Consider the following 144,179-nt stretch of genomic DNA (forward strand, 5'->3'; position numbering starts at 1 on the left):
TCAAACTTTAGTAATAATTTTGAGTTTTAAATTAATCCATGGAACAGGCAAAGCAAAGAGAAACCTGGAATCCCTAGTGCAGGTCCCCTGGTGCTTTCTTGTCACATCAATACCTTCCGGCCCTGATGAATGTAGGAGATCACTAACAATGTATGTGACTACAGTACCTACACAGAAGGGATCTGTTTTAATCCTGAAATTCCTTCATTTTATACCAAATAGCTTTCATAACATTTCCTAGGAGGCCATGGCCACACATCCATAGATTTCATTCCCCGCCCCCCACAATCCACAGACTATCATAAGCAATCATGGACAGACCAGGTGCATCGGCTCAAAGTATTCCATAGATAAAAGACTCTCCCACTACTGAATGCATTAGTGCTTTTCCCAGGAGTTCTGTAATTAGAATGTGTATAAGAAGATTGACTGGGTCACCTTCATTCTTTCTTGGAGGCATTTTCCAGGTAAAGGAAGAGAATGCACTGAAGACCTGACGCTTAACCATTTTCTTCCTACTCAAGAAACTGTGTTCACTGATACTCTGTTGAGTCCTAACTTATATGCATCCAACAGTTAGGCAGCTATGGTGAGAATGTATTACTGGTTAAGCATTATCCAAGATGTAGTTCCATATTTGGTCCAAGTTCAACAATCCCAGGGGAGCACTGAAAATGAAATCTTACTATCAGCTGCAGGTTACCTGGACTATGGTAATCTAGAGTTTTGATGTCCAGTATAGAAGCCACTAGCCACATATGGAGTTCTTGAATGTGGCTAGTTCAAATTCAAATGTACTGTAAATACAAAATGTGCACCAGTTTTTGAAGACTTAGTATGAAAAAAGGAATGTGACACAGTACATTAATCATTTTTATGTTAATTACGTGCTTATATGAAAATATTTTGGATATATTTTGTCAAATAAAACATATTATTAAAATTAATTCTACTACTTATTTTTACTTTTTTAATGTGACTACAAGAACACTGAAAATTACCTATGTGGCTTGTCTTTTGTGATTCACATTATGTTTCTGTTGGGTAGCACTGGTCTAAAATATTCTATTTCAAAAACCTTTTGTTTGCCAGTTAAAGTTCAAAGCCTCTTTGTGATCTCTTCAAATTCCCAGATATTACATTTCCATGGCTCTTTTGCCAAATACCTCCTCTATACACACTGTCTCTGTTTTGCTCTATGTTAGCTCAGCCCAAGATTCATAACCTTTATCAGTTATTAATTTAAAGGATAGGATTTATAAGCGTAGAAACATTATTGACAATTTATGGACTGGAGTTGCATCTTAAGATCTCCTGCCTTCTCTTTGCCGTCTTTCTTTTTATTCTTCGTTCATTCTTCCTTTTCCTCTCCTTTCTCCTCAGGAACAAAACAATCTATCTCTCTTTCTCCCACAAAGCAGTTTAGTAGGCATCATATTTTATTTAAGCATGCTTTTGAGGTCTCTCTCTTTACCTAAACACAGGCAAAATTTCTCCTTATGATGAAGTCTAGGGAATACATTTTTCTGCATTTTTTTACACTTGCAATACAAAGATGAAAGCCACTGGGGAGAGCCTTAGTGTATTCATAATCTAGAGGGGGATACAGAAAAGTTAAAACAAAAATGAAAATGGAATATGCAAAGAGCCACGATCAAGCTATGTACAAGATGCTATATGAGAACATAGGGAACCGACAACACGAGTTGTTAATTACACAGATTGATAAACGTAATCACAGCTGTATGGTTTTTGGCTACATTCACCCTATGCTCTAGCCAAGCGACCATGTGATGTTCATCATTCACTCTACCCCAACTTCTCTACTCTAGAGATTTTCATATTTTAAATACAATTTTATTAAAAAGCCCCTTATTTAAATAAAACCCTATGGAAAAAATGTGAACCTATGACTCAAATGAAAGCACAGTCACTCTGACTTTGGTGAGCAGTGTGGAGTCCCATTTATTCACTCCTCTCTGCTACTGCGAAATGCAGTAATCCCTAGCGGGGCTTTGAGCAGCACCGTGTAAAAACCACTGCTCTGTTGCCTTGGCTCTTGAAATATTCCCTTTACCAATTTTCTGACAAATCCTCCTTGGTCAACGGTGAGGGCTGCTCTTCCAAACATCCCTAATGCCGGTTCCCTGTTGTTCTCCCCGCTCTCAATTTCTCCCCATGTGTTTTCGTCCAACACAGCTTCAACTCTGCTCCCTAAAGGCTGGAAACATCCAAATCTAAACTTCCAACACAGTTTTCACCCATGCTTCAGGTTCAGATAGCAACATACCTGCTGGATAGCTAGACGTCTCCTGTTGGCTTGATGTTCCACAGGCACCCCCATCTCTACGTGCTCCTCACCTCACACCTGAATGATAACCCTCACACCTGAACGGTTTCTCCTCCAGCATACTTCATCGCCTTTGATGACACCTCTTTTCTTAAAGTCAGCCTGTTAAACAGCTGGGCATGTTTTACTTTCTCTTTCACTCATCCCACACCATCTTCGTAAATTACCGAGTCCTCCTAAATATTTTTTCAACTTGTCCTGTGTGGTAGACAGAATAACGACCCGTCAAAGATGTTTCCATCCTTGTCCCTCAAACCGGTGGATATATTACCTTACATGGCAAAAGGGACTTTGTAGATGTGATTCAGTTAAGGATTTGGGGGTGAGGATAATGACACAGGATAGTATTATCTCGGTGAGCCAACCCCAATGGGATCACAGTCATTATAAGAGGGAGACAGGAGGGTCACAGTCGGAGATGTGATGACAAAAACAGAGTTCAGAATGATGCAAGGAAGAGGCAATGAAACAAGGAATGCAGGAAATCTGGAAAAGGCAAAGAAACAGATTCTCCTCTAAAGCAACCAGAAGGAACACAGCTTTGCTGACACATTGAGTTTAGCCTTATAAAACCCATTTCAGACTTCTGACCTCCACAACTGTAAGGTAATACATTTGTGTTGTTTTAAGCCATTAACTATGTAGTAACTTCTTATAGCAGCAATAGGAAACCCATACATCCCTTATCTCAGTCTCTATGTCCATAGCCCTGGTTTGGTTCTTGTCACGTCTTGTCTAGAACACTGTCACCACCTTTTTATTGTGACCCTTCTTACACACTGGTCCTCTAGAATCTAGTCTCTACTCACTATAGGGTTTTGTGAAAGCCGCCCCTTGCTTATGCCCCAAGGAACCATATAAAGATTGCTCACCAAGGCCTATGTGATCCCAAATGACCTGGTCTTTGCCTACTTCTCCAGCTTTATGCCTTTATACCTGCCACAAACACCACTTGAGGTCCTGTAACAGAGAATAACAAACCTGACTCCATATTGGATCTGTTCCTTTAGCCCTATCCCTTACACTTGTGCTCTGTTGCCTGTGCTTAGCCATGCTGGCTCTGCACCTTTTGTAAAATAATGTTGCCTAAAGCCTGAAATATACAGGATAGCCCATTCTCAAGGCTCTGATCTTTAAAGGAATAACACTTTTCCATTCGTATAGAGATACAAAGTTGCAGAACAGAGAACAACATCTGTCTTGCTGGAGCTTTATAGGAACCTTGTGACCGGCCCCACATGGACGGCTGCAAGAACGAAGGATTCCTGCAGCAAGAAGTGTGCCACAACCTGCAACGCTCCCTCCCCTTTTACTATAAAAGAAGCCTGCATGCTAACTCGGGTAAGATGATTCTTTGGGACACTGGTCCACCATCTTCTCGGTCTGCTGGCTTTCCAAATAAAGTCGCTATTCCTTGTCCCCAACGACTTGTCTTTTGATTTATTGGCCTGTCATGTGGTGACCAGCGCAAGCTTGGACTCGATAATGGTCCCTGTGCACTCTGTACAATTTCTTCCTCCGCGGCATTACACACATTACACCCACAAGCTGGAATGCTTTCCACAATCCCAACCCTCCCATAACCCTTTGCCTGGCTAGCCTTTAATGCCCAGTTTATTAATCACCCCCCAGGATCTCATCTCTGTTCTCCTTAGGTAGGATTAGATGTTACTATTAAATGCTCCCATAAGGCACCATGCATGTCTCTATCTGGCCTTTATAATACTGTCTTATGTCTTTATGGGTCTCTTTTTCACCAGACTGTTAATTACTTGAGAAAAACAGTGCTTTATCTTTGAGCACACAACCCTCAACCTGGCATGTAGTAGTTGCTTTTTATTTGTTGAATGAATTAAATTATTCAATTAAACTACATAATATTGTACATCTATAAAAAGATCAGTTTAAAACAAAGGGAAGGGACAAATTTAACAGCAAATTGGAATAATACTGAGGAACTGTGATAGAAACATATGCCACCAGTGAACAAAATTTTAATGCATGTTTTAAAACATCACAACTTATTCTGTTATTTAAAAACTGGAAAATCCATCTAAGATAGCAAATGTTGCATAAAGCAGACCAGGGTTGCAATGGTATATTTCCAGTTTAAAAGTATAAATTACCTTTGCATTGATATGTTGCAGATAAGACTCATATTTGGTCAATGAAGAAAAAAGATTTTATAGGATAAGCAGTAATTTAAAATCCATATTCATATTGGAACTCAAATGAAAGTCTCTGGAATGATCTCCCATTGCCATATTTATCTTATTATATAGCTGAAAGGTTAATAAGCCCATCTCAAGGCTTCTTTTCATTGCTTCATTTACTATACAGTTAATTGTAAATTATGGAGAATATCTTATGATTCATGTGATATTGGTATTTGAAAAGTATACTACCTGGAAACTTCAGATTATTAGGTCAAACATTCTGCCAGGCAAGCTGAGAAGTGAGAAAGTTTGTTCTATGCTTCATTTTTCTCTGAAATCTAGAAAACAGGACTGAACTCCCTGGAATGAAGCAGAGGATTGCAGTAATCCATGGGTGAGATGGACTTCTCTTGCTAACATGGTAAACTAACCATCCTTATTCTTCTTTATTTTTTACTCTCTCTTCTATGGATCTCAGATGCATAAATAACTAAGAAATTTGTGGTAACTTACAACATGCATTGACAATTATTTCATTGGTACCTGCATTTCTATCACAGCTCCTCAATATCAATTTAATTTCCTGTAAAATAACCCCCCTTCCATTCTAAAAACCGATTTGAATGGAACACATTCTTATTGCATTGTTGCAGTTAATTTATTCAAAACTATTGTCTTTTAAAAATACTAGTAAGCGGTTTCTCAGTTCATGATCCTTCATCTTGATCAACCTGTGTGGTCTCTCTCCTGGTTTTGTTGCTGTTGTGCTGTTATTATTGTTATTATTTTCCCCCTACATCTGCATCTCCATTCTTCTTGCCTTCCAAATTTCCCTCTTAGAATGCTTTACCTGTCACCTAAAATTCCTGGCTTGTTTTTGCTCTTCATTATCATGTAGTTCTCTGTAAACTATTTTTACTTAAGAGTTTCTTACAGTCTCTTTTTAATATTACAGATATACAGACCTTTTAAAGCTATCTTTTTATTATTATTTTCTAATTTTACTACATTATTGTCATAATCTCCAAGATATTGATTCCTTGAGATTTGGTGGGTTTTCACTGAGTCCCAGTAGAGACTCAGTTTTGGTGGATGGTCCATGGACGCTCAAAAATAATATTTGCTTATTGGATATTAAATATATACGTATGTAACTTTATATATAAACATAATTTATATATAATTAATTAAATATAATTATGATTTTCAAACATTCTAAACTTCATGTCTTGTGTCTGTTAAAATTTTCAATTAAAATTGGTAATCCATCCAAATTTCCCTGTCATTCTATCCACTGCTCACCCCTTCACCCCTCCTAAAAAAAAGTTCTGAAAGCAAGAAACCAAAAGGAACGTAGAATTGTCAATTAGAAGTAAAATCGTTTTTTTACTAGCTATGGCCTTAGGGCAGGATTGTGGAAGTGAGGCCTGTAATTTGAGGTGAATTGCCTTACTATTGGCAGTATTTTCCAGTGGTGAGAGAACCTGGCAAATTACACTTCCACTCTTAACATCTCCCCACAGCTGGATAAACCATCATCCAAGTGAACATCAGTATCCCATGGGTATCCCAAAGAACCAGTAATACCCATCATCAGTCCTCCTACCAATGGAGTTTTCTTCTGCTTTTGCCCAGTAAGCAAAGAAAATTCAATACTTAGGAACAAACTGAAAATAAAACATTTAGTGGTTGGAGAATAGGAATAATTTTTAAATGCTTTTATTTAAAGATATCTGAAATGTTCCGGGCACTTACCATGTGACTTTTGATGCTTTGGACTTGATTCCAACTTGCCTCTGTTTCTTCCTAATTGGGAGGACCTCCTAAAGTTGCCATGAGGATTAAATGAGTTAGTATACAGTTAGTGCTTAGAACAGTGCTAAAGGCACATAATATGTATTTGTTAAACATTAGTTATTTTTATCTTATTCCTGGCTACATTTCACTCTTTCTATTCTTTCCAATTTCTTGAATGATTCATGCTTTATAGAATGTGTGTGTGTGTGTCTAGAAGAAGCCTTTTATAGTTACTAAAATCTCCAGGAATTCTGCTTCCTCAAAACCATTCACCCATTCAGTTATGCAGGAACCTGAAAGCCATGACTGGATTCTGCTTGGGGTTGAAATTTGTTACCTGTAATTGTGACTAAAAGATTTGATTCTTCGTCTGAGCTTTTCTCTTGACTGGAAGAGATGTATAAACTCAGGCATTGTGTAGCGAAGGCCAGTACAGGGAAGAATAGAAGTATGATAGTCACACAGAGACAGAGATGAGAAATGGAGAGAATATTGCCTAGCTTCCTGTAGCTTTCCAGTTCCAGACGTGTCTGTTTCTGAGGCCAGACTGCATTCCTGACAAATAGTTCTTCAAGACATGGCTATATCCATATCCTATTCCCTCTTGTGCTTCAATTACTTGAATTGGTTTCTGTTACTTGCATCTAAAAGAGTCCTAAATAATATAATACAACGCATCACAACCACCTTGTTAAGGCTGAAAATTGTCTTTGATGGCTTCTGGGATCAGAAGGTAAAACAGTAATCATTGTTCAACATCTTTTCATTTACCACATACCTGAAACCACAGATCCCAGAATGGCTGTCAACCTGACCAAAATATGAGAAATAGAGAATGACATCAGTGGAAGTATTCTGAAACTACATCATGCCGTCATCCAAAATAGACATCCACCTTAGATCCAGAGTCTTAGTAGGCGCCCACTGTTCTTTTCCTGTTTAGATCCCCTGCCTTTTTCCATTTCCTACCTAGCTCGTGCAAGCTTACTCCATGGGGCTACACACTTCTCCTTTTACAGTCTCTCCAGTGGAAATCCACCAAGTTACATCATCTTCAACTGCCAACTTTATTTACCCATTTAATCAAAAACTATTTGTTGGGTAATAGACATTTTCCAGGTTCCATGCTTGAGTCAGATTGTGGATAAAAAATAGAAAAGACGTGTTTTCTGAACCCATGAAGGTGAGTTTCTATGCAGAGTACTGTTTTTTTTCCTTAATAAAATTATTTATTTATTTATTTATCTATTTATTTATTTATTCTTGGCTGCTTTGGGTCTTCGTTGCTGTGCGCAGGCTTTCTCTAGTTGCGGTGAGCAGGGGCTACTCTTTGTTGCGCTGCGCGGGCTTCTCATCGTGGTGGCTTCTTTTGTTGCAGAGCACGGGATCTAGGCACACGGGCTTCAGTAGTTGTGGCACGAGGGCTTCAGTAGTTGTGGCTCGTGGGCTCTAGAGTACAGGCTCAGTAGTTGTGACGCACGGGCTTCGTTGCTCCGCTGCATGTGGGATCTTCCCGGACCAGGGCTCGAACCCGTGTCCCCTGCATTAGCAGGCAGATTCTTAACCACTGCACCACCAGGGAATCCCCAGAGTTCTCTTAAATGTGACGGGGTGGAGAGAAGGAGAGATGGTTCTTTCCCATAGCTGATATTTACTTCCATGTAGAAGGCACCATGTTAGGGAGACACTCTTAGCCTCATTCTAGAAGAGTAGTGTCTTAATCTTATTGGTGAGCTTGGAAAGAAAAGAAAAAAAAAACTGTATGTCTTTTCTCTCTTGGGAACCATCCTGACCTCAGAGGGCATTAATTCTGCTGTGCTTCTCCACACCTTAAGTCTTACAGGGGCAGAGACCCATGCAAAGAGGCCTGAAATGGTACAAGACTGCCTGCGGTGGGGTAAGTAAATCTTTCTAACCCCAGAGTTCAATGTTAGAAAGCCTACTTGCCCATAGCTATGAATCACATTCTTCTATATTAGCTGTATCAGAAATAAAGGTGATATTTTGTTCTCTTATCTGCCTTACAGTTTCGACTTCTATCTTAATTGATTAATAATTCAAGTAGGGAAGAGAGGTGCTATTTATAAGCCTCCCCAAGAACATTAACGATGTGTATCTAAATCCTCTCCTCTCACCTGAGCTCTTGACCTATAGTCTGATGATCAGGGGATGTGTACAGATGGAATTTTCACGACCTCAACTTTAGCACTTCACAAATGAAAATGTGCTGTAATCTCCAATCACCTCATAAAAGGAAATCAGATGTTTACCACCAAACACCTCTGGTCAGTCACATGCTCCTTTATTTATCAGCTCATTCAGGCCTGACACCACGGAGTCACCTATGACTCCTCTTCCTCTTAATCCTCCAGAGTGAGTCAGGCACGATGTCATGTTGGTTTTTTTCTGCAGAATTTCTCATTCATCTGCCCTTTTATTTCCCATCCCAATCTAGACTTCTTCACACCTGTTCACTGCAAAAGCTTGTCAGCTAGATTTTGCTGAACCCAGATTTCTCCTCATCAACTCCAGCAGAGTTGACAACCTTGCTCAGTTGCCACTTTGACCATACGATTCCCTTCAGAAATGTGTTCAGTGGCTTCTATCTTCAGGTCAAACTCATTTTCCTGATATAAAGACACTGGCATAAGTGGACATGATACAATCAACTTCTCTGTATTTACTATCCTCAACTCCACTCAGAATTAGCTCTGTTATGAACCAAAAGCATAGTATGCTTTTAATACATACCTTCCACGAAATTGCAAACCACACACATCATCCAAAAACAACATCTACCCTCCCGACCCCCTCCTCCAAATATTTAAGAACTAATGTGAAGCCCAACACACATTGTCACAGTTAATCACACACTGTATTCAATGATGTATTCCTGCGGTTTATTATTAGATTATAGATTCTTCTTTATCCAAGCTGAATTACTGTGAGTTCCTTGGGCTGAAGAATCATGGTACATTTCCCATACCATAAAGTTCATTGTTAATCGCAGAGCAGATACAAGATAAATATTTAATGACTGATTGACGTATAAATATAACAAAGTAATTGTCTTTACCTGAGAGATGGTTTGCTCCAAGAGTCAGGAATTTAAGAGTGATTTGATAATCAGAATTTCTACTCTGACCTTTTTGACTTTCTCTGTTGCTTGAGGCAAGGCATTTTAGCTATTTTGGACTCATTTTCTTAATCCAAAAATGGAAGTGAGACTTGTCATCTCTCTTATTCATAGAGAGTGGTGAGGAGTATCCCAGTCAATGCAAAGCACATGGCTAATACAAAGTTTAATAAAAATGATAAATAACATCTATTACAAAATTGAACCATTGTTCAATTTCTTCTGCCCTTTCAGTCCTTTGATTCAATATTCTCTCACTGAAATCTGAGAGCTTTAATTTGAGAAAGCATTTTACTAATAATCATAGACTTTCTACATTAACCTTTTGTTATCATTAGGCACGCCTGGATGGTATCAAATTATTCTTTTAAGGAAATCAATATATCACTATAAGTGCATAGAGAAACACCTGGTAATGGAACTTCAGATTAGGGAGACCTGGGTATGAAAAACTGCTTCAGAGCGAAATGGCAAAATGGATGGCTCCTGACCTCATTCCCCCTCACAGAAAGAGCAAATAGCCCTGCCCATAGACAAGACGCCTTTGTGAAGATCCCAGAACGTAGGGGTGAGGCTGAAGCACCCTCCTGGACCACAGAAATCAAGAAAAGACACATTAGAAGGGTGAGAGCAATGGTTTCACTTTGACCGAGTCTCCCCTCCCTCAGGTCAGTATGCCATCACACCCAGCAGTTCTCCCCTGGCCTACAATTTCTCCAGGGGGAAAAGGAGAGCCCAAGGCAGACACCCAGCTTCCCCAGCATCCAGGAAGCTTCCCAGGAAACCCACTTAGGTATCTCCTCGTGGGAATAACTGGGGGAACCGCTAGAGATGGAGAAGAGCAGCCTCACAGAAACGAGCGTGTAGATCTCGGCAGACAAATTTCTGCTGGCAGTGATGCCTGATCTTAGATCTCAGCCAGCAGCTCTGCCCATCTGCAGACCCAAGCCGGTGGCCTGTCTGGCCAGAGAGCTTAGTAGAAGTTCTGCCCAGTTTGGGTCCACAGCCAGCGGGCTGTCCCAGTGGCAGAGCCCCTCCTCTAAACCCGCCAAGACAGTGAAGCCGGTGAGCGGCTCCATTCAACAGTTAGACATAGCCTCCAGCCCTGCCTGATCAGCAAGCCCAGCCGGAGACCTTGGGCAGCTGTGAAGCTCATCCCGGAGCCCAGCTGAGGCAGAGAAGCAAGCTGGCAGCCCCGCCCAACTGCAGAGCATAACTTCCGGCCCCGTCTGCAAGGGAGCCCAAACCACGACCCTAGGCAGCCTCCAGCCGAGCCCGCAGGACTTGCTGGCCAAGCACAGCAAGCTTCCTCCTACAGGCAGGGAGCCCAAGCCAGCAGCCCTGCCCAGTCATGGAACACAGTCTCACCTGCCCAGCAGGCTTGGACGGCAGCCCCTTCTGACCACGCATCACAGCCTCCAGCCCCACCCACTGCAAGGTAAAGCTGGAGGCCCTGCTCCACCAGGGATCCCAGCCAGAGACGCCGCCTAAGAGTGGAGCTCAAGCAGCGGACGGTCCGATCACAGGCTGCAGCCCAGCCTCAAAAGAGTCCATCCAGGGGCATCATCCCTCAGGAACATAGATTCGAAAATTCTCAACAAAATACTAGCAAACCAACGTTTAAAGGATTGCACACAGTGACCAAGTGGGATTTATTTTGGGGATGTAAAGACGGCACAATATCTGCAAATCAATAAATGCGATTCATCACATTCATAGAATGAAAGATTAAAATCGTAATCGTAATTAAATTTAATCGTAATTAAATTCCTCAATGGATGCAGGAAAAGCATTTGACAAAACAGAATATCCTTTCATGATAAAAACTCTCAGCAGATTGGGTATAGAAAGAATATACCTCAACATAATAAAGGTCATACACAGCAAACCCACAGCTGACATCATACGGGGAAAGGTTGGACGCTTTTCCTTCAAGATGAGGAAGAAGACAAAGATGCCCACTCTTACCACTCCTATTCAACATAGTACTGGGAGTCCCAGCCAGAGCAGTTAGGCAAGAAAGAGAAATAACAGGAGTCCAAATCAGAAAGGAAGAAGTAACATTGTCTTCGTTTACTGATGACATGATCATATATTTAGCAAACTCTAAATTTGCCACCAAAAACTCTTAGACAAATACTCTTTGATCTCACTTATATGTAGAATCTAAAAAGTTGAACTCATAGGAAGGAGATTGGTGGCTACCAGGGGCTAAAGGGTGGGGGTGATGGGGAGATGGTCAAAGGGTACACATTTTCTGTTATAAAATGAATACATTCTGCACATGTAATGTACAACACGGTGACTGTAGTTAACAATACTGTACTGGATACTTGAAATCTGCTAAGAGGATAGATCCTAAATGTTGCCACTACAGAAAAAAGTAGTCACTATGTGAGGTGATGGATGTGTTAACTAACCTTAATGTGGTAATCATTTCACAATATGTACATGTATCAAGTCATCCCATTGTACTAAACTTAAACAATATTACTTGTCAGTTACATCTTAATAAAGCTGGGGGAAAACTGTATCAGAGAATTCCCCGTTTTCCATGGAAGTGTTCTTTAAATAATCTCAAATAATTTTTCTGACTTTATTTCCTTATTTCCTTAAATGAAATTCTTATTCTCTTGCTAGAAAAGTCACTTTTCAACCATTGTGAATTATGAAGAGTGGGAAAAAAAAAAAAAACTAAAAATTCTTCTCTGTGTTTCTACAGAACCAGAAAAAATTTCAAATATTTATAGTATTGACATTTTTCACATTGACCCACTAGAGCCGGATGAATGATACCTTTATTCATAAGACAATAACTCTGTTAATAATAGGTCATGCAAGGTAGATTTTTGTTTAATGTTTTCATTTGGGCAAAAAATAAATTTAGAAGAATAGATTTAAAAATTATAGCACCAGAGGAATATCTCTCTCAAAAAAAAATTACAAACCATCCTAGAGATGATAGTTGATGAATGTTCAACATTGTAGATCAGATGTTAATCTAACTTGGAAGAGAAAGGGGAAAACATGCTAAGGAGAGACAACAATAAAATTCCCAGAAAAAAGATTTCCCTCGTATGTTGATTACATATTCCTGTAATTACTTTCTCTTTCAGTATTAGATGCTGAGCCTATTGCAGTTTACAAATACCTTTGGCAGTGTGAACTAATTAGATAAAATATAGGAATAATAAGAAAGTGGTAAAACAAATTATCTTTTACTACTGAAAAATTCTATCTAGAATTTTAGGAGAGGGTAAGATTTGAAATTTTGATAAAGTTCAATGTTCATGTTGTGTGTGAATTTCTTTTGTCTGTGACCTCTCCATTATACTGGGTAAAGACCAAAACTTTGAACATTGCCTAATAAGTCCTCTACAATTGCTCCTCTTTTAAAGTGCATTATAAACTTTGTCCTGTGCTCTAGTTGCACTGGTCTTGCATTTATTTCCTTTAACAAGCCTTGCTTTCTGTGGTTCAGGGTCTTTATCACACAGTCCGCTTTGCCTATAACACTCCTCATCCAACTTTCCCTTTACCTGGTTAATGAGCACCCATCCTTCAATATCAATTCATATCACATCCTTAGGAATGCCTTCCCCAACCCCCTAGACCAGATCACATCGGGGTATACTGCCTTCTAGCACTTGAGATTTACCCTAACTCTTAACAAGACATTTGAGCGATCAAGAAAAAGTATCTATGTCTTCAACTTCGTGAAGCACAGGCAATACCAAATGTTAAGTATTGTATTTCTAGCACCCATCTCTTTGCTTGGCATGGGGAGGTTCTTGTGGAATTTTTCTTGAATCAATAAACAAATAAACTTTGACTTTAATGCCTTGAGTAACAAATTCTTAAAGGAACATGGCAATGTGGGAGTAAGAAGTAAACATAAGTTTAAGGTGGAATTCAGAACATGAACAAAAATTTTACGGCATATTTAGATTTTAGGAAATGAAATACATAAAGATAATAATGACATATTGTTATATAATTACAATGTTAATTACTATGAGAAAAGTAAGATTAGTTTCTCTTATTTTTAGAGAAGTTAGAATAAGAGGAAAACAACTGGCTTGCTCATACATTTCTTAGGGTTATACTCATTTATACTTATTAATTTAGTTTATTACAGCTAGAGGGGATTTCAATTTTTATAGTAATTTAACCTGAATTAACACCTTTGAAATCCTGTTTCATATCTTTTTTCAGAGATTAATAAATCTTCAAAGCTAAAAACTTAAAGGGTACTGAATCCTAATTATATTTTTATTTCTAAATTCTTTCAAACATCAAACATTTTAGAGCATAGTTTTTAGTCAATGTCTGCTGGTGACCAGGTGTTCTTAGGCTTAATACTATAAAAACAGTAAAATCGCTATGAAGACCTGACCTTCTAAGTCAGATTCCTAGAAAGTCTGCACATATAATTTTTAGGGCCTGTGGAGGCAAAAGCAACAGTACAGTTATCCATGACCTGCCCACCCATCCCAGGATACATTATCATCTCAAATTTTTATAAATTAGACACAGCCTAAAAATTCCAGTAGAAAATTATTAGACGTAGTTCAGCTGCAAAAGTCATTGTGAACCTAAACCAGCATGTTTAAGAGCCTAATGAAAGTTTAAAAAAAATATTAGCCATACATATTATCTAATTTTTCCTACACATTTTTGTTACATTTCCATTCATATTCATTAATTTTAAAATAAGTATATCTACATATCAGATGGTTTGTATTTCTTTTCGAAAGCGTTTAAATTTAACAGGTGCAAAAGTTACGTTTCTTTTTTTATTGTTCTCCCAAAATATGTCATCAGGAAAAAGTGCTACTTAATCTCCTGTGTCTACTTCAAAGAGAAGTTTGGTCAGCAGAAATATAGATTTTCTTCTGCTCTCCATTTCAGACCATTATTTGTTTTCAAGTTAGTATTATGAAAAAAGATACCTTATCAATAACATAGGAGCCCAAATGCATTTTCATGGGAAGAGATCATAGTAGGTCATTTGCTCATTTCCTCTATTCAAGACCCACCTGCCAACATGAACTGGGGATGTAGGAGTGGGAGAAAGAGAGAACGAACAGGAAAGAAGAGAGTCTGAAGCTCTCCAGTTTTCCTATATTCTGAAAGTAAGACATTTCACAGAATTTCACAGAAGCTAACGGATTGCTTAAATTTAAAGGTACTGTAAACTACTTCGAAAAAAAGTTTATCATGAAACCTAGTGAATAAAAGTCATTTGTTCATTTAGTGAATGTATGAACCTAAACCACTGAGCACCTATTATGCTTTAGTCAGTAAAAGACAACTAAAATTTGCAAATGCAGGCAGAGAAAGGAATCGAGCATCTCGATTACAATGGTGTACGGTGAGTTCTACAAAAGAAGTGCATCCCAGAAGATGAAGATGGTCAGGGCTCAGGTCCTGAACCAGCTTGGGGAAAGTTTTTGGAAAAAGTGACTTTTGAATCTCAAACTTGAGTGTTGGGTAGAAGTATGCTATGCTGGGTATAGGAGATAGGAATGGTAGAAGAAAATATAATTCCTGTAGGAATCCGCAGTATGTCAAATGAAATGATGGCATATTTTCTTTGTTAGACTACTAAAAAGACATTTAATGTTGTGGCAGAGAATACGGAAGTGGTCACTTGTAACTGGAGAAAGAAACATGGCAGATTATGGAAAGTCCAGTATGCTATACAGAAGTATGGATTTTACCCACCCAGAAAAAAATATTAATAATTACTAGATATGAAATCAGAGGGTTTTTTTTAAACACGCACAAATCTTTTTTAAATAAATTTATTTTATTTATTTATTTTACTTACTTATTTTTGGCTGCGTTGGGTCTTCGTTGCTGTGCGGGTTTTCTTTAGTTGCGGAGAGCGGGGGCTGCTCTTCATTGTGGTGCACGGGCTTCTCATTGCGGTGGCGTCTCTTGTTGTGGAGCACGCGCTCTAGGTGCCCGGGCTTCAGTAGTTGTGGCTCGCGGGCTCTAGAGCACAGGCTCAGTAGTTGTGGTGCACGGGCTTAGTTGCTCCGTGGCATGTGGGATCTTCCCAGACCAGGGCTCGAACCCGTGTCTCCTGCATTGGCAGGCAGATTCTTAACCACTGCGCCATCAGGGAAGTCCCCATAGAGGGTTTTTACCATATTTGTGTTTCAGAAAGAACATTCTGGGGAAACATGTGAAAGCTGAATTATAGAGAGACAAGAAATGAGACTTTTGTTAAGAGGCGGGAAATAAGAAGACCGAATTAGGACAGGTGAAAAGAGAAAAGAGAAGTTGCTAGATATTCCAGAGCAGAGGACAGATGGATGTAGGCCATGAGGAAGAAGAATGTCTACAGTGTTTGCTGAATCCGCCACCACTTTCAGTTTTTAGTATAGGAAATTGTTGTGAAGTGGGATACTCCAACAAATTCACATAATGAGTGACAGATAAATCCAATCATTAAAACCAAAGCCTTCAATTTAATGGAACGGACACTGCTAAAAAAAAAAAACACAAAACAAACAAAAAACAAAAACAACAACAAAAAACACAGCATGAGTTTTACTAGGTAAACTATCAAATGTTTATTTAACTTCCATTTCAAATGTTTTCTACTAAAAATATGTACAAAAATATATATACAAAGGTTGAAGCAACTAGAAGCATGACAGTTATACATATACATAAATACAATTGAAATTAAATTCAATGCTGCATTGAGTGACATCATATTGCACCAAAACCTATTCCATACAAAAACACATGCATCAAGAGTTTCCATCCGATGAAATCACACTTATTTCATAGTATCCTACCACTCACACAAATAGCCTGTAAACACCATCTGGCAGTGTGATCGCTGTACCAGAACTCTCCCCGGAGGGAAATCATTAAGCTGTAGAAAAATTCATTTTATTTCACATATCACATGCTGGTATAAGCGTCAGTGTGACAGAACCCTAAGAAACAGCACAATCCACAGATGAAAGTCCCTTTGCACCATTTATATTTTCATAGTTAAATATCTTAGTACTTCTAATATGGTTGGAATGCAGATACAGAAAAGAAATTTTGCTCTTTAAGAATTTATCAATATAAGATATTGTGCAAAATTTGTATAAAATAGCACAATCCCATTTACTGAGTTTCATTATCACAATGCTGAGATGAAGAAACCCCACCACAGATGAGGACCATGTAGGATATCGGGCCTCCCTCTCCCTCAGCTGAACTTCTTGTTCCTGTATTTTAGAGCACCAGCCCAAACGCACCTCCCCCTACTCACAATGAATGGTCCAAGGTCATGATGAACCCATTCCAGATCCAAGTTAATGGATATACCTGGTCTATAAATTACAATCTAAGCACAGATCAAAGAGACAGCTGCCAGCACAGCCCTTCAGAATAACCGGACTACTTTCCCACTGGGCTAAATTGATTGCGTTGGCGCATATTATTGATGCTTACCATAGGCTATGAAAAGCATTGAAATACATTCATATATAGTACCTAGTAATATGTTAATGAACATTACAATACATATGGATTTTTCTGCCCCTTGATAGTTGAAAAAGAAATTATTGCTACCAGGTCAAATTTTAACACAAAGCTCACTAAACCCATGTTAATAAAGTCAATACAGATATACAGACAATAAAACAACATGAAAGATTCATCATGAGATGAATTCTGAGTCAATAACTAAAAACCATCTCTAGCAGTACATCACTACCATCTAATCTGCTCTATGATAAGTAAAAACCAAGCTCTTTGAAACCCAGAGTCAGATCTTTGTCAGAAAATTAGGACAAATTAAGTTCTCGAAGCATTCAGTACAAGAGGCCATTTGTCTTGCCTCTTTGTGACTTGCACTTATTATAAAACTGTAGGTAGTCAACATTTAGCATCAGTGAAAGAATTCTATCAATACATGTTTGTTCACCAGTTTGGCGTAAAGAGAAGACACTGCATTACATGGTAATAAGCAATTTTTGTTTGTTTTTTTTACAACACATCTGATGCTTATGTTCGCAAAGTTTCCCAAATGCTGAAAGGTACCACTGAAAATTCATTACTATCGTGCTGCAGTCCATCTACAAAAAGACAGAAATTTGGGGCAAATGTCTGTGTCCACTGTAAGCAAGAGTAAGGTGATATGCCACTCTCTGAACACAGATGGATACCGTCAAAAGATGAACCCTGTTTTCAAGATAATAAGTGTCAATAGTTAAGTTCTAGATTTAAAGCAGTAGTAACAACATTCACAAGGAAAAACCATAAAGTAAAAAATTTCTCCAAAAAGAGGATCAAAATAATCCCAGACTTAAAAAAAAGAAAAAAAAAAAAAGAATCCCAGACTAGTTAAAATCTTTGCAGGGGTCTTGTGGTTTGCGTGTTAACCATAGTTATATATACTGTTTTTGCTTCCAGAGCAATTTAAAAGTGCTATGTGGTAGTGTCTGAAGTAATTAGCATACACAGTAGTTTAACGTAGATCATTTCTATTCTGTTATAAGCATACACTCATTTGAAACAATCTGTGTTTTACTTCTCCAAAGTATTTTTACTTTATATTCCATTAGTCAGTAAGTGAAAGTTTGGAATGAAGGAGAAATGCTAGGGAAAACAATAATTCAGACATGCTTTAAAATAAGACAGCTCAAACCTCGGACCAGGGAACCACATTGCATCGCCTCCTGGTGCGCTATGAATGTGCTTCAGAGCATGCGCAGGAGAATGTTAATCAGTAGGAATAAGCAGGCTCTAACTTCACAATCCTCGTTTCAGTCAGGCCCGTCACAACCCAACCAGTTATACAGCTGTAACATCCAAAGGCCTAATCTGTTTTCCCACAAGATGCTGTACAAAATACCCTGTTGCACAAAGTACTCAAAATACAGTCACTGCTGCAAAAGAGATTAACTGTGCATGTCTTTTTTTTTTTTTTTTTTTTTCCTCTCCAGTTTTCAACATGGCCTTTAGAGGCTTCAACAAGAGGTAATAAGGATTCAGGAGGCAAGTCTTTCAACCAAGAAATTAATTCATTTGAAAGTCATACTTTTAAAAATAAAATCAGTAGTGTATATGTTGAGGGAAAAAAAGTATGCTCACTTTCAAAACAGTGCATCCATCTGTATGGCTCCTAGATACCTAATGCTCCACAGTTTCTTGAGAGATTATCTATAAAACTGTTAAGGCACTTATTGATACTATAAATGTACCCTTGATCCAAGTAGCCAAAATACACACATGTAACAGATAACTATTTGGAGACCGTAACCATCCTCCACTGATATTTTAAAGCCAACGGTAACAGAGAGAAGGGAGCAGGGACGCACAAGGGCATAACCGAAGTGGTAGTTTCAGGCTAAGAATATCAAGTAATTGTATAAAATTAAGACTCACTCCTATCTTGAAAATATCATGTCAAAAAAATAAAACATAAAGGGAACCATTTGATTAACTCAGAGGAGACAGAGAACTGGTTCAAAAAGATCAAGTTATTATCCTGACGCGATCGTAGGGAAGGGCAATTATCTTACAACATATGGAAAACTGGTGAACTTTCTCTAAGACCATGACGTACACCTCTGTGAATTTGTATCAGACCTAAAAATAGACCAAGCATTTATTTTGAGACTCCAACTAATTTGAAAATGCGACAAAAAGAAGGATTATCTCCCAAAATTGGCTATTAAAATATCTTTTTAAGTACAGTACTAATAATACCTAGAGGTTACACTTTCAGGTATTATATATATTGAGATAAATTAAAAATACTGTTTATGGGAAAATTAACCTAAAATACATTTATAGGTAATAATTCTTTTACCTATATATAAATAATGTAAACAGAAGCTGCCAAGATGACTCTATCTACTCTAATTTATATCCACCATGATCTTCTTGTCAGTCACACAATGCCATGCTTTAATTCCTGACTTTGAATGGTTACGAAAGTAAATGTAGCTCTGTAAACATTATCAGCACCAACATACAGTATATCAAGTAGGGTGAAATGAAACAAGGTTTTATTTAACTAAAATCAAATTTCTTGACTTCTCTGCATTCAAATTTCAAATCTCTATATATTTCTTTCCAAACTAAGAAAAGGAGCTACAATTAAAATCCCATTCATTATTTTTCTATCATTCAGAATTGACACATAAAATATGTCCAAAGCGAAACTCTCTCCTTATATATCACATATAATATGTACTATGAGAAAGCCACTTAGTTATATAGAGATATTTCAATTAACTCACAACTTTATTACTTAAAAATATATCCTACAAATACCCCATGCCTATTTCTAATAGATAAAGTAATGGGAGTACTTTGACCTTTCTCACAGGGACAGATGCAGATTTTTTTTAGGGCCAGAAGTATATATAATTTTGCTACCCTTCTTCAAGAAACGTAATATAAAATTCCTAATGCAAAATTAGGTACAGGACCTAGGAAAGGGCATGTCTAAGTAAGGGGCACTGAAGCTTACATTTCATTAGCTTTTAGGGGATTCACAAGGGCATAACCGAAGTCCCTGTGTACAGCAGACAGTTAATTTTTAATATTTCTCTGATTATATTGCATAATAAGTTAGACCAAAATATCGTTCCCTCCAATCACATACTACCTTTCATTTCCTGCTACTCTGACCTTTAGTCTTCTATCTTTTCATAACCCACTCCTCAAATATAAGAAATCAGCTATAGGTCAAAGATGCTCCCTTTCTCAGTTAGCATTACATTCATCTCAAATAGAGATAATAAGCTTCCTGAAGACTGATTCAGTTCAACATAGAATTCTATTGAGTTATGTAATTATACTCATGTTAACCATCTGTTGATATATCAAACAGCAATTGGGGAAACAACTGTACCAGACACATAAAACAATGTAGAAACTTGTTTCAACTTGCATATCTTAGTGTTAGAGAAACTGCCATGAATTGGAAATGTAATTTAATAATCTGTCCTAATTTTGTGCCAGCAGAGGCAGGGGAGATACGGTATAAGCACGTACGCAAATGTGTGCATACAGACATCTAACGTTTATGTTTGGCACTGGAGTCAGCCATCTTTTCTAGGGCAAATCTTTAATCTCCTAAAGAAAGATAAGAAGAGGGTCTACTCCTAGCTGACCAAGACACCAGTTATAATAGTCAGTTTTCTTCATTCAATCTTAGAAAAATCTCAGAAAACTAGTCTAATATTTTTTAAAAGGGGTCAAAAACGTTTACTGAAATATTCATAATTGTGTAAGGAGAATCATTCCATTTCTCCTAGCAAATTGTTTTAGCTTTGGACGTCTTTACTAGATCTACTAAATTCATATTTAAATACTTGAGAATCTATGTACCAAAAGAGCAGAACATTTGAAAATAGTATATTAGCCATCGTAAACTATATTGGCTACTTTTACCTTTTTGTGTTATAATAAACTGATAAAATGTATTTAAACATTTGAATATGCACACTGGTACAAATGTATCACATCTAATAGTTCGATATATGAGAAAAATATATATGAGAAAAAATTTTCCTAAATATATGAGAAAAAATTACTTAGCATAAAAATATATATACATATAAAAGTGTTTAGGAGAGTTTTCAAACTAGAATCTGCTTGACATAATATCATTCCAAATAAATGTTACGACTATTGAATGGATGATTACAGAAGCCCTGTATCTTGTCATGATGTATCCTAAGGATAAGTAGAAATACAACTTAATCATCATCGCTTTAAAAAAAAAAAAATTACTGACTGACTTTCCATCTGGTTAAAATGGTATTACAATGGCATTAGAAATTTAACAATGCAAAAATCATTTTTTAAAATGATGAAAATAATAATGAATATGTAATCTAGTTAGCTTGTATAATGACATATTTAAAGAGAAATTAGAACCAAAACTAAAATAACTAAAATGAGGAGACCTATCTTCCACTTTTGATATAAGCACATTAACCTCAGGAATAATCAGTAACTATACAAACTTCTCCATGAGACTTTACCATTTTTTTTTTTCATTAGGGGAAAAAAACAATTCCAGGAGAGTTTGCTGGTTTAGATTACATGGGCCTAGACTGTAAAAAAGAGTATAAAGGAAATCTGTTTTCACCTATAGCAACAATTTAGTGGGGACAGATGTAGACAAATGGATATAAGATGTACAGACTACAGATCAAATTCTGAAAATCCATGGTAAGAGAAAAAGGAAGGAATTTTTATAAATTCACTTAAAGACCCAAACACTACGTTTGGCTCAAAAAATTTCAATCTCAGATATATATTAAATTGAAATTTAATTAACTGAAATTTAATTAACTGAATTAAATTTTGAAATTGAAATTAATGAATTGAAAATTAATTAATTGAAATTGACTCAAATTATCATCATTTCTACTTTGATCAACTGTCTATGAACTCTCTATTTCTGCTCTTAATGATTTTAATCAGTGTAATTCTTCCAAAAATTCTTCTTTTCAAATGGACAAAAATTACAGAATGAAAAAATTCTGGCCATGACTATTTACTCTGAGACTTAAGTAAATAATGGTTAACAAATTTCATCATTATATTATTCTTTGAAAATTCCACAGTATTTTCTAAACCCAGCATAGTAATACCTGTCTGAATATATACATTTCATGTACAGTTTCTTTCAGTGAATTTGTTATCAGTTATCTCTTTTACTTTGTCAGGAAATTACTGATAAAGCCTAGAGAGAGAAATGGAAACATTCTTAGAAACATGAGTTGTAAATCTTATTTAGCAGTGACATTTCTTCCTTAATTTTTATGTAAATATATGTCTTTTCCTAATTGATCTGGACAGTTTTGTCCAAAGAGATATTTTAACAATATAAAATGTATAAAGAAAACGTAAAACTGTCAAAATTCATCACCATGTAAAAACAGCTATGAGATTTTAAAAGAATGTTCAGAAACACTAACAATGTATGTAGAACTATAGAGTTGGGCATAATATTTTGGGCATTTTCTTTCTTGGTGATTTCCGTCTTCTGTTGATATTGTAACTTGAAGATTTAAAAATGCACATATTTAGATGTATTTATCAAAGAGTAAATTATTAGTGAAACACATGATCATGCTTAAGAGGATTTAATACCAAACTGACTATTGCTTTGCTCTAAGAAAGGCGTTACACCCTTTCCTGATCAATTAGGCTGCCATGAAAACAAATGGCACGTAACTACGGAGCTTCCTGATAATGAGTGAAAAAAATCCTAACATAATAAATTCTCAAGCATTTTTTTTGCTTAAACATAACTCCTGGATTTGCCTCATAAACAATAGCCCCTAGAAACTCTTCTTTAATGTATTCATCAAAATTAGGCATACCCCTAATTTTTTTTTCTTTTTCAAAATGCTCTGGGTATAATCCATTAAAACATGAATGATATCTAAGTTGATATCTGTGGGAAGCAATGCAATGCCAATGTAAAATAAATTTCTTTCTTTCCTCTGTCCATAATGATGACATACACTTTTTTTTTCCCCAGAAGAGTAGAAAACAATTTTCACAGTACAGTTATCTATAGTATATAAAAATTGTTTTTACAAAACCCATATTAAAGAAAACATCTCAGTTTTCAGTCTGAAGGTTCTTAGCCATAAGATATGTTATAGAAAAAGACCACTAAAGTAATTGCCGTTCTGTAGTCTTTTTCCCTAACCTCAACAGGTAGGTATCAGGGACTCAATGATCATGCGAACTTACGGTATAATTGCATATCAGCGTTCTACAACTACATGGAGTAATAACTAAATTTCTTAGAAACCAGTTTGAATACACTGGAAGACTAAACAGAAATAACCGATTTCTTTAGTCCATCTCCAAAGTTGCAATCCTCTGGATTTTTATAAAAGGAGTGAAGATCCATTTTTTGTTTCAGCCCTTTGGGCAGAAACAAAGCCAAGGATAGATTGCCAAGACTTCAAATGCATTAATTTATAATTTATGACAATCTTCTTCTGGTACAACTTCCAGTATTATTTGTAATGTTCTGGTTGTAATGTCTACAAAGAAATAAAGAAGAGAAATTTAAAATGCACAGAAATCAGAAATGCATAAAAACAGCAAAATGCAAATTATTTGGGATTGAATATTGAAAACTCACAACCGCCTATCTCATAGAGCACTTTCAAGAATTATTAATTTCATTAGAATCCTATCATGCTCAATTAATTTATTAGTCACCTCTGTAACTTCCCATGATGGTTTCTCAGCAAGAATACATTAATACCGGGGCTTCCCTGGTGGCACAGTGGTTAAGAATCTGCCTGCCAATGCAGGGGACACGGGTTCGAGCCCTGGTCTGGGAAGATCCCACATGCTGCGAAGCAACTAAGCCTGTGCACCACAACTACTGAGCCTGCGCTCTAGAGCCCGCGAGCCACAACTACTGAGGCCACGTACTGCAACTACTAAAGTCTGTGTGCCTAGAGCCCGTGCTCCGCAACAAGAGAAGCCACAGCAATGAGAAGCCCGTGCACCGCAACGAAGAGTAGGCCCCGCTCGCCACAACTAGAGAAAGCCTGAGTGCAACAACGAAGACCCAATACAGCCAAAAATAAAAATAAATAAATAAATAAAATTTATTAAAAAAAATAATACATTAATATTTTGCGTTCAAATAAGGACTTTTATTCCTGAACCAGGAGGCTGAAAATATTTTGAGACAATAGGACCAAGATATAAATAAATGTTCAAAAATACACTTCATATTGAGTCTAAAGTTGGTTTGTTGTTTTTGCACCTATGAGAGTACATCCAACTCCTCAGCAAAATCAGAAGAATCAGAATATAATTTCCAGTCTCAAACTTGTAGTGTATTATTGAGCAAAACATTTTATCTCCTAGGGCCTCATTTGCCTCCTCTATAGAATGGAGGACTTGGGAGTGACGTCAGCAAGACGGAGGGCCGGGAGGCCCCCACCCCCAAAACAAGCAAACAAAAAAGAAAACCAAGAACAATAAACAGTTACAAATGGAAGAAAACGGCTCAGGGAAAGCTCTAGACAACGAAGAAGCAGCAGCAAAAAAGCTGGCAGAGCTCAAACATCAAGGATGGCCACATACAAAAGCAAAGGAAGCATTTTGCCCCCATCACCCCATCCCCCAGTCGGGAGCTGCTGGGCACCAGGAGGAATGGTCTCAGTAAGGTCACCACGTGGGGAGAAGGAGAGCAGAAGGGCCACAGCAAGCCTCGCCACTGTGGATGTCTGCAGCTTTTGGTGCAAGAGTCTCTCGGTCTTCAATGATGTTGACCCTGGCTGATGGAGCAGCCTGTAGTGCCCCCTCTTCTGGATCTACTCCCAGAGGCTGGAGACGTTGCTGAGGTGACACCTGCCCTCAGGGGTCCCAGCTGTTGCTGTGCCCCGCTCTCACACATTGGGTACCACAGCACATCTCCATATAGGACACCAGAGCGGCCATTGCTCTTTGCCCACCCCAGCCCCAGGTTGGGGCCTTGCTCCACCATTACCAAGGCAATCGCCCTGACCTGAGCCGTGCCTCCTGGGTCCCAAGTCATGCTTTGGCTGCCCGAATTGGCTGTTGCCCTGGGCCTCACCCCCCTGCCCCATCCCAGGTCAAGACTCTGAACTGTCATTGCTGAGATGAGTTCTTACTGCCTCCCAGGTTCCAGGTTCTGGCTCTGACTCATCATTGCTAAGGGCAATGCCACTATCCTGAGTCTCACCCCCATGGCAGGTCTGGTCAAGGCTGAGACCCTTCATTGCTGGGGCTGGGCTGCTTCTACCCTGAGCTCCGCCTCTATCCCAGATTGAGGCTCTTGAACCATCTTTGCCAGGGGTGCTACCACTGCCCTGAGCCCTGCCCCTCAGATTTCAGGTCAGGACTCTGACCCATGGAGGCTGGGACCAGGCTACCACTGCCCTGAACTTCACCCCCCATCCCAGGTTGCGGCTCTGAACTGTCATTGCCAGGGCCTTGCTGCCACTACCCTGTACCCAGTTCCCTGAGTCCCAACACACAGCTTTAACAAACAACTACCGGAGTTGTACTATTGCTATCCTGTGAGCGCTCCCAGCGGGCGGGGGGAGGGCTGGGGGCAGAGGTCAGTCTTTGACCTACCATTCCCAGGCTGTGCTACTACTGCACTCTGCCTTTTCTGCCCAAGCCACCACTGCACCTTGTCACCCCAGGGCCCTCGTCACTGCCGTATTCCCTCTCACCAGCACAAGTCACAGTAGTGAGCCCTTGAGACCCAAGTACCAGTTCCACAGGATATCTGCACATGTCCATGCCCTAGACACCTGTGTCACAGCCACAGCACGTGTGCCTCTGCTCCAGGACCCTGGCACTGTGGTAGTTCCATGTGTGCCTGGTCCCTGGACCTCAGTTCCAATACTGCTCTGAGAACTCTGAGTGTCAGCACATCAGACCAGGCACCAAGAGGGGTCTCCTCAACTAGAGGCTCCTCCCAAGAGCAAAAAAGTAGAGGAGAGCAGGAAGATGTCAGCAGCCTTAGCCTCTGAAGATACCAATAGCCCTACCTGCCACCTATAGGTCCTCTGCAGCCTTAGCCATATAAGAACCCCACAGTCTGGCCAATTTCAGCCTCAGCCAGTGGAGTGGCATGGAGACTATATCACTGTGCCTTCTCGGGAACCAAAGACACTGCATCACGCTCAGCAGGAGCTCTAACAGCCACCTCCAGGGGAAAGTCTTTCCCTACTGAAGCCAGTCTGAAAAGACCGGAAGAGGTGACTTCATCCTCAAATGCACAGATATCAACACAAACCCATCAGACACATGAAAAAGCAAGGAAACATGACACCACCAAAGGAATGCAATACTACTCCATTAACTGCCCCTAAGGAAATAAACATCTGTGACTGATCTGAAAAAGAATTCAAAATAATGATTTGAAGGAAGCTGAGTGATATGTGAGAGAACACAGACAGATCAATGAACTCTGGAATAGTATATGAACAAAATGAGAAACTCAAAAAAGAAATAGAACTCATTAAAAAAAAAATCAGAAATTTTGGAGAAGAATACAATGAATGAAATGAAAAATGTAAGAGCTTTGACAAGTAGGCTCAATCAGGCAAAAGAAAGAATCTTGGAGCTTCAAGACAGACCTCTTGATATTATCCACTCAGAGGAGAATAAAGAAACTAGAATAAAAAAGAGGAAAGGCTGCATGAACTGTGGAACATGATCAAAAGAAAAATTATCCATATTATGGGAGTCCCAGAAGGAGAAGAGAAGGAGAAAGATACATAAAACTTATTTAAAAATATAATGGCTGAAAACTTTCAAATCTGGGGAGAGATACAGCCATCAAGTTACAAGAAGCTCAAAGATCCCCAAACAGATTCAACCCAAAGAGGTCTTCACTGAGACACATTATAATCAAGCTCTCAAAAATCAAAGACAAAAAGGGAATCTTGAAAGCAGCAAGAGATAAAAGAATCATCACATATGAGGGAATCTTGATAAGGCTATCAGCAAATGTCTCAGCAGAAATCTTACAGACCAGGAGAGAATGGGATGATATATTCAAAACACTCAAAGAAAAAAAACTACCACCAAGAATACTTCACCCAGAAAAGCTGTCATAGAGAAATGAAGGAGAGAAAGACTTTCCCAGGTCGACAAAAGCTAAAGGAATTTGTAATCATTAGACCTGCCCTACAAGAAATGCTAAATGGAGTTCTTTAAGCTGAAACAAAAATAGGCTAATTAGTAGCATGAAAATAGATGAAAGTATGAAGAAGAGGGAACACTTCCAAACTCATTTTATGAGGCCAGCATTACGCTGATACTAAGTCCAGACAAAGACACTATAAGAAAAGAATATTACTGACCAATATCCCTGATGAATACAGATGCAAAAATTCTCAACAAAATTTTAGGGACCCAAATTCAACAACACATTAAACGGATCATTCACCATGACCAAGTGGGTTTTATCTCTGGAATGCAAGGATGCATTCAACATAGTACTAAGCCAGAGCAATTAGGCAGAAAAATAAATAAAAGGTACCCATATCAAAAAGGAAGAAGTAAAATGATCTCTGTTCACAGATGACATGATCTTATATAGAAAATCCCAAAGACCCCTAAAAAACTGTTAAAAATAATAAATAAATTCAGTAAAATTGCAGGATACAAAACTGACACACAAAATCAGTTGTATTACTACACATTAACAATGAATTATCTGAAAAAGAAATTAGAAAGCAATCTCATTGACAATAGCATCAAAAAAATTAAAATACCTAGGAATAAATTTAACCAAGGAGGTGAAAGACCTGTATACTAAAAACTATAAGACTTTAAGGAAAGAAACTGAAGAAGACACAAACCAATGCAAAGATACCCCATGTTCCTAGACTGAAAGAAGTAATATTGTGAAAATGTTCATATGACCCAAAGTGATCTACAGATTCAATGCAATCCTGATCACAATTCCACTGACATTTTTCACAGAAATAGAAAAAAACTATCCTAAAATTTATTTAGAGCCACAAAGTCATCCTAAGAGAGAAGGACAGAGCTGGAGGCACTATAATACCTGATTTCAAGCTATATTATAAAGTTATAGTGATCAAAACATTATGGGGACTTCCCTGGTGGTCCAGTGGTAAAGAATCCACCTACGATGCAGGGGACGCGGGTTCGATCCCTGGTCAGGGAACTAAGATCCCACATGCAGTGGGGCAACTAAGCCCACACGCCCCCAACTACTGAGCTCACGCGCCTCAAGGAGAGAGCCCGAGTGCTGCAAACTACAGAGCCCACGCGCTCTGGAGTCTGCGTGCCACAACTAGAGAAGATAAAACCCGTACGCCACAACTAGAGAGAAGCCTGTGCACAACAGTGAAGAGCCTGCGTGCCGCAACTAAGACCTGATGCAGCCAAAAATAAATAAATAAATAATAAATAAATCTTAAAAAAAAAACCCAGTATGGTATTATCATAAAAACAGGCACATAGATCAGTGGAACGGAATGGAGAGCACAGAGGTAAACTCCCACATATATAGTCAACTAATTTTTGCCAAGGGTGCCAAGAACACACCATAGAGAAAGGATAGTTTCTTCAATAAATGGTATTTGGGACAACTAGATATCCATATGCAAAAGAATGAAACTGAACCCCTACCTCATGCCAATCACAAAAATTAACTTGAAATGGATCAAAGATTTAAATGTAAGATCTGAAACTATAAAACTCCTAGAAGAAAACATAGGGGAAAAGATCCTTGATATTGGTCTAGGCAATGATTTCTTGGATAAGCTACCACAAGCACAGGCAACAGAAACTAAAATAAATAAGTGTAATTGCATTAAACTAAAGAGCTTCTGCACAGCAAAGGTAACAATCAATAAACTGAAAAGACAACCTACAGAATGGGAGAAAACATTTGCAAACTACACATCTGATAAGGGACTACTCTCCAAAATATAAAAAGAACTCACAACTTAATGGCAAAAAAGAAAATAATCCAATTTAAAAATTGGCAAAGGACCTGAATAGATATTTTTCCAAAGAAGCTATACAAATGGCCAAGAGGTATATGCAAAGGTGTTCAACATCACTATTCATCATGGAAATGAAAATCAAAATCACGATATCACCTTCACCTTAGCAAAAGGATGGCTTTTATCAAAAAGACAAGAGATAACAAATGGTGAGGATGTGGAGGAAAAGGAACCCTTATACACTGTTAATGGGAATGTAAATTAGTATAGCCAGTGTGCAAAACAGTATGGCGGTTCCTCAAAAAATTGAAAATTGAACTACGGTATGATCCAGCAATTCTGCTCCTGGGTATGTACTCAAAGGAATTCAAATCAGTATCTCAAAGGTATGTCTGTACACCCATGTTCACTGCAGCATTATTCACAGTAGCCAAGATAAGGAATTAACTTAAGTGTCCATCAACAGATGAATGGATAAAGAAGATGTGGTATATATATCACATCTGGAATATTATTCAGCCATAAGAAAAAAGGAAATCCTGCATTTGCAACAACATGGGTGGACTTGGAAGACATATGCTAGGTGACATAAGTCAGACAGATAAAGACAATACTGTATGATATCACTTATATGTGGAATCTAAAAAAACTGAACTTGTGAAAGCAGAGAGTGCTTACCATGGGCTGGAGGGTGGGGAAATTAAAGAGATGTTGTTTAAGGGTACAAACGTACAACTAGTAAATATATAAGTTCTGGAGATTATAGTCAACAATACTGCATTATAAAAGTTGCTAAGAGACTAAATCTTAACTGTTCTCAACAACAACAAACGATAAAGATGTTTACCATGATAAAGACATTGTAAAGGTGCTAGCTAATGCTACTGTTTTATCTACTGCAATATATAAACATATCAAAATCAACACTTCTTACACCTTAAACTAACACAATGTTATAGGTCAATTTTATCTTAATTTAAAAATTAATTAATAAATAAAGAAGAATGAGGGTCTTGGACTAGATCAGTGGTTCTCAAAGTGTAATCCCCAGACCAGCAACATTAGAATCACCTGAGATACTAGAAATACAACTTTTGAAGCCTCATCCTAGACCTACTGAATCAGAAACTGAAGGTAGGGCCCATAAACCTGTGATTCTGATAGACGCTAAAGTGCAGGGGTCACTGGGCTAGGTGATTTCTACGGTCATTTTATCTCGACCGTCTTAGAACTCTGTGACTCCACTTTCCTGAGATATTAGTTCTTGTCTACCTCTTATCTCTGTAATTGGTCTCCACAAAAGCTCTTCAAACTGCTACTGGTCCTGAAGCCCCTGGTGCCTATTGTCTTGATGGTTTTCAGAGCCACGTCATCTCTCACCCAGACAGGCCATCTTTCTCCTCTTTTATGACTTGTCACCTGTAAGAGTCCCTTCCAAGCAATATTTAATGCCACTAAAAAAGGTACGTTTTTTCATCCTTTATTTTCTAACAGTGTTCCCCAAAGTTGTTTTCCTCAGCACACTGATTTTTATAATATACATTCATTACAAAGGGTCCAGCATCATTCTGGCAAATGGTAAACTCTACGTAAACGTTTCTCGAACGAATTCTATTTTGTCACAGCCCACTCTTGACATTGAGATGTACATGGAGCACAAGGGGGCGCTCAAGAGCAACTGAAGTTCATGTTTACGGAAAAGGGAAATGATAGAATTATCCTAGAAAAATAGACTGTGGAAAAGTAGATATCAGTCAATAGTAAGGGTGATGTCTTCTGCAGGCAGAGATGGAGCTAGGACTAACTGATAGCTTTAAATAACAAGAGTTCTGCCGTGGTCAAATGCAAAGCAGTGGGGTTAAGGGGACATGCTCTGCAGCCCTTCCTTTCTGGAGAAGTCCTGCAGTCGCTACTCAAACTAGTCTCCATAACGACAGCCGTTCTTGAGTGTGTGTGCGTATGCACACGCGTGTGTGTGACTATTTACGCATTTGTCTACTGAGATTTTTTTTTTTAACTTTTTTTTTTTTATGCAGCATCTTCTCCTCCATGCCCCAAACGAAAGCCTTTTCCAAAAGTGTGTCTCTGTATTCTAGAGCCCCCAGCCCTCGGCTTTCTTAGACATCTTACTGACCCATGTCACAACACTGCATGGGTTCCAGACAAAGGGAGAGCAACTTAAGAGATCCTGTTGCTTCGCTCGTGTGACATTCTCCTTCCTGAAAGCTCCATTTGGATCTTCTATTCAGTAGCACTCTTGGGGCCAAAGAACCTCTCTCCTGGTTCTACACACCCAGTAGAACCTCCACGCTCAGTCAGCCCTGTTGACAGTCCCTCGTGTGGCCTTCTTATGCTCTCTCTTGGGATCTCGAGATTTAAATAATTTTCATCGTGATGGAGGTTTGAGCAGAGTGACTGATTTGGGCTCTGAGTGACTTTTGGAGTCCTACCAACTTTTCCCACCAGGTCATCTACAGCCATGGGGGTCACAGAGCGGTACTCAGCGGACCCAAGTAAGCCTCTGAGGAAGCTTCCTGCTTGCCCAAAAAAGCTGCAGAGCATGTGGTCTCCAACTACATCCCTACCCATATAGGGCCTTTGGCTTTGGGGATAATCACCCCCTGACAATATTTCTTTAAATAAAGTTGAGCCATTGAGCCTGCATGTGGTGTTTTTAGTTATGTATGCTATAAGACCAAATAGCAATTGAAATATTTTTAGCTTTGCCTTCCATGTTCAGTAGTTGTTTTTGAAATCCGTTGAAACAACTACTGCCCTTGCAAAATCTGATTTACCCAATCATACCTGGTACAAGCGTGGGAACTACAGCCAAAATGGAATAAGCCTATGAAACATTAGCACAAAACCAAGCTTCCCCAGAAATCATAATAACAGTATCTATGCTTTTCCTTTTTTTTTTTTTGAAAAGCCTTCGAAACCTTTTCACATGCATGGCCCCATTTTACCCTTACAGTGAAGATGGTTTGGTAAGAAACGCAGGCAAGCTTAACTCATGTAAAACATCGCACCTCAGTCTTCGTGAAGAGTCTGTCAAATGCATGCGGCAGCTTTTAGTGAAGCATCATAAACAAACTGATCACAGCACACCGTATGCAGAACATGCTTTTAGAATTCTGGTTTTGCAAAATCCGTGTCCACCACGACGGACAACAGTCATTTTGCTGGTGCTGCCCGGTATGATTCTTTATAACTAAAGATTCTGTTTAAATACAGCTGTCCTCCACATCTCGCCCAGAGCCAGAGGGACCAAGTTCCAGACACCCACTCACTCCCAGCTGTGATGGGGTTGGACGGATAAAGAGATGCAGCTGAGGAAAACGGCTGTGGGGAGCCCTGGCTGGGGTTTGCCGGCTCCAACATCCCCATGAATTTGAGTATGTCAGTGGGGTATCGGTCCCCTCTTCCTTGGGTGAGAAGCTTGTGTTTCTATAAATAAATAGATCCAGACGAATTAAGCACTCCATCACAGATGGGGGAAAAAAGCTCTCTGCACATCCGACTATTCCCTTAAGAGCACATTTTCTTTTCATCCCAGGAATGCTATCAAATGAAGCGTGGTTCAATACTGGCATCCTGTGGCCAGAGAAATTCATCAAATCTCTGAAACTCTCAGCTCCTCGGGTTCTGAACGTTCTCTGGCTATCTAAACTCAGTAGCCTGTCTCCGTTTTCTGAACGCTGTTCGGTGACCTTTTTTAATGGATGCCCCCCTGATAAGATGTATTTTGATAAACTATCATTTCACAGGGATGATCTGTTCAGGTATAATCGGGAGAAAATAAGCGATCAGACCAAGGCTAAAGAACGTTCCCCAGCAGAACAATTTGATGTTAACTCTAGACACTGCTCCATGCAGGGGCTCTCTGGCTCCAAGTTTACACTGAGTTTCTCCCTAACAACAAGGAGGCAACTGGGAGAAGAGGACCCTGCTGTGTTGTGTGTCTGTGTGTGAGTGCTTTGTTTTGGCCAAAGGCTAGGAAAATACTTGCTACGGCCGCAATAAATATTATGAATTTTCTCTATTTTACTATAAGAATGCTGCCTAAGAGGAAAATCGAACAAAATTACAGAGGATTGTTGCTTTTCGCAAACTCCCTCGAAAGGCAGCTATAAAGATAAAGGGTTACAATGATCGCGGTTTAAAGGCAGAATTGCCACGCTCCCTGGTAAGACTCAATGGTGTTGTTGAGAACCAAATAACCATTATGGGACTGCTACTTGCTGCTACTTTCACGAATGGCTAACACTACGTTTAGAGTCCTTGGAGTTGTTCAAAACGCCATTGGAGACAGAAAAATAACAGAAAACTTCAAAACTACATGAGCATGGAAAAACATCAAAGAAGGAGCAAGCATGAAACCCAGTAGTTGATATGTACTGGCAAAGAAATGGAAGGAAATATGCACATGTTAGCAGAAGGAAAGCATTTTTAGAGTTGGCTGACTGCAAACAGGAAGGACAAAATGCCTACTAAGTGGGAAAGAACAAGGAATGTATTCTTTCATCATGGTCTCTCACACTGTCTTCCAACTCTAGGGCTACCCACTCTTTCTTCCTAAATTCTCATGGTTTTCCATGCATTCAGGGGTTTTAATTGTCTCTAGCCAGGATCTGAGATGGACACAGACCCCCCCCCCCACCCCAGTGGTGAGTACTAATCTACCCTTAACATTGGTAACGAGCAATCCTAATGGTAAATACTGTTTAACAAGACTTGGATTTGTTTTTCAGCAAAGGATCTCTATGTATTGCCTACAACAGAGAAAACGTAACTAAAAATATTCTACCGAAAACCAGTGTGATCTAACAAGACACAGAGATTAAATACCCTGCTAGGCAATCCGTGTGCCTGTGTAAGCCTTGAAGAACCTAACTTTTATAGTAACACTTCTTCTGGGAATAGTGTTGCCAGCTAGGAAACAAAATGCAGGTATAAATAGTAGTATAAGGTCTAAAGATGTCAAACACCAATTAAAAGCTAATAGTAGTAGCAGAAGTCTATTTTAAATGACTAGCTTCTAAATGAGTTTGTGTAGCACACTAGAGATGCAATATATACACAAAGTTGTTTGTTTTTTATTTTTAGTAACACTGACATTATTTATTAATAATTTTACCAGCAATCTCCCTGAACTTTTTACTGGGCTTTAAAAAATTAATGATGGTAAAGTAAGTAAATTAAAATGAATGAGAAGAAAAAAAGTGGATTTCTAATCTCACCAACCTCACCAGCAAGAACCTATCTGCTCCTCTGGATAAAGTTCTCCCTCCCTCTCTTCCCACAGGTACCCAATCTAAAAAGAGCATGAATTTGAAGTCCAGCATATGTGGGTTCAAATCCCAGCTCAATGGTTTAAAATCTATACACCTCAATTCTCCATCTCCCTGCACCCTGGTTTTCCCATCTGGGTATAGAAATCAACCAGTTCACACGTGGATCTTGTGGACGATTGAATGAGATGATGTGAGGAAAAGAGCTTCACTGGCAGAGCCCCTGACAGAGGCTGTTCCTAAGCACCCTTCCTACCTACTGATTTTACTGTATTTTCCTCTCCTCCAACTCACCTGGTCACCAAGCTCTGTTGGTTTTTCTCCTTTAATATCTTTCACTTCCTCTTGGACCCTGCCAACATCACCTGCGCTCAGACCCTCCTCAGTTCTGTCAGGATTACTGCGATAACCACCAACCTCTATTTTTGAGAATGTCTTCAGCCTCACGCTCTCTAATCCATCCTCACTGCCCGCAGCCCCCCACCAGGATGTACTTTTATAAAGTACAAAACCGCCTGATTTGGAATTCTAGGTCTTCTACTTAATATCTGCATGACTTGGAACATGGGATTCTCCCATACCATAACTCAAAATCTGTAAAATGGGGATAATTTTTCCTGCCTCACAAAGTTGTTATAAGAATTAAACAAGGTTATATATGTGCTAACACATAGAAATCACTCAGTAATTATCAAGTTTCTTCTCTTGATTCTTTTTTTTTTTAATATTTATTTATTTATTTATTTGGCTGCACCGGGTCTTAGTTGTGGCATGCGGGATCTTAGTTGCCTGACCAGGGATCTAACCTGGGCCCCCTGCATTGGGAACGCGGAGTCTTAACCACTGGACCACCGGGCAAGGCCCCTCTTGATCATTCTTGCTGTTCTTATGACCCTCCATGATTCACCAATAGGGTGGTGTTATAATAATGATATTTAAGCCCTTTGCAGGCTCTACCTAACTCCCCACCAAATCTCATATCACTCATTAAGTAGTATGTTATCATACAGAATCAGTAAACTATGCTCAACCCAGGATAAAAACAATTAAGTTAGTAAGGGATTCGGAAGAACAATTAGGTCGTTTACAGAACTGCTGATAAAATTCTATCGAAAAATTTGTTCTACTAAGAAGTGATTAAAGCAACTGAAACTCAATATCCTGAAAGGATTCAGTGGCTCTACCCTAAACATCCTTCCCACCTTTTCTTCTACCATTTCTCATTAGAATACAGTAATGTATTCAAACTAGCAATTTCCCCACTTATATTTTCAAACTTTAAGGTATGCATGTTACATATGTACACATAGATGGGTTTTCTACAACATGGTCTCTCAAAAGGTCCCGAAACTGCTTAAAAGTCTTACCTGACATTCTTCTAAACCACCTGGGTTTCTTGTCCCATATAATAAAGAGATAGTAGGCAGGGACCCCGGTCAGAGTGATGGTGAAGCCAATCCCTGTACTAAATGGGTCTGAATAAAGGGAAAGGGCGACCATGAAGAGACACGTGAAGGAAAACAAAGCTGGGATGAAGAGCGGCACCTGGAACACAGCACAGAAGAAAATCACTTCAAAGGTGGTTCAAGAGACAGCAGGTGGATTCAAGATGAGCACATCAGTCATGTGATCAGGTGATAACACCTTGATCACGTGACCAAGTGACAGGCACCATCCTACCATACCTTCGTACCAAAATCTCTTGCATAGGGCACAGAGACTATATTAAACACACTCCTTTAAATTAAAAAAAAAAAGCAAAAAACTTTGGGTAGAACAAAATCTAAGGATAAATAAGTGTGTTTCATTAGAGATGTTCTGTTTGAATTATTTTACTAGTAAGCACTATGTTTTATGATTTATGGTTTTGATTGTAAAAGATTGGTTCTTTGATAATTATGATTAGAATCCACTTTAATGTAGAGCCAAGAGCACGGGCTGCTTGTTACATGTTAAAGCTCTTCCGTGCATATTGATTTTCTGTTGGAGATTCACAATAAGAACTGACAGGGATAAAACAGGCCAACTCCTATTCAACCACTAATAAAGATGTTGCCGGCATTAGGCAATGAATATAATTAGAAACAAATTCTGACAACATGACGGGCAACATTATCTGTGTTATTTCTTAAAAGCAAATACATAGTACGGACGAATCAGTCCATGAACTTTCAAGGCTAGAGGCGATGAGAAGCATATGTGTCAGCCCTCCCAAAAGGAAACACTTAGCTATGGTAAATGGACCTTCTATTAAGTGGTATATTCACACATCTTCGCTTTCGCTATGTATTTCACATTTCTACTCCTTCTGGAGTGTACAATGCAGAAAAGGGGCAATATAACAAGTCATAACATTTAAGAACACTTAAAATGCCTTTTTGTAAAGCAGCATCCTTTTTAAAGTTTTAATTAGTGATGATTTCATACATATCTGCCTCACCCTTTCTCAGTATGGTTGTCCACAACTGTTCACCATTAAAAAAAAGAAGCAGTCTCTATTTTGAACATATCAGGTCATTAGACACATTTATGAAAAATCAATATAACAAACATTGTATATTAATATCCCCACTTTTCAACAATGTGACCTACAAAGTTCAGTACATCACAAACAAGCTGATGAACTATTTTTCCAAAGTAAAATAAATCCCATATGAAGGCATGACCTGCAAGAGTTAAACATTTTATTCCAGAGGATTCTGCCCTCTGCCCAAGCTCCTCCTCATCAACTTATGACAAAGGGAGGACCAGGTATTAGGAGGAAGATTTATGTAAACCCATCAAGATTGCTGAGGTTACCTTGAAAGGACGATGCATATCTGGGTGTTTGTATCGAAGATAAATCAGCCCAGCAACCGCCAGCCCAATAAAAAGCCACCTGGCAAAACTGAGGAAATTCAAAAGACTGTAGAGGTCCCCAGAGAAGAGCATTATCATTGTCAAAGGGTGCTGGTGGGGGGGGTTGGGAAAGGAGAGAAAAATCATGCACAGTGAGTTAAAAGAGAACACACGTCATAACAAGCAATACCATCACTGCACATTATTATTATCTTTTCCAAACAATTCTTTCTACTGATAAACGACCATTGCGATTAACACCTATACTCAACTAACCTCCTAGCTATATATCTAGCTTTGCTACTCCCTCTTTACACACACATATGGATGCATTATTTTTAGCTGTTTTTCATTTGAGTTAAGAGAACGTGCTTTCAAAGAGCAAAACACAGGACACTCAATGACTCAAAATTTACAGACCCAGAGACTGAGCTGGTCGGTAAATAACTAACAATAAAAGTCAAAAGCGCATCCAATACACACATTTGCAGAAAGCTCTGCGAATGGTGTCTGATGAGCCCCTGGCCATGCACACACAGGAAAGACAGCCACCTCTAGAGACTGTGTCCTCTCCTGAGTGCAAAACGTTGACCTTTCCTTCCTCCACACTTCCTCTCCCTGGGTGCTTGCCACATGTGACCCTCAAGACCGCAGAAAAGAATGAAGCGCGGAGATCAGCATAGCAAGTCTCTACAGCTGCACAGACCAAGGACAGCCTGACTGATAGCGCAGGCTTAAAATGAAAGCCCTCTTCACCAATAATACATTCTGTTCCCACAAAATAATACATTCTGTTCCCACAAGTGAAGTAAATTTCCAGATTCCACACAGAGTACCCCTCCGCCCGCCGGACTTACAAAGAAATTTCAAGGAAACATTTTGAAACAAATGAAACCCATGGGGGGTGGAGATGGGGTGGGGGTGGGGGAACAAAAGTGTTCAGTGCATTCTGTGGTGCTCCTGACAGAAGGAGATTGGGAAAAAAAGTTACAAAATAGTAGGTAAAAAGGAATATAACATTGCCAATGGGGATCTGAGGACTTTTACACCTTACACAGTCTTTCATATCCCTCGTTTCACAAGTACTTTTCTCTGCATAAAGAATCGTACAGCTCAAATTTAAGTTTTGGTGCTTTTATTTCTCCCATTTAGGGTTGCTCTCAAAATTCTCACTTTCGAGCACAGAATCCCTGCACTGTCTAGGATTCTGTCAACTTTTTCTATAATTTTGTATGCATTTCATTATAAGGGGCCTCTGATGAGACATCTGGGCGTTTTGGGACTGTAGCTTTTAGCTCCACTTTCAATAAGTAGAATTGGGACTTATTACTCGACCTCCTTTTCTGTGAGGCTCTCTTGTCAGTGACAGGAGCCCAGGCAATCATTTCCCTTTGATCTCACAAATTTCTACAAAGATGAAAAAGAAGTGACGTGTTATTGCTCCAAAGCCTCAAATATGCATCAGATATACTGGAGGAAGGGAAGCGATGGAAAAATATCCTGTCTCTGCAAATCCACCAGGATACACATAGAGCCAATTTACCAATGAATGAGAACAGAAAGCACGAGCTAAAGTCAAGTCTGAAATCCCCTTTGCTAAGCTGTTCTTTGAGGTTACATCTAGATACACGTTACTAGGCATTACCAAAACAATAACAGCTGGTACAGGAGTGTGCTTGCGGATGTGAATCATGGAGAGGATTTCCGGAAGGTGACCCTCCCGAGATGCAACATAGAATAACCTGACAGGAGAAAAACGTAGAATTAATCATTTCCAAGGGAGAAAAATCCAGAAATCGAAGAGAAAGCTTGCATCTTCTTCATACCAAATGGTTTGCCATTTCTTAGGCGATTATTTCCAATTTTATAAAATCTGCCAAAATGTTAACGTTCCTTTGAGGAGAAGCAATAGCAACATCTGACTCAGCATAGCTCACCCCACATATAAACAGCTGGTGGTGAATTCAGTTCTAGATTTCTAATACTGCACGCGTGTTATCATTCCAGTCCAACTCAACACACACACAACATTCACATTTATCTGATTGGGTTTTCATCAAATTAAAACAAAAGGGACTTCTGCATCAAACAAAAGGGATACAGATAGATGGTGGGATGGTGATGTCTGGTGTCTCTTGCTTTACTTTTTTGCTTGTCACCTTTAGAGAAACAAAAGATTTTATTGCCAGAAATAAAATGCTGTTGTTAAACTCTGTAGACATGTGTTAAAACAACAACAACAAAATACCCCTTCATCCCTGGCTTCAGAGTAGGCTATGAGTAGACAAGCAGTGCCCTCTAATGGACAGAATATGACATGCTGTTGATACTTGGAGGAAGATTTCAATCTTGCGTTTCCCTTTAAAAACAGCAGGTTTAGCAACCGCATAGCACAGGGAGATCAGCTCGGTGCTTTGTGACCACCTAGAGGGGTGGTGGGATAGGGAGGGTGGGAGGGAGGGAAACGCAAGAGGGAGGAGATATGGGGACATATGTATATGTATAGCTGATTCACTTTGTTATAAAGCAGAAACTAACACACCATTGTAAAGCAATTATACTCCAATAAAGATGTTAAAAAAAAACACCCCAAAACAGCAGGTTTAGAGGCACTATTTCTTTTCTTTTTAAACTTATCCTTATCACATCCCACCTCAAACACAGAAATGCGTTTCTAGAAATGCTTGAACTCACTCACCTGGAGACAGCAAACACACCACCATTCATGGAACCAAAGCAGGAGAGGGCAACAAAGACTGGAACTGCTACTGAGAAATTTCCCAGGAGCCGCTCAGAAAAAGTCTAGTGAAAGCCAGAAGGAAGCAAATTAATGCTTTGCCAGAAAGTGGAATAAAATGAAACAATTTAGGCCAAACTCGCTCTACGACTTTCTGTTCACCTGGTGATATGTGTGTGTTTTATAATCCTTTTTTTGGGTTAGGGTCAGACTAACCTCTTAGAACAATAATCAAAGGCAGGTACCATGTCCTTGCTTGTTGCAGAACTATGGGCAATAGTCTAAACAAGCACCTTCCCTCTACTTCCAAAGAGCAATGATCCATTGATCAAATCTTTATCAACTATGATATCTACTGTCTCTGACTCTGGTAAATAAAAAAAAACTCAGTACAGAAGTTCTCCTTTTGGAGACAGAAATCCTTCTGTATAATACCTTCTCTTTCGTCTGGAAAGCCACATTTTTACAGCAAAGTACCAAGGTACACCGAGAAGTGTTGCAGATACCCGTTTCATATACCAGTCCCACTGTTATGACTTAAAAGCGTGGCAAAAAATAATTGAGGACTTAATCGTGTATATTATGGATATGAACAGTTCTGAAAACCTTTTGCCCAGAATAATCACATCAGCTGAATCTCTGTTTACGAAGTCAATCCTGCCCTCTCAGGTATCTGCCAATTCGTTCTGTAGTTTCCTATTAAAAGGTTAGAACAGCAACACAAGTCCAAGGAAATCAAGCTACAGAAAATATAAAAGTTAAACAAAACTTCTGACATTTCCTTTTGTTCCATGGCATGTGCAACATTGCAAATTTTCATGAAGGATATATTTTCAAAAAAAAAAAAAATATGTGGGATTCTTTACTTGTCCTTGATGCAGCCAGTGCTATGTAATTAATGGACCACATTACGCTCAAAGACTAAGTGCTGCCCTTTGTCTAGTAAGATGAGATGACGACCTGACATCAGGAAGCTCTGTGCATTTGGTTGTCTGGTAGAAGTTACAGCAGTGGGCAGAGTCTTTTTTAATACAGTGAACTGGTACATAGGTTCACATGAAATGAGATAATTTGTTCCCTGTGGACGTTGCTGATATGAGGTAATAGTGACTATTTTAGAAGGAACTGACATCTAGTGATGGGAAGTTCTTTTTTTTTTCACCCTTCATTGTTATAAGGTCATGAATGAGTGCTCTCTTACTAGCTAAGTTTTTATACCAAAAAGTCTGTGTCACAGAATAGCAGTCCCATAACATGACCTTTGAAAGCAAAAGATGATCCTGAAGTCAAATAAATTTTGGAAAATGCTGTAAAATTATGAGTATCCACGTCTTAGGGAGTTAAAATGCACATTAGCTTCTCTAATATTCTGAGAAGTACTATAGCAATGACATCTGTTTAACTTTGAATAACTCAGTATTTCCTCAAATTAATAATATCCTAGAACTTGTATTCAAAATGATATATATACTAGAAAAAAAAATGTTATGTGGTCCATTTGGAAATTCTAAAGTGGTACTTTGCGAAAAAGATTTTAAGTTAGCATTTGAAAAGCGTCTAAACAGGGAGGAGTACAGAATAAATTGCAATTTGCATACCCCCAAAATGCATTCATTTAAACTCAGTAACTGCCCACCTGCCTTTAAAGACATGTTGGAAGAATAATGACTTCTACTCAACATGTATGTGTGGAAATATGTTTTCAAGCAGGCATATGTGGAAATGTTTTACATGAAATTAACAGTATAGAGAAATCACATAGGAGTGTAGCTCTATCAGTTAAATGGAATATGCTAAGGTATGCTCTAAATTTTTAAAATATTCATTATCATTCAGTTAAAAAAAAAATTACTGGATTTCGAAACACTTTCTGCTGGAGGGAACTACTATAAAATTGCATCATTTCATTAACCTAAATTCAAACTGGCATTTTCCCAACTCAGACTTACCACTGCCACTGCCTTTGAAAGCAACAGCTCCTGGGCACTAATGGTCGTAAAGTAGGCCACATTTGTTAGCACATAGCCAACTGTGACGACCGCCATGGATATACATATGGCAAGGGGGATGGTTCTGAAATGCACAAAGGAATCGCTTATCAGTCATCTTTTGTTAGTCATTTCTCTGCAAGCAAAGAAGATAACAGCCTCATTCAAACAAAGAACAAAATGGTATGGATAACTACAGGCTCTGTTGGGTATGTATAAACATTTCATCAGGGTGAAGTACCACATATTCCTTTGTAATTTAATAAAGTCCATAAGGGGAGGTACTACATTTGTCTTGTCTACTGCTCTACCCCAGAACATATGGGTCTGTCCGATTCTTGTGTTCTGTAAGTCCTAGAGCAGGGTTTCACAAACTTGAGCATGCATCACCCGGAAGGCTTGTTAAAACACAGATTGCTGAGCCCACCTCAGGAGTTTCTGATTCAGGAGGATTTGCATCTTTAGCAAGTTCCTGGGTGATTCTGATGCTGCTGGCCAGGGGACCACACTTTGAGATCCACTGTCCTATATATATATGCCTTTCAAGTACGAATTCACTTGCCTTGACACCTTTCTAATACTAGTTTCCCAAAAGATCTTTCGCATTCAGTGTTTTCCCCTTCAGTAATTCCCCTTGCCATCAAATACGTGTACACTTTTGGAAGCATGACAGCAACATATATCTACCTTTCTAAATGACAGTAATAATAATTTTGTACATAACACAAAAAGCCCAGAAGTGCTCCCAATAATGCCTTTGCACTGCCCTGCTGTGAGTTCAAAGGAAGCTCAAGATCATGAGTATCTATTAAAGCAACAGCACAGATAATCCCATGAAATTAGAGGTGACATGCTGCGAAGTACATATGACTGGACAGTGCCAACACTATGTGGCATCAAGAAGTACCCGGCACAAATACAATGTTGTGTCTTCATTTAATGCACTGGGAAAGCCGGGAAGTTACTGACCCGCATAATTTGATTCCATGTTACCGATACACATTACTTGCTTAACATAATCACTTCTTCAGACTGTTTCCAGTTCAAGCAACTTAAACCTTCGGCTCCCTGCACAAAGGCTGATGGGTTTTGTGTTTTGTTTTGTTTTTTTTTAGCCATAGAGCTTATCAGCCTTCATGAAGCCTTAACCCTGCTGGGTGCCACTAATGAAGACCTCCATATAATTTCTTCCCAGATGAAAATGCAGGTCCGAACCAGGAAAAAAAAAAAAAAAAAAAGGCACAGCCTGCCTCACTCCCCAAGCTGGGTGTGTTGAGCACCAGCTCATTACGTTGAATTCTCTGTCCCCTGTTGAGAACAGGCAAACCCAGGCAGTCATCAACTGCCATTCATTATGCTGCTCAGAGCCTGACACTTCCCCTGGTCCCCAAAGCCTTAAGCCTTGATGGGGAAACACATTGACCTCTAAAATCCTGGCATCCTACTAGAAAAGGAGCAGATGTTCCCCTTCCCCAGTGTGAAGAGGGTCCTGTGGAATTTTCTGTTCACGCCGCACCACGCATTGCTCCTTGTGATTGATAAATGCTAAACGTAAGCAAAGGAAATCACTGGGCCAATTAAGTACAGAGGGGTAAGTGGCATAAGGCATATGAAAGATGAATTGATGAATTCTGTTTCTTTGAAAGAGAGGTGATAGATCAGTGCAAAGGGGTAAGAAGGGGAGCACAAAAGTATATAGGCAGCTTTTCAACCGCTCACTGTATTATCAATATTTTAAACTTGAATCCTTTAGCTCTTATAACATGCCAAATGGGGTTTTGAATTCTTTCTATGGAGGAGAGAAGCAGAGAGAAAGAGAGGGAGAAAGACACTCTCTAGAGATCTCCTCGCAAGAGTAGGATTAAGAAATGCAAAGGCTCTGCTAATAAAAAGTGAGGTGATTTATCGTTCAGTGCAGTGAAGTCACCTAACCTGTCCAGGACAGGTAGTATTGTCACGTCACATGATACTGTCAAAGAGCACAGAGAAGTCACTCTGAAATTTGACTGTGGCCCTGCCAGCAGAGAATCTAGCCTCCCAGCCCAGCTCTTTCAAGGCAGCCTGTGTTTCCTGCCCGGAGATTATGGTCTCTCTGAGGGAGGATTTCTAAACTGACTTTAGCAGAAGGGACCTTTACAAAATTTGAAACTTCCAGGTTAGTTTTCCTTTTGTTCTTCCTCAGCTTGTCGATAACAAAAAACAGCAGCAGCAGATGCTGCTATGTACCCACCCTTTTATTAGCTGCTTTACATATTTGCCTCATTTTATCCTTGGAAAATCCTGTGAGTTTGCAGCACAATCACCATTTTATAGATGAGGAAATGAAGTCTTAGTTTAAAAAACTGTTCAAGGATACACAGCTGGTAAGTGGAAACCCAGAATTCAGCTGCGGATCTAGTGGATCTTCTTCAGCGGATCGACCCTGAAGTCGAAGCATTTACACCACTGAAGTGTATTCTCTCTCATGCATGTGGGTCCTCAAACTCTTAACTATTCATTTTCAGAGAAATTATAATTATTGAACAGAATCTTTATTGGAAAGCTCTTAGCAAGGCTGTATTCCTCATGTATTCACTGAAAATACAGTTTTGTGTAGTATGAAGGAGGGGGAAAGACGTATTCCATGATTTTCATAATTTTTCTGTGTGATATGAACTATCATGTCAAGTGAATGCTTTCAAAAGTTTCAATATTTTGGAAATACTAGTTTATTTTGAATTTACAAAACCACAGAGGCACACTGAATAAACTTCCCTAGACAACTGTTACAGAAAAGGAGGAAAGGTTAGCATACTTATCAGACAATATGAAACAGATTATTAACAGTTTTACTATCAGCCAAGTATACTATATAGATACTAGAGGAAAAAAAAAAATCAAAGGAGCTTAAAATATAGGATAAAAGAGAAAAGGGGGTCTAACCTTGCAATTCACAGCAAGCCCAGTAATTCCTCTCTAGGTAAAATTAAGCCACGGGAATTGAAGAGGATGTGGCCAGATGGCCAGTAGAGTAGCTTCTGTCCTTAAGGTTCCATTTCACTTTAACAAAGGGAAGAAGAAGGGCTTGTGGTTGCCTTGGCATAAACAGCAATCATTTACCGAGGAAATCAGTTGACTTGTTCAGAAGGGCTTGGCACTGTGTGGGTAACTCCTGGATTTCAAGCAGCAAAGCTTAAGAGCCACTGGGTGAGCTGATAAGAGCTATTAGGGCATGCTAGAGCAATCTTTCCGGAGGCTTTAGATGCACAGGGCAGATAAACACGGTTAGTAATCCAAGATTAAGGCAAATGGCACATGATAATAAAAGGAATTACGGGAACTGGTAGGCCACTGACATTTCAAAGCCCCTGTGTAATTGCGAGGTATCCACCAATTCTAAGGGCAACAAAAGCATTGTCTTTAAGCTGAATAAAAATGACTCACACCTAGGAGTTGTACTCTTTCTCAAATGTTGTGTATACTTTTTTTTATGATTAACAAGATACCCATGTATTGGGAAAGGTTACTTAATCCTTAAGAGCTTTTTGTCATTATACATAGTCTTTTCAATTATGTATTGATGAGAAATAAGCATTAAGTAAGTGAGAATCTGATATTTTTCTTAATTGCAAATGGTCTTCAATCAAGAGGTCTTGGATAGTCTTCTTTCCTTCTAGGTTTATTTTAAATTGGCATCTGTAAGCAGTCTATGCAACACATGGATAAATATTTGTTTTATTGGAAATTATTAAATGGAAGTCTCTGGAACATCTGCTTAGAAGCACTCTCATTCTAAGGATAGAGCTCCCCAGGAATTTAAATGGTCCCAACAGTAATGGCAGGTAGCTTATATTTGTATAATCTACAAAGCACTGGCAAACGCATTTTATCTCCAAATATACACATTTCATTTCAAATCCTTTGTGGAATAAGATAGAATATGAACAAAGGACAAAATCCACAACAACCCACTGAAATAGGAGGTAATACCACCGTTTTCAAACAATGGAACCAAGGCTCAGAGAGGTTAAGTGACTGGCCAAGGTCACAAAAGTAGTTAAGTGAGAGAGCTGGGTCTTGAATTCAGACCCTCCATCGCTAAGTCCCACATTCCTGAAATATCCTGTCCATGATATCATGGCTGTTTTGTGCCTACTTTAACTCTAGGTACAAAGTTCCTAGGATCCTTACATGCTGACAAACATGTACTCTATTTTATATATATGATACAAATATCAGAAGGCTGATTGTTACAATGTGACACATTTTAAGCCAAGTACATTTTACTATGCACTTAACAGTCATCATAAATAATCTTGCAAATGATGGAGCATGGGATGCATTTTTAATATACTTTGCAACTATATGGTAGAGCATCAGCAATGATCATTGTTTCCAGTGCTTTATGTTGGCTAAAAAGGCTCCTGCCATGAAAACAGAATGAGTAAACCTAGCTTCAGAGAGCTGAGGACACATGAAGGTCACAAGGATTTCTGATATTCAGGCCATCCGAGTAATTCTGTAGTCACTTGTATTTAGGACATTCCTAAAATTGTTTTATAACTGGCGCAAAGTCTTCTGAGATTTATGTGAATCAAAATAAGTTTCATACATTCCCCGGTGTGGATACATCCACTGGAGACCACAGAAATCATTGATCCTGGGGCATCCAAAATTGTCTTTGAGCCATGGGACTGGGCATGATGCCAGTTCTGCTAAAACCTTCACTTGTGTGTTCTGGAATCTTCTAAGAGAAGTGCTTGATACTTCACATTTTCTATTTAAAAATCATTAATGTTTTAACACATGTATTTTGCATTCAAGAAAAAGGAGGGAGGGGAGAAAAGAGGAATTAAGAAGGGCAAGAAAATGACAAACTTCTTAATGTGTGAGATGCAAATAAAAAGGAAAACAGGGTTTTTCAAAGAACTTTTAAATTTTTTAGTAAATTGTTTATACATAATTGAAACAAAGCCATGATTCATCTCAACATAAAGTATTTAAAATTATAAATGAGTATTTCTTGATTCTGAGTATTTATTTTAGAATCATACCTATTTCACATTTTCTTTATAATGACCCTGTAGAGACCTTGAAAGCTTTTCTCTAGATCTGACCCAGAACTGACACAAGTATCTCTTACTTCTCTCTTTTTGATCTACCAATTTATTTTTGCAGGATTATCCAGTTTACTTTATTACCACTGCTGTTAATTTTATTGTACTCCTCAAACTTCAGTCATGTGTTACAAACCAAAAGATAAATACTAGTATATCTCAAAGAAAATCTATCTATATTTTTCACTCATGTGATTTTTTTCTTCCATACATTTTTACATAATTTCCCTGATTCTTGCTCATCTCAAACTTTCCAGAGACACCCCCCTGCCCCCGGGCAGGCATGAAACTGTACTATCTGGCTATGTGATTTCTGATATTTCTAGCAGGGACTGAATTACAAATAAGGGTTCTTGATTGTTTTCCGGACTTGAAACAATTAGATTACAGATGACTGGAACCCTATGAACTGCCTTGTATGTTTTCAGTGATTTTGTCCCCTTGTCATTTAGTGCTATCACTGTATCTCTAGTTGTACATCGTGAGTGGGAACTGGACTGTTAATAACACTATAAGAGAAATGCACTTGAGGAGACACGGCAAATTGGGGGGGAAGGTGTGGGTTGTCACTGAAAGAAGAAAATGTAGCAAGAGGAAGAGTACATTCAATAAACCTATTCAGAAACATTCTTAAAGGTCCATGGTTCATGTTCTAACTTAATGACAATTTCTGGGCCAAGGCTGAACACAGTGATGTGACAAGCAGATTGTCACATAAAGGTACACAGTGATCCCACTGATTTCAAGCACTAAACACCTGCCCTCCGCTTCTTACTATACCATGGCAAGACTATGGGTGTTTTCACTGAGATGTTTTAAATTTCAATACCACTGATGTCTAATCTAAATCTCACCATTCTCCATTGTCCACAGATGAAGAACTCCATAAACAAAAAGAGAAGACAGAGGGACCTGTAGGGAGATGTAAGAAATGAACAGACACAGATTAAAAGACTGCAGCCTGAAGGAGGCTCATGGAAAAAACATACACAGTTGCATGAAGGAGATAGAAAAGTGCAGCAAAACCACGTAGAAAAATGAACTGAAATGGAAACTTATAATTCAGAAACATAGGGTCATAAGCAATCAGAAGCATGAGTCTAAGCGTTTTCAACCCTAATAATACTTTATTTTTTCATCCAACTAGCAGAATAAATTCCTGCCTAAATAAAATTATTCAGCAAAATGTAGCTTGGGGGTAAATTTTCATTTGCTTGAATTTCATACCAATAAAAAATCTGCATTGTCTGCATCTCATTTGTTCTCATTTTCTCAAGATTTAGAGTGTGTCTCCCAGATATATAACAGTTATCCATATTTATCATGGATGAATGTAAAAAATTAGTAGGCAACTTTGAGTGCACAAAAATAGAAACAAAATTGGTTTTTGATAAAATGTTAGCAAGTAAATAACTAAGAAAACAAAATATTTTAATAACAATAAATTACATTTCACACTAATGTTCAGCTCTTATTTTTGTTATATTGTTTTTACAGTATACTTTTTAAAATGCTATCATTTCCCTCAGGATTTTGTCTAAAGTACTCTAAGGTGATGCAACATCTCAGTGAACCTTTTATTGCTTTTTTTTTTATAACAGAGTTCCTGAGATTCAGATATGCATGGCTGAGAGAATGAAGTACTCACCACAGTTTTGTGTTCCTCTTTCCAAAGTATCAGTCATTTCTGAGAAGAAGCTACCCAGATAGACCACATTCTTCCAGACTCTCTGGTGTCTAGGTGGGAGTGTGACTCATTCTTATGTGTCAACTGATGTGGCAGTTTCAGGCCAAGGGGGTTAAGAAGTGGGTTGCCTTGTCTGCCCCCGACCCTTTCCCTAGTTGTATAGAGGATCTATAGAGAGGCAGAGCCACAATGTGGAAGGAATCTGGGTCACAGAATCCACATGAGGAAGAAAGTCCACCACTCAGCCAGGGACACCAACAGTGGACTACAACATGACCTAAAAACTAAACTTTCGATTGTTTAAAGCCATTGAAAATTTGTGGTTTGCTTGGAGCAGCTGGCATTACCCTAACTAATAAAAGAATGAAGGGCCTCATTATATCAAGACTTTTTGTAGATCTCAGTGAATTAGTTTACATGAGACAAAACGGGTCCTCATTAATTTTTATTTCATATTTTTTTTGTTTCGTAAGAGACCGGTATATGATATAAAGTCTTTAAAATAATGTCCCAAATGAGATCAAATTGAAACACTTACATTTGCTAAAGTTAGAACAGTGAAAATTCTATTATTCAAACTTCCCAGAAACAGAGCAAACATAGACCCCATTGTTCACTATTTTGAAATATAAAATCTCCTGCACATTTGACAATTGCCTCCGATCCAACAAAGATCAAAGTATAATCGCCTCTTGTTTTGGCCAAAGACACATAATAAAACAATGCAATGTTAAATAAATATACTCTTATGCTAAGAACAAGGCAAGGTAAAATAAATATACCCACTTTGGTATAATAAGTGGGAATTAGAGTCAAAATTCCCTCAGGCCATAAACACGTGTCTTAGAAGGAACTGATAACACTTCTCCTACTATAAACCCATAAATCAAAACCAGTCACATTTCTGACCAGCTGCACAGTAAGAAATGGAACAGGTACACATGGAGACATTCAACCCTGACAAATGAACTACTGCTTCTACCACCAAAAACTGCCTTCAATATTTGTGACCAACAATGACAAGTCTAATTATTAGTAATCATTTTACTTTGAAATCTGGTAGTCAAGGAGACACCAGGGTAATATGGGAATCAGAATAGAAGGTGGACAATTGATAAGATTAGCGGCTAACCTGTTCTCACTCACTTGCACCAGATCAGTCCTCTTTTCCTTGTTTTATGTATTGATATACAACTGAAGGGATCCAGTGCTTTCAAACAGTTTTAACATCACTCCTCTAGATGCTACAAGTCAAATTATGTCTTTAAATACTTTTTCTGGACTCAGTGCTGGCTTCCTAAAGTATGGTTTTCAAACTCTATGAACTGGTTTCATAAAATGCCTATCTATGAATGATTATACAGGTATGTATGTATGTATATATATATTTGATCCTACAAAGTTGAAAATAATTTTTCACTGCAACAAATCTTATTTATAGGTAATTGAGGGAAACATTCATAGTAGGAAAGGTATAAGGTTGATAGGGGAGCTAACAGCTATGTCCTGGCTTTAATCAAAGTGGTAAATCCACATGGCTGGGCCCCAGAGAACAAGACACAGGAGCTTAATGGAGATGCAGAGAAAGGTGAAGATGAAAAGAAATTGAACTGATGGGTTAAATACCTTTCCAGTTGAGAGAGATGATATGTCATTGTCAAGAAAGTGATGATGGTGACTCCTGCTTGGAACAGTTGACAGCTCCCTGCAAAGGTCACAGAGGCCCCCAGAATGGCAGAACTTCCTGTAAGCTCCCCTCTCCTCTCCTCGGGCTGTCCATTTACAAAGATTCATATTCCCAGCAGAAATGGAAATTTCATTATCTTTTATCTTTCGGCTCAAAAGTTAAACCTTTCAAAAAATAAGCTTTTGTGCTTCATTTTATATTTGCTAATGCCTTTTCTTAGACTACAAGGATTCATAGGCAAACTTCTCCCTAAGGATACTTTTGCAAAGTCAAACACAACATGCAATGGTTGAGGGACTACCTGTCCCAGAAAGAGAAGTGATCCCCGCATTCACCCACCCTGTAATTTCCCTTCTCTTTCATATTTTCCCTCAGCCCCATCCCCAAATTCCTATAACCAAGAAAAAAATGTATATGTACCATCCCAAGTGTAAGTTTTCTTTATGCAACATCTTGTCTCCGACGTTTTGCCTTCAGTGTTTGTTTTCATTTCATAGAATTATGAACATTCTCTGGACTCCAATCTGAAAGCTGGGTCCAGTAATGTTCCAGTCACTGGCAGGAACCCAGGAGATCACTAGACCTCTCTAGGCATAAACTTCCTCCTTAGTTAAAGAGGGTGCTGAATTAATGAAATCTAACGTCCATTTCTCTTGGAAGTTCATTATTCAATCACTTTAGCAAAGAAGGCTGATCTTTAAAGACTGTTTAACAAAATACTTTGAAAACTTAGTTAAGTCCTTACTCATGTAACAGAGCATCCTAAGGAAGTGCCTGCCTCTGTCTTGTTCTGTCGCTCAGAGGAAAAAAATAGAACACAGATTTTACCAACTCTTCTCCTGGGTCTTGAGGTTATGATCCTATCCTCAATCACGAATACCAGTACATCATAGTACCTTCATAGTATCAGCCTGGCTGAAAACAGTGATCATTACAGAAGAGCGTTTAAAGGACAAGTGGTGAGAGACCTTCAGAAAGGCAGAGGAGTAAGACGTGCAGATCAGCTTCCTCCCCACAAATACATCAGAAATACATTTACATGTGGAACAACTCCTACAGAACACCTACTGAACGCTGGCAGAAGACTTCAGACTTCTCAAAAGGCAAGAAATTCCCCACGTACCTGGCCGTGTGGCTGACAGGGTCTTGGTGCTCTGGTCAGGTATCAGACCTGTGCCTCGGAGATGGGAGAGCTGAGTTGAGGACATTGGTACGCCAGAGACCTCCTGGCTCCACGTAATATCAAACGGTGAAAGTTCTCCCAGAGATCTCCATCTCAATGCTAAGACCCAGCTCCACTCAACGACCAGCAAGCTACAGGCCTGGACACCCTATGCCAAACAACTAGCAAGACAGGAACACAGCCCCAACCATTAGTAGAGAGGCTGCCTAAAATCATAATAAGGTCACAGACACCCCAAAACACACCACGGGATGCAGTCCTGCCCACCAGAAAGATGAGATCCAGCCTCATCTACCAGACACAGGCACTATTCCCCTCCACCAGGAAGCCTACACAACCCACTGAACCAACCTTAGCCACTGAGGGCAGATACCAAAAACAACAGGAACTACGAACCTGCAGCCTTCGAAAAGGAGACCCCAAACACAGTAAGATAAGCAAAAGGAGAAGAAGAAAAACACATAGCAGATGAAGGAGCAAGGCAAAAACCCACCAAACCAAACAAATGAAGAGGAAATAGGCAGTCTACCTGAAAAAGAATTCAGAGTAATGATAGTAAAGATGATCCAAAATCTTGGAAATAGACTGAGAAAATACAAGAAACGTTTAACAAGGACCTAGAAGAACTAAAGAGCAAATCAACAATGATGAACAACACAATAAATGAAACTAAAAATTCTCTAGAAGGAATCAATAGCAGAATAACTGAGGCAGAAGAACGGATAAGTGACCTGGAAGATAAAATGGTGGAAATAACTGTTGGGGAGCAGAATAAAGAAAAAAGAATGAAAAGAATTGAGTACAGTCTCAGAGACCTCTGGGACAACATTAAACACACCAACATTCAAATTATAGGGGTCCCAGAAGAAGAAGAGAAAAGAAAGGGACTGAGAAAATATTTGAAGAGACTATAGTTGAAAACTTCCCTAATATGGGAAAGGAAGCAGTCAATCAAGTCCAGGAAGAGCAGAGAGTACCATACAGGATAAATCCAAGGAGAAACATGCAAAGACACATATTAATCAAGCTATCAAAAATTAAATACAAAGAAAAAATGTTAAAAGCAGCAAGGGAAAAACAACAAATAACATACAAGGGAATCCCCATAAGGTTAACAGCCGATCTTTCAGCAGAAACTCTACAAGTCAGAAGGGGGTGGCAGCACATATTTAAAGTGATGAAAGGGAAAAACCTACAACCAAGATTACTCTACCCAGAAAGGATCTCATTCATATTCGACGGAGAAATTAAAACCTTTACAGACAAGCAAAAGCTAAGAGAATTCAACACCACCAAACCAGCTTTACAACAAATGCTAAAGAAACTTCTCTAGGCAGGAAACACAAGAGGAGGGAAAGACCTACAATAACAAAACCCAAACAATTAAGAAAATGGTAATAGGAACATACATATCGATAACTACCTTAAATGTAAATGGATTAAATGTTCCAACCAAAAGACACAGACTGGCTGAATGGATACAAAAACAAGACCCGTATATATGTTGTCTATAAGAGACCCACTTCAGACCTAGGGACACATACAGACTGAAAGTGAGGGGATGGAAAAAGATATTCCATGCAAATGGAAATCAAAAGAAAGCTGGAGTAGCAATACTCATATCAGATAAAATAGACTTTAAAATAAAGAATGTTACAAGAGACAAGGAAGGACACTATATAATGATCAAGGGATCAATCCAAGAAGATATAACAATTGCAACTATTTATGCATCCAACATAGGAGCACCTCAATACATAAGACAAATGCTAACAGCCATAAAAGGGGAAATCGAGAGTAACACAATCATAGTAGGAGACTTTAACACCCCACTTTCACCAATGGACAGATCATCCAAAATGAAAATAAATAAGGAAACACAAGCTTTAAATGATACATTAAACAAGATGGACTTAATTGATACTTATAGGACATTCCATCCAAACACAACAGAATACACTTTCTTCTCAAGCGCTCATGGAACATTCTCCAGGATAGATCATATATTGGGTCACAAATCAAGCCTTTGTAAATTTAAGAAAATTGACATCGTATCAAGTATCTTTTCCGACCACAATGCTATGAGACTAGATATCAATTACAGGAAAAAATCTGTAAAAAACTGAAACACATGGAGGCTAAACAATACACTACTTAATAACCAAGAGATCACTGAAGAAATCAAAGAGGAAATCAAAAAATACCTAAAAACAAATGACAATGAAAACATGACGACCCAAAACCTATGGGATGCAGCAAAAGCAGTTCTAAGAGGGAAGTTTATAGCAATACAATCCTACCTCAAGAAACAAGAAACATCTCGAATAAACAACCTAACTTTACACCTAAAGCAATTAGAGAAAGAAGAACAAAAGAACCCCAAAGTTAGCAGAAGAAAAGAAATCATAAAGATCAGATCAGAAATAAATGAAAAAGAAATGAAGAAAACAATAACAAAGATCAATAAAACTAAAAGCTGGTTCTTTGAGAAGATAACCAAAATTGATAAACCATTAGCCAGACTCATCAAGAAAGAAAGGGAGAAGACTCACATCAATAGAATTGGAAATGAAAAAGGAGAAATACCAACTGATACTACAGAAATACAAAGGATTCTGAGAGATTACTACAAGCAACTATATGCCAATGAAATGGACAACCTGGAAGAAGTGGACAAGTTCTTAGAAAAGCATAACCTTCCGAGACTGAACCAGGAAGAAATAGAAAATATAAACAGACCAATCGCAAGCACTGAAATTGAGACTGTGATTAAAAATCTTCCAATAAACAAAAGCCCAGGACCAGAAGGCTTCACAGGTGAATTCTATCAAACATTTAGAGAAGAGCTAACACCTATCCTTCTCAAACTCTTCCAAAATATAGCAGAGGGAGGAACACTCCCAAACTCATTCTACGAGGCCACCATCACCCTGATACCAAAATCAGACAAAGATGTCACAAAGAAAGAAAACTACAGGCTAATATCATTGATGAACATAGATGCAAATATCCTCAGCAAAATACTAGCAAACAGAATCCAACAGCACATTAAAAGGATCATACACCATGATCAAGTGGGGCTTATCCCAGGAATGCAAAGATTCTTCAATATACGGACATCAATCAATGTGATAAACCATATTAACAAACTGAAGGAGAAAAACCATATGATCATCTCAATAGATGCAGAAAGAGCTTTCAACAAAATTCAACACCCATTTATGATAAAAACCCTCCAGAAAGTAGGCATAGAGGGAACTTACCTCAACATAATAAAGGCCATATATGACAAACCCACAGCCAACATCGTTCTCAATGGGGAAAAACTGAAACCATTTCCACTAAGATCAGGAACAAGACAAGGTTGCCCACTCTCACCACTATTATTCAACATAGTTTTGGAAGTTTCAGCCACAGCAATCAGAGAAGAAAAAGAAAAAAAAGGAATCTAAATTTAAAAAGAAGAAGTAAAACTGTCACTGTTTGCAGATGACACGATACTATACATAGAGAATCCTAAAGATGCTACCAGAGAACTACTAGAGCCAATCAATGAATTTGGTAAAGTAGCAGGATACAAAATTAATACACAGAAGTCTCTTGCATTCCTACACACTAATGACGAAAAATCTGAAAGAGAAATTAAGGAAACACTCCCATTTACCACTGCAACAAAAAGAATAAAATACCTAGGAATAAACCTACCTAAGGAGACAAAAGACCTGTATGCAGAAATCTATAAGACACTGATGAAAGAAATTAAAGATGATACCAACAGATGGAGAGATATACCATGTTTTTCGATTGGAAGAATCAACATTGTGAAAATGACTATATACTACCCAAAGCAATCTACAGATTCAATGCCATCCCTATCAAACTACCAATGGCATTTTTCACAGAACTAGAACAAAAAATTTCACAATTTGTATGGAAACACAAAAGACACCAAATAGCCAAAGCAGTTTTGAGAAAGAAAAACGGAGCTGGAGGAATCAGGCTCCTGAACTTCAGACTATACTACAGTAATCAAGACAGTATGGTACTGGCTTAAGAACAGAAATATAGATCAATGGAACAGGATAGAAAGCCCAGAATAAACCCATGCACATATGGTCACCTTATTTTTGATAAAGGAGGCAAGGATATACAAGGGAGAAAAGACAGCCTCTTCAATAAGTGGTGCTGGGAAAACTGGACAGCTACATGTAAAAGAATGAAATTAGAACACTCCCTAACACCACACACAAAAATAAACTCAAAATGGATTAAAGACCTAAATGTAAGGCCAGACACTATAAAACTCTTAAGAGGAAAACAGGCAGAACACTCTATGACATAAATCGCAGCAAGATCCTTTTTGACCCACCTCCTAGAGTAATGGAAATAAAAGCAAAAATACACAAATGGGACCTAATGAAACTTAAAAGCTTTTGCACAGCAAAGGAAACCATAAACAAGACGAAAAGACAACCCTCAGAATGGGAGAAAATATTTGTAAATGAAGCAACTGACAAAGGATTAATCTCCAAAATACACAAGCAGCTCATGCAGCTCAATATCACAAAAACAAACAACCCAATCCAAAAATGGGTGGAAGACCTAAATAGACATTTCTCCAAAGAAGACATACAGATGCCCAACAAATACATGAGAAGATGCTCAACATCACTAATCATTACGGAAATGCAAATCAAAACCACAATAAGGTATCAGCTCACACTGGTCCAAATGGCCATCATCAAAAAATCTACAAACAATAAATGCTGGAGAGGGTGTGGAGAAAAGGGAACCCTCTTGCACTGTTGGTGGGAATGTAAATTGATACAGCCACTATGGAGAACAGTATGGACGTTCCTTAAAAAACTAAAAACAGAACTACCATACAACCCAGCAATCCCACTACTGGGCATATACCCTGAGAAAACCATAATTCAAAAAGAGTCAGGTACCAAAATGTTCACTGCAGCTCTATTTACAATAGCCAGGACATGGAAGCAACCTAAGTGTCCATCGACAGATGAATGGATAAAGAAGATGTGGCACATATATACAATGGAATATTACTCAGCCATAAAAAGAAATGAAATTGAGTTATTTGTAGTGAGGTGGATGGACCTAGAGTCTGTCACACAGAGTGAAGTGAGTCAGAAAGAGAAAAACAAATACTGTATGCTAACACATATATATGGAATGTAAAAAAAAAATGGTTATGAAGAACCTAGGAGCAGGACAGGAATGAAGATGCAGACATAGAGAATGGACTTGAGGACATGGGGAGTGGGGAAGGTAAGCTGGGATGAAGTGAGAGAGTGGCATGGACATATATACACTACCAAATGTAAAATAGATAGCTAGTGGGAAGAAGCTGCATAGCACAGGGAGATCAGCTTGGTGCTTTGTGACCACCTAGAGGGCTGGGATAGGGAGGGTGGGAGGGAGACACAAGAGGGAGGAGATATAGGGATATATGTATATGTATAGATGATTCACTTTGTTATAAAGCAGAAACTAACACACCATTGTAAAGCAAATATACTCCAATAAAGATGTTTAAAAAAAAAATAAAAAAATAAAGGACACGTGGTCTGTCCATCCTTCCAGATTCTAAAACAATGTCTGTAGATCAGTTCAGACCTCCAGATGCCATATTACATGGACCATATTATCACAGACACTCATATTTTATGCCTTTAGTTTTTATCAAAACTGTATTGCAAATATATTTTTAAAAATCATATGAATTTTAGGAGGACATCTGTAGTAATATTATTAAGGATATTGTCCTTTATCAGAGTCCTTCATAAAAAGTTCACTTCACCACTGTTTATCAAATATCTTCTTTATGCTAGACATTATTATAAGTAAAGTGATAAAGACATCAACTACAATCAAAAACTCACTCTCTTGTGGAATCTAAAATTCAGACAGGATCAGACACGGAGCTGTCTGCTCTTGTTCTTCACGTGATCATCTCATTCCTGTCACTTAGGCTCAAATCAAAAGTCTCTTCCTCAGAGAAATCTCCCCTCCTTCTCTAAGTATGCCCCCCGACCCCTGTACTCCTCATTCTCTACTATTTTTAATGTGAGGAAAACAAAACCAAACATTTTCTAACTTCAACAGTCTTCTCAAATATCTTTACATATTCATGCTCACCAAATTCTATGGAGAAATTAAGGCTATTCAACTAAGCACGTAATGTGGCCTGAAAGTATTTCCTCTAAATCTCTAGGGCAAATATTTTTGAGAGGAGTTGTCAGGACTGTTTGCCACCCTTAAGGATAATTTCTGCTTTTTATTAGCTTGTAATCACACATGGAAAGAGTTCCTGACCTCTTCGGCCTCTGTTATTTATTTATCTATTTATCTTTTGCTTTTTTATCAACGCTTTATTTGTAGGACATGTTTTATTTTATTTGTAGGACATGTTCTAAAAGAAATAGTTCATTAAAACAGGGAGAGAAGATAACTACTTTGGAAAATATAACTTGGGATTAAAATAATTAAAATAGAAGTGTGTTTATAATAGTGGTGAAAAGACTCACAAAACTTACCAAATTTAAATTACTTCAACCAAACTAAGCTATCGTTTTGACTCTTCCTTTTACATTATTTTCACAGCTTTGAGATAAATCTGTACAAACCTCCCAAAAGAAGACTTTAAAAAAATAAATAAATGGAAGCAGTGAAGAGGAAAAAGGAAATAAAAGGTTAAGAGGCAGCTTTAACAGAGAAAAGGAATGTTTATTCCACCAAAACCTCATGTGAATTCTAAATTATTAAATCTCTGAGAACACCTGATTTATGAACAGGATAACACGGCCCCTAGCCAAAATCATTTTTAATAAAAAGCAGGAAACCTCCTGAAGTTCATCTCAGATTTAATATCAAACACAGCAGCCATACATGAACATCTCCCCATAAAACACGAACAAACACAGCACGGCACAGTCAGCTGGCAGCCAGAGGCAGGGAATCAACAGTACAAACAAACAGGGTGTCGGAACCACGGAAGGGATCAGGCTTCCCAACCTGGGGGGAGAAGCCAGTGGAAACGGAACACAGAGTAAAATGATGTCATTGAGGAAGGAAAAGGGCACAAGGGAGACTCATTTCTAAATACACAATAGCAGCTGACTCACTCTTGGTCAAAGCACTGAGGTTCTTGATTGACTATTAGATTGAGAGAGCAACACAATTGTGTCTTGAGTTGATTTCTGTGCATACATTTGGAATATACCAGATGAATTGGAACCAGCATGAGAAAACAAATGCTAGAAATGACATAATCCAATACTGCCATTCTCATTTTGTAAGAAAAGTAGCAAACGTCTAAGAGATGCATAAAACATGATGCAAATATTTTCCAACAGATGTTTGGTTCAATCATAAGAAGGATATCAAGGAAAAAACTTATTCCGTCTAATGTATGTTGCTGAGGAATTGTGTTTATTACCATGTTAATAATCTATGTGGCAAAGGATTATTTCTCAGGAATATAAACTCAACTATTTGGATACATACATGATAATTAAATTCATTCATGTTTAATCCCTTACAGGGCAGTTTCAACAATTACAAGGATCATAAAGAAATAATTTTTTGCATGTTTCCATTGATATTTCCACTAATATTTTGGCATTTGGCATTTTGTTTAAAAATATTCTGGAAAATAGAAAATCATTATAAAAGGTGCTTCATTAGTAGAGCTCAGAGGTTAAAAAAGAAAGGCTGAAAGGGGAAAAAAGTAAGACTAATATTATCGGAAGATACCTTGTAGGTTACTTTAATTAGTTAGTATTTTTAAAATCTGATAGAAGTAAAAGAAGAAACCAATTAACCATAATATAACCAATATACAGAAGTCAACAATTAACCATAGTACACAGCAAAAGAAATTTCTGGACTACAAAGGATTTAGTCATATATGCAGAATATATCTTTATACGGTACAGATTATATTATGAGATAATACTACCAAGATAATTTGAAAAACTATGAGCTTTACATTTCAAAGCACTGTATAGATTCTCTTCCTATGCATGAAAAGCTGAGAGTAAAAACTGCCTTCATACAAATGTGTTATACTCAACGTTGATTTATTTAGAGAAAAAGAATAATTCTTAAGGCCACCTTTCCCTCCAGATTAAAAAGAGTAATTAAAATTTTTAATAATAAAAATTGTATAGTAATTGGCTGATATATCAATAGAAAGATAAGTGGAGCAGAATAGATTATCTTGAAATAAAATCTAGTATATGACATAAAAACTTAATATATAATATGATAAGTGTAGTAAGTATTATAAACTAAGTAAATACCATAAGCTAAGTGGTATTATGACTGTTCAATAAATGATGGGATATTGGGAAATTTAGGGGGAAAATCAAGAGCTTACACTGGATGCATCACACTCAAAGAAATCCATTCTGGATAAGATTAAAAGTTTAATGGGAAAAGAAATCAGGGGAAAACAAACAAATAAAATATGAATGAGATTTAAATGATCTAGGGATGTAGAAAGATTTATGGTATAAAAGCAATATATAGAAAAATTTTAAAATGGTTACATTTAAATATAGTAGTTAAATATCTAACTTATTAATTACTATATTTAAATTCAAAGTTCTATAAGCTGAATCATAAAGAAAAATTTAGTTACATGAAAAATTGATGAAATGTTTACAAAAATATAGGATATAAAGAATAAGTGCCCATAATATACAAAGAATTCTGCTGAATCGTGAATATTCATGCCCCAAATGGCATCCACACACAGCTACTAGACATGGGAAGAGTATTAAGCCTCATGTGTGATCAAAAACTGCAAATGAGGTACAATTTTTGCTTTCAGTTAACAAAGATTCTTGTTAATAATGACACACACTGATTAAATATTCTTAATTATCACTATTAGCAGAGGAAACTGATATACCCATTTTGTAAAGCAACTTGGTAATACAAAAAGAGACTTTTTAAAAGTTCATTGCCTTTGACATAGTAATTCTCTTTCATCTATCTTTCTAAGAAAATCATTGAATATGTACAAAGGTTTTTATATTAAATGAGTAACACAGCATTATTAGACTAAGAAAAATTGGAAACATTTTCAATGCCTACCAGGAAAACAAGTAAATAATGGTGCATCTACCCGATGAAATATTATACCACCATTAAAAATGGTGTTTACTTAGATTTTAAAGATCTAGGAAAATCTAATGAAATGACATGAAATGAAAACAGGATAGATCTAGATTAATAGAAAGAGCTAGAGCTAAGCTCGAGATACAGCACATCTAGATGGCAGAGCAAACTTTAGGGTACCTTCAAACTGCTGGGGATGCAGCAATGAATGACACAGGAGAAACTGACAATAAATAAGCAAACAAGTAAATACATGCTAAATATAATGCCAAGGTTATGAAGAAAAATGCATGTCATCTCAAGTAATATAATGCAATACACACATGCATGGCACAAATACACACATATACACACCAATGTGAAAAAAATCATCAATAACAATGAGTACTTTCATTTGATCTGATTATGAGAAGATAGGTGACTTTAAGTTTCTTCTACGTATTTTTGAATATTCTAAACTTTGATCATCTAGTATTATTAAGAGAAAGGGGGAAAGGCTACACATTGTTATTGAAAATACTGAAAATCATAACGTTTTCCTTTGACTTTTCCTGGTTGGGAACAGAAGACATAGAAAGTAGTTTTCCTTTCTATCTCTCGACTAAATCATTTGACTACAACTAGAGATGGAGAATTGTGTCCTAGCCATTTAAAAAACGGAATAAGCAAGGTGTGTCTGTTAGGAGAAACATGAGAATGAGATAACCAGGATATCTTGTGCTCCTAGGTGCCCCTGGATCAGCCACGTGGAGTTCTGAGGCCAGGTTGAGAGGTGAGGGACTTTTGGGAGGAGTTGCTATAGAAACAGCAGGAACAGAACTAACACTATCTTTTAGAGAACAGGAAACTGCCGCTCTGGTTAGTTACTGAGTTGCATCATAAACTTGACGGTTTGAATGCACCTACATATCCAAGCGGAAGCTCTCTCGCTCGCTGCCGTTCAGAGTTCAGGCTGTGGCTTGGCAACAAGACAAACAGCTTCATGGCCCAGACAGAGACATCACTGAGTTCAATTTGCAGCTGCTTTCCCCCCCACCTTTGCTACTTGCTCCACTCCTCCCTCCTCGGCAAGAGTACACGGCATTATGAGGATCAAATAGCTAAACACATACATTTAAAACACATTTAACCTTTCCTCCATCAGACCCTGAGCAGCTACAAAACAGTCTTTTAGAATCATGACCTCCTCTTGCTATCTATCTCATTCATTTCTTTTGTCATTTTCTGGCTAAAAAAAAAATTGCATCTTCTATCTCAATTTCTCTTTTGCCTGCCTCAGGCCAGAATATAGGAAGGGAGATTTTGATTGTTTGACAATATCAAGACAGGGAAATTAAATATTGCGCCCCCCCCCAACCCCGCCCCAGAGATAGCAGAACTATTTTAAGAAGCAGTCTCTCTGTAAAGATGTTAGAGAAAATAAAAAGCAACTATTTCCTGAGAAGAGCCTAACATTTTAGCATTTCCTCATCATCAAATTTCTGTTTTAATCTTGTAACTAAAAGACCTTCAATAAACGACCTGGAATAGAATACTTAATTCAAGTTAGCCTGGGACCTCTTTCATTATGTGTGTGAATAACGGTTTTAGAAAGTCGAATGCAGGCAAATGTTAATGCTTTTACACGTTTTTAAAAGCAGTTTTGTCCTCTTCTCCAATGACGTACAGGTCACTCCTAATGATTACATTCTCCTCCCAGCTAATTTCAAGGCTACGATCTCGCCCTAGCCATCTCTCTCAGATGTGTATTCAAACAACATTAAGTATTTAGAAGTAGTACTGGAAAGGGTTCAGGATTTTAACTCGTAAATATAGACAAATTAATCTATCTCTATGACTTTGATTCTTTTATCTTTACAAAGAAAGGGTTGTAAAATTTGATGGTCACCTCCCTTCCAATTCTAACGCCCCAGGCCTTTGTGATTTATTTTCTCAAGGTCAAGTTCATTGTGTTGTTAACTGTGACAGTCTAATAAACTAGGCCACCCCAATGCCAATGTGTGAATGGAAGAAGGTAAATGGGTGGAGAACTATTTGTACACAGAGGTAACATGAAAATTGAAACAATTTAGACCTTTAGAGACATTATTACATCCTTGGCGATCTATCCTTGAGAGAATGACCATGATGGTAGAATGTTGGGGAGGAAGAAAAAATGGCATCATGAAAGGCCAACAGGTGAGACACTTTGGATGAGGTGGGACGTGAGATGCCTATAAAAAGCACTGTGTGATGGGTAACCTACCAGGTTCTAGAAATGACTGTTTATAAAGCCATGAATTATAATCTTTAGTCTCTTTCTCATTTTATGATATGTGACTATATATTATAAGCCTTACTTTTTCACATATTATGAAATATTTGAGTGCTATGCTATAGACTTAATTTCATAAACTATCTTCCATATAATATTGTATATCTCACCATGTAAATCAGTGGCCTTTGTATTTCATCACTGCATTCTCAACTAATTTGCATTGGTATTGATTATTGTTAAGCTTTTGGCAGTTCTATTTGTTCCATATTTAAAATTTTAAGAAAGAGAGAGAGAGAATACAAGAAAGGAGGAAAATTAGAAGATGGCACAGTAGTGAACAGTCAGTTGGGAAAATCATTTGATTTTTAAAAGCTATGAGCTGGTCTCCTTAGAAAATGAATGAAATACTATATGTTTTTGAAAAACAACCTCCAAATTCAAAGATTAGAATTGCCTAACTCTGAGACTGAGATAATTTCTGCCTCTCATGGCGAAGTGTTTCAGAAAGTGTGTCTTTAACCTTGTGATAATGGATCGAAAACCCAACACTTAGGCAGGACAGAGGAGAAATACTTTGCCCAAGTTTACAAATCCTGATCTGATAATCCCTATTGGATTACAAATGAGCTAATGACATGATGTTTGATGACAACAATAAAAAGTAAGTTGACTACCATTAAATAAGCATCTACTATGAGCAAAGTAATGTCAGACACGTCAGTATATTATTTCTAATTCTCACCAAAACTCTGCAAGATAAGCATTAGAATACCCACTTAACAGTTGGGTAAAGGAATGCATATACACTCTTGAAAGTTATTACCAAAATCTCTTTCTCTTTCTTTCTAACTCTCTCTCTCCCTCTCCTTCTCTCTCTCTCTCTCATTCTTTAGGTAGACAGTATAAAATTATAAATAAATCAATAATTCTAATTGGATTATTGGAAATGTCTTATGCTTAAAGTAGTAGACCTATCAGAGAAGATACCTTCCTGCATAAGTAATTCCCTCATAATATATGCTTAGACTCTTGAGAAAAATAAACACAGTAAAAGGTTACTAGGAACATCCTGTACCACTTTATAGACCATTTTATACCTTCTGTAGGCATATATGATAAAAATAGTAAACAGGATCTAGGATTCATCATCAGAGATTACTGATCATCCTAACAAGTGTATTAGCATCTATACTCCTCCTGGTACACGCCACATATCATAAGATCCTGTACTTAAGGTGACCCCACTGCATCAGATTCCACAGCTTGGACTAACCCTTGATCTTCAGATCTAATAATTAAGTTTCCACATAGAGAGGTGCCAATCTGGCTTTATCCCTGCCCTCCCATTTGTCCATCCAAATTTCTTATCATTTTCTGAAATAACTCGAAAAACTTTAGTCCTGTCTAATCTCCAAATCATCATGAAATCTAGAAACTGGTCACAGAATCCCTTTCTCTGTGTCTGTGTACTTGACACTTTTTCTTCCTGAGATAGATCTTATAAGTTTAATCCCTTCGCCATGCTTCCAAAATATCTTCTACTTGTCAAACTAGGTACTTGTGTGTCATCTACAAGAATCATAGAACGTACTAGAGTTGACAGAAAACTCAGAATTTGCTACTCTACCATTCCTTTTCTGCAGATGAAAAATCAGCAGCTCAGAGGGGATAAAGGATGTAGCTAAGGTCACAAAATTAAATATTTTCAGAAGCGGAACTAGAACCTTACTCACTTACTCCAAGTTCAGAGCTCTTTCTACAGCACCAGTGTGAATCTCACTGTGGCTGGCAGTGCCAATTACCTCCCAGCACAACTCTTGTCCTGTACTGGCATAGCTATTTTCCTCACCTCCTAATGCCCCCTTCCCCTGGAATATCAAATGTTTGAAGGTCAGCTTTTTTAACACATCTTATTTAAAATATTTTGAAACTCTGACATAGGATTTCTATTTGACCTTAAAAATCTAACTAAGGATTTTTGGATTTCCTTTATCTTCCTAGTATGTGATACCCTCCCCAACAATATAGACCTATGATGTAGTATATGCTTCCCCACATTGATTCCCATATATTCACTAACCTAAAAAGAGAAACTTTATATTACAGAACTAGAAGCAAACTTAGGCAACGGTCTCTCCCTTTTCAACCTGAATATCTAAAGAACTGTGGCTAAATTATAACCCCTTCTATCTCTATTTTGAGAATTCCAATGCTTAACCAAATTCTCTTATGTCAACACATTTGAATATAAATTTTATTCTAAAATGAGCTCTCTCGTCTCATTTAATCTCAGTTGCTCTTTTACTGGCATGGAGAATAAATGATACCACCTTCTTCATTCATTCATTCAAAAAAAGACAACTCTCTATATTTTTGGAGAGTTATGTGAAGGCTATGTTGACTTACTCCTTTTCTCTAAGCAGTTTGTTTAGTCCATATCTTTAAGCTAGGACAGTTATTCCTAGCTTAAGAAATTCTAAGAGAATCTTAAGATTCTATTATTCTATTATTATTCTATTATAATTCTATTATTCTATTTCCTAGAATTTTCTGCCACGTAATTTGTCACCGTGTCTGACTCTAGCAATGGTTCAAGTCCAGGAAACAATTATGTTTTCCAAGATACTTGCTTTAATTAAAAATAAACTTATAAAAGATTGAAATGTGGCTTCTTGCACTGTAACTCTCTTTAAACTGTATATACGTCACAAAAAGAAAATCCATTGATTGTGCCATTGGGGTCATCTTCCCCAAGCACTGCTTCACATACACCAAAAACATGCAACATACGCGCACCCATCCCATCCCACAGGCTCCTGGATCAGGTCCTAAACTCTTGTAATGGAAGCTAAGGCTCACCCCATGCCAGCACCCACATCTTAACTACCCCCGTGTCTTCTATTCCTCTTCACAATCCTTTGCTTTAGCTACAGCAGTCTACACAGGTTTCCCTGAAACCACTGAACAGCTCCACGGCTTTGTGCATGCCCATCCCCTATCTGAGATGCCTTCACTTCTCTAGTCTACCTTTCTAGGTTCTGCCCTTCTCCCAACTTCCTCTTCCACAGCCAAGTTACTTCCTTAGTCAGCCATTACACCACCTTGCATACCCATGGATCATTTCTAGTCTGCCTCCCAAAGAGAACAACTGGCATTTGAAAAGAGCTCTGATGGATGGATCTAGAGGTGATCGTATCAAGCAAAGTAAGTCCGAAAGAGAAAAGTACCATAGGATATCACTTATACTTGGAATCTAAAATATGACACAAACGAACTTCTCTACGAAACAGAAACAGATTCACAGATTTAGAGAACGGACTTTGTGGTTGCCAGGGCAGCGGGGGTGGGTGGCAATTGGAGGGATGGAGTGGGAGTTTGGGATTAGCAGATGCAAACTGTGATATATAGAATGGATAAACATCAAGGTCCTACTGTATAGCACAGAGAACTACATTCAATATCCTATGATAAACCATAATGGAAAAGAATATGAAAAAGAATTTATATATACACACACACATACATATATACATATACATATGTATAAGTGAATCACTTTGCTGTATACCAGAAACTAACACAACACTGTAAATCGATTATACTTTAATAAAAAAAAGAAAAGCAAAGCTCTGGAGCCAGACAAACAGTCCATGCGTTATGTCTAACATGGATTATAATCCTAATCTCCTCACGTACTAATTACATGGCCGTGAGAAGTGAATTCACTTTTATGCACTTCCTCAACTGAAGAATGGAAATAAAACACATTATATTTTCAAAAATAATGAAGTGCTACCCTGTCATCCATCTCTTACTCAGATAACAAGTATCATTTATATTTTTAATAATGCATTTTTAAATTAGACAGAAATTCATAAAAAAAATCATTTGGGCCTAAACTAACACTTGTATTCTCCTGTTTTGTACCAATTCTATAGCTTCTTTCCTGGAAATAAAAATTAAAATTTCAATACATGATACCAGCCACTCAGGTCAAGACCTTGTTCGTCAGATTTCATAAAGGAGTTTCTTGGTAAGATAGTGAGCCTAAAAATTGGTGACTGAAGTGGAAATACAAATAGTCCATCCATTATAGCAGCACCATTGGCCAACAGTGTGACGATGGCAGTATGGGTGTGGGTATGCAAATATTGGTTCAGAAGGAAAAAAAACCTGCCAAGAAATTCATTCTGATTATGATGCGTGAGCATATTACCACCTGAGGGAGGTTAGAGACTATTAAATAAAAAGCAGTTCTCATCATCTTCTGAACCTTTTAACTACCGATAATTGGGTACTTTGCTGATGGTGCAGAACAACTTTTCAAATTGATTAATAAGTCATGTGTGTTGAAAAGGCATCCCCGTTCACAAAACAATTATGCTAATCCTCTCATTATGTCCAAAGATTATGAAATATTCTAATCTTTGAAGAACATAGGTTTGGGTTGCAGATGGGTTTATATATTACTTGTCAGGCTCATTAACATTTTTGATTTTCACATATTTTACCCTCACAACCCCCTGAGAACTGCAATATAGGGATTATTACCCTGTATTTAAAAGGGGTAAACAAAAATTCAGAAGCAATTTAGAGGTCTGCCCAAGGTCAAACATCTAGTTAAGAGGAGACAGCATTAGAATGTTTATTTTCTGAACAAGTGCTATTTTCAAAGACTCAGTATTTTTATAGTTCACAAAAGTGAAGGAAAATGTTGCTTTACTGGAAAGTCTCAACTTTACTGGGTTCATCTTAGATGTTTACATTATTGGTAATACAGCTTTAGCTTGCACCTATACGAATTCCTAAGTGGCTCATTTTCCTGAGGTGGTCGGTAAGCTGAGTCAGTGTTTGAATATGACTAGAACTAAATTATCAAAATTACTTCAGTGCATGGCGAGCACATAGATAACAACCTAGACGCATCTTGTCTCTGCCCATAAGGAACAATGTGGGATATTATTCTATTTTTGTGAGAATCTTAAACAACTTTGTTTCATGAATGAATGAATACCATGCAGTATTCCACGAACTAGATATTAGGAGGGTCTAAGAAGTTTTCCACCAATTATAACCCAGAATGTAAAATTTAGTTATGAGCCGCCTGTTGGGTACAATCATTAACTTTTGAATCCAGGAATAGCGAAGGGTAGCTTATTTGCATAAAGCAGAATATGGAGGAGGGGACCTACTAAAGTGTGAACTCAAAAGCAGGAGACAATCTAATGACTGACTTATTACTTCTAATTGCAGGAGGTACCTCCTTTCCATTAAGAGGATTCTAACTCTGCAACCTCTGGTGTAGGAGAAATTAAATGGCATTTGGGTCGTACCTATTTAGTCAAGACATTTGGCCCACCCTATTTATGCCAGGCAGCCAACAATTTATCAAAGTTTGAAATGGTCATAGAAATTAGCAGGTTGGGGGGCGGAGTCAAGATGGCAGACTAGGAGGACGTGGAATTCACGTCTTTGCGAATCACCTCGCGTCACAACTAGGGCACCCACCAGGCACCAGTGGGGGACCATGGACACCTAAGGGGACGGGAGGAACCCCCAGCGACCAGGTAGGACGTGGGACTTGGGGGGAGTGAAGGGGGAGGAGAAGTGGAGGTGGGACGGGACTGGTGCCCCTGGGGGCGGCTGGGGGAGGGGGAGGGATCCCACGCCCGAAGGGGGAAATTGGGGAACCACTGGGAGGACAGAGGATCAAAAGGGAGTGTGGCCAGGTTTCCGCTGCCCACTTGGGCCCTCAGGAGCCTGCTGAGATCCCAGGCCTGATCCTCTGCCCACCAAGGCCCCCTCCAGCCGTGCAGGTACTGAGGGAGTGGGAGGGAGGGAAGGGGGAGCAAAAGTAAAGGCCGGACCTCCAGGACCCACACCCCTGAGGGACGGCTGGGGGAGGGGAGGAGTTCCTACACTCAGTGGGACCCATACACGGTTAGCGGTCCAGCGGGGATGGGGAGACCCTGGGGGAGAACTGGGGGTGAGGGGGCATGGAGGAATGGAGGGGAATGCAGCCAGTGCTTTCCCTGCCCACTTAGGCACAGGGGAGACTGTTGGGCTCCAGGGCCTAATCCTCTGCCCTCGGAGCCTCCCTTCTACTGAGAGTCCAAGCCCCGCCCCTACACCCCGACCCAGGGCCCCACCTCTACACTTGGAGACCCTCCCCTGAGACCCCCTCCAATGCACTGGGCCTAAACCCCACCCACACAGCCTCACCCAGGGCCTTACCTCCAAACTCTGGAACTCCACACTCCAGAGGTACCCCTTTGGACGTGCTGCCTCTCCGCTTCAGGGCAGGTCCTAAGCAGGGGGCCCTGCCCCACGCTTGAATGTCGCCCCTCCTAGGCCCCACCCCCCAGGGCCTTTTCCAGCTACGTGGGTCCTGAGAATACACCCCCCCACCGCCTAGATCCTGTCCCACCCGAAACCCCACCCCTGCCTAACTTCCACCCCTGCCTAAACTCCACCCCCCACAGCCAAGGATTTGTTTTTTTCTTTTTTCCTCTTTTAGATTGGGGTTCGGTTTTACCTTGCTATTGATTCATTGTTGTTGATTCATTTATATTTTTATTTTTTCTAATAAATCTTTTATTTTTCTAATTTTATTTCATTCCTTATACTTTGTTATTGTTCTGCTCCTTTTGGCCTGTTCCCCTTTTTCTATTTTCTTTTTTTCTTTTTTCTGTGTGGTTTTGTTTTACCTTGTTGCAGTTGTTTCAATTATATTTTTATTTTTCCTAATATATTTTTTATCTTTCTAATTTTATTTTGTTTTTTATTCTTTGTTATTGTACTGCTCTTTATTTTCTTTTTTCTTTTCCTTTTTACCATGTCATGTGGCTTGCGGGATCTTGGTTCCCGGGCTGGAGGTCGGGCTCAAGCTCCTGTGGTAGGAGCTCTGAGTCCAAACCACTGGACTAACAGAGAACCTCAGGCCCCTGGGAATATTAATCGGACTGAGGCCTCCCAGAGGTCCTCATCTCAGCACCAAGAACTGGCTCTATCCAACTGCCTGCAAACTCCAGTGCTGGACGCCTCAGGCCAAACAACCAGTAAGACAGGAATACAACCCTACCCACCAAAAAAAAAAAAAGAAACGACAAAAAAAATGTTACAGACTAAAGAGCAAGGTAAAAACCTACAAGACCAAATAAATGAAGACGAAATAGGCAACCTACTTGAAAAAGAATTCAGAGTAATGATAGTAAAGGTGATCCAAAATCTTGGAAACAGAATGGAGAAAATATAAGAAACATTTAACAAGGATCTAGAAGAACTAAAGAGCAAACAAACAATGATGAACAACACAGTAACTGAAATTAAAAATACTCTAGAAGGAATCAGTAGCAGAATAACTGAGGCAGAAGAACAGATAAGTGAGCTGGAAGATAAAATGGTGGAAGTAACTGCTGGGGAGCAGAATAAAGAAAAAAGAATGAAAAGAATTGAGGACAGTCTCAGAGACCTCTGGGACAACAGTAAACACACTAACATTCTAATTATAGGGGTCCCAGAAGAAGAGAAAAAGAAAGGGTCTGAGAAAATATTTGAAGAGATTATAGTGGAAAACTTCCCTAACATGGGAAAGGAAATAGTCAATCAAGTCAGGAAGCACAGAGAGTCCCATACAGGATAAACCCAAAGAGGAACATGCTGAGATACATATTAATCAAACTATCAAAAATTAAATACAAAGAAAAAATATTAAAAGCAGCAAGGGAAAAGCAACAAATAACATACAAGGGAATCCCCATAAGGTTAACAGATGATCTTTCAGCAGAAACTCTACAAGTCAGAAGGGAGTGGCAGCACATATTTAAAGTGATGAAAGGGAAAAACCTACAACCAATATTACTCTAGCCGACAAGGATCTCATTCAGATTCAATGGAGAAATCAAAAGCTTTACAGACAAGCAAAAGCTATGAGAATTCAGCACCATCAAACCAGCTTTACAACAAATGCTAAAGGAACTTCTCTAAGCGGGAAACACAAGGGAAGTAGAAGACCCACAAAAACAAACCCAAATCAATTAAGAAAATGGTAATAGAAACATACATATCGATAATCACGTTGAATGTAAATGTATTAAATGCTCCAACCAAAAGACACAGACTGGCTGAATGGATAAAAAACAAGACCCTTATATATGTTGTCTACAAGAGACCCACTTCAGACCTAGGGACACATACAGACTGAAAGTGAGGGGATGGAAAGATATTCTATGCAAATGGAGGTCACAAGAAAGCTGGAGTAGCAATACTCATATCAGATAAAATAGACTTTAAAATAAAGAGATAAGGAAGGACATTACATAATGATCAAGGAACAAATGCAAGAAGAAACCATAACAATTATATATATTTATGCACCCAACAATAGGAGCAACCTCAATACATAAGGCAAATGCTAACAGCCATAAGAGGAGAAATTGACAGTAACATTATAATAGTGGAGGATTTTAATACCCCACTAACACCAAGAGACAGATCATCCAGACAGAAAATAAATAAACACAAGCTTTAAATGACACAATAGATTAGATAGACTTAATTGACATTTTCAGGACATTTCACCCAAAGGTTAAGAATACACTTTCTTCTCAAGTGCACACAGAACATTGTCCAGGACAGATCACATCACATCTAGGGTCACAAATCAAACCTTGGAAAATTTAAGAAAACTGAAATCGTATGAAACATCTTTTCCAAACACAACACTACGAGATTAGAAATCAACTACAGGAAAAAAAAGAGTAAAAAACACAAATACATGGAGGCTAAACAGTGCACTGCTAAATAACCAAGAGATCACTGAGGAAATCAAAAAATACCTAGAAACAAATGACAACAAAAACACGATGATCCAAAACCTACAGGATACAGCAAAAGCAGTTTTAAGAGGGAAGTTCATAGCAATTCAAGCTCACCTCAAGAAACAAGAAACATCTCAAATAAACAACCTAACCTTATACCTAAAGCAACTAAAAAAAAAAAGAACAAAGAAAACCCAAAGTTAGTAGAAGGAAAGAAATCATAAAGATCAGAGCAGAAATAAATGAAATAAAAACAAAGAAGACAATAGCAAAGATCAATAAAACTAAAAGCTGGTTCTTTGAGAAGATAAACAAAATTGATAAACCTTTAGCCACATTCATCAAGAAAAAAAGGGACAGGACTCAAATCAATAAAATTAGAAATGAAAAAGGAGAGATTACAACTGACACCGCAGAAATACAAAAGATGATAAGACACTACGTCAAGCAACTATATGCCAATAAAACACACAACCTGGAAGAAATGAACAAATTCTTGGAAAAGTACAACCTTCCAAGATCGAAACAGGAGGAATTAGAAAATATAAACAGACCAATCACAGGTGATAAAGTTGAAACTGTAATCAAAAAACTTCCAACAAACAAAAGTCTAGGACCACATGACTTCACAGGTGAATTCTATCAAACATTTAGAGAAGAGCTAACACCTATCCTTCTCAAATGCTTCCAAAAAATTGCAGAGGGAGGAACACTTCCAAACTCATTCTATGAGGCCACCATCACCCTGATACCAAAACCAGACAAAGATATCACAAAAAAGAAAATTACAGACCAATATCACTGATGAACATAGACGCAAAAGTCCTCAACAAAATACTAACAAACAGAATCCAACAACACATTAAAAGGATCATACACCATGATCAAGTGGGATTTATCCCAGGGATGCAGGGATTCTTCAATATATGCAAAACAATCAATGTGATACACCATATTAACAAATTAAAGAATAAAAACCATATGATCATCTCAATAGATGCAGAAAAAGCTTTTGATGAAATTCAACATCCATTTATGATAAAAACTCTCCAGAAAGTGGGCATAGAGGGAACCTACCTCAACATAATAAAAGCCATATATGACAAACCCACAGCAAACATCATTCACAATGGTGAAAAACTGAAAGCACTTCCTCTAAGATCAGGAACAAGACAAGGATGTCCACTCTCGCCACTCTTATTCAACATAGTATTGGAAGTCCTAGCCACAGCAATCAGAGAAGAGAAATTAAATGAATACAAATTGTAAAAAAAGAAGTAAAACTGTCACAGTTTGCTGATGACATGATACTATACATAGAGAATCCTAAAGATGCCACCAGAAAACTAGTAGAGCTAATTAATTTGGTAAGGTTGCAGGATACAAAATTAATGCACAGAAATCTCTTGCATTCCTATACACTAACAACGAAAGATCAGAAAGAAAAATTAAGGAAACAATCTCACTTACCATCACAACAAAAAGAATAAAATACCTAGGAATAAACCTACCTAAGGAGGCAAAAGACCTGTACTCAGAAAACTATAAAACACTGATGAAAGAAATCAAAGATAACATAAGCAGATGGAGAGATATACCATGCTCCTGGGTTGGAAGAATCAATATTGTGAAAACAACTATACTAGCCAAAGCAATCTACAGGTTCAATGCAATCCCTATCATATTACCAATGGCTTTTTTCACAGAACTAGAACAAGAAATTTTACAATTTGTATGGAAACACAAAAGACTCCGAATAGCCAAAGCAATCTTGAGAAAGAAAAACGGAGCTGGAGGAATCAGGCTCCTGGACTTCAGACTATACTGCAAAGCTACAGTAATCAAAATAGTATGGTACTGGCACAAAACCAGAAATATAGATCAATAGAACAGGATAGAAAGCCCAGAGATAAACCCACACACATATGGTCACCTTATCTTTGACAAAGGAGGCAAGAATATACAATGGAGAAAAGACAGCCTCTTCAATAACTGGTAATGGGAAAACTGGACACCTACATGTAAAAGAATGAAATTAGAACACTCCTTAAGACTATACACAAAAATAAACTCAAAATGGATTAAAGACCTAAATGTAAGGCCAGTCACTATAAAACTCTTAGAGGAAAACATAGGCAGAACACTCTGTAACATAAATCACAGCAAGATCCTTTTTGACCCACCTCCTAGAGAAATGGAAATAAAAACAAAAATAAACAAATGGGACCTAATGAAACTTAAAAGCTTTTGCACAGCAAAGGAAACCATAAACAAGATGAAAAGACAACCCTCAGGATGGGAGAAAATATTTGCAAATGAAGTAACTGACAAAGGATTAATCTCTAAAATTTATAAGCAGCTCATGCAGCTCAGTATCAAAAAAACAAACAACCCAATCCAAAAATGGGCAGAAGACCTAAATAGACATTTCTCCAAAGAAGATATACAGATTGCCAACATACACATGAAAAGATGCTCAACATCACTAATCATTATAAAAATGCAAATCAAAACTACAATGAGGTTTCACCTCACCAGTCAGAATGGCCATCATCAAAAAATCTACAAACAATAACTGCTGGAGAGGATGTGGAGAAAAGGGAACCCTCTTGCACTGTTGGTGGGAATGTAAATTGATACAGCCACTGTGGAGAACAGTATGGAGGTTCCTTAAAAAACTAAAAATAGAATTACCATATGATCCAACAATCCCACTACTGGGCATATACCCAGAGAAAACCATAATTCAAAAAGACACATGTACCCCAATGTTCATTGCAGCACTATCTACAATAGCCAGGACATGGAAGTAACCTAAATGTCCATCAACAGATGAATGGATAAAGAAGATGTGGCACATGTATACAATGGAATATTACTCAGCCAAAAAAAGGAATGAAATTGCGTTATTTGTAGTGAGGTGGATTGTCCTAGTATGTGTCATACAGAGTGAAGTACATTAGGAAGAGAAAAACAAACACTGTATGCTGACACATATATATGGAATTTTTAAAAGTGGCACTGATGAACCTAGTGGCAGGGCAGGAATAAAGATGTAGATGTAGATGTAGAGAACGGACTTGAGAGCATGGAGGGAAAGGGGAAGCTGGGATGAAGTGAGAGCGTAGCATTGACATATATACACTACCAAATATAAAATAGGTAGCTAGTGGGAAGCTGCTGCATAGCACAGGGAGATCAGCTTGGTGCTTTGTGATGACCTAGAGGGGTGGGATAGGGAGGGTGGGAGGGAGGCTCAAGAGGGAGAGGATATGGGGATATATGTATACATATAGCTGATTCACTTTGTTATACAGCAGAAACTAACACAATATTGTAAAGCATTTTACACTCCAATAAAGATGTGGAAAGAAAAAGAAATTAGCAGGTTGATAATCAACATATGCAGGTAAAAAATATTGGTAGCCCAGTGAAAGAGGTTATAGTAAGTTTCTCATTGTATTTTACATGAATTATATCTGTTTAAAGATATTATGGAGGAGATTCATGCATTTGGTGAAAAGCTAGATTATACAGTGTCCAAGGTCCTCCTCTAGTTCTGAAGTTCTTTAATTCTACTCACTTGTGGTCTCTTATTTTATGGATAATTCATGGGATCAGAAACACAGGGTAGAATTAAATCAGCCACTATTATTGCTCCTAAAACACGAGTTTATGAGTCTAGACTCAAAACATAAACTTCAATAAAGCTAAAATTCAAATTTAGAAACAACTAATGTGAAAGGACGCAAAGCAGTCAAAAGCACTGACCTTCAAATTTTTGCCTCATAATGGGGTTAGAATCCTTAAACTTTTTAAAAAAATATCTAAATGTCTTCCACAAAGCACTTGAAGGATTAATATCTGTCTTCTTTGATTACTGCCTGATAAAATACTATAACATAATCCTGTAATTTCTGCATCACTTATTTGACATTTCAGCCTTACAGGAACAAACTGTGTTTGAGCCAAACGTATTTTTTATGCATATGTGAAGCTGAGAAATGCAAGAATTTTGATCCCAGAGTACATCAACCTCATGTTCCATCAGTGAGAAATTTTTAAACTGCACAAAGGCAGAGTAACTTGGTGACCTTGTTGTCTGAACATAGAATCATTTCTTCTCTGTGTCATCTGGACAAATACTGATCTTTTGTCTGCCTCAATGGCTCAACCACTATATTTAAAAATGGATTTACCAAACTTTTCATATATATATATATTTCCAGAAGAAATGCATAAAATAGAGTGATTTTAATTTAGGTTTCAATTATTTCAACAACTGAAGAGAAACACTGTCACATATTAAGATAATCCTAGCAATGCCTTGTTGCCATTAATAAAGAGATGCCTCATTTTGCCAAAGAAATCTTTGTAAATTTTGGTATAAATTCAATTTTACAAATTAACCTGGTTAGGAGACGTCATTTCTAAGAAGTTCATTTGGCAAATTCTTTTTGCAAATTAATTCTGCTTAATAACCCCTATTTTTTTCTATCTACATTTATCTACAGTGAGATAACTGTGAAAATTAGTTTGCATACCTTAAGAACATATATCCCTTGAGTATTTGTAAAAGACACTTTGAAAATATTCTAAGAATGTAGTAGATAACATTACTTTTTAATAAAAAGATCACAAAACATAGTATTACTGTAAACTGCACATGTATACATTATATGCTATTTTCTAGCAACTGCTGCATTAGAAAGCTAGAAAGCATATAAAGAGGAAAATTTGCCTCTCATAGAAAACTGCATCCTTAAAATGCCAGTATGCAAGATAAAAGTCTTCAAGTCAACTTTTAATATTCTGTCATGCAACTTTGCTATGGCACATTTGGGCAAGATTTTTAAATTGCTTTGTTTTGCTGTGTTTTTAATCATGTTAACAGTTTTATATGTCCTATAAGCAATAGGCCTTATAAAACAGTAAAATATTATTAATAAATGCCTTTACTCTGGCTTAATATAAGTCAGTGAGGATTAAAACATATATGCTATGAATTTAAGACTGCGCCATCTGAACTGAATGTAAATAATGTGATAGTGGACCGTTTATGAACCCCTCTGAGTGATCACAGACCTTAAAGGTCTTTGGGCATTTTTCCCAAACCAAATTTCTCTTCTTCTAAATTATCATTGGTGCAAGGTGTGATGACTTTCAGGCATCAATTAATATAAACTGAAAGCAGGCAAAGTATTAATTAAACATGACACTCTGATTATTTAAACCTTCTATTAAAGGTGATTATTCACAGAGTGTTGATAGCCTGGTCTTCAACAATGACGGATGATATCAAGGTTTACTGACTCCCTTCAAGTCTAGTGTTTCCAACTATTCAGAACAGAAGGAATAAATGAAGTGAGAAGAACACTGGAACGAGTCTGATAGACAGACTGAATAATCTCAGACCCCCAAGGTCAAAGTAAAGCAATTCATTTCTTGGCTTTCATCAACACGAGACATGATTTATCCATCTGAGACCAGGATTACAAACATTATACATCTCAATGATATGTTCTTTGCACCGTGTAACTTTTTGAACAGTGATAGATGGCACAGTTGCCACAAACTTAATGTCATAAAGCAAAACTCATTATATTTGCAAATAAAAACACTTTGATTTTTAAGAACAAATGTACACATTAGCAATTATTACCACTACACACTTCATTTGGGGGGAAAATAACATTTTAAAATTCAAATATTCCTTGGGATTCTATCACCTTCATGGTCCAAACTTTGGATATCTGTGCTCCTCAAAATACTATTCTTACTCTAATATTTATTGTTTGTGGAGCGAGTTACCATGCCATAAATAATTATTAAATGAAATACTTTTATATTCCTATAAAATTTCAATGATAATCACTGTGTTTTCACATAAAAATGTTAAATACCTCCTAAAGGGTAACTACTCCCATAGATCCAAAGCTACTCTTAGAGAAGAAAACACAAATTATAAGACCGACCATGGGAACATTTTTTAACATTACAAATGTAACCACAGAACTGGAATTTTGCCCAAATTTTTAGGATTAGTGCTTTACAAGCTTTAAAGGATAGATGAAACTTAAGAATAGAAAGAAGCCACGAGCTAGTTATTTGGATTGCATTCATCTCCCAGTTTATCTCCCACTTGTTACGACATTAAGGAACTGTTCTGTAAGTCATACTCATAATAGCACTTCAGAAATTATTCCATAAGGTAATGTTAGCTAATTTGAAAGATTTCCACTGAAATTAAATTATATGTAAAGGGTAGCCAATTGTGATCATGAAAACTTATTCCACATCCTATATATTTTAACTCACATTGCTATTTTCACTGATCTAAATTAATGATCCCTTTTTCTATCAGGTCACAATTTTAGGGAAATTTTATTGCCTAGGTGGAGGAGGACAGTAAAAAGGGTTGTATCTCCAGCTGATGATTCATTTCACCAGCTGCTGAACACTGCCCGTTACAGCACACCTGGACACATGCACCCGTGACTGATGGGCAAACACATTTATCTTGGCACGTCACAAAGGAGATGGAATTATAATTATTCTCCCTTGTATCTAAAGGTATTTTGGAGCCGTGTCTCCCTACAAAATAATACAAATTACACATCTGGACGAGGTCCACATAATTTTACCGTCTGTTCTCTATATTCGATCATCAATGTTTCGCAAAGCATTCTCTGTGTTTAAAAAATAAGATTTAGCTTTAAAAGACCTGGAAAAATTATCAACATTTCAGGGAAATGCTATTTTTAAAATTAAGACATTGAATAAATTGCTCAAAACCCTGAATTTCTTTGGTTGATAAATACATAGTACAAATTTAACCTTTACTTTCCAGTAAGGGGATTTTGGAGATTTCTCATATTCTGATTTTGAGAAAATAAATGTGTTGTCTGAGTTTTACACAGACTTCTCCATGCAAACATTGAATATCTGAGTACCTAACATAAAAGAACCAAAAGGTATCAGAGGTTTCTTTCTTCAAGTTGTCTTGGCAGTTACTCATTACCTTGACCTAAAATTCTAGAGATTGGTACTCTCTCCTGAAAAGTTCCTAAGTTTAAGAGCTTAAAATATAATTTTAAATTAAAATTATTCTAGGAATATTTAATGAAATTTGCAGAATCATGATTTCCAGAAAATGACAATATTTCATCCAGTGTAACCAGTGATAACAATCTTAGTCTAACACAGCAGGCTTCAATATGGTGTGAAAATTTTTTTTGCATTTCTTTCACAAACACTGAAGAAAGAGAATTGTTTAGGATACTGAAACTTAGGAAACACTCTTATGGGAGTAACATTTTACCTTGCTCCTAAAATAAGGATATAATAATAGTAGCAACAACCAATTATGTAGAGATTAAAAAGTAACAGTCACTAATCTACGTACTCATTACCACAACCCAATGAAGTAGGTGTTATTATTATTCTCACTTTTTGAGATGAGGAAATTTCTTTGCAACAGCGGACAACAAACCCCGAATCAATACATCACTGTTCTTTACTATTTGTATATCTTGATCATGAACATTATCAATGTGTGAAACTAAGCCTCTTAAATTAAGAAGAAGAAAGAGGGAGAGAGAGAATCCTTGACTGGCATACCTCTCTGGCAGAATGCATCAGAAATTCAGATCAAGCTAATAATGGCATAGTTTGAATATGCTTAATATGCACAATAGTATAATTGTACATATTGAAAACAAAATCTATGCTTAAATTATTAAATAGCATTAAATGAGAATATGAACTATCTCCATGCCACCGATGTACCATGTAATAACTGTTACATTATAGGTCACATCCACAGACCTACAGTTTGCCATTCTTTTCATAAGAAATATTCTCTGATATTGGATTTTAGTAATTGGTCTCTTTAAAATGTTTGTAGACTTAAAAAAGACAGTCATAAACCATAGTAATCTCTTTCACACAATGGAGACTCAATAAATACTTTACATAAAATCTAGTAAGAGGAGTCTTTCCTCCTCGTTGCCACTTACACACTAATTATTCGCAAAAATAAAAAGGCAGGGCAACCCATTTATCTCTGTAATCAGCGGATTTAGAGTCATAATGTAGTTTATCATTTCAGAGCAATGCTAGAAAGAACTAGTTCCTGGTAAATGTATGTTCTCTACCACAATTCCAGGTATAAATATGAAAACATTGCTAGAAATTTATCATATTTCTCAATAAAATAATCATTTCACATGTTTAAATTACACAGTGATTTGCACAATGATTAAATCAGATAGTATGAAACACTATTTGAACCTCAATTACTGGTTTGCGTATTATTCAAAATTCTGACAACTCTGGTACTTGGCCAGATCTAATCGGCTGCCAATATACTTGCTACCCGAATTTTAGTCTACCTTAATTTGAATTGTCAAACCTTAGGCATGTTCTCTGAAGTCCAGGCTACTTAATACTGACTCACCTTTGTACTTGTTTCCCTTTCTTGGAAGTTTGTCCCTTCCTCTCTCTTCTCTCTCCCTCTCCCTCCCTCTCTCTCTCTCTCTCTCTTTCTCTCTTTTATAACTACCTAAGGAACACCTACTCATCATTTGAGTCTCTATATAAGCAACATCTCCCTAGATAAATATTTCCTCCTTTCGTCTCTGTCAAATGGGGAAAATAATCTACTATGGTACCAATCACACCATGTTAGTTATTTGTTTACACATTTGACTCAATGACTAGACAATGGAATCTTGAATACGTCTTATTCATCATGTCAGATGATGCACAATAGTTGGAACATGGTATAGATATTTCATAAAAGTCAGATGAATTAAATAACTCTAAAATTCTGTCTTTATCTTACACTGTACTACTTAAAATTTCCCTTTTCTGGCTATAGATTATGTGATTTTCCTGTAAAAAGTCAAGTTTTTAGACAAATCATAAAAATAATTCATTTTTCTAAGTTCTAGGTTAAAAATAATTCATTCTGAAACATTATATAAATCATCATCAAATCACCTAATCATCAAAAGGATGATTTTTACCAATAACAAAAAGTAAAAGCAGTCATCCAGCTCCCCAAATTTACAAGTTCCTAGAACACTCTGCAGTTATTTATAGGCTTTCATAACTACTTGTTCATTAATTACATTATTCTCTTTAATTGGATAGCTCTGAAAAAACTCACATGAATTACTAGAAATAATCAACTTTTGGAGTTCACATCTCATAGCACGTTTGTGAACAGCCAAGAGTCCATTTTAAGTTGTATGTATGGTTTCATGAAATGAGTTACCTAAAATATAACTCTATTCTTTTATGCTTTCAGGTTATCAGACAATTTTATATTGGATGTAGAATATACAATAAAGTTATTTACATCTAATTTATGATAAAATCAAGTAAGTTTTACTGCCCAAGAGAATGATGATGGTGAGAAAGCTAATTAGCCCTCACTGAATTCCTTCTTTAGGTCCACTTTTTTAACCATACAACCTTACATTTTATTCCTTATAAATATTTCAGAGTAGTTATGGCTACTTACTTTTCAGGATTTTCCACTTCTTCAGTAACAAAGTTGAGATAAAACCTAAAAAGACATACATGAATTATAAACCATTAATATATTTTATGATCATTACCCAAAGTTTCAAATTTTAAATATTTAAAATCAAACTCAGAATCATAAAAACTTTATAAACAAATAACCTAAGATGAAAATCTCCAGCACCCAAAGCTCCCATAATTCATTTTTCTATTAAGCAGTATTTATGGAGCTCTTTTTTATTTCTTAACTTTTTCATAGAGGTATAGCACACAAACAGTAAAGTGAACAAATCTTAGTATACAATGATAAATTTTTACATATGTATACACCTATGTAACTGACAAAAGGATCGAAAGGTACAACATTTCTAGCACCCTAGGAGGTCCCCTCAAGGCCCTTTGCAATCATTATCATCTCCACCTTCCTGTAAAGGCAACCACTATTCTGATTTCTACCAATATAGATTAGCTTTGATCGTTTCATTACAATAGACTAATAATATTTGCTTGTATAACTATTATACAATACTTATTCTTTTGTGTCTGATTTTTTTGCTGTACTTTATGTCTGTGGGTCTCATCCATGTTGTTTGTTGTATGGAGCAGTAATTCATCATTCTTTATTCTTGCTTTTCATTGTATGAATGTAACACTATACACTCTACCACTGATGGACATTTGAATCATTTCCAATTTACAGCTATTATGAATATAGATACCATAAATATGCTTGTATATGTTCTTTTGGGGACCATGCAATCATTTCTCTTGGGCATATACTCAAGAATACGATCACTGGGTCACAGAGTAGATACATGTTTATAGTCAAACTATTTTCCACCATTTTTGCATTCCTACCAGCAATGTATGAGATTATCACATGTCAGTCACTGGGGAAATAAAAGTAGAAAATCTATAATCTTTCTCGTCAAGGAGCTCATAGTTCATAGAAGGGTCCATAGAGTGGTGTGATACAGCACAGAAGGCAATGTTAGAGCATGCCCAGGTTACCATGGAAGCCAGGGGTGAGGTCTAAACCAGACTGGCAGGTCTTGGAAGGTTTTTGAGAGAAGGCATCACCCAAGCTGAGTCTTCAAAAATGCTTGATGTTTAGCCCTGGTCAAGTGGCGTGAGGACATTCCAGGCAGAGTACAGCACATGAGCACGGGGGTGTGGGAAAGCGCTATATGCACAGGGGTGTGAGCAACAGCTTAGTACTCTGCAGCACAAAGCGTGCCCTGGGAGTGAGAACAGAATGCAAGTACAAGATGACCTTTGGCTTCTGGGAATCCAGCTTTTAGTAGGGGTGATAAAAACCTGCAGGACAATAGAAGCATGATAATATAGCATTTCTTAGTTTTAGGGAATTGGCTTCTGGATATGAACACAGAAGGCACATAGGAAATAAAAATGGGATAACGGATAATAAATTCTCAATTTGCACTTTTTCCTTTCAATTCACTGTTTTCCAATATGTATCCCACCCAAATAACCTCAAGTCATAAGGCAACTATGCCTTATGCATAATAGCAATGGTGAAGTTGCTTTGTGTGTGTGTGTGTGTGTGTGTGTGTGTGTATTTAGGCAGCTAATTGTAAGCCCATTGTTAGTCATTACACTGTAAGTTGATAACTAAAGGGCAGAACACTTTGAATATTTCCCCCAGATCCTGAACACTTGTCATCTCTTACATGACAAGAAGCATTGGAAGCACACAATATTTCACTTTCAAGTCCCATAGGATTACACATATTACCCTAAATTTATGGCCCTAGAGAAATTCAGATTCCTTTCCCTCACTTTATGACATTACTTACCCCATCCAGGCATGTCAATTGCTTTGCATCCTTGACTTCTTTTTCTAATCTAAAGTGACTTCTGGAGACCATTTAAAGCCCTTAAAGTTCTCTTTCAAGGTTCCAAGATGTAAAATTGAGGCAGACTCCTCAAATAAGCACACAGAGATAACCGGATCGTGAAGATGGGAGAACTAAGGGATCATAATGAAGAGAACTAGACGTACAAAGACCTTTCTACTTCTCCATTTCAGAGGCTTAGAAACTTTCTGCAAAGTAAAAAAGTCACATTTTCATTGTATTCCTCTATGCTCTTATTATTCCTTAGAAGATAAAATAGCTATTATATAAGTCCACAGAAGCATGGTTCTATAGGGACAAATTCTCTATCATCTAAAACCAAGAGGCTGGAATATTAGCCCATCAGCCTTTAATATAATTAAGGTATCTCACACCTTAAAACAAAGATGAGAAAACCTGTCTTATTCCACCTTTATTCACAAATAGGCAGTCGATGTTCATGGTTGTAAAACAAAACAAAGCACAAGACAACAGGCCCAAAATGGAGTCGCTTATGCTAAGCCTCGTGTCACCAAACCAAACTGTAATTCACTTAAAGTTTCAGGTCTCCCAGAAATGGAATCTGAAACCAGTCTATTAGGAATTGCATTATTAAAGCATTCTGCCTGACAGACCCCTGCCATCCCCTAAATGAAAATAACTTTGTAATAACCAAGCTGTTCCATGGCTTAGTATAACTTCCTTGTTCCCACCGCCTTCTGCCTATAAACGCCTTCTCTTCTGTGCAGCTCCCTGGAGCTCCTTTCTGTCTGCAAGACGGGATGGTGTCAATTCATATCGATTTTTGCTCAAACTCTTAACATTTTAATATGCCTCAGTTTATCTTTTAATAAAGTTCAGGTGTCTAATACTGTAAGGACCATGTTCTAAGTAGAAACATTTGAATATCTGAGAGAAAACAGTAGCACCAAAGGTGATCTAAAAAGTCAGCAGCCAAGGATATTTTTTAATGACTAGAAAGTAAGTTTCTAAAAATAGAGGTTGTAGTTACACCAGGAATGCAAGCAACAATCAATACTTATATCTGGTATATGCACTCTGAGGGATCTGATGTGTTTGTTATAAGCCCAAGGCAGTGGGAAGTACAGGAAGAAAATGAACAAAACAAAAAACCACCCCCCCCCCAAAAAAAAAAAAAAAAAAACCACGCAAAAACCACACACACACTTAGAAATATTTCCAGGCTTCTCACTTCAAAAATAGCCAGTTCCTTCTAAACAGTTATTTTAGAACTGGTCTTTTTCCAACAATGTTAAGGCGAGAAAGGAAATATTTATGAAAAAAAGAACGCAATTTCAAATATTTTGCCGTAGAGAAAAGGAAAGGGCTTGGGACAGGGTGGGAGGTGGGAAGGAGAAAGCTTCTGATTTTGGTCCAAACATTCACTCCTGTGGGAAATACACCTTTACGTTCTCTAAGTCTCCAGCCATGTGTCCATAGCCCATCTCCTCAAGTTCTCTAGAGAATGTTCATAAGATCTATTGTTCCAGCTTTTCCATGATTGTGTATAAAAGGCACTGCAAAGCTAGCAATGCATTCTGATACCCAACTATGTGAATTATTTTGAAAAGAAGCTTATTCTTTAGATTCGATTTGACACAATGCTACAAAATAATCCCAGCAGGTGCTTTAGATAGACTAAATCCACTGAGGATAGGATTTAAAAGGGAGAAAAAAGACAGACCAAAAAACTATTTTCTATCACACAATTCAAAAAAAAAAAAAAATCCCACCAAGCAATATTTAGCTTTGGATCAGGATATGGGACTGAAATTGATTGAGTTCCCCCGGGCCACAAGGGAGACTGGCGGACATATTTCTCTGAATGCAGACGTTGGCAATAATATAAAAGTTGTTCTGACCCAACTCTGTGACCTGGCTGGGTTAATGATTTCTTTCCCCCTAATCATGTTTCTGTGAAGGAGTTTTCATCATTCTAAAAAGGTCCAGCACTCCTCATAAACCAACAGCCTGCTCTATTCAGATCCAAGGTTTGGCTGTGTCTTGTTCCTATTCAACACATAGGGGATGACTTACTAACGGATCAAGGCCTCCCAGACAACAAGGGTCTTGCTGCGTTTACTTACACCCTGGGTGGTTAACTTCTGAGGACAACAGCTGCTTCTGTCTCCTTATTTGCAATGCGCCCTACACCCTTTTTTTTTTTTTTTTTTTTTTTCTTTTTTTGCATCAAAGATTGTCAGGGCCGGGCAGCACAGGGAGTGGAGGCTTATTATGGCGCCCAATTTATAATTCCACAACCCAGTCTTGTAATTCCGTCATGAAAGACAAAAAAAGGTCAGAGAGGCAGGATCACATTTGGAAAGTGCCTAAACACCCCCTGCTTTGGGAACTCTTTTAGTCTCTATCTTGTTCCATTTATATCCAGATATTAACTTTTTCCTCTGGCACTCCAAACCAACAGACTAGTTCTTCTACACACAGCTCCCTTTTTCTAAGACTGATGGCCACAGATTAACAAGCAGATGATTTCTACCTATCCACAAAGCAGCATTCAGGTAGCAGAACAGCCTGTTGGAGACATAACAGTTACTTATCTGCCCCCTACATTAACCATTGGTAACGCGTAACAGTCCATTTAAAATCCCGGCCTTAATTTCCTACACTATGATTGAACACTCTAGAATACAAGAAAACCAACAGTTTCCTGTTCTTTAAACTAGGATGTGGACATGAGGATTCGACGGGTAAAAGTATGACCAAAGGTTCATGTAGACCCCGTTTACACTGTAAACAGAGTATTGAAATATATTTCTAGGTCCAAGATGGAGTCACTTAACCTCCAAACGCCAAGCCACCTCTGGGCTCTATAATTATTTCCTTGTTTCATACTCATTTTCTATTTTTCTTTTCTTTGCTCCTTACTCTTCATCCTATAAAAACTTCCTGTCCTCCACCCCATTTTGCAGTTCTTTGGACTCATTTATTATCACCGAAATTGTCATTTTTTAATCATTTTAACGAGAGTAACATTTGTGGTTCAGCATCAACAAAACTAAAGGTTAAGATAATAAGATCATTCAAAATGAAAAGAGTCTTTATACTTGGAGAAATCTATCAGCCCTCAAAAGCTTACAGAAGTGGAGAAGATTTGCCCTACATAAAGCAGGTAACCTGAATAGTCAGCACTTAGAGTAGGGGAGTGCGTTGGATAGAAGAATATTGTTAAGATTCCGTGGGAACAGATGCATGGTACTCAGGCAAAAGAAACTTCATTCAGTAGAATTAATCAAATCTCCCTCGTGACGATCTCCACATTCCGCATTCCTGATTGAATACCGCCAAGCCCCCAACACTTGGCTCTAGCTGAAAGCTTTTGTCACCTCCCCACTTGCTCTGGTGTCTCTCGGTGACCCTCCCAGGGCTTGGCTGGTGCCCCAGGGTGCCAGAGCTGTGATCAGGTTGAATAGCCATAGAATAGATGATTCTGCTGCTAACCCTGGGAGCACAATTCCGTTCTATTTTTTTGTTCAGCACCACGTTGTGCTTTGGACAAAAATAAAAAGACTTCAAAAATACTAAGAGTAATGCTTACACGCAATGGCTATCAAAATATTTCGAGAATACACAAATATTTTACACTAGACTTTTTAGAGCTACAGTCTTCTAAGAACTTCAAACATTTGCTTCAAATACCATATTAAAATTTTTAGTTCCTGTACTCTCCTAATTCTCCTCTAGTGCTCTATTTCCATAATTCAGTGAGATTAACAGGGTAAAAAATATTTTTATATTCCATGCATTAGCTGGAAGGTAAGATCCTAAAAACAAAAGAAACAAAAGGAAATTGTATTTGTATTTGAAATGCATTTACATAATTTTTGAGCTAGTGTAGTTCATTATTTTTAGACTCATAGAACATTCTCACAGCAACTGTACAACTATTAGCTCTATAAATAATAAAGAAGAAATATTGCTAGTAATTATTCCCAAACAATGAAATTTAATTGCATTACAATTATTTTGATGTTTAAGCAGTATTTTTCTACCTAATGGGATTTCTTGCAGCAGTCGCTTCAACTAAATCTTATTAGATCAGTAAAATGTAATTAGGAAAAAAATCCCACTCCTGGTCATGATTATTGTTATTCAAGTTCCTGAACAAAGCAAGACATGAATACAAAGCTTTAATGCTTCAACCAGAATGGCATCACAGTTGGACAGGGATTTAAGGAAATATACTTGTGGCACAGTGATTTTATTCATCCTTCCTGCATTTTTTTGTTTTCAAGTGTTGAGGAAATTTTAAGGAATTTGTAAGGTCCTTTAAAATGTAACAGATTATCTAGTACACCTGATTTCACTATCCTGTTTTCTCCTCCCTGCCTTTACAGTACCATTTTACCTCCTGGGAACATCTTACTTATTTCTGTATCTGAATTATTTCCTTCTCATGGGAAGGTTGAGTAAATCAATTAATCACTATTGGGTACATCTCTGTAGCTTCTGCTGGGAGGCTTTCTGACAAAGTATCAATACTAATCTTTAATTTCTTGGGGCGCCCTTATGCCCTTACTGACCCATACTTATAAGTGATTTGTACTGGTTCTCAAGACCCAGCATTTGTTTCTTTTTTACATTATCAGGTTAAATCTGGTAGTTGCCTTGACTGGAAACCTCAGTGATGTTTGTGTTAAGTTGTGTGCACGGTAACTGGCCTGGTGAAGGGAGCCACATCATCTTTCTCACTTCAAGTAAAGCATGTCACACTGGATTATGCCTGTTCACATTTGCCTAGCACCTTGCTTGGCACTTAAAGTGCTTGAAGGAATTAATGAACCATCCAAATCACCAGTTGATAGCGATATCAACTTACCAGCCAGCGTATGCATACATTCCATAATAAAAAGCCAGTGGCAATCCCATAATACTTGCATCTCTTCCGGAAAAGGCATCTTTAAAGTGTTGTGTTTGCCCTACAATAAGAATAGAAAGATTTAGGACTTTTCAAAGAATTGGTTATTATTCATTCTTTAACCATAAACATGAATGGGGGGGAGGAGGGGGGTTGGGAATGAACTATACAGTTTCAGGTCTAGATTTCTTACTCTCTGCTCATTCCCAACTTTATTAATGCTGTATCCATTCTCGAGAAGGAGTCCCAAAAGTATACTGATTTCCACTAACACTACCTCACATTTATTTTAATAAAATCATGGCAAAGAGGAAAATGGCATTTCAAAAACAATCTCTTTTTTAAGCATGCCTCTACTCGTAACAGAGTTTGACCATGAAAGAAGACTAAAGGATCGTCTGTAAACTATAGTTTTTAGGAGTGTGATATAATTCTTAAAAATGATGATAATATAATGCTTGGGAAGAAATATTCAAGGGTCTATCTTCAATGAGGAGGCATGAAACCCAAGAACCACCTTCTCACATCATTTAACTTACTTTCTGCTTTCTCCCTATAGTTCATTGGATACCAACAGGGGTTGGAAAACCCTGTGGAACAAATCTGCTCCGCACCCCCAAGCTTCTTTTGTAAAGAAAGATTTATTGGCTCACAGTTAGGTCCACTTATTTACCTATGACTGATACTATCAGTCTATGGCTAATTTTACTCTCCAGCAGAGCTGATAGTTGTGGCAGAGACCACATGGCACACAAAGTTGAAAACATTTACTATCCGCCCATTTACAGAGAAAGTCTGCAGACCCTTTCCTAGAGAATGGCATGGTTTCCTTCTAGAAACACAAAAGAAACTATACTGAACTCTAAAATAAATAGGTGTAAACAAATTTTTGCATCAACATGTGAACTGAGCACTTTTATTTTTATTTTTTATAAATTTATTTATTTATTTTTGGCTGCATTGGGTCTTCACTGCTGCGTGCGGGCTTTCTCTAGTTGCGGCCAGCAGGGGCTACTCTTCATTGCGGTGCATGGGCTTCTCATTGCGGTGGCTTCTCTTGTTGCGGAGCATGGACTCTAGGCACACGGTCTTCAGTAGTTGTGGCACGCGGGCTCAGTAGTTGTGGCGCACGGGCTTAGGTGCTCCACGGCATATGGGATCTTCCCGAAGCAGGGCTCGAACCCATGTGCCCTGCATTGGCAGGCAGATTCTTAACCACTGCGCCACCAGGGAAGTCCTGGACTGAGCACTTTTATGCATAACCGTTTTCTCTACTTTGTAAATCATAATGGGACTTTTCCTGTATATCTTTTGGATAATTAAAAAATAGAAATTCAGATTTACTTTAGTTAAACAATATTCAAAGTTAAGCATGAAAAGTCTCTATTTCCCAAAGAAAATAGCAAATGAAATGATCTAAATGGGAAATGTGACTTGTTTCAAAACTGGCCTTCCCGTAAGAAAATAAAAGACGGATGGGAGGTAGATGATATACATAAGACCCTTTCTCTCTTCACTCAAATCTCAGTTTTCGCCTACATTGTCCAGACAACAACACATGTATCAATATAACGTGCAAGTTTTGAGACCCAAAATGGAGAATATTGACTTAGCCACTAAATGACTTTCCCCTCAAAGCATCCAATTCCCAAACACAGTTCATTTTTAAAAATGATACTGTCAATTCAGAAATACCTATTTTACAAAAACATCTCTGTGTCCTCATAGAAGGAAAATATAAATACTGGAAACCCTGTAAAAACATCTGTTGCATATTGCTTTACCATGATCTGTGGTCTACTTGGCCTTAAGGGACAATACTCCTAAGAGTGCAGCACTGAATAATCAATAAAAGATATCAAATTTTGTAAAGACTGAATCCCAAGCACAGATCCTGAAAAGGGCCATTTTGAGAGTATTACGAAAGAGAGGTGTTTCTAAGTTTCAGGAATATTTTGGCTGCATAACAGAAGTCTCACGAAGATGAAAGTTATTATATTCAAAGGAAAGTTTAACAAATCCTCATAAGAGAATACAGAACATACAGCTAGTTTCTGGATCTCATTAGATTAGAATAAATGTACAATCTGTGTAAGTAAAATTTTTCTCTTCTTGAAGTTTCATATTAATGTGAGAAATATGTGATAAGTTAGAGACAAAGAGAATCACTGTTTTATAGTAATAGAGTAAATAAACCTGCTGAGAATACTCTCCAAAATATTTAATTTACTTTAAATGTAGTAAAATTCTCAGGTCACTTCTCTGTTAAGTGAGATATAAGGAAACATGGCCACATTAAGCACTGATATTGAAACTGAGCAGTACCCTGTGGGGCCTTCCTGGGGACAGACCACTCCCCATGTCCCCTGCCTCTTGTTTGTAGAAAAGCTTTAACCTTCTAGGCCTTCCCTGAGTTCCAAAGAACAATTTTAATCAGAGAAGTGAGAAAATGCAGAAACAAAGGAAAGCAGTCAAACAAGACAAAACAAAATAGTAATGGTTTAGCCGTAAAACAAACTCAAGGTCTTTTAGTTACTCCTCAAGGGCTATAGATAACATCCTGAGTCATACCCTTGAGTTGTTTTCCAGATACTAAAACCCCCACCAGGTGGAAGGAGCTAACTTCATGATCACCACAATCTTGTGGCCCCCAAACTGGCTGCAACCTGAAGATCGATAATGCTGACCTCTGTGACCTTACCTGTTACCTCCTCATCAACCAATCAGAGAATGGTGCATGAGCTGATCATGCACCCTGTGAGCCTTTCCCTCACACTGTCTTTAAAAAGCCTTTCCTGAAAGCCATCCGGAGGTTCAGGTCTTTTGAGTATGAGCTGCCCATTCTCCTTGCTTGGCCCTGCAATAAACACTGTACTTTCCTTCACCACAACTCGGTGTCAGTAGATTGGCTTTGCTGTGCATCGGGCAAGCAGACCTAAGTTTGGTTCAGTAATGATATAATAAGTATTAAAGGATCATTCTATTGTAATGTGAAAAAACAAATCTAAACAATCTATCATGACTTTTGCTCTCAAGGAATTTGCAATACACTACCATTTGGGCAACCTCACCTCACCTCGCACACATATATAAATAAGTGGTAAAAACTGACTACAGTCTTACATTACATCAAAAAGAAAAAAGAAAAGAAAAAACTCTTTGTTTTAAAGGATAGTATATCATCTTTTGGAACCTAAACTAGAACAAAAGAAGGGTCCATGACCCAGAGTTTCTGCACTTTCCAAAAATGGAAGAAATTCCTTACAGAAGTCTAAAGAGTTAGCTCAGAAAAGGAAAGCAGCAGCAAAACAGATTATTTTCCCTACATTTCTGATGGGTCAGATAAAATATGGGCAGGTCAGCTCTGTGGAGGCCAAGGTGAATTAGAAGAGTGAGCCCACGTCTTCCCTTCAGTGTAAGCTATAGTGTTAAACATCTTCACTGTGTTTACGTTGGCTGAGGTTGCTGGATTTGATGCAAACATTTAGCCAGGAGAGCTCTAAGCTCTCCCACAAGGCTTATTAAATGGACAGCAGCAGCTCCCTTTCCCCAGCTACAGAATGACGAATTGTTCCACTTTTATTACTGTTTAATGCCTCTACCATCAGCAATGATTTTTTTTTGCTTAATTTTGGCATTTCCTTTTGTCTTGTGTAATTCTTCTCTTGCCACTTCATTAAATTTCTCTATAAATTCCCTTTCTTGGAACAGACAATATCAATGTCAACATTAAATACTTAACATGTCCAAGTTATATGTCACTCCTTTACAATTTCATCTCACTTTCCTACTTATTTCCTACCATTGTGCCCACTGTTAGTTAAATAACTCACCTGGACCTCCTTCTCATCCAACAACTTCCCCTGAATCCAAGCAATTGCCTGTGCCTTCTTACCTAGAACTGAAACTCTAAATGACATCACCCTCAACCATCTCATCTTTTCTTATTTAATAGGCAAGTCTATAAGGCAAATACTTCCAGAAAATGATGTTACATTTCCACAGAAATGCAGATTTTACATAAAAATAATGTAACAATAAAACTTACATTTTTACAGCTATCTTTATTGTCAGATAATATTTGTCTTTTTGCGAATGCTATTCCCATATCTGACTCTCCTTCTGTCAAGAATCCATTCTCAAGGTGAAAGGAATAATAACCGTAAAATAATTATTCATCATTTTTCATTATTTTCCAGATATCTTTTTCTCTCTAATCTTTAATACTGTGGTTGAACTACTTTAAGTAAAAATAAGAAGACATATTTATCTGTAGTTAAAACCAATGGCTTATTTTTCTTTCCCCCTTTGTGTTTTCACTACAAATAGTTTAGACCAAGAGAAAATTCACTGATGCCTTATTTTGTTGCTTGGCCCAGTCTTAATCCTCTTGTTGCCATTCAGCTGTAAATACCAACTCAACCCCCAATGTTGCAGGCTTTCGAATCAATTAGATGACAGTACAGAGTCTAAGTTCCATGAACAGAGAGACTAATTAAGGGATTCTGCTAGTACAAGCGAAAGTTAGTGTTAGAAGAGACCAAAAGCAGAAACGTATTTTAAAAAGCATTTACTTTTCAGTCCCTACCTTTAATTAGCTGCATCACTCCAGGGACTATAATGATCAGAATTGCTGTGAGCTTGCAAAAGGTTAGGAAAATCTGGATCCGGGCGCTCCAGCTGACACTCATGCTATTTAGGACCATCACCATAGCTGCAAACAAATAGATGAAGTTAGAAAAGGTGAATCATCACGGGTATGAAGACGTCTTAGGTTGTGGCTCTTCAAAGTGCCATCCGTGAACCAGCAATGTTGCCATTACCTGGAAGCAGTTGAGAAATGCAGAATCTCAGGCACCACACCAGACCTAAGGACTACAAATCTGTATCTCAGCAAGATCTCTAGGTGATTTTTATGCACACCGAAGTTTCAGAGGCTTGGATGAAACCTGTGAACAGTAAGAAGTTCTATCTTGTTCTTTGTATATGTCAATAAGAGTGGACAAATACTGTAGCACCCTAATAATCATATAAAAATACCTTCTAAGCAAATCCCGAAGTCATCACATGCAATGAGACTGTTGAATGTGACTCTTCAGCTTGATAGATCAGGCAACTCTTTCCTCGCTCAGTGATTGATCTTGTGCATAGTTACCTGCCAGCTCGGCATCACACTCAAGAAGGGGCAATGTGTGAGCTGGGACGTGATTCTTCACCTTCAGGACTAGCTGCAGACAGCACTTTTTGCATTTCCTTTCCACTTTCCAATCAGCACAGTCAGGAGTGACTTTCAACCTACCCTAAATGTATAGGCTTCCCAGATATGTTTTGGAACTTGGAAAAAAATGTTACAAGGGCTGAATCCAAAAGAGTTCCCAGATGCACATTGGGTCTGAAGCCAGCAGAATTTCCCTTTCTTGGTGATACCGTCCACAGTGTCCCGAGTAGTATTCAACTATTCACTCTCCCCGCACTGTGGACCATGAGAACCTTGAGGGCAGAACAAGCATTATTCATCTCTGTCTTGCTAGTATCCAGCTTCATCCTTGGCCCAGGAAGATCATCAACATGGTTTTGTTGAATCAGTGAATGAGCTCAGTTTTAAAAAACCACCTTCGGCCAAGAGGAATGAAATGAATGGCGATATTCTCAAACCGTGCCTCCTATACTCTGCTGGGGTGACTTATTCTAGACAGTGGATTTCAACTTTACGCTCTTTCTAAAACCTTATGCTTAGTGTTACTTGCTTCCTCCTCCACTGCCCCAAAAGCTACTTCATACCTGACATTTGTAGTTATTATCTATAAGCTTTATTTTTAAAAAGGTGTATTCTCCCTAAACAAACAACAAAAATGTATGAAAATACTTCTTGGAGGATAAAACCAAACACAGAATTCTTACAGTTCAGGTTGCAATAGGAAGCTTTCCATATGTACAATAATGAGTGATCTTCATAGTTCCAATTGCCTGATACAATCATTAGCTCATTTCAGAATTTAAGAATTGGAGCAAATGTATCAATACAATGTATAATAGCAAAATTTAAAAAATAACCTAGCCCCCTAAAGGAAGGCTAATTAAAGTATACCTTTTTAAGGGTTTATTATGCAGCCATTTAAAATCATGATGCAGTTAAATATTTATTACACGAAAGATTGTTCATGACGTTTTACTGACCAATACAGCAAATTACAGAGAGATGGGTAGATGATAAATTGATAGGTAGATAGAAAGATAGATAAAGACACAAAGACAGAGAGAAAGGAACGGAAAAATTCTGAATGAGTGTTTACCAAAACATTAACAGAAGTTATCTATAGATGATAGAATACTGAATAACTTTCAAGTTTAAAATTTTATTTTTCTACATGATTTAAAATAATTTTTATAATGAAGTATTAAGTAAAAAAATCAATAAAAGCAATTTTCGTTTTTGAAAACAACTCAAAGATGGGAAGAATAAGGGACCATGAAAAGTTAGATAGGAGGTTACTAATGAAGAAATGTTTCAAAGAAATAATGATGAGAATGATTAGAAAGGCTTGAGCCCTGAATAAGCTACATGGGAAGCTAAGAGAAATATTTTATCTATGTTTGAAGCTGGAAACATGAAGAAATAGACAGGTCGATTGCTAATCACCAAGTGCATTATTTTATCAGTGAAAAGATAAAAGATAATTATTTTCCTCTCCCCTATACAAAGCACTTATATATTGAGAATAATTTAATGCAACTCTGTGCTCATCTTCATCATCCAGTGATTCTTTTCCTTTTTCTATGTAAATTACTCTGTGATAAATGAGTCGTGATAAGAAAGGGATTATTTTTTTAGTTAAGGAGATTCAGCACTGATCTGAAAATAATTGGGTGCATGTTCCCACCAACAACAAAAGAGCACTGTTTTCTTTTAACTAGAGCTCCTAAAACCCCAAACACTATTTTTGAGAGTACTCCACAATAGAAAAGAGCTGTTGTAAGGAGAGGAGGGGAGAAAGACGAGGAAGGAGAAAAAGGAATAGAGGGAGGGAGGATAGGAAGGAAGAAAAAGAAGAAAGGGAGGGAGGGAGGAAGGGGGAGGGAAAAGAGAGAGGCATTCTCATATTTAGAACCTCTATATATTTGGGAAGAGGAAAGAAGGTTTGTTACGTTCATAAAGAGCGTAGGCATTACATTCAATGTCTATTGAAATAGAAAAAAAATGAGTTTTGGGAATTTTATATTTTGTAAAGTTTTCTTAGAAAAATGGAAGACAAAATCAAACAAATATTATGACTGGATAATCTCACCTTGCTTTCCTCTCAGACAGCTGAAATAAAAATTCTGGCTAAGCCTGATTTCTCTCAAAGGTTTCTCAAAACCCTGCTTTATCTGAGCATCCAGACATTGCCCTCATTATTCCCTACCCCAAATTCCAGCTGAGATGTACCTCTATGACCCTGAAGGGATACAGCTTAACAAGTAACAAGGTAGCCAGTACAGAGGCACTGTGAAGGTCCTCCAGTGGCTAGAACTGCTGTTTCATCATGTGTCTTTACAGAGAAATTTAAGTCTACGTATATTGCTTATCCAACAATACTGAAAAGGGATTTGGGATTCACTAAACGCAAGTTTTCAGAGTTTCTGAAACAACATCTACAATATTTTGGTTTTTATACACTATCTATCCACATTGTAATCATGAAAGAAATCTGAACAAGCTTTCAGCCTAGCTTTACTTCCTTTGAATAATGATTGCTAATTTCATGCATTAAGAATTACCTGTATCAATTTGGGCTTATTATTATTATTATTATTATTATTATTGCTTACCTTAAATGTTACCAAAATGAAAACAGAGGGACATATAGTTTTTATTTATTTATTAATGATGCCGTTTCCTAAGAACTGAAGTGCAGCAACAGCAACGAGGAGTGTTAAAAACTGGTACCATGATTTAAGGACTGGCAAGTATTTCTTTCTGCACTTCCGTAATTCAAGTCTGTCTTTTGTTTTGCAGAGTGAGATTACTGAGCCTGGATATATTGGGTTATCTCCCAGGTTCAGGTTCTCCCTGGCTTCTGGCTTCTGACTGCTCTGTGCTAAACTGGTAAAATATACGGACACCATATGGATGCGACATGGTGAGCTAAAGTGAATTGTTCCACTGTTCTTTGTAGCAGCTGCCCGGGTCGCCTCTATCTCTTTGTTTGCATTCGTTTCCTGGATACATTAATTTCGGATAGGTTTTTAGCAATAAACAACCTTTATAAAGCAGAGAGACTATATCTAGGATCTCACTATTAGGAATTAAAATGGTAAGCCTTAAATAAATATATACTATTGTTATATGACAGACATTGTACAAGGACCTTACATGGATAATGTTGTTTAATCCTATCTCTATGAAGTGGTTACCATCACTGGTGTTATTTTTCTGATGAGCAGCTGAGAATCCAGATATTACTTAACTTGCCCGTGTTCACGAAGGTAAGGTGTAAAGATAGGATTGAAGCCAAGTAAGCTGACCCCAGAGTCCACACTTTTACCAGTCGTTCACAGATAACAATGAGGAAGTAGCTCAAAAGACACATACCATCTCACTACTATACCTAGCTATTCCAAACTCCCGGTAACTCTTCCTTTCTGCTAAGGTTCATGTTTATCTTGGCTGGGATTTCAGGACACTTTGATTTCACATTTTATTTCTCATCCTCCTGAAGGGTATAGTTGCTGTTCTGCACTCCTTATATATTTCAATACGACATGTATTTACCTAAGAATTGGTTGTCATGGTATCTAGTTACGGTAGAAAAGGAGTAGGGATAGCCCAATTTCAGATTTATAAAGAGCCACTCCATGTACAATGTTTGAGAAGCTAGCACAGAACTGGGCCTAGAGTTTCTTTCATGTAATTTAATGATGCCAGGAAAGTACAGTTTTAGAAAAGAAAGTACAGTACTGCATTTGTAGAAATGGCTATTTCTTTTTCTCACATCGCAATCATTAGTGTTACTTTGTTTGCTTCCCCCAATTACTCCCACAGGTTATGGGAAGAAGGTAGGGCTCTTTACTCACCTACGTAAACTAAACTAGTAAGAAAATTGAGACGGAGAGAGAGGTTGTTACGGATGCATCTGGGACTAGATCCCACATTTTAAGGAAAGTATTTTTATTATAATATTCTGCCATTCGAGTGTATACTTAAACAGGGTCTAGTTTCAGGAGAGCAGAACCAAAAAACTAAATATCATTTCAAATATTGAACATACTTCAATGTTTATTGAAGCTACAAGGAGAGTGAAAATTCATGGAGTTCCATAGACGTTAAAGGGAGTAATGTCAGTATTGGGCTAGAGGAGAGAAGACAAATATGAATATATAAGATTTCCCCGTTCAACTTCCATGGGCCTGATACATTTACCAGAATGGACAAGATTTGGGGTAAGCCAAAACTTTTCATTTTTATTAATTTGACAGAAACGAAGTAAAGTACTTTTAAAAGGGGAGGGGGTGAATTAGTATTTAGTAATGCCCCCCTACCACCCCACTCTCATTTCTCAAGTGGTTGGTTAAGGCACTCTGCTAAGTCTTAAAAATGTGACTAATTTCATCCTTCCACAGCCATTCAAGATAAATTATCTTTTCACAGGTATTTTACCAATAAATAAAACCGATGCTTAAAGAGGTTTAATATTTAGCCCTAAATCACATAACTAAGAAATTATGACACTAACTTTCAATTCCAGGCAGTTTGCCTCCAGAGCCTGAGTTATCACCACTATGCTAAGATGGTTCAAAAATTCAAAAATTCAAAAATTAATGGTGTTAGATCGGAGCAAACTATTTACCTCCATCTTCCTGCTGCCTGAGAGACCTGAAGATGTGTAATCCTCCAAGTTTAACACACAGGCATTCCATTGGCTTCTCTACTAGAGAAAAATTTTTAGACCTCTTCTCGTAAAAATCAGTTGTCAATAAATATTTACTGAGCACAAACAACATGCTAGATGCTATGGGAAGGGCTGGAAACCCAGCAGTGAGTAAGGCCCTGGTCTCATGGAATTTGAGGAGATGTTTTCCCACAAGAGTATAAACAGCTACCATTTGTAACTTCATTCTTAAAAAATTTCTGGCATTCTCCAAAACACTTTATATACATTGTCTCTTTTACTATCGTTTAATCTTCACAAGACACCTGATGAGACTGGGCACGATTTAAAGGTAAGAACACTGAGGTGCAGAAAGTTGAAGTGATGTGTCCCCAAGTCTCACATCTGTAGTATGTATCAAGGGCAAGATGAATCAAGAACACCATTACCTTTCCAGAACTCAGAAATGCCTAATTTGAGTATCTTTCTTTGTCTCCCTTCAAAGATTTCACCGAACAATTATTTGTGTATGTTCCATGAATTAAGGGGGAGAATCCAGGATGAACCTACTTAAGTTCAGAAATACATGTACCCAGCACTAGAGATATTCTATGTGCAATTCCTAACTCTTTCCTGCTAACTAACCACTCACCCCTCTACTGTCAGATGTTCATCTCTCTCTTCGTTGTTCTATTGAAATACTTCAGCCATGTATAACTACAAATTCTTTCATGGGTATGTAGTTCAATTATTCCTGGGGAGCTCTCTATCTCCAAGTAGGTCAAACTTAATCAAGTGGGATCATATTGATTCTGAAAACAGTGATTCAGTTAGTATCTACAAGTAAGTGATCATCTCCGATCATATTTAAGAGTTTGGAATGTCGACTCTTATAACAGGAAGTTAGAGTCATATTGGGCTTCATATCACTTATATCATGTTGGCCATGTTCCTCTTTTTTAATTTCCTTTTTTAAAAAAAGTTCTAATATCTGTGCCCATTGGTGAAAATGAACAACTTCCTAATTTAGAGACAATAAAGAAGACTCCTAGTTGAGAAACACTACTAATAATCAAATACTGGAAGAAGACTCTTGTGACCATCGATGGACAGCTAAAATCCTAACACTGAGAGTGACAGCTGCTAACACTAGAAAATGGATGAACACTACACACACCCAACACACAAACACCATTCCATGAGGCTAAGTGCGTTAAAATTCAACATGTTATCGGTGAGGAAGGATATTTTCTAATACAGAATCCATTTAAAAATTGGGTTTTCATTTGTAAAAGTCTCTTTTTAGGTACAATCCAGTTACTATTTTACTAACAAAGTGGTTTTGTTTGCCTATTTTAAAAACTTAGCCGTCATAGCTACTGACCCAGTGCAAAACGGGCATGTAATGTCATATCAGGCATCACTCCAACTCCTTATTCTTTTCTTTGTTTTCCAACACAAACTCGGCAATGAACTGTAAGCAAGAAGAACACTATGTGGGGAGCAGTCCCACCACATAAAAAGTCTCAAGAAACTTTGTCTCCAATGACTTTTGTAGGGATTTTTCATATTTACACCTGTGATACTCACTTATGCCCACAGCTGTAATGAGCTTGACTGCAAGTTCAGGAATCTCACACTGAATGAAAAATGGTTCCAGAAGGTACCGTCCAAAGGCCAGAGATATCACAGCAGTGGCTGCAGGGCTAGAAAAAAAAAAAACATATTTAGGTTAACTACAGAAAAAAAAAATAGCATCTTCACTAAACTTTTTCTACCTTGAGGTGATATTATTCAGCATATGAAACATATTAAATAGGGAAGTCTGTGATTTTCAGAACTCCATATTTGATTAGGTTGTCATAGACATTCCAAATGAAATATTGTCTACAGTTTTGGTGGTTACTTTTTAAACTTCACATCTCCTTGGGTACAAGGCTGGGTACAGTCAGTTTTGCCCCTGCCTTCCCATATTTGACTTTTTCTTAAAAATTTAGTTTATTACTTGAGATCCTGACAGAGGTGGGCCTCACAAGAAGCAATCTTCTTTCTCAGTAAGTCAACAATTAAACTCCAGCACAGTATGAATGCATTAACAGTGCAGGTCTAATGGGTTGGGGCATGGTCAGAAAAGGAACACAAAACTCACCTTAAAAAAATTAGTACTAATAAGTGTTCATTGCAAATATATGCTTATGTGCTTGATATCGTATTAGTCTTGGTTTTCCATACAGACCAAAACTTGAAGAGCCAAGTGATTATTCTTAATTCCACAGAAATATTTAGATGCAAAGTATACGTTGAAAAATAAAAGTACTCTTGTAATTTTACAAATGGAGAAAACATGCATGAAATAAGAAAATGCAATAACTTCAGGTATATAGTGAAATAGGTAACAAACCATTCTATCTTAATTTTTCAACTATTTCTATGCAAAAATTACAGATGCCTTTTCAGTTTAAATATATCTATATATGAATGTATATCTGTTAGATACACAGGCAAGTCCATGATATTACCTACTTTGTCCTGCCTGCCTTCCCTTTCAGCTTATCTTCCTTCTCATGGTTATACAACACCCATGTCCAACTCCTAACTGTCAGAAAACCAACCACCATTATGTGTTCCAACCTTGACCTGCCAGTACTAGCATGACAGATTTCTTGATTTTTTTTTCTTTTCCAAGAGAACCTCCTCCTCACCCCAACAAGATTATTTTTCTCGGTCGCCATCATTTATAAATTTTTGACATATAAATTAAAATCTGATCATGACATCTTAGTGCTTTCAAAACATGCTCAGGATATGCAAAAACTCTTCAATTCAAGGCTCTATCTGCTCTAAGCTTTTCCTTCCTCTTCAGTGTGCTTCTTCCCACACATGGATATGAATACCCTTTGCCTGAGACCCCTGCAACTCACTGATGGTTTCGTATACCTCAGGTCTTAGTTCAGTCTTTTGCCCAAGGAAGCTTCTCCAGTCCTCTGATTGGGTTAGATCTCCCGGAGTATATTCTCTTCCGGAACCTCATGGCTTCTCTTTCACAGTGTGTATCACAGTAGTAACTTTATATTCTCTTATGTGATGTCTTGATTCATAACTATTTCCCTCATTTGACCCTGAGATCCATGTGTACAAGGCTGTGTCCATCTTAATCATTATTTCATCTTCAGTGTATAGTATAGTGTCTGTCATACAGTAGAAACCCAATGAATATTGAATATATAGTGAATGTGTGAATTCAATCAAATGACCCCTGATGTGTGATTTTTTTTCCTTAAGATTTGTTTTTACAGACTAATTCTGACAAGAGTGACTTAATCTGATGTACAATTTTAATAGTAAGTTTTTAGGTACCATGGGTGTTTTCAATGGAAGAGAAATGTTAAAGTACCTAGGTATCTTGTCACCCCTCAAGCCATTCATTACTCTGCCTATCTGAGAAACCAGTTGAGTAACGTGAGTCCATTATTACAAAGAAATATAAGAACCATTAAAAAAGCTTCTAGAATATATCTAGGTAATTTCTTCTGTAAACACACACACACACACACACACACCCCCCACGAAGTAGCTCTCCTGTGATTAAAGTAACATTTGATTATGAGCTGCTTGAGAATAGGAACCATGGCTCACGCCACTTCAGGTCTCTTTAACTTGCCATTCACCATTCAGTAGTAGTTTGTGGAATGAATAAGTGAATGCATAAGCACTGTATTGGTGCTACTACTGCAAATGGAATAATCATGCTCATCATATTGCCAATACAATCAGCCAATACATGACTAAAGCAGGACTCAAGTCCAGCTACATCAGGCTCCAAAAGCCTACTGTCCTGACAGGCCAGCACTCTAAATAAGTAGTGTAGTCATCTGAATGCTGAGTATGTTGTATTCAAAATATTATAACCTTAATCTTTCAGTTACTTGTTCAAAAAGAATTTAATATCTGATAATCAGGGCACTGAAGTAAGTAGTATAAGGGTTACAAAAAGGTGAGAGACCTGGTCTTACATGCTTGAAATACTTGCAGTTTTAACAGGGAAACAGAGCATGGATTCCTAAAATATTAAGTAAGGTTATATGACTCAATGTCAAATGAGAAGAAGAGACTGCATTTTTTTCAGAAGAATTAAGAGAGGAAAGACATACTATAAACTAGGGTGAACAGGAAATTAACTGTGGAAATGATAGAATTTAAGTTGACCTTTGAAGAGTAATATTCAGATTATCAGAAAAGAGTGGAAGGCACATCCCGGGCAAATCCCAGAGTTTAGAAAAGGAACAAAATACCTCTTTATCATTATTTCATTATAATAAATTTTAAATAATGCAGAATTGTCTAAAATGAGAACAGATTTAACAAAGAAGTAGATACTACTCTAAGCTCTTTGATAAAAAAGAGACTCCTAGAACTATAAAAACCAAGATTAGTATTAAGTCAATACTTATTAGCTCTGCATTTGCCACTTAGCCCCACATGACAGGATAAAAGCTCACAGGAGCTCTCAGCTGTGTAAGTTTGATAAGTTTACAGTAAGAGCAAGTTTCTCTACTGATTTATGTTAAACTCTGCAATCAGAATGTGCTAACCACGTTTCATGGATGCCATTTGCCTTCAGGATACTTTTAAACTTCTCAGGTGACATCATAAGTTTCCCACAAAGTTGGAGGAAATTTGCTGTTCAGAGTGACTTAGCATTATTTGGTTTGATTTTAAACCAGGGCAATCAGGAAGAGGAACGTATTCTTACAACAATAAACTCAAAAAAGCTTTTCGCAACTGTAGTTCACTGATTTGTTTAAGATGAGGACATGAGTCATCTGTGACAGTGAAGTTTTGTTCTTTTATAGAGTATAAAACTTGGTAACGGGCTTCCCTGGTGGTCCAGTGGTTAAGAATCCGCCTGCCAATGCAGGGGACATGGGTTCAAGCCCTTGTCCAGGAAGATCCTACATGCTGCGGAGCAACTAAGCCCATGCGCCATAACTACTGAGCCTGCGCTCTAGAGCCCGCATGCCACAACTACTGAGCCCATGTTCCACAACTACTGAAGCCCGCATGCCTAGATCTTGTGCTCCACAACAAGAGAAGCCACTGCAATGAGCAGCCCACGCACCGTAATGATGAGTAGCCCCCGCTCGCCACAACTAGAGAAAGCCCGCGTGCAGCAATGAAGACCCAATGCAGCCAAAAAAAAAAAAAAACAAACTTGGTGACATACTAAATTGTTAGGAACAGAAGTTTCCTAGTCACAAAAACTGAGTAAACTAAGATGGCTTAATGGTGTAATCTACAAGAAGAAAAACACAAGTTCCTATAACATAACATTTAATTTTGTCTAATTACGATTTACAATCAAACAAAAGGTCTGATTTATCAAGGTAGATTTTGATGCTTCATATCCTTTTCAAGTCAGCATCTGTCCTGAAAATGTCATGGAGAATAATTGAATATTAACAAAAAGCAGATGCTTTAAAAGTTTGGCAGGGTTGGCAAACTACCGCCAGTGGCAAAATTGCATTAAACACATTAATTGAGAAAGGTATTCCATCACAGATTTTATGTCCTGAAGGAGACATGTTTACCGCATAATCACATGACATGTATATTTCTAACTACTTAAAAATAATCAAGGTGATTAAAAAATGGTATAATGAATAGGTTTATTTTTCCTTAATTCTTTTGTATGTAGATTCTTACCGTATAATGAGCAGTTCTACCCAGACTCGCACAAAAGCTGGTAATGGGCCAAAGACTTCCAGAATGTATGTGTAATGACCACCAGATTTCCTTATAGTTGTTCCCAGTTCAGCATAGGACAAGGCTCCTGTGAAATATTTATAATAAAAAGGTGAAAAGTTAAAATATTACCAAGTCATCCAGCAGTAGAATGGATACAACAATGTTTCTGTTGTGTGAGATGTTACTACATCCTTTGATCTGAATGACATCCTTTTTCAAAATTAATAACAGTCATCGAATTCCTAAGAGCCTCCAGATTCCTCTTGTAACTTCCTCACATTTGAGATCTAGTTCATTCTATTCAAACAATGTAATTTTACTTGAAATAGTAAGAACAAACTTCTAAAACAATATCATATTATTAAGAATTTTGAATCTCAAACCTGACAACAAGAGAAAAAGAGTAGATGGATGCCAATATTACTAACCTATTTTTCAAAGAACTTCACATCAAGACAAGGAATTATCACAAATTGACCTTATTATATTGAGAATCCTTTAAATAAATGATATTTCTGTGGCATATCAAAATAAGTAAGATTCATCTGTTCTCCAGAGAAGTATGGACTCAAGGCTCTGGAAGGCTTCATTTAATTTGTAGGATATGTTTTGTTTGTCAACAAAATGAATTTTGACACAGATATTCTGTTTTTAGGAAAGTTTTTCTTGCATGTCTTCGAAGTACACACTATGTATGGCTGAAATAACACATACTTTTAAAAAAGAGGTGCTATGACATATTTACATACATTAGGTAAAATTAACTATAGACCAAATTTTAACATTTAGCAATAAACTTCGCACAGAGTTGAGCAAGTTATATAATCTCCCCAAACCTCAGTTTCATCCTCTGTAAAATAAAGATCTTAATTCTCACATCACAAGGAGTTTGTGTGTTTAAATATAAAATGGGTGCCAAGGACACTGCTGGGCCTGACACACAGAAAGCACCTCATGAAATACAGCTATACCTACTAATGTGAGCAATTAATTTCCAAGAAAATGAAAAATATATTTTGACATTATGTGAAAAGTTCTATCCATACTGCTAAGTACTCAAATGTAAGAGATAATTTCTGCCTGGCCTGCTCTGGGGACTCAAAGTGTGGGAAATTATTACTAATGAGTAAAGCTTCAGGTAGAACTGTCCAACGTGAATGTAATTTGGATATTCAGCAAAATCTTAGTGTCAGTTATTGTATTTCTGTATCACTTATTGTATTCTTGAACCTAGTACTGTATCAGAGTCACCTGGGGAGAATTTTTTATTTAAAAACAAACAAAAAACAAATGCTAAGGCTATACCCCAGACCTACTCTCTAACCCAGAGAGGCCAGACTCTCCAATAGAGGCATCCAAGAAAATCTATTATTTTAAAATTCACACAGGTTAATTTTAAAGTAACTAGTCTACAGATTGATATTTGGGGATCACTGATACAGCCTGTCTGTTTATAACTAATTGTAACTAGTTGCAATTCACTCTCTGTTGGAAACCAGTCACCATGTTGGTAGGCTGTACAAAGAAGCAGCCAATATAAAATGTTATTGGAAAGTGTCTTAAGTACCTCAGAATTTATCCCCCAAGAATCAATACCTAGACCTTTGTATGCTTTGCTGAAACTCCAGGATAGTTGCCCCAGGTTTAAATCGAGTTCTGGAGAAATGAAATTTTCATTTAAAGGTCTCAAGCTCCATAACCATTTTACCCAGATGAAAAAAGTTCAAAATAGGTTGTAAGAATCCATGTATTGACCCTGGCTTTAAAAAAAACCTGTAAATCCAATATACAGATTCTTTACTCTTAGTCCCAGAGTTCTAGAGTTCTAAGACAAAGGATTTTTTTCCTGATATTTTGTTTTGCTTCCTGTTAAGAAGGCACTCCTATCAAAAGTTCCTAGTAACTTAAGTGATAAATGCAATGCAAATATAGATAAGTAGGTTAGTACAGGAGTACTCTCCCTGCAGTTAGTAATCAAAGAATACCAACTCAAGTATAAACTTAGCTAGTCCCTTTAGCTTTTTTTTTTTTTTTTTCCCTGAACTTCTTGAGATGATATACTTATGCAGAAGTATATTTTCTTAGTACAGGTCAACATGACTTTCATCACTTTAACTAGTTAATGCTCAGAGCCATCCATTTTATTATATCTGAATAACCTTTTATTGCATACGAAAATGGAATCACATAGTGCGAGCTGCATGCACACAGTCTGCAAAATCCAGGAAACTGGTTATGGTTTCTCCTATCAGACACTGATTTGTTCTGAATATACCATGTGTTGGAGAAGATTAAAGGCTGAGGAGGCACAGTCATTTAGAAAGATCAACAGCTAAGTTTCCCTTTGTTCATCTATAAACGTACATGCCACACCATATGAATACCACGAACTCTTTGTAAGCTAAAATAACCCAAAAAGAATTCCTCTGTAGGTCTTTCTATATAGCTTTTGTTTTAACAAGTTTTATTTAAAATACCTTCTTCCTAATAACGGAAGTTTGAGTTCTCTAGATGAATGCTCAAACCAACGCTGAAAACACTGCAAGGCCTTAAGAATAAATAGATTGGTCCGTGTAGGACCAAGAGTTAGTACTTGGTCCTAGAGTTTGGACAAAGAACAGTATCTTTTGAAATCAGAATACACTGTTTGCCAGAGAAGAGCAAATATGTCTTAGACATTTTTCTCATAACATAAATAAAATTTAATTTTCTTGACCATTCACCAGTTTTTGTCACCTTCACAACTAACCCAGGTAGCTTTCTAGTAATGTGCCCACCTCATGAGGGGACATTTATTACCTCTTTACTATTAATTATCAAGTCAATAAAAGAGATCTAGATTTTGAAGAAAAATTAATAATCATACTTCTTCTACCAGTTCTGTTTAGACTAACTCAGCAGACAGGTGGACCAATGACCTGTGTCTCTGAAGACCAAGTGAACTAGAAATGAAGAAAACAGAGCTGGGCAAACACAGCAAACTAACACCCAATTCCGATTTTACAATTTATATTGCAAAGGTTTATGGGTACTGGGGAGAGATGAAAAGTCGAAAAAAATGTGAAATATGCTCAGACCCTTGCAATAGTCTCATTTACAAAAGGAATTGAGTTATATGCCATCTCACTTCTTTCCACAATAAGGACTTTTGAAAGAATACTGGGAACTGACAAGCGCATGAAGCTAAAACATTAAAAAGGAAAAGACTGCCACCCATTTGTTTTGCCAATAAAAAGTCAGTAAAACTTCTGCTGACACTCAGTTCTGTGTCTAAACAGGCCACACCGGGTTTCACTTCACAGGTGTTTCATTCAGTGCTCCAGCTGCCAAGATGCCCCAAACACAGGTAACTGAGCACGAATGCCTGGTACAGAAAGCTTGCCTGAATTTTACTGGGTCATCAAAGCGAGCCTCGACGTTCATTGCCACAGGGAAAAATCAGAAAATAATCTATCTTAGTCAGCAAAAAGCGAGCACAGCCCACAGGTCGCAATTTCAGGGAATTCAGGATTCTGCCAACAGTGGAGAGCGTGCGTGGAGAGTTCGCATACCTCCCCCCAGATCAGAAAACCTGGGGGAGCCTTGGCCATTCATTCCCTCCTTAGAAATCACCCTCTGTCCTCCCAGAGAGCACGGCACCCAGCCCCACAGACACACCCCCAGAGAAGCAGCAACACTCACCAAACAGTGACAGGACCCCGCAGACCGTCCAGACCACCAGGGACAAGCCCACGCTGCCCGTGTTCTGGAGCACGCCCTTAGGAGAGATGAAGATTCCTGCTCCGATGATGGTGCCGATGATGATGGAGACCCCTCTTAACAGACTGATTTTCCTCTTCAGCACAACTTTCTCCTGCCCAGGTGGCTCCTTGCCGCCCGGGGAAGACAGCCTCGCGTTAACACTGCCCTGCAGGTAACCCCCATTGGAGATGGTGGATGCCGCAGGCTTTCTGACCATGGTAGTGACCCGCAGGGGAAAAAAGGAGACAGAGCAAAAGAAAAAAAAAAAAAAAAATTAAAAGAATAAAACCTCCAAACTTTCAACTTTGGTGTCTCTTGGGGTGACTGACCGATCTGATCACTTCCTCTTTGCGTTCAGATCCTTTCTCAGCGCTAGTGTGCTCCCAGGTAAAAACTCTTAAGGTGTATTCTCGCCTTCCGCAATCTAATTACTCACAGGAACACCTGTGTGTTCGTTCATGGTGTTCTCGTTCCTCCACCTCCCGACTACCTCTGCTGCTGCGGCTGCGGCTGCCGCCCTATCATTACAGCCCAGCTCAACTTCCTCATGGGCTGGTATTTAAGCTTCTGCCTGTCACACCAACTTACTCCAGCTACATGATGATGCAAATTCTCCAGGTTTGCATCAGCCACATGAGAAGGCTCCAGCATTACTCAGCTCTTTTTTTTTTTTTTTTTACCACGAGCAGCAAGTTGCTCAACTGACCAAAGCTTTCAGAGAACAAAGCACACTCTTAACAGGGATCTTAACCAATCCAGAAGTAGTAAATTCGGAACAGACCTTCCCAGAGATTTCAAGCAACTCCTAGTGAGGGACAAAAGCTCTTCACTCGAAAAGAAAATGAAAAATGAAACAGGAAATGATCACTGTGTTGAAAGGAGTTTCTTTTCTTGAACGTACAAATAAAATAGTTTATACCAACCTTTTGATCACAGAACAGATCTCAAAGCTGCACTGTTTATAACAACAGAATTTAGATTTCGTGATGCTTCCTGCTTATTTAAATTTCTTTTTATTTTTGGGTTTCCTAGCAACACGGTCAAATCTAATATTTACAAACCTAGAATGATTCTGTATAGCTGCCGTCAGTTTTACTTAACATTAAAAGATAAAAATGATTTCTTACTACCCATAATAACACCAGTACTTAAAATTGCCATCTGAGTGTGACTACTTCAAAAATTACAGTGACTCCAGAAAAGAGTCATTTTCTGATTCTCATAAGTGCTAGGTGATCTCCTAAACTAAGTAAAAGATACACTCTTCATTTGCATGTTGTTCCAACAAATTACACACACGAAAAAATCTAATTTCAAAATTAAGCAAAATTTACAATGATATAAAAACATGCATATAACAAAGGCTTGAAAAGGGATACACAGAATAAAATTGAGGAAAGTGTTAAGATTACATAGGAATTTTTTCTAAAGTATAGCAACTATTGTTATATTATGATTATAAACTTAGAATTAATTAGAAATATAAGCTAAGATTAAAATGTTTAGTTTGCTAATAAGGACCTACTGTATGGCACAGGGAACTCTACTCAATACTGTGTAATGGCCTATATGGGAAAAGAATATAAAAAAAGTGGATATATGTATATGTATACCTGATTCACTTTGCTGTACACCTGAAACTAACACAACATTGTAAATCAACTATACTCCAATAAAATTTTTTTTAAAATGTTTAGTTTGAAACAGTAAGAAAGGCAAACATTTTAAAACCCTATTAACTTTCTTAACTAAGTGTCCATAAAACAAATACCGAAAGAAAAGAAATCCTAGGTATCACTTTTGGCTGTGGTCATAGGTGGTTTTGGATTCAGTGAGAAGAATTAGATGTTATCATTATACTGAAGCTACATTTGCAAACGCGATTAAATATGCTTCTGAACATCTGAGCAAAGACAACAGACAGAAAACTTGTGTGTGCAAGGTGGAGGTGGGGATGGAGAGGGGGTCAGGATGACACAAGAATGAAACAGCCACTAGAAAGTAGCATGGAGAAGGTTAGACTGTTTTCTGTTATGTTGGCACCTGAGGAAATGATACATCAGTGCCCCATCATCCAGATAACTGAGGCTACGTCATTTCTTGTTTGTATTATGTAGCTAAACCCTACGTAATTTGCTTTGAGTATACCAGGTTAGGGTTTTTATCAAGCCAAAATAAATACTTTTCCCAGCTGCGTGTCTTTCAAAAAATAAAGATGGGTAGTTTTCCTCATTCAACCTTGTTGAAATGCCAAAAAAAAAAAAAAAAAAAAAAAAAAAAAAGCTACAGGAAAAAAAAAAAGACGCTAAAGGAAGATTCTTCTATTTCTCTTTCTCCTCCTACGGGTCCTTCAATCACACAATTCTCTTGATTAATGCACATAATGAAGAGAGGAGAGGCCTTTGTTTCCCAAAAAGGGGAACAGATTAGCCCTGAAGAAATATGAGTTAAAAGTAGAACGCAAACTAACGCAGAGCCACAGTTCAATTTTAAATTTTGTGCTAAATGACTAAACTCATAAATTGAGAGTAAGAATGCATTCAGACAGAAGTTAGATACATTCTAAAGGAGGAAAAATATTCTTTTAATATCAAATGACATTCTCCTGCTTTGGAGTATTTTTAAAAATTATTTACGAAGAAAAGTTACTGAAGTTAGAACAATGGTCAAAAGGATTGTACTATCTATATTAAACAGAGTCACATTCAAAACCTCTGCAAAGCTGCAAAACAGTTACCGAAGACACCAGTATACCTCATCCAGTCACTCAGAAATTTACAGAAAATGTAGTTTATAAAGAAAATGTTGAGTTACCTTCTGGGTTACCTTATAAATCAACAGTCCTAAACTTATAAATAAAAAAATTGTATGGTCTTCAAATATGTGTGTACCATAAAAATTAGTTCCAAGCAAATGCATTTATATCCTCCGTCCTGCTTTAGGCCTTGTTTTAAGCATTCCTGTCAAATTGGGAAACTATTCGAGTGCTATTTACAAACATTAATTTAGTGCACAAGAAATAGCCCCTGCTCCCTAAAAGCATTTCATGGAAGAAATAGATGTGATATATCATGGTAGCTTCCCTTTTCTGGTAATAATTTCTGTCCCATGATTATAACTATGGGCATATAGTGAATGACCTGGCCAAATATAATCATCTCCCCAGCTGCAGGGTATAGGAATGTGGCCTGAGCTGGGATATTTCTAAACAGAATTAGATTTATTTTTTTTTCATCTGTCAGAAGTTGTAAAGATGTGACCCTAGAACAACTGGAGGCCATGTCCCCTGCCATATTGAGAAAATCCTTGCAAAATAAAAGAGAATAAGCAGAGAAGAGAGATACTTAGAAAGTCCCAACATCATCAAGCCCTGTTTTCATTCCTAAGGAACCCAGATTGGCTCTGGATCCTGAAGGTCTTCCTTCAATTCTATAAGCTACTTAGTTTCCTGGTTAAGTATGCTACCTCATGCTACACACGAGAAAACAATTGCATTTGGGTGGTAGAGTTAGATGTAAATGGCATATCATTAAAACTTCTAAACTAGGTTAATATGGCATATTGAGAGCCACATATGATAGCCCTTAGGCACATATGGTTATCAGCCCTTGAAATGTGCCTATTCCAAATGGGAATGTGCTGTAAGTGTAAAATATCCACTAGAATTTGAAATCTTAATTTTTTTAAAGAACAAAAAATATCTCCTTAATAATTTTGTTATCCCTATTAATTTCTCCAGCTTCATTATATTTTTAATGTGGCTACGTAAAAATTTAAATTATATGTGTGGTCCAAATTTGTGGTTCACATTGTTTCTAATGAACAGTGCTGATCTACAAGAAAACATAGACTGTATTTCCCAACTTGGTATAAGCGGGGATTTCTTAAAAGGGACACACGAAGTACTAACCATAAAAGAAGGGTACATTGGAATATATTAATATTAAGAATTTCAGTTCATCGAAATACACGATCAAGAGATTCATGATACAAAATACATGATCAAAATACATAATCAAAAATGAACCATAAGGTGGAAGAAGGTATTAGCACCTGGCAAAGATCCCATATCCAGAATAAATAATACATTTCTACAGATCAATAGGAAAAAGACAGATAACCCGGTAGAAAATGGGCAAGAAATTTGAACATACACTTGATAAATACATTTGATGTGAAAATCTACAGTAAATGGACATCTCTTTGGAAAACAAATAGATACTGAAATGGCACTGAAAAATAGAAAAATTAAACAAATAGAAAAAAATTGAATAACCATTTAAGGTGGTAATCAAGGATATCCTTGACTCAAAAAAACAAAACAAAACAAAACTAAGTTTCATTTGATTTACAGAGAAGGCCTACCAAATTTTTATGAACTAAATAATCTTTCTTAGAAAAGTTATTTAAGAGAATGGAAAAGGAAGAAACATTATCCAACTCATTTTTGTGAGTCTAGTGTAGGAGTTGGCAAACTTTTCTGTAAAAGGCCAGGTAGTAAATATTTAGGCTTTAAGGCCACACATAGTCTCTGTCCAGTGTTCTTTGTGTGTGTGTGTGTGTGTGTGTGTGTGTGTGTGTGAGTGAGTGCATGTGTATGCATTTGTGTTTTACAACACTTTAAAAATGTAAAAATTATTCCTAGCTCTTGTGTAGTTTGCCAACCCTTGGTCTAGTAATACCTTGACTGCAAATAGGATAAGGTCATGCAAAATCACTGCACTAGCTTTGACAGATGACTTTGTAAATAATTTTTTATTAAAGCACAGACATGCCCACTTATTTGTATATTGTGTTTGGCTACTTTCACACTACAACGGCAGACATGAGTAATTGCAACAGAGACTGAATGGACCACACATTGGAAAATGCTTACCATCAGCTCTTTACAGAAAGTGTGCTGACCCTGGCCTAAGAGAACACACAGGAACTGCCAACCCATTTTTTTTTTTTTAATTTTGTCTCTTGCTAGTAACTCTTCTTGAACATTCAGAGCTTGCTAGTCCTACAAGATAGACATGCTGCAGCCTTAGGAAATTTGCAATTGCTATTCCCTCTGCCTGAAATTTGATTTCCTTAATATCTACATGTTTCATTCTCACCTGCTGTACTAACTTCTATCACACATAATCATTTCTTTTTCAGTTAGTTTTATTAATTTTCTCTCTACCTCATTAGATTGTGAGTGCTCTCATCTTGGACTGAATTTTTACTTCTGCATCTTGAAATGCCTACCCTGTAATGTGTTACAGACTAGGAAGTACTGGATATGTATTTGATAATTATTAACTCCCAGAAACATAAACAGTATTATTCTACAGCTCTACTGGGGAAAAAAGGGGTGGATTAAGGGGAGAGAGGAATAGCCAAAAAGCCAAATCATCATCTTTCATAGCAGAAAGTTGATATATAACATACAAAACAATAACTGTAACCTAACAGGACACACATATTATTTAGAGATATGGACACAAAGAATAGGAGAAAAATCAGGTTCTGGGGGAATGTGTTGTGTCTGGGGAGCACCAAGAAGGGTAGGGGAAGGATGGAAAGGGATATAAAAACAGGAGCACCGATCGTGTTATAAGCCTTATAGAATAACTTGAATTTTCAAACTGTCTTCTTATCTTTGATAAAAATAAAACCAAAAAATAAAATAAAATTTAACAAAATATAGCTAGATTTGGATAAGATAACATAAAAATGGGAAGTGGTTAAAGTAAGATTACTAAGGCCTTTTCATTTGAGCATAGGAAGGTAGAGGTATTAATCAATTAGATTATATAAAGTTGTGTATTCATGTAAATAATTTAAGAGTAATTATAAAAAGGGAAGAAAGAAAGGAAGGAATAAATGAGGGAAGGAAAAAAAAGAGAAAAGAAAAAAAGAAGTGATTCATGACTCCCAAATCCAAAGAAAGGAAAAAGAAAATAGAAAAACCTCAGTTATTCCAGATTGCAATCAGGAAAGAGGGAAAAAAGGGCGAAGTAAGGGCAAGCTAAACAAAACACACAAAATTAGATGATAAAATATATCCAAATATATGAATAATATCTATAAATTTAAATGGAGTAAAAGCACCAGTTAAAAGACAAAGATTTAGATTGAATTATAAAAAAAATCAACATTCAGTTAGGTTCTATTCACAAAGAGCACATGAAGTTAAAACAAAACAACTTTAAGATAAAAAATTATTATGGATGAAGCCACTGTGCAAATAAAACATATTTATGCACCTGAAATATAGACACAAAATAAGTGAAGCAAATTTGATAGAATTACAAGGAAAATTTGATACACAATTGTTGGCAACATCAACACTCTTATTTTATTTTAATTTTATTTATTTATTTATTTATGGCTGCATTGGGTCTTCATTGCTGCGTGCAGGCCCTCTCCAGTTACAGCGAGCGGGGGCCACTCCCCACTGCAGCATGCGGGCCTCCCACTGCAGCGGCCTCTCCCGCTGCGGAGCACAGGCTCCAGGCACGCGGGCTTCAGCAGCTGTGGTACGCGGGCTCATTAGCTGTGGCTCGCGGGCTCTAGAGCACAGCCTCAGTAGTTGTAGCGCGCGGGCTTAGCTGCTCCACGGCATGTGGGATCTTCCCGGACCAGGGCTTGAACCCATGTCCTCTGCATTGGGAGGTGGATTCTCAACCACTGCACCACCAGGGAAGCCCAACACTCTTATTTTAACATTTGTTGAATGAATAAGAAAGTTTTATCCATTGTAGCCAATTATTGATGTTCTATCCAAATTTCCTCATGTCACTATTTTTGTTTCTGTGTACCCATTTCCTGGCTTGTGATTTTACTTTATAAAGCCATAGCTGTGACTCTTCTCAGAGGACTGCCCACGGACTAATGGAGTCATTTCTCAGGTTCATAGAACAGGAAGTACTTGGGAGTTTACATCCCTTACGAGATGTCAGCCAATGACCCATTGATCTGATTATATGAAAGTCCAATATCCTTGCCTTGAGTTGAGGAAAACTCTAAGGTATAGTTTACCCTCAAGAAGTTCTTACTGCAGAATCAGGCTGGAATGTTACCTGAAAAGTTGTATAACGAAAGTTGTATGTTTGCTTGTCTTCTTCCCCCTCCTTGCCCTGCTTTCTGTATTCCCTTACAAGTTTTCATGAAAGCATTTCTTTAGAAAATCACTTGCATATGATTCCTCATCTCATGATCGTTTTCTAGAGAATCTGAACTAAGATGGCTGATATTGAATATAGTCTAGAATGTAAACTCTAAGAAAGTGATAGTGTAGTTTACTCACTCATCTGTCAAATGGCAGTAAGGACCCCATAACTAACAGCAAGTAGAGCAGTCATAGCCCCTTTCAGGCTGTTGTATTGCAATTACTAAGACTTTCACCTGAGGTGAACTGGAAAAAAACACAGCTGGAAAGTGATGCACTGCCTTGTGCAAGTTCTTTGGTATCTGAGAACACAAGAAGCATTCCTCTTAATGTCAAGAATAACTCAAAGAAAATTTTTGTTTCCATTATTTAATATTATCTATGAGGTACTAGCCACTGCAATTAGACAAGAAAAAGAACTTAAGTATTTAAAAATTAAAAGAAGAGGCAAAAATGCTGACTATTTTATGATTAATTACCTGTAAAAAACAGAACATTCAACAATAACAATAAAAAATTCCTACCAGAATCAAAGAATTTATAAGGTAATTAATAAAAACAAATAAATACAGAAAATCAGTAGATAATAAATATATATATCTACAAACAAGTTAAATGAAATAATGAAATCAGTTATGCCATTTATAATAACAATGATAAATTTAAAATCAAAGAATGAACTTAATAAGAGATTTGTAAAACCTATATTTTAAAAAGATCAGCTTCACCACATGGAAAGCTATGTCATGTTCTTGGATAGGAAGACTAATATCATAAAGCTGTCAATTTCTTAAATTAATTTATAAATAGAACATGATCCAGAGGAAAATGCCAAGAGTTTGTTTGTTGGTTTTTAAGTGATTCTGCACTTATACAAGAATACTGTTTTTAATTCTGAAAAATAAGAGCATTAAGGGAATACTAGGTTATCAAAATATACTACAGTTATTCATTAGTTAAAATTTGTGGCATCAGTACATTAAAAACCGAGTAATAGAAGAAAATACAAAGCCCAGTATTGACCTAAATACATTCAGGACTTTATGATAAAAGTGTCATCTCAAACTACAGAGGAAAATATGGACTATTCAATAATGATGTGGGGGAAGCTGGATAACCATTTAGAAAAACATAAAATTTTATGTTTTACAGACCAGTTCTACACACCATATAAGAGGAATAAAATCCTAATAGGTCAGAGGTATAAATGTAAAAATAGAATCATAAAAGTCCTATAACAAAACATGTTATAGAATTCCTTTAGAATCTAGGAGTGCAGAAGGTTTATCTAACTGACACAAACTCCAGAAGTCATTAAACAAAATGATAATGTTAAGAGGATACAAATTTTAAAATCCATGTAGCAATAACCCCCCCCCAAAACTCAAAAAATAAAATGGGAATGATATATTTAATATTACAATCAAAGATCTAGCCTCTTTAAATTTAATAGTTTTATACAAGTAAATAAGAAAAAAGACAATCCAACAGAAAATGAGCAAAGCATATGAATAAATTCTTCACAGAAAAGGAAATACAAATGACTTCCATAAATATGACCAGATTTTCAACCTTACTCATGTTGAGAGAAATGCAATTCCATAAATCAAGAGTGTGCTCAATAATGAAGAGAGCTGGTTGAAAGAGACTCTTTCTTGAAGCAGCTCTTATAGTCCAAATTTGGTAATTTGAGCATCAGGAAAGATAATGATTGCAATGGATTATAGCATACTTTCGTAAGGGTGTGTATGGTTTACTTAGGAAAGGCAGGGAGAAGGAAAAGGAGAAGAAAAGGAAAGTTCTGTAAAGAATCACCACTAATGGATGTAAAATGATTCATGGATAAACAGAAATTTTGAATGCTTCAATAGTTAGAAATTAATCAGCAGTTTAAAAATCATGTATAACAAATGGACAAAAAGCATACTGGTAGTATTATAGGAAAGATCTGTAAATATTCAAAGAACACATAATTCATGTCTTAAGCAAACTGTCACCCAAAGTAGTAAAAGAGAAAAAACTCCCAACTCTTTAATTATACTCCCAATGTATTTAATAATTCATAATTATCATCAGGCTATCTCAGTAATATATAGTAGTTACCCTGTTTTATTTTTCATCATAACAATTTATTTTTCGTCACTGCTGAGATAGGGAATTTCCCAAGACCTAGTACATAGCACGTAGAATTCCCTTGATAACATATGTAGAATTATAAAAATACCAAAAGAATTTAAGTATTTATAAATTTATCACATTAAGTTGACATTTTTCTGTACATTAAAAATCACCATAAACATAGAAATAAGCCATATCTGAAAGTTAATATTTATATTTCCAATAAGAGAAATACTTAAAGTCTAGAATATATAAATTTGCAAATCTATGAGAAAAGATAATCCAACACAGAAAGGATTTAATCAAACTATTCCAGAGAAGAAAACCCATTTGGCAGAAAACATAAAAATGTGTACCTCCCTAGGAACACAATCACTTTATTGACAAATGGTAGTAATAAATTTGACTGGAAGACCAGCACCACTTAGGAAAATCAAATGAGGTTTATATACCTAAAGCACAGAGAAGGAAGCAAATGCACTCAAGATATACCTCAAAGTTCTCAGCTACATTCTTCAGCACAGACAGAAGTGTTCAAGTTCACCAGTTGTAGACCGTAAGATATGAATGAGATGAGTGAGGTCCCCCTGGCTTTCTGTTAGCATGATATCTACTCTCCAGATGTAGCCTGACATAATCCTGGAGCAATTCTGCATGTACACCAATCTGAGTAAGTGCCAGGATCACCTTATCTGGGCCAGGTTTACCTCATCAATCTCAGAAGTGTACAATCTACAGTTTGATTACAACTTACCCTACGTTTTATTTCTAGACATGAACAAACCTTCTCATCCAGCCTCATAAGCCTTCCTGGGGTCAACATAGTCTCATCCAAGACAGAATCAGAAGAAAAAAACACATTCTTCTCAAATACACATGGAACAGTTATCACAGTTGACCATACACTAGGTCATAATACAAATCTCACAACTTTTCTGAGAAAAGATATCATACAGATTATGTTTTCTGACCACAACACAATCAAGTTAGAAGGTGGAAATAAGAAAATTAAAATCCACATGAAAAAAAAAATTATTGGTCAAAAAATAAATGGTAAGCAATTTAAAAATCCTTAGAGAGTAATAAAAATGAGAGTACTATACCTAGATTTGTGGAGAATAGTTAAGGCCTTTCGAAGAGGGGAATGTATAGCCTTAACTACTCACATTAGAAGAGAAGAAAGATTAAAAATTAAAGAGTAAATGTCCAACATAAGAAATTAGAAACAAACAATAAGCCCAAAGAAAGTAAAGAAAGGAAATAATTAAAAGTATGAAATGGAAGATGAAGATGAAATAAAGAAGTCAATAAACTCTAAGTTGGATCTTTGACAAGTGACAAAATAAAAGCTAGCCTCTGGTAACACAGATGGATGAAAAGGGAGAATGCACACATAATTTTATGAGTCATAATGGAGACATAATGCTAATGATGCAAGTGAACTTTAAAAAGATAGTAAGTAAACATTATCAGCAACTTTATTCAAGTTTAATTGAAAACCTAGGTGAAATGGAAAAATCTTTAATAGAAAGGTAACCTAACAAAACTAACCTGTGAAGACAGAGAACACCTGAACGGCAATATAATTTTTATTAAAGAAATTGAAGAGCTGTAATATGTTAACAGATCAACACAGATGGTTTTACAGGTGAATCTTACCAAAACTTCCAAGATTAGTACAGTTGGAAATTTGCTCACCCTACAACCCACCGATTCTCCCCATAGCAATTTAACTAAGAGAAAGGCTGACACGTACACTGTGAGAGGTCCACAAGAACAACTAGAAAGCAAAAATTACAAACAACCCAAATTCCCTTCGACTGCAGAATTGTTAAATTATGTTTTATCCACACAATGGAGTGTGAAAAAAAAAACGACATAGCTGCATATAACAACACAGCTGAATCTTACATAATGTTAAGTAAAATAAAGTCTCCAAACGCTTCAATAGGATACTCTTTTCATGAAGTTTAAAAACAAACAAAAGCAAACACACACACACACACACACACACACACACACACGATTCCTAAATGGCAAGGAAATGATAAACACTTTAAAATTCAGGGTTATGGGATGCAAAGGGAGAGGATTTGAGAGTTCATATGTGTCCATGACATTATTTATAAACAAACAAACAGGTAAATAACAATATGGCCATGCATGGTCTAACATGGTTTTGCATCTTGAACCTAGGAATATAATGAATGTAATGCTTGAGATCCTAAAGGAAATAAAAGAAGTAGTTGTACCTTCTGGTCTCCTAGTAACAAACCTTAACCAGCTAATTTACACAGGGAAATGAAAGAAAAACTAACATTTTACCCCTCTCAGGTTGACAAATATTTAAGATGGGTAACATCCACATTTGGTGAGGATATGGGGAAAAAGAAACCTAAATATTGATCTGAGAGTGTAAATTTACACAACAACTTTAGAGAGCAATTTAGAAATATCTAGAAAATGTAAAGTTGCACTTGCCCTATGAGTTATGAATTTCACTTCCAGAAATCTACCGTAAAGAAATTCCCATACAAGTGTTCAAAGGAGACATGCACAAGATCTCTCATTGCAGCAATGTTTATAACATCAAAAATGTGGAAACGACCTAACTATTCGTCATAGAGGAATGGATAAACTGGCTTATTCCTATAAAATGCGATACAACCGGTAAAACGTATGAACCAAATTTGCATGTATCAACATCTCAGTGAAAAAAAGCAAGTTGCAGCAGGATACACACCGTATGATTCCACTTATGTAAAGTTTAAAAGCACACAGTACGATTTTGCATAGCGTTCATGAATCCATTCCATATGTAATAAAAGAACAAAAAACACAAAGGGATATAACCAACTCCAGAAGAGTGGTTACCCTTGAAGAGGAAAGAGAGGGAAGGGTTACAGGAATGAAGCTTTGTTGGGATCTTTAATGTTGTATTTCTTTGAAATAAACTGTGATCTCCAGGAAACACCACATCTGTTAAATAACGTCTGTTAAGTCCAAATTGTGCACCCTGCGTTTGTTATATTATTTTCTAATTTTTCTGTATGTTTGAATGATTTCATCAATAAAATTTGATTGAAGTATATGACAAAATAATCTGACATTTCAAACTTTACCTGAAGTCCCGGTGAGCACCGTCACCTCCAGGAAGGATTCATGGTACACACCAGTAAGGGAATCACTGGAATCTTTGGAATGGTAGGATGTGTCTACTCTTGCTTGTAATTATTTTACTTAACTAAGCCTAAATTGTGACTTGAAAGAGATTTGGGGAAGAGTACTTAGCCTTCTGTAACATACATTTTTATCAGCCATCAGGGAATGCCTGAAAGTACTCTTTTGTAACAGATGATTGAGGTTATATTAAACCTAAACAAACTAAAATCATTCGTAAATGAGCAATTTCAAAACACCTAGAGTAATTAAGAGCTTTAATTTTTTGTACTGTGATTTTTTTGGAAAAGGTGTGAACTCCAGAGGAAATATTCAGAAGCAATGAAGGAAAATTATAAATATAAGTTATAAATATAAATATGTACAACTGAAATATCATGATTCTTATGGTATTTCCATTTCAAAAACTCAGGCTATAAATGAATCATGTGCTTTAATTTCAATCGTAGCATAGAGTCATCACAATATAAGTACAGGCAAGTCTCAACTTGGATTTCTACTCTTCGTGTTTTTAAGAAGCAGGAAATCTTATAATCTCTGAAAAGGATACACCCATCACCACTACTGACAGCACACCTACAATACGATTTATGTCAACATTCAGTAGTGTAATTTGTTAGAGGTCCTGTACTTCATACCTTGTACCAGGAATGAGCTTATTAAAGGAATTTTCCAAAAGATAGTTACAAACAAAATAATTGCTGAATGGAAGGGAGGGTGGAATCTTTGTCTCTAACATAAACCAATTCACACATTTTATCTATTAAACAAAGTAAGTTAAAAACTGTGAATTGAACCCTAGTTAATTTAGTCATGAGTTATATGAAAATCTCACTGTGAAATTCAGGGCCAGAATTCACCAAAATAATTTCTATAAAATGGCTAACTCACTCTCACAGGTGTCATAAAAATGATAAATAAATTGTAAAATCAAAAAATAATAATATAAAATTATTTTGCTGAAATTGGATTCTTTTCAAATCTGTTTATTATTTGAATTAATTTTGCTAAGCAAATTCTCTTTCCACTTGAACATCCTGTGAAAGCATAAAAATGAGATATGAAGTCATATACCTGACTGTATGTAGCCCTTAGACGAGAACATCCACTTTGGAAGAACCAACCCAATTCATTGACCTCTTTAATCTATGCTTCTCCCCTGTGCATCTGTCCATTTACTCCTTCCTTTAGCAAACATTTAATGAATATTTACCAGGGGCCAGGCATTATATTATACAAGGTGGGAATATTTAGTGGTTAATAATAATAATAGTAATAATAATGTGTGTTATGTACTTGGAAATGAATAACCACTTTACAATCCCTTCCTTCATGAAGTTTACAGTCTAGTAGGGAAGAAGCAGCTAATGAATCTATTTCAATTATAATAAACAATTAGAAGGAATCCTATGGGAATCTAAATGACAGGGAGATGGCCTGAAAGTCAAGGATGATATTTGTGAGAAAGCACAGGAACAGAAAGCACACCACACCTCCTTGTCTTGCCCCACTTGTCCAATACTGTTTTTCTCTGAACACCAATGCTGCACCCCATGGACCTCACTCAGCCTCTTCCTACTGCTTCCCCTTTCTCTTCCCCATGTCCTGACTTGCCCTTGATAATAAGCTCATACTTGGCCTCTATCTCCATATTTAGGCAAATATCCTTCATCCCACTGAATATGCAAAGACTCACATGAGCACACATGTGCAGTTATTTCCCTGCATCAAATAAGCAAACCCAAAGAGAATGCAGGAATTGCTGATTCAAAGCTACCTTTTCCCCAAGTTCTTACCACACTCCTAATTCGCAATCCATTCTCTTTCCTTGCAAGGAAGAAAATGAGAGCAAGAGGGCAGGAAGGAGGAAGGAATAAAAGAAGAGAAAAAAAGAACAGAAAGAAAAACTGGAAGAGAAGAAGGAAAGGAGGAGGAGAGAAGGGCAGCAGCAGAAAGTTCATGATCAATTTTGAAAGCACAGGAGAACTCTGACATGCCTTTTTCCTCCCTCCCTTTTTCCTTCTTCCTCTTCTTTCTTTCACCTTTCTCCTTATGTTCCTTTTTATCTCCTTTGGCCATCAATACACACAAATGCACTAATTACATAACCTACATCATGCGATTAATATAGCCACAGTTCCTTCCTACATGCAGATGACATTGCAATGCAAAAGTCAGTCCCTGGATATGAGGGCTGCGTAGTATTGAGGTCACCTTTCTGACATTGGAGAGTTTTGCTTGGTCATCTTCCTTCCAGAGAGAATGCCAACCATTGGAAAGTTATCTAGTCGCTAGTTATCCCTTAGCTACTTTCATCTTCTCTCTCATTCTCAGGCTGCCTAGAGAACCTCAAACTTCTTATTTTGCCACCAGAGCAATTGGTTTGCCTTTGCCTCACTCCTAGCCCAGCTTGTTCTTACACCGAGACATCATTCCACAAACCAAATGGCCCATCATAACACTTGTCTCAAGAAGGTTCACCAAAGAGGAATTCTTTCCTATTTCTTAAACTACCAGGTTCTTTTTCCTTCCTGTCTATAATTTTGAAAGCATAATTGTGAATTAAAATAAAAAATAAAGCAAAAGCAAACAGAACAAATCAGTCTCAAAGGAATAATATTGAAAGGTAAAATCAGCTGTCGTAAGTATGTTTAAAAATTCTGGCTAGTACCTTATAGAAACAGTACTTCACGGAAGCAATTATAATGGAATTCTCTCCAACAAATACAAGTTTTGTTCAGTTTGTATACATATGTGTGTGTGTGTCTATGTATCCAAAAGTCTCTAAGATAGTAAGAAACAGTCTACTATGTGGCATACCACACTGTGAGGACAAAGAAGAAAAGAATTAAGACTTCGGTGAACAGTCAAGCAGTAGCAGAAACCTCAGGAATATAGGCACAGATATTGTTACCGAGTCCAAGCTTGCACTATTTGATGCAAGACAGGCCAATCAATTGAGAGATGAGTTTTTGGGGCAAGAAATAGTGAATTTATTCAGAAAGCCAGCAGACCAAGAAGATGGTGGACGAGTGTTCCAAAGAACCATCTTGCCAGGATTTGGGTGCTAGTTTCTTTTATAGAACAAAGAAGAGGGGGTGAGGAAGTAAAGTAAAAAGGTGATAAGTTATTGTAAATATTTCCTGGTTCCAGGGAGAGTGCAGAGGGAATCTGTTAATATCTTCTTTCCTATAGCCATTCACAAGTCGGCCTGGTCAGGATGTTTCCTGTGAGCTAAACAAAAGGTATTTTAGCTTAGCACTCAGGCATGGGGGGCAGGGTTCCCGGAGATGGGCCATTATGTCTACTTTAAACTATAAGCAGCAACCCTTTAGTGATTAACTTGTAGCCAAAGCAATAGAATACAAAGGTTAAAGTGAAAGAAACAGATTCAATATGGTTTCAGATTTGTTCTTTCCTATTACATTATGACTCCGAAAGTCAAATAGGTTGTGCAAATCAGTGTGTGTATGTGTGTGTATGTATGGTGTTGGTTGAAAAGGTGGGTTGGGAAACGTGAGAACTGCTAAAGCAGCCACTCAAATGACAACCATACACCACATATCCAGATGGTCCATTTGTTCTGCCTTCCCATGAAACTCTGAGTTGATCAATCTGCCAAGTTAATGAGCAAACTGCAGCTTAGCAGTCTGTCCCATCCAAGCCTGTGATGATCAAACACCACACTTGTGAAAGAACCAAAGAGGAAAGCCAGGCTAGAGCTAACCAAAAACATATATCACATCCTGGGAAAGTGTCAATGAATCTGGAACGAACACTTCAAAAAAAAAAAAAAGTAAAGGAAGAAAGTATCAAGACTTGACAGGTGTTCATGACAAAGCTGAAAACGATGGGGAAGATGGTAAGTGAAACTGATGCAGAGAGAGTGTGTTGAATATTTTGAAGTAATGCAGGTAGTTATGCTTTGCTTGGGGATGACAGACTCCAATACAGCATGATTGACAATAACTTAACTTTGCAAAGCTCTAAGTTGGAAGTGAGTTTTAATTTGACAAAGCAGGCTTTTCCTTCCGTGAACGTCAAGCCAGAATGCAGCCATTTCAGTTAAATAGCCAGCTGCAACATTCAGTGCCCTTGTCGTAACTAGGTATTTGACCACATTATTGTGGCTTCGATTTCTTGACAGGAATGGTAGGAAATTGGACCAATTATAGCTTTGAAGTTTGGGTATTCAATATGCCAATGAAGTAAGGGTTCGAACTGTACCTATTAGTGTCAGGTATCATTTCCTAGCAAACTGAGTCAACACTGGTTTGCATTTTAAGAAAAGGAAGGAAAGGAAGGAAGGAGGGAGGGACGAGGGAGAGAAGAAGTCATCTTTTAAATATATGTACGTGGCTAGGTGTTTTATGGTCATCTTAATTGAGAATGCCATATGAGAAAAGCATCCAATTACAATAACTCATGTTTCTCTGACACATTTTAAATATGAGAGAAAGAAATTGAAGTCAGCCATTTTTATGGGTTTGAGAGAATCAAAATATTTTTGCTGTTTTAAAAGATGAAGGTCAAAAAAAAAAAAAGATGAAGGTCAGGCAATCTATGGCGTGCAAAGTCTTTCAAGGAGAACATGTTCGGTGGCACACTTAGGAAAATGGTAAATCAGGATAAATTCATTGCTGCTCTCCTTCAATCATCCTTTTCCCTCCTTTCAGCTGAATATATTTGTTGTGTTTTTGGTCTATTGAAATCCTCCAACTAAATCCACTTTTCACTAAAGTGCCCCATAACACAAAATAATCCTTTCTTCAATGAAAATGCCTTTTCTTATACATATAACAATAAAAAAGCAATTCTATTGGAGAAATTCATATTAAGTGTGAACGGCTGATATAAGCCCAATCCTCAAAGGGGAATTTTCTAATTAAAATCAATCGATGGTACAGATAGGAAGGTTTGTTTGTTTGTTTTGGTGTTTTTTCTTTATTTGCTTGGCATGGAAGCATTCAAAGCACTCACTCTGACAGAGTAGACTTTTATTCCATGTGTTTTCAAAATAATTACACAATAATTCAATAGATTTTTCTATTGGTTGCTGGCCCTTGCAAAAAACTGGCAACCTATCCTTCTGTTTGTAGCATAGTGGCATCTTCCTGATTTCACGGTACTCCTCCCCTATTACTCAACCCAGGTGCTACTGAGAACAGGTATTGATACCGAGCAGGGCCCTATGGGGCTCCAGGGTGCAAAACCTTTCTGTGTCCCCCGTTTCTTTGATTACAGGAAATAGCCTTCATTCAGCCTTCATGACCTTCCCTGAGTTCCAACGGGCAGATTCAAGCAGTTGTTAATTAGGGAAGGGAGGGGACGCCAGACCAGGGAGAAACAAACAGTCAAGAGAAACAATAGTGCAGCCTTGGGGCAAGGTACTGGTTCCCCATCAACAGATACACACAACAATATCTTTGAGCTGTTCTGCAGGTACTGAAACCCCCTCCAGGTGGGGGAAGTTAATAACGATGGTACGCTGTCCACAAGCACGTAGACCCCAGACCAGTCGGAACCTGAAGGTTGGTGATGCCGACTCCTGCTTACCTCACCGCCAACCCATCAGAAGAATGTCCGTGAGCTGATCACGCCCTCTTTGAACCATTACTATAAAACTTCTTACTATCTCCCCCAAGTTGGGACACATAGTTTTTCGAGGCAGGAGCCCGCTGTGTCCCCCTTTGCCTGGCAAAGTAATAAAGCTCTCGTTTTCTACTTCACCCAAAACTCTGTCTCCGAGATTCGATTTGGCACGGGTGTACAGAGAAGCTGAGCTTTCGGCATCAGTAGTGAAATTTCAGCCTCCGTCACTGGGAGTTATGACGAGCAAGTCTTGTCACCATTTCCCCCACAGTCAAGGATGAGATCACCCCGGTCATCCACCAGCCCAGACTGCTCCTACTGTTCCAAACCCACAACATGCGAGCCCAGATCATGTGAATGATTTTCTGCCTCAGTTTCTCCACATATGCTCTTCAGCTGTAACTAGACCCCTACCCTGACTGCATCTCTCTGTGAGCCCTTGACTTTCCATCCCTCTCGGGAGCCAGAGCTCGGTAAACATCCCACCTACTACCTCCAGCAAACCAACACACTCAGCCCGAGTTGTTACCTGCCACATGGAGCTAACATATCCTCATAAGGCCATGAGGAACAAGTGACCTTATGGACACAAATGACTCAGAACAGTGTCTAACAGATTATGTAAAATGCCTTTGATTTCCTTTCTAAAGACAAGAAGTCATAGGAAAACACTAAGTATACATTTGTACCGGGCCCATGGTTTATTTAGTAAGTGTCAATTAAAAATTTTGATTTTAAATCCCTGAATAAAGTATTTTTGTCTTTTTGGGGCTCCTCCAAAATCTCTTGAAGAAAACAAAAACAAAGAAGAAAAAGCTCCATTCTGAGAGTTGTGAATATTTACATATGATATTAGAAGATCCTGGGAAGATATGACAGTGAAGGCATACTTTGGGATCTCCCTGAATCCCCCATATAAGCAGCAATCAAAGACCCAAAAGCCACAGATGATATCTACAACAAAATTAAGTGACAGAATCTCCTTACAACCCCCAAATATGAGTCAGTGGCCGCAAGCCATCCAAAGCAGAAAGAAGCAGAGTATCAGCAACTGTTAAGGAGAAAGTAATGGAAAGGTAAAGGGCCCTGACAGCTGGAGAAGCCAAATATTGCCAAGAGGTACTCACTGAGAAGCTGAGTAGGGCCGGCTGTAAGCAGCATGGAAACTGCAGGTGGGGACTTCCCTGGTGGTCCAGTGGTTTACACTCCGCACTTCCACTGCAGAGGGCACGGGTTCAATCCCTGGTCGGGGAAGTTCTGCATGCCATGTGGCGTAGCCAAAAAAAAAAAAAAAAAAGAACTACAGGAGGTGGGCTTTGCTGCTCCAGTTCATAGGTGAGCGCCAAGGAACAACAGAAAGATGTGTCTGTGCTGGAGGATTCGGACCCACTGGACTCCTGAAATTAACCAAATGAAGCTGCCTTCCGGGATGAAGCGCCCACTAAGGAGAGCCTCTTGAGAGCAGAATGTAAAATGAAGGGACTAGAGTAGAGGGGGCAGGTTGGGAGGAAGAGCATTGTGGTTTTACATCAGGAGTTCAGAGACAGACCCACCTGTAACATGACATTGGAGCAGAAATCCGAGGGAAATACGGAGTGTGTTAGTTTCCTATTGCCGCCGTAGTAAATTAGCACAGACTTAGCGGCTCAAAGCAGCGGAAATTTATTATCTTACACTTCTAGAGGTGAGAAGTTCAAGATCAGCCTCACTGGGCTAAAGTCAAGGTGGCAGCAGGGCTGGTTCCTCCCGGAGGCTCTAGGGGACAACCCCTTTCCTTGCCTTCTTCAGCTTCTAGAGGCTCCCTGCTTTCCATGTGTCATGGCTCCTCCTTAGTCCAAGTTCTTTTCTCCTATTCTTCTCTCTGATCTCCTGCCCCTATCAGAAGACCCTTGTGATTACACTGGACTCACCTAGATAATCCAGTATGATCTTCCCATTTTAAGATCCCTAAACACATCTTCAAAATTTTTTTTGCAATATAAGATGACGCCATCACAAGTTTCAGAGATTAGGATATGGATGTCTTTGAGGGGACATTATTATGGATGTCTTTGAGGGGATATTAGTCAGGAAGCAAGCCTAGAAAGACTAGCCTTTCTTATGAAATGCAAAGTAAGAAACACCTTCACTTAGGTAAAGCTGTGATGGGTCATTATTTTTGCAATTCTACTGGCACTTTAAACAAGTTCCTTGGGCCTGTCAATTGTTTTAAAACAATCACTGCCCTCTGGGTTTTAACTGTGTCCCTGGAACCTGAACAGAAAACGTTTCAAAGATGAGAAAGAAGGTTTAGATTTAAGGCAAATATCTATTCATTTCAATCTGTTTCAAAGTCTGCGATTTCGCTAGAGAGACTTAGGAGGATGCCAAATTGTACATCAAAATGAAAAAAAAAAAAGGAAGATATATACTGTGCATCAACTTTTCACTGTGAAGTATGATGTTAGCTGTGTGTTTGTCATATACAGCCTTTATTATGTTGAGGTAGGTTCCCTCTGTGCCCACTTTCTGGAGACTTTTTATCATAAATGGATGTTGAATTTTATCAAAAGCTTTTTCTGCATCTACTGAGATGAACATATGGTTTTTATTCTTCAATTTGTTAATGTGGTGTATCGCACTGATTGACCTGAGGATACTGAAAAGTCCTTGCATCCCTGGGATAAATCCCACTTGATCATGGTGTATGATCCTTTTAATGGTGTTGTTGGATTCTGTTTGCTAGTATTTTGTTGAGGATTTTTGTGTCTATGTTCATCAGTGATAGTGGCCTGTAATTTTCTTTTTCTGTGGTATCTTTGTCTGGTTTTGGTATCAGGGTGATGGTGGCCTCATAGAATGAGTCAAGATGTAAAGAGAACATATTTATGAATCAATGTTTTAAATGGCCTGCCAATGCTGAGCATTGATATGTTAATTTAAGTAATTTCTGGTATGATTTACAGAAAACTGTTTGCTGCCCTTTGGCCCTGCTACAAAGTACAGTAGGTGGAAATGTGAAGAAATTTTCATTCACTCATGGTCATTAATACAAAAGGCAATGCATTTTATTAAAAACTAATAATTAGCCTTCATAGTATAAAAAAAGAAAGAAAAAAATTTTAAACACATACACACATATAAAGTGTTTAAATCTCACCTAATATCCTAGGAAGGAAGACATATTAGAATCTGGACTCTGGAATCAGCCCTTCTCAACGAGACTCACTAGCCCTATGAGCTTAGACAAGTTGCTTCAACTCTGTAAACGCATTTTCCTACCTATAAAATGGGGATAAGTGATGGACTACCTCTTAGATTAGTTGTGCGGATTAGATGAGGTTATGTAATGTTAACTCTATCCAGGGCTTATCCACTGGGTAAAGCTTTCAGTAAATACATGCTATTCCTCTTTTCATTTACTTTTCCATTTCACATTTTAAGATTTTAAAGAAAATCATGTTCTCTACCTCACAGATCACTGAGAACGTGAAACACAGAGTGATTGTTGTTCTAAAATGTTGAGTCCCATCTGGTCGCTCCCTTGGTTTTTTTTTTTTTTTTTTGAAGACCCTCCACTCTTTTCCATAGTGGCCACACCAATTTACACTCCCACCAACAGTGGGCAAGCGTTCTCTTTTCTTCACATCCTCTGATGATTAGTGATATTGAGCATCTTTTTTTTTTATTTAATTAATTAATTAATTTATTTATTTATTTGGCTGTGTTGGGTCTTCGTTTCTGTGCGAGGGCTTTCTCTAGTTGCGGCAAGCGGGGGCCACTCTTCATCGCGGTGCACGGGCCTCTCACTATCGCGGCCTCTCTTGTTGCGGAGCACAGGCACCAGATGCGCAGGCTCAGTAGTTGTGGCTCACGGGCTTTGTTGCTCCGCGGCATGTGGGATCTTCCCAGACCAGGGCTCGAACCCGTGTCCCCTGCATTGGCAGGCAGACTCTCAACCACTGCACCACCAGGGAAGCCCACTCCCTTGGTTTTTAACTGATGGTCTGTGAAAGCAGTTGTCCTTATGATGGCCTGGAAGTTCCCTCAGTCCTCTCTGACAGCATTTATTACTCCTCCCCTCAGTCCATTCCTGTATCGCCTTTCCTGCCAGTCTTGGGGAATGCCAGCTCCTCCCTGCCTCCGGGCATTTACCCTTGCTCTCTACTCTGTCTGGAACATTTGAGCCCCATGAATCTGCCAGCTCCCTCCTTCTTTCCAGTCTTGAGCAGGGAGGTCATTCCTGACCACGCTGGATGTAATAGCTCTTTTTCCCACACAGCGCTCCCAATCATTTTCTGCTTGATATTTCTCCAAAGCACTTACTCCTTTTCTGTTATATGTCATAAATTACCTATTTATCTTACCTATTATTTGTCTTTCCTTCCTACCTATAGACTCTTAAGACATCAGGAAATTTTGTGTCATTTTTTCATTGCTCCATTCCCTTTGCCTAGAACAATGCCACAGAGGTATACGATATTCTGGTGCTCTTACTTAAATTGATACCTTCACTTTTTTTTTCCATCAAGGGAGAGCCAGACCAGGGCCCTGTCATTCATTGCACACTTCTAACATCATCTGAACAGCATGTTCCGCTCTATTATTCTCAATTGTCAGGCACAGTTTATGGGGCTTCCCTTACAATAATTTTTACACATACCTAGCTTATATACTTTACCTCTTAATTCTCACAGAGCAAAACCAAATAGGACTGAAGTATCTTCTATAATGGGAAAAGCTCCAAACTTCCTATTATAATTTAATGAAATGTTTCTCTCCCTTGTAACAGCCATCTCCTTCTACTGATGCTTTACTCTGCTAATCATATATTATCCCACTTAATGCTCACAATAACTCTATGGGGTATATACTACAATCCCTATTTTAGAGATGAGGGAACAGAGCCTCAGAGAGCTTAAGAAACCTGACACAAGGTTAGTAGGTCTCATGAGGAGTGATTTCAACTTAGAGACGTCTTTCTCCAAAGTCTCTGTTCTTGGCACTTTGCTATACTGCCTCTTCAACTGTGGAAGATCTGACATCATTTTCAAAGAGTCTTGAAGTCTAAAACCACATTCTTTTCTTGTACCCTTAGAGACAAATTAGTATTTGAAGTTTATGCGCAAGTATTTCTACTCTGTACAATTTCCAATAAAGATAAATGCTTTCCTTTTATGTTTCTGATAATATGTGAAATGCCAAATATAGCTTTTCAGCAAAACCTCCTCTGTATCCTTGTGGAAGGCAGTCATCACTTCTGCTGATAAAGGGATGGCATAAGAATAATCAGGATATCCATTTAAGATTTAAATTGCATCCAAGTAGAAACTCATTTATAAAGTTGACTAAGCAATAGAGCAAACCACTGGAAGCGACCCACTTTCAAAAGAATCTAGACAAAACTGTAAACAAAAAAAGGAAGGGAAAAAAAAACACTTGGGTCAACACAGATTCTCTGTACTATGAAAGAAATTAAAATAAAGGGGGAGAAAACATCCCACATGTGTAAAAAATTCTTCTGCATGAGTAATAGCAGATAGCATATAATGCTCACAGAGTTAACGTTGAATTGCCATCAATGGATTCTAGAGGGGCTCATTTTCCCGACAAATCAATGTGGATATTGCATCTTCCTAAAGAAAAAATGCTCAATCTGAAAAAGGATTACTTGGAGCCCTACCAAGGAGATTACCAGTTTATTGGAGCACAGCCTGTATTTTATTCCTGCATTTTATTGAGACTGTTATTTTAGCCTCACAAATATTTTTCAAAATCTATTCCCACCTCTTTCTCTTTTGGCTTTCTGAAAAGTATCAGAGCTCAGCTTCTTCACTTTTACGATACACTCTTCAGTTTAGCATATTACCTTTAACAATTATGTCTAAAATGTTGCAACCTAATCATAACAGAAAAATACTATCATTTTGAGTTGAATGTCTTGCATAAATTACTTCCAACAATCTCCGAGGATAATTTTTAGCTGGAGAGTTGAATCATTCTCCTATTTAAAAAAATTACATCTAAAATATATCGCTAATATTTGTCCAATTATCATTTGCTTGATGAAAGTAATCTTGTGCCTAACTGGCAAATCACTTTATTGTGTATTTCATTACTGCACTTGTTGATTAATAACTGTTTTAATTGACTAAATTGCAATGTACAAATATAATATTTGAAAACTAGGAAAAGCTAGATATTTTAAGGTCACTTTATTCAAAACCACAAAATCTACTATGAAAGACGCTTCTATTTCCTCATTATCTAGGGTTAATATTCAAAGGCATTGACTTTTTGCTCTTTTCTTCATTTATGATTGATACAGGCACCAGTTTATGCTTGTTATAGAGAATCAATATCCCACTCTTACTTAACTCACATTGCTCCATGTCACAGATCAGGGAGATGGGAAAGCAAGTTTTAGCTTTAGCAAAAGTCATTAACTTCCAGACCCTTAGAAACAGTGCTTGTTCCAACTTGTTAGAGAACCTTGCTTCCAACTATTTCTGCAAAGCTCTGTTGTAAAAGATAAGATTTTTGGTGGCCCTTGGCACAGTGAGAAAAGACATTCAAAACTACAGTGGACGAGGGATGAAAATTCTTAAAGGATCAATTAAATTCAACCAGAATCTGAAATTTTACTACACCCAATGGATATTCTTATATTTTGAGCAGAATTGGGTGGCCAAACACAAAAAATGTCTTCATTAGGACCCCATTCTCAAGGCATATCTGTGTGCAGTAAAAATAGGCACCTCCCAAAAGACAAGGAACAAATAAAAATAGTTGACCTACAAATGTAAAGCATCATAACATTGGCAGGATGATTTACTCTGATCTTCAGATACTATTAATGTGTCTCAGATTCACAAATAATTCCAGCTGCAACTGTTCATTTACTCTCTTGACATTGGCGATGTCACTACCAACAATGACTTAACTAGATCTTGATTAAACTTACCTTCATTTTCATAGGCAAAACATTCTCTGACATAAATTTTACCAATGTTTTCTTAGGTCAGTCTCCCAAGGCAACAGAAATAAAAGCAAAAATAAACAAATGGGACCTAATCAAACTTACAAGCTTTTGCACAGCAAAGGAAACCATAAACAAAACAAAAAGACAACCTACAGAATGGGAGAAAATATTTGCAAATGATACAACCAACAAGGGCTTAATTTCCAAAATATACAAACAGCTCATACAACTCAACAACAAACAAACCCAATAGAAAAATGGGCAGAAGACCTAAATAGACATTTCTCCAAAAAAGATATACTGATGGCCAACAGGCACATGAAAAGATGCTCAAAATCACTAATTATCAGAGAAATGCAAATCAAAACTACAGTGAGGTGCCACCTCACACTGGTCAGAATGGCCAGCATAAAAAGTCTACAAATAACAAATGCTGGAGAGGGTGTGGAGAAAAGGGAACCCTCCTACACTGTTGGTGGGAATGTAAGTTGGTGCAGACACTATGGAGAACAGCATGGAGGTTCCTCAGAAAACTAAAACTAGACTTGCCATATGATCCAGCAATCCCACTCCTGGACATATACCCAGACAAAACTATAATTCAAAAAGATACACGTACCCCTATGCTCACAGCAGCACTAATCACAATCGCCAAGACACAGAAACAACCTAAATGTCCATCGACAGATGAATGGATAAAGAAGATGTAGTACATATATGCTATGGAATACTACTCAGCCAAAAAAAAAGAAAGAAGTAATGCCATTTGCAGCAACGTGGGTGGAATTAGAGATTATCATATTAAGAGAAATAATTCAGAAAGGGAAAGACAAATACCATATGATATCACTTATATGTGGAATCTAAAATATGACACAAATGAACTTATCTATGAAACAGAAACAGACTCACAGACATAGAGAACAGACTTGTGGTTGCCAAGGGCAGAGGGATGGAGTGGGAGTTTGGGATTAGCAGCTGCAAACTATTAAACAGAGAATGGATAAACAACAAGATCCTACTGTATAGCACAGGGAACTATATTCAATATCCTGTGATAAACCATAATGGAAAAGACTATTTAAAAAGAATGTGTGTGTGTGTGTATATATATATATATATATATATATATATACACACACACACATATATACACACACATGTATGTATATATATATATATGTATAACTGAATCACTTTGCTGTACAGTAGAAATGAACACAACATTGTAAATCAACTATACTTTAATAAAAATAAATAAATAAACTTACATTCATTCTAATTTAAGGACCATCTCATTAAGGTGATCCTAATTGCTAACTTTTTAGAGACTTTGCTATGTTCATTTAAGTGCTGGGCATTTATTTGTCCATTTAATCCTCATAACAAGAGTATGAGAATTTGTTTCAAGGGGTTATCCTAAGGTCTAATGAGTTGATATATGCAAAGTGTTTAGTTCCTGGTTCCTATAAGAATTCCAAAAGTGTTAACCATTTAGTAAATAAAATTATTATCTACATTTTACAATTAGAGAGAACCCTTAAGTTTGTAGCCAGGCCCTTGTCCACAATTCTGTATTCAGTATGAACTGCATGAAATTAGAAATCATATGCAGAAGAAAGGACACACCTGTCTTTGGAGGCAGATTCTCTTCCCATACGATTCTACTCCCTTGATCTCATTTCTCACTAACCTCCATTTCATGCCCTCTCTGGCAGTATGTTGTTACAGAGTGAACTTTGAGCCCCTAAACAGGCAATGTCTTATTTCTGAAACAAATTCCAGGAAAGAATATTGTATCTTATGTCTAATTGTTTGTTTCAAGGTCTCTATTTTCTGAAGCATTCTAGGGTTTACTCCATCTCTTTTCAATCTCTAACCCACCTCATAATCCCTGACCTCTCAATATTCTTCATTTTTTTCTTTATATTGAGGGGTATGCTTAGAAACACATTTTTCATTCCCCCTATTGGATTCTTAGGAAGTAGCAACGTTGTCTGAAGGCTTGGTTGTTTTCTACAAAAGCCCAATTTATTAAAATTGTAAGCTTCTAAGGGTGCCTGTATCAAGAAGCTGCACCTTTGGCTGACACGCTCCAAAAAAATGATACTTATCAAAATTATTTTAAAATGTTGATTACAATATTCAAATTCCTAAGTATACCAAATATGGCCCAATTGTGAAGCATAGTCCAAGATTCAATCTACTTCTTTTTCCTCCATTTAACGGGTCTGAAATGTAAAATCAAAAGCACAACCTCTATCATTAATAAATTGTATGCTTTGTCTAATAAATGAAGTAGAGTGTGCAATTACACAAGGAGTGCACAGTGTTCAAATAATAAATCACCTTGGTATTTAGAAAATATTGTGCCATGAATCAAAACCTTTATTAGAATCATAAGGTGTTTTATTTATGTTACATCAGAGTGACTGTGAAATATTACACAAATTTTCAATATGAAGTTATGTAAAATTTTCCTGATACTAGATTCACAACTGATACACATTACTATGACAGCCTTACAACCTAGAAGGATCTCTATACTGCAGAGTGAGTGTGATAGATCAACAATAGCCCTTGTAGCCCATTCTACACAGAGTACTAACGGGATGCCAGGCAAATGATTCGCCTTCTCTTCCATTGCAATTTTTTCATTTACAAAATGGGTGGGTTAACACAGACTTGTTTCTAAATTCTATCAAAAAATCTCTAAATATGCCGTATAATTTTCAAAAAATTGATAACATATTATTCATAAGAATGATTTAATTTAGTCACCATGTCTACATTTAATATCTATGGTGTTCCTACTTCATAATTGAACATTAATGCTACAGTGCCACACTTCTGACAAAATTAAATCATATCCTAGGCTACTTTAAGCAGTTTTGTAATTTATCCTACTTAGAATGTCTCTGTAATAAATGTTTCCTTGATCTTTATAGAAAAATAATATCTATATTAAGAAAGCTTTAGGGAGAACATTGATAATATACAAATGTTGCACGTAACTTCTCAGTTGGGCGCTTTTGAAAAATTCACTGTCTCTTTAAAGTAATTACAAAACTTAAATATATTTCAGAGGGGCAGGAATGTTTCTTTCTATTATTAGGATGCAAATTTTCCTCCTAAATTCTCTCTCTCTCCCCTTTGCCTCTGGGCCTCTTTTTTTACTCTCAAGTTAAAAATGCTGTGTGAGCTAGCAAACACATCAGAAAGCAAACACAAATGTATCACTGTCAATCACACCCATTTTCCAAGCATGGACATTGGTGCAGTTTTTATGAAGGGTATGTTTCTTTCTAATGATCTCTGCCCACATCAGCTCTGCTTGTCCATGACCTTTGAAAATATATTCAGACAGGAGACACATTCAACACCGAAGACCAGGATGCCGGGGGTGGGGGGTGGGGGTGGGGTGGGAAGGTGGCGGAGGCAGGGGATAATGACTTATTACAAATAACTCATTTTGGATAATACCAGAGATGTATTCAACTAGATGTTCCTGGGTTCTGATGTCTGATAGCTGTGCAAGAATGCAAACATGGTATATGCCTCTGCAGTGGCTGTCAGAAACAAGAGCTTTGAAACATATTGTTTTTTTCAAGTGGACTTTTGTAATGGAAGGGAAAACATCAGGGAGAGTGGAAATCAAATTACTTTTTGCTCTTCCCTTCTAACCACTTTAAAACGGATTCAGAGGTGGTTTTGCTAAGGAATTTGCTAGCATCACACAACTCCATTTTCAAAATAAAATGAACAGGGATGGTATGACTATAAACACATCAGCTACCTTTCTGGATTTGTCCTGGTTTATCTCATCACTAACTTTTTGCTGGATGTAAGACTGATGATTCCTTTTTAGAATACTTATTATATTGAAAAGCAAAAACAAAAACATCATTTGAAAGGGAAAGCCAGAAAAAAAGATCCAAGTTACGGAGTATCAAAAGAAAACCTCCATTTGGCTCTACTGCTTTTCTTTTTAAGGTATTGATCTTTATTGTTTATTTAGATGTTCAGAGCTAGGAAAAAACAATACAATTATCTAACTCACCTCCCCATTCTCAAGTAACTTTTATTAATGAAATGCAAAAATTATTTCTGCACCATAATAATTTAATATTTCCTATTATGAATGCTCCTTGATTCTGTCCCTAACATTGCTATTTATTCCAAGGAACGTTCTTTTCAACAAAGTAAACCTTAAAAGTGCATAGCAACTGGAAACTTTATTTTTGAATATATTTGCGAGTAATACTGTCCAACTTTAAAGCCCTGGACTTAGGACTCAGTGCAAATCTTTTAATAGTTTCCCAGTGACCTCGGGATAGGTCACACCTCATCAAACTGATGGTATTACTTGCTGTTCAGTGTCAGGCCTGCTGAATAAATTAGAAGAAGTGTAAACTGAAATATGGGCTATGTCTTGCTAGAATGAAAATTCAGATGTTAGGTCTGTTTTTTAGTTTGATATGTACCCTTGATCTTCAGCTGCCAGAGCAACTTTGGGTGTTATGTTTTTTGTGGTTTAAAAAGTATTTACAGGTGTGAGACAACAATTCTTTTAAGCAAAATGTTAGTTTTTCACAATTCAAATAATCTAATAAATAAAATACTTTGTTTATAGACAAAGTATTGTTTTCACTGGGATATAACATCATAAAATAGTAAAAGAAGTCTGGTCTTTTATGGTCCAATGTTTAAAAATATGTATGTATATATTTATTGTTTATGTATATATCCACCCACATAATGTACATTAATTGTAAGTCACACAACCAAAAATTAGTACATTGAGTGTAATTTTTAATTTTTATTCAAAGTCTGTAAACTAAACACAAAGTTTGACAACCTGCAGACTTGCAAACCACAAACAGACATTTACAATAATCAGAAATGGAGAAGTTTTTTCTCCTTTTTTCTGGTATTAATTCTGTGGAATCCCTTTAGAATATCAGAGTAATGTTTGGAGAGAAAAAGGAACCAGGAAGTACATCTGTGATCATTTTCTCCACTGCATGGGGAAAAAAAGTTTTAATAGAAATTTGTGGGAAAATATCATTGTCGATATAACAAACAGGCAGGTAAGAATAAGGAGAAGAAAGGTAAAACATAAACTAACACTGTGTTGAGATAAATCTTTATCTTGTATCACATTCCACTGGATTCACTCAAGGCTACCCAGGATTATGTCTTTATTGGCCTTCTTAATTTTTTCCCAGTAAAAACTCCCAACATATGATTTGCTAAAACTTGCATTGCTCCAAAGCAAACTATTTTTAGAAAACTACATTCAATTTAATGGGAACAATTAGAACCACAAGGCTTCCAAGAGAATTTTAGAAAACTAGTTAAACCTTTGTGAATTTTTAAAATAAGAACTCCTGTTATGCACAGACCATTGGGTCAATATTTATTTTTAAAAAGAAATATATTTGTAAAACACAAACATAATTATGCTTGGCTACAGCATTTTACATTTTCCAAAATGTTTTAATGTACTTCACCTTATTTAGTTGTCACACCCCTATATCATAGGTCAATCAGTCATTATTATACACCCTGAGCATTTGCTGTACCAATTTCTCTCCCTGCTTTCAACCAGCAGCCTCTTTTATTCTTTTCCATGACAACAAAAGAAAGAACCTGAGCTTAACCTGGTAGGGAAGTCATAATTCATTTTCTATGCATCTGTTTCCTAAATCCTAATCGAAATATTAGCTATCTAACTTTGGTCCCTATGTAAATATCTGAACACTGGTATCTTCAGTTGTAGGGGAAGGCTATTCACTGTTGGTAGGGACCTATTGTTTTTGTTAAAATGCTTTAAAAAGTGAGACTACTTTATGTACATATTATATGTGCCACAAACATCTGTATTTATATATATATTTACACAATATACTATATATGTATACGATCACTATTTAAGTTACAAATTCAGAAGTGTAATAGGGAAGAACAAATCTGACTCCATATTAGATCTGTTCCTTCTGCTTTAATCTTTGTGCTTTGTTGCCTGTGCTTAGTCATGCTGGCTCTGCACCTTTTGTAAAAGAATGTTGCCTATAGCCTGTAATATACAGGATAGCTTATTCTCAAGACTCTGACCTTTAAGCATCCATTCACATAGAGATAAAAAGTTCCAGAACAGAGAATAACATTTGTTTTGTTGGAGGTTTGTAGGAACATTGTGACTTGACTTAGGCAGACAGCTTTAAGAACGAAGGATTCTGACACCAAGAAGTTTGCAACAACTAACCACGCCTTTCCCTCACCTTGCCTTTAAAAGTGCTTTGCTGAAACCCTTTGGGGAGTTCGAGATTTGGGGGGCATGAGCCCCTGTCTCCTTGCATGGCCCTACAATAAACTTTTCTCTGCTCCAAATTCTGACCTTTTAGTTTGGCCTCACTGAGGCCAAGTTCATCGGGCACATGAACTTGCAGTTGGTAACAAAAGTGCAAAATGGGCAGTAGCAGAATTCAATGTGATGAAGAATATTTTATTCCCTGGCTTGGAAAGATGACTTCTTGACTTTGGTATTCTACCCATAACTTGGCAGAGAGACGAAAAAAGAATTTTCATCTGAGATTCCTCAGACGCTGGCCTTATTTAAAATTATAAGCATTATCAGCTGTTTTAAATACCTAGACAAAAAAATCATCAACAGTGCAAAAGTGATTTCAAGATTTAATTCTTCACCTGGATGACTAAAAACGAAACGAATGTAAAGACGTTCAGTATATAAACAATATTGGCCAATATTATTCTAAGGGTATTACTGATGGTTGGTTGTCAAGTGAGCGAAGAGACTGTCCCAGGCATCCTGGTCCCCATCATCCTCAGGTTTCTCACACTTAATCATGTGTCTGGGCTTCCTAGCCAACAGAAAGTAGGGACTCAAAATTTGTAATATATAGGTGACCTTACCCCAACTATCAAGCTGTACCTGTTGGTTTGCCTGAGAGCTGAAGTATCTCCCAGAGGAAAAAATGAAACTCACAACTCTGTCTTTCTAAGTATCTACTAAAGCCTCTGGGACTGGGAGAGGGCAAGCAAAGGGATCCATATTCACAGATGCTCATACCCTGAGAGAGCATATCTCACAAAGGCTCAAGGAGACGGCACAGGATGCTGGATTTCATAGGAGAACCTGAGCATCAGAGGAGAACCCATCCACATTCAATGACACGGGAAAGCACTTTGTGTGCTCCAGGCAGCAAATGAAGTTTAAGTTTCGAAGACTCTCAGTGTGCTTAAGAGAGTTGAAAGAAGTGTTCAAGTGGTCATGAAGTTTTGGAAATTCAGCAAACATAAGATGTCTTAACCTCAACCGCTAAAGAGTACTAACTCTCTCCATCCCAACCTCTGCTCCAGGTGGAATGGTTGCAAAAGCATGTTTGGGATCCAGTAAAGTAGAAGGTGAGTCGGGGATACATTTATATTGAGTTTAATGAGATATATTCCTGTGGTTCTCAGTCATGTATGTGTGTGGTTAGGTTACTGCCAGCTGGGTGAGGCTTCCGTGAACATGCTACCTCATAAACACAGCCAGTTTCATGACACAAACAGGCAGATCCAGAGATTATATCACAGTGGGAGCAAATCCTATAGCACCTGGGACCAGAGCATGTGGGGAGGAACATGAGATGTGAGATGTAGAGAGCCAGAAGCTAGACTGTGGAAAAGTGTTCCAATTATTAGATAAGTTAAAATTGTAAGCAGAGAATTTGATTCACATTGACATCTACTCAAAAGGAATTGACTCCTGTCAAAAATACACCTGATAAATAAATGTATACAATTACAAACACACTATAGCGATTTTCTTAAATTTTACAATCCCCCGAAATGGACATGATGGCATTAATAGGAAGTGGTGAAAACATCAATAAAAACGAATTTTAATCAACCATCTCAGAGGAAGGGTGGAATTATCTTTCTATACTTTATAGAAAATGTTATAAAATCTTTCTTCTATGAAAAGGTGTTCAAAGAGTATTTAGCCCAAAATGGAGGAGGAAAGTATTTTAGTGGTGTGGGGATTTTTTGATGTCCTCAGCATTAGTCAACTTTTTAAAATGTGTTGTGGTTTTCTAATTCTGTATCAATAGTCTCTTTCATACCTAAATTTGTACTCATACTATTGTATCCTTTTCTTAAAGAGTTTCTACAAAATCGTGTAAGTACCAGGCTCAACAAGACCTATATCTTTCCCTAAGTGGGGCATTAATAATAATTTTCCCTCATTTATATCTGAATCAGGATGCTAAAAGGACTCTACCAATAGTTTGAGATTGCTATAAAATCCCAAAGCTGAGGACTATCGGTGCTAAATATCACACACACTCTTGAAGGCCAACAGACACATCTCCACAGGACCTACCAAGGGTTCTAGCTGCTACCCTAAACATCACACACCCTACCCCAGCCTTCTAGCCTTACATAAAAGCAGACTACAACATTCAAAGAGAATGCATAAGAATCGAGAGTCATTAGTCTAGGGAGAGAATGTTACATGCCCTTCTCCTCCCCTGCAGGTCTACCTTCCAAGCCTTCTCCATATACCCCTGCCCTGAAAGGCAGCCTGTCTGGGCAGCATCAGTGGATTCTCATGGTCTCTGGCTGTCCTTGGGTGCCACTCTTGGGGAGAATGTGCAGGAGATTGTGGCGAGAAAGGAGAGCTGTAGCGTTAACAAGAGTTGGCTGTACCTACTGGGTGAAGAACACAACTCCTGCTGAGTGACCTTCTCTCCACACAGCTCTGTCTCCAGCTTCAGTAACCATCCTCTTCCTAGTATTTCAGTCTTAGGGGTAGTGGCTGCAAGAGGTCAAGTGTATTGAATTCTCCTTTTGTCATTCCTATATCTTTCCCACACCTTTTAAAATAGTCATTTTTTAATGCATAAAAAAATTTATTGTTTTACTTTGATCACTTTATCACAAGTTAGATTTTCAATTTCTCACCCATAGGCTTTTCCAGGTGAGTTTTTCCTCCCAATTTTTTTCTGGGAAAATGTACCGACATTGACTATATGAACTACTTCTAAGTGTACAGTTCAGTGGTATGAAGTATATTCATCCTGTTGCACAACAATCACCACCGTCCATCTCCAGAACTGTCTATCTTGCAAACTTAAAACTCTGTACCCATTAAACAGTAACTCCCTATTCTTCTCTCCCCCCAGTCCCTGGCAAACACTATTCCACTTTCTGCCTCTAAAAAGACAACCCACAGAATGGGAGAAAGTATTTATAAATCATATATCTGATAAGGGATTAATATCCACAATATATGGAGAACTACTAAAACTCACCAACAAAAACACAATCTGATTTTTTTAAAATGGCAAAAGCCTTGAATAGACATTTCTCCAAAGAAGATATACAAATGGCCAATGAGCACATGAAAAGATGCTCAACATCACTAATCATTAACACAATGCAAATCAAAACCACAATGAGATACCACATCATAACCCACTAGGAGAAACACACACACACACACACACAGAAAATAACAATACAGGTGAAGATGTGGAGAAATTGGAACTCTAGTGCACTATTGGTAGGAATGTAAAATGGTGCAACTGCTGTGGAAAACAGTATGGTAGTTCCTAAAAAAAAAAAAATGCAATTATATGCTCTACCAATTCTACTTCTAAATATGTATGCAAAAGAATTGAAAAAAGGGACTCAAAGAGATATTTTGGACATCCATGTTTATAACAGCACTGTTCACAAAGCTAAAACATAGCAGCAACCCATGTCCATCGACAGATGAATGGATAAACAGAATGTAGTACATACACACACTGGACTATCACTCAGCCTTAACTAGGAAGTAAATAGTCTCTTTGTCCCTTTAAAATTTTTTTTTAAAACTCTCCTTATTTTGACCCATTTCAAATGCGGTATCTATTTCTTACTGTCACTCAAACCAAATATATCTACACAAACTATGTAAGGGAGTTCTCAAGAAAACCACTCAAAGAGGTTAGATATCAACCCAAAGGGGAAACAGCCTTTCAAATACCTTTAGACTTCTGCTTATTCAGAGGACTTGCTGATCTTCCCTCTATGCTCTGGGGTCTCCTGCTAGAGGCAGGAGCTGAGGGGACCCAGAAGAGGTCAAACAGGAACACAGTCTCCCAGGTCAGGGACTTGAGCACAGAGAGGTCACCTGCAGAGCCTCCTAAGAGTATGCATGTGCCCCATGAGATGGCCCCCATTGGAGCTCCTGCAACTCAGGGCAGCAGAGCAGAACCCTGGAATCAGTCAAGAGGAAATGGCTTAGTATCATGTGCTCAGTTACACAAAAGACATTTTTCTCTTTCTTTTCCCCTTTTCCAAGCTCCAATGCCCTGGAGGATCCAAAGGATGTAAGAGTAGGGTTACCAGATAAAATACAGGATGCCCAGAGAAATTTGAATTTCAGATCAACAGCAGCAACAAAAAACATTAGTGTAAGTATGCACCACGGAATATTTGGAATATACTATACTAAAAATAATTTGTTGGGAGGACTTCCCTGGTGGTCCAGTGGTTAAGACTCCGTGCTTCCACTGCAGGGGGTGTGGTCTTGATCCCTGGTCAGGGAGCTAAGATCCCGTGGCTAAAAAAACCCAAAAACATAAAACAGAAGCAGTATTGTAACAAATTTAATAAAGACTTTAAAAATGGTCCACATCAAAAAAAAAAAAAACTTAAAAAATATTTTTTACAAAATAAAAATAGTTTGTTTATCTGAAATTCCAATCTAACTCGGACTTTGCTTTTTGTTGTTGCTTTTATTCTTTATTTTTTGTTTTCTAAATATGACAACCTAACATAAGAGGAAGGAGACAGTGTCTCAGGGTTAGAAATTTCCCCACCCGGACCGCCACACACACAGTTTAAGGCTGATCATTAAAGGGGAGGAGAAGAGAGGGTTTTAGATCAGAAATGAGATTGAATTCTAAAGTATTCTAGACCAGACTGGACTGTTTTCCATAGAAAAGGAATAGGAAAGTTCTAGAGTCTGTCATAAGTCCCTTTAAAGGGTGACAAGGAGAAAAAGGAAGACAAGTTCACGTTCTTGTGCCCCACCAATTTCAGATTTGTTCAATAAGACTACAATAAGAAAATTAAATGTCCGGAATTTGATAAAATATCCAAATGCAACCCTGGATTGTCATTAATTCTAACGTGGAGCATATCTATCCACACACAGATAACTACCATCCCTAGAAATAAATGCAATGAGTTTTTGGAATAGTGGCCATGCCTTTCTTTGAGGACAGATGCAAGAGTTTTGATGAGGATTCTCAGAGATCAGTTCAGGCTTGAGAAATACCAGAAAACTGGGATGGGGATGAAAATGAGGACTTTCCACCCTCTTAGGTAAAGCCCCTGTGCAGACATGAAGTGCTCGGCTAGAAGCTCAAATGGGAACAGCATGGATGCAGCCTTGATAGAGCTTGCTGAGGAAGCTGATTCCTCTGCCACCTCTGGGGACCCCTCATGAAAAAGGGATGTCTAGAAGATGATACTTAAACACCACCTCAGATACTCAGTTTCTTCAAAAGACTGAATCTCTTCTTTTAAAATTTATTTTTAAATTTAATTCTTATTTTATACTGAACCTCTTCTTAAAGAAAGAAAAAAAAATACGGTGTAAGAATGGCCCACATCTTATGACCTGACATCCCTCCCTAAATTGCTTGGGCACGTCATCAGAGAAGCAAGCCTCATCTAATAGAATGGACAGAAAAGTGTGCTCTCAAACCTTTTAGGGAAACCAGGAAGGCACAAAAATACAGGGAATTCTGGACCTGTCCTGGGGGAAGAAACTTTGGAGCCCTAGTTAAAAATGATTGAGATGCAAGCTACGGTTCTCCTGAAGTTAATGAAGCTAATTTGGGA

General features: G+C 37.5%; 1 protein-coding gene and 1 pseudogene across 2 annotated transcripts; one reads left to right on the top strand and one right to left on the bottom strand.

The window, feature by feature from the left end:
* LOC118895360 overlaps window positions 1–126 on the top strand; it is a 1,350-nt pseudogene extending 1,224 nt beyond the window's left edge.
* An 18,244-nt stretch (window positions 127–18,370) lies between these two features.
* Window positions 18,371–107,846, bottom strand: SLC7A11 (solute carrier family 7 member 11). Of its 2 annotated transcripts, none has more exons than XR_005019964.1 (12): window positions 107,218–107,824; window positions 103,495–103,621; window positions 99,382–99,497; window positions 92,532–92,657; window positions 87,905–88,004; window positions 81,189–81,233; window positions 41,745–41,868; window positions 39,757–39,860; window positions 38,704–38,800; window positions 37,020–37,125; window positions 35,588–35,765; window positions 18,371–23,487 (listed from the first exon to the last, which is right to left on the bottom strand). XR_005019964.1 is itself a non-coding variant. In XM_036852743.1 (12 exons), the coding sequence occupies exons 1-12, from the start codon at window positions 107,492–107,494 to the stop codon at window positions 23,420–23,422; spliced, it is 1,512 nt and encodes a 503-aa protein (XP_036708638.1). In that variant the 5' UTR covers window positions 107,495–107,846; the 3' UTR covers window positions 18,371–23,419. The 2 variants fall into 2 exon arrangements, 1 of the variants encoding a protein (XP_036708638.1); XM_036852743.1 differs by having other exon boundaries at window positions 37,020–37,169; window positions 107,218–107,846.
* Between the last annotated feature and the right edge of the window lie 36,333 nt (window positions 107,847–144,179).

Source organism: Balaenoptera musculus, chromosome 5 (assembly GCF_009873245.2).
Source record: "Balaenoptera musculus isolate JJ_BM4_2016_0621 chromosome 5, mBalMus1.pri.v3, whole genome shotgun sequence".
NCBI lineage: Eukaryota > Metazoa > Chordata > Mammalia > Artiodactyla > Balaenopteridae > Balaenoptera > Balaenoptera musculus.

Coding starts and splice junctions, on each gene's coding strand:
- SLC7A11 (XM_036852743.1), bottom strand. CDS start 107,494: ATGGTCAGAAAGCCTGCGGCATCCACCATCTCCAATGGGGGTTACCTG. Junction 88,005..92,531: donor AGTGATGCAGCTAATTAAAG/GTAGGGACTGAA, acceptor TTCTTATTGTAG/GGCAAACACAACACTTTAAA. Junction 37,170..38,703: donor TACCAGCTGTTATTGTTTTG/GTAATGCCTAGT, acceptor CCCCCCCACCAG/CACCCTTTGACAATGATAAT.